The sequence below is a fragment of the Lissotriton helveticus genome, chromosome 5_1, assembly GCF_964261635.1.
Source record: "Lissotriton helveticus chromosome 5_1, aLisHel1.1, whole genome shotgun sequence".
NCBI lineage: Eukaryota > Metazoa > Chordata > Amphibia > Caudata > Salamandridae > Lissotriton > Lissotriton helveticus.
The window spans coordinates 403268845-403413023 of NC_136065.1; the positions used below are offsets into that span (position 1 = coordinate 403268845).

A 144179-nucleotide genomic window follows, 5' to 3' on the forward strand; every position below is an offset into this window, starting at 1 on the left:
TGCTGGGAGAGTACTGGTATTAACCGAAAGAAATTGTGAATTGAAAACGTGGGAGCAACATTTATTGTAATGAAAGAATGTAAGGACTTCATCTCCCAGAATGATCTGGACTGACATGATCTGTTGATAGAGAGATATTCGGGAACACCAAGCCTTATGAAAAGAACTGCTAATGCTATTCATAACATACAGTTACAATAAATGTAAAAGCATCACAGTGCCAAACTGTCAACTTCCCTGTCATGTTTGTGACAACTCCATTGTTTCCACCAATAACCAAAGGCAAGCAGGGACTTGCAGTTTCATCTTCCACTTTGTAGGTGTGTTCAGTGACCAGGACTGGCTGGAGGTCAGCCTCATGACACAGGCCGCTTGAGGGCAGCAATGGTTGATTGTGTATTGCTGCTGCAGACTTACTGCCTGCATTGCTACCTTTTTGTTTTACTTAATCCATGTCATTGCTGATCTTTAAAAGTGAGTAGAGTTTAGATTTTGATGCTTTTAATTGCCACTGGTTCTTATCATACAGCAAGCTTGAGTTTTCAATAAAGAAATTTAGTAGCTGATACGTGATGTAATTTCCTATGTATTTAGGCATGAACAGGCGTGTGAAACCACTTCAATTATCAATGTAATGTGTTGAAATGACAACACTTAATAAACAGAGAGAGGGTGCAGTGAAGATAGAAGCCTGCCACTTGGTTGCCCCAAGCATTGATAGAGACTAGCAAAACAATACAAAATTGTGCAAAATGGTTTGAGACATTATTAAAAAAGCCAGCGCGCTGTCTATCCGGGTCAGTTGTAAAACATAAAGAATGCATTAGCAAATTAAGCAAATATTTAATTTTTTCTGTTTTCTTAGAATACCAGACACACCCATAGCAGCGCCAAGGAAATGTGATCTACGGCCTACGAACCCCCTCCCACCCCGGTTGGTAATCCAAGACCTTTCACGCATGTTGGAGCCGACAATGTGCGTCAATGTGTTAAAGCAGGGCCCTGGCTAAACAGACTGAGGCACCAGGAAGGCACTTTTAAAAACAAAAATGAACAGGCACAATCACCCTCCAGGCCGGCTATGGCCTTCACTGTTCACTTCACTGCTCACCAACTGGGCCCTACTGCAGCCCCATCCCCGCGACTCCTGAGCCAATCCTTGCACAACTCCACTGACGTAAACAGCAGATGAGCAGCATGAAGATTGGTTCGGTTAGGGGCTGTCAACGCTCCTCTGGAGACTTGGGGGCTCTGGATGTAATCCACCCTGGGCTCCTATCATTGCAGGATAGCGAGGGTTCAAGTGCACATGTCGGGTTGGGCAGAGCAAAGCACCTGTCCAACTCAACATACGCACTTCACCCCAAGAGGCCCCAGTTCGTCACGCTCACTCAACAACCACCATTCAAGCTCCACCTCCTCACCCACATCTGACTCCGCCCACCTTCACCTGACTCTACAATACTAAATGGCAAAGTTCACCCGGGCCATGCCGCACACTTCTGTAGTGCTGTGGCTAATAAATAGAAAATGAATCAAATTTATATGGGGCCCTTGGGCAGGGGGTCAATGCCCCCATGCTCTCATAAAGAAACTGCTGCTGGCTGAAGAGAAGGTAATTTCTGTATTATGATTGCTCACTCTTTGGAATATGGGGTTGGTACTAAAGCATTTCCACTGTATCTTTATGCTCCCTGTCTGTGTTATAGTAAAGGTGAGTTGTGTTAGTAGCAGACAATGTCTTTTTTGACCAGTCCACTAGCACTGACCTGAGTGCGGAAAGGAGGCCAAGCCAGTGGCGGTAGCTGAGCAATACCATGCTAAGTGCCCTCTCGTGGCAGGCGCACCCCAGCTCTGGCTGTAGTTTAGTAAGTAACTACAGCAACCCAACCCAGTCCCCATCTTAACTTCCATATAGCCGGTGTGTGGCGTGGTCCTGAGACATACTGGCACAATTTACCTGGTGCTCGCTGGAATCTGTGAGGGAATGTGTATCCTACACCCACCTACTTGGAAAAGAAGGTAGTTCGTTAGACACCCCACTAGCGATTTTGAGGAACATGGCATGTATTATCTAACCAATAAGTGGCTGTCCTTACTCGGATACACAAAGTACTCTTCAATTTATAATGTAAGGAGGGTTTATTTCTTTTTAAACCTCACCTACAAGTACTACCATTACTATATGGTTATTTCGCTAAAGTGTATCTCAAGTTTTTAGGTTGAATTGAGATACACTTTAGCGAAATAACCATATAGTAATGGTAGTACTTGTAGGTGAGGTTTAAAAAGAAATAAACCCTCCTTACATTATAAATTGAAGAGTACTTTGTGTATCCGAGTAAGGACAGCCACATATTCATTTGATACTTGTTGAGTGGGGGGCTGGTTGTCCTGTTATTCTCCCTGAAGCTCCTATTGTAGTAATGTATTATCTAACCGCCAAAGACCATTTAAATGGGAGGGCCAAGCTCATAATTCACTATTGGGCTTTGCTGACTTAATGCCATCCAACTTGGTTGCATTCGGGTCCCGATAACGACTTTGTAATCAGCCCTTAATGTACCTCAGCATAACTGTTAGCACCCCATCAACCCTCTGCTCTCATCCCATTTTCCTCAGACCCCCACCACCTAATAAACACCACATTTTCTTTCTGCTCATGGCCAGATCAATCTGATTTAGGGCCGGCCGTGCTTGTAATGGTTTAGTTTAAAGACTAAACGGTATGGGTCAGACGAATCTGCTCCAAAGGATGTGTTCACGTTTTTAAAGAACATAAAAGTTTCTTCACTTCTTTGTACGAATTTTAATATATTCCAAAACACTTCTTCAAGTTTCTCTTTAAATGATATTTATTCATCCATCGATCTTTTGTTTCAATCACAGATAATAAATCGTGAAATTCATCCAAACTGGTTGAATCCAAAAACGGTTATTCAATTACCCAATACATTTCGGATCCAATGGTGACCCTTCATCAGGAAAGAGACAGAATACTAGTGAGCTAGTCTCTACTACAATGTTTCATTAAAGTTCACACATTGTTATTCAATACGACTATAATATAGAAAAACAAATTTATAGTGTCACCATATTAGAATATGCATTTCTCTGTCAGTGCCTTCGTGTCATGTTCCAAAATGTTGCCAAAAAATAAAACAATATGGGTCAAATGAAAATCAACATGGTCTCAATGACAAGTCCTCGACTATACATACAATCCGAACACGAGCGTAGATAAAAGCACTCTTGTGAACAAAAATGAGATGGCGAAAAACACGTTGAATACAGGCTGGATAGTCCCAACTCTAAAGTGGAAACTTAAAAAGATGCAAACTTACAAAGTTATACTGCAAAATCCGTACAAAGAAGTGAAGACACTTTTATGTTCTTTAAAAACGTGTACACATCCTTTGGAACAGATTTGTCCGCCCCACACAACTCAGATTTGCATGAGCACTTTAAGACAAAGTGCTAGGATCGAGTAGCACACAAGGAACCTCTGATAGAACCTGAAAAAAATAGATAAAAACGAGTGCACCAAAGAATTCAACTATTCAATTAGGTTAAAGACTAGTCAGACAGTGTTCACAGCAAGAGCCGGCAGGGAACAGACAGCAGAGGGTGAGCCACTTCAGGCCATGCACTGGCAAGTGACCACCACTGCCCCTAGGGATGATCCACATGATGCATGCAGTTTCAACTTAAGGGCAAGCGCTTACTTACTTGTAGCTTCTTTTAGATGTTTGTCTCAGGCCTGTGGCTCATGATGACCACCAGGCCGGCACCACCGAAAGGGGAGTTGGAGAGTCAAGAGACCAGTTGTTAGGTCAATGTGACTACTCAGCCTCACTCTCTCAGACAACCCGTCCCGCCTGAGGTCTGACTCAGAGTGACAGTAGTGAAGTCACTCACGGCCCAGTGGGGAGCAGTTGCTGAACTTGCCGCCATTGGAGTCAGTCACTCTCACTACTCCTAGAGAGTAGACTACAGGCCCTGAGAAATCTACTCGCCCACAACGCTATGGCGAGTCATATTTTATCAGGGCGAGCTATTTTTAGAGCCTACTCGCCCTTTCTGACAAGCTGACAAATAACAGGTGTTCTGTTCACTCACAAAGTGAATGAGCAATAAAGATGTCTTTAAAGCTTGCTTTATCTTGTCACATTTGATCTACATTCACAAACAAAGGTAAAAAGCCAGTTAGTCTTCTTACATTTATTTTTCTTTCTGACCGTGAAGTTAAGAGGATTTTGTAAAGTGAACAGTGTGACAATCATGCTGTTTAACGTGTGTGAAATGGAAGGCTGTAAGATGTCAGGCTTTGTTCCTAACACAACATTGACCTTGCTAATAATTGATCTGTGCAAACATTTCAAAATATAATTCAGTAGTTATGGAGGCTCATATTTGTAATTTTGTGTGGTGAAGAAAAGATTTGTATAGGATGAAAACCAATCAGAGCACTTCGCTTCATGATGTGCAAATGAGAAATGTTTTTGCCGAAACCTAATTTCCAAATATTGCTTATGCGCTATACAGTTTTATCAGTAATACTGGATGTTAATGGAAAAGTTTGTGGTCATTTCAATGGAAAATGTGCTTTCTGTAAATGACCGTGCACTACCACATCATGCTTGTGATATATTTATTAATAGTGAGTTTCTAAACATGAACAGAGAAATATTCCTGCCTTTGCCCTGATGACAATGCTTTTAATGAACTAAGAGGCACATCAGGCGCCATGTGTACACTATATGTGGGCTCAATTCTTATTATCCATGAAGCAAACATTTAGTCTATTATATAAAAAAAAAGTTTTTTTGTACAGCAGAAATGCTGAATTTGCATATTTTAAGGTCTCTCATATGTCATAATGAAGAAAAAGGAGTCTCCATAAAATACGTGCCTAAGAACACACATGTGCTTTACAGTTAGGTCGAGTAGATTATTCAAAGTAATAGCAATGCAGCTCTGCTAACATTTTATGATTTTTGATGCGCTAACACGCTGGAGTGAGAATACTTTCTGTCCTGTGATTGTCAGTCAGAGAGCGTACATTAAGTGACTGTACCTGCACCCTACAGTAACTATGGGACCAAATGTAATCTACCCACAAGCTGTACGGAGCCGAACAAGCTTAACGAAATAGGTTTCGTTTGGCAGCAGGTTTGCTCAGTGGCAGACGCCAGGCAGTAGCTGAACTTACGGCCATTTTGTAAAAATCTTTCCTCGATTGAGCGAGCATATTCTCAGTACAATTCGTTACTTCTTCTCATCTAAACGGGCGTTGTTGTCTGCACTTATGAATTTGCAGTAGAAAATTGTTATCGTCTGGTTAAAATAATTTATGTAATATAGCCTTGGATGTGCTATATTACTGAAAATATTAGTACTACTTTAGTCAAATCTCTTGTAACCTTTTGTTATTTAATTAATGTATTATCCATGTACAATGTTCACGATTTTTCCTTTTGAAATAGTTTATTTGCTGTTTAAAAGATGGCGGAAAAATAGTACTTCATTAGGGGGTAGTTTAAACGTTTGTCCTTTTTCTGTTTCAACACATTGACGTTTGCAATGGGCGTATATCCTCTATGTCTATGGTCTGTGGTCGTGCACCGTGCCATCCAATTTGTTCTCTTTCATTTTCCCATTTGGCAAGAGTCGCGACACTATTTTCCGCATCAGACATGTCTCTGGTGCGGCTGCCGCCTGAGGGACGGGTTAGCCTGCTCAGTTTTTTGCTGGGTCTGTCTGTTCTGTTACTGTCGCTGCTTCCTGGACTGGAGCCGCTGTTAGGTGGGACACCTGGACGGTTAGCGCTAGCTGTATACATCGCAGGACTGAATGGGCTGCTGTTGTTGCTATATCGTGCACTGCTTTACCAGGTACTCCGATTCTAAGTATATACTACAATTATTCCGCTCCCCATATACCCAACTCTTAACACTTGAAAAGGCACTCCAGTGCCTCCTGCCTTCATGCTCTCCATGACTCTCAGTTTTTTATTTGCCACGATAAGATACAGACTGGCAGTCAGCTGGCTTTAGAGTAGAATTGCTTTCCTACCCAAGCCATTGGCCAAGTTGCTGGGTGCAGATCCTTAGTGTCAAGCTGTGCTAGTGGTCAAATAGAGTAGGTTGAAGCATTTGAATAAAATGTATAGTGTGACACTCCTTTACTGTAGGCGATGTAGGACGCACAATGACTTGAAATGGTGTTTAAATGCAAGAAGACTGTGTTTATGAGACCGAGGATGCGCGATTGTTTTTCTGTCAGGTTTACATATCTTGAGTGTAAAGATTCGCTGCTTTTATCTGTTTTTTTGCAATTCATTTCCGTAGCCAGATAACTTTTATAATATTTTGAATTGTGTATGCCTACTTTTGCTGTTGTCTTTTTGTCGTTATATTCTACAGTACCCTGTGGCTGTCATTTTACAGTTTCTATTAAAGGCATGGCTGTAATATTAAAACGTTGACATTACTGTGCAGTAATTATTGGCAGCTGTTAATGCAATTTTGCCTTTATTTTGTTTTAAAATTGCCTACGTTGTATTCATTGTTATTGGGTGTTATGAGATACTCAATAAATGTTTGACTGACTTGAAATGACAGTGAGCAGTCTGCATAACGTTGTATAGTCACCTTGTCGTAGAGATTCCTCTCTATACCCAGAAACCACCTGCTGTCCCAGATATTGGTGATTTTCACCCAGTTTTATTTAACTTGTAGTCCGGCATTTAGAATGCCTAGTTGTAAGGTGGAGGGTTGAACGAGATTCTTAAAAGTACACGATATTCATGAAGCCCTGCAGGAATATGTTCAAGCATTGAAGGCACTCCGATGTTCAATGACAATTAAATAAAGAATGATAGATCATTGAGATGAGTTCAAAGGATAGAAATCTCCATCTGCAAGTTAGTCACCCATTCCGATGAGATGGCTTGGGAGGTTGTCTGCTGAATTGATCTGTATGTAATTTTAAGTTTATAAGTGCCAGTGAAATATCGTTGTGGGTTAATGCACGCCACCCAATTGTGTAACTCCCTATTGTTAAGTCTGGCTCTTATAACATGCCCACGTTCGGGAACAGAGAAGTGGGAGACATTGAAAAAGTCAGTGAAAATGAATTTGCACGCTAACTTGCACTGAAGTGGGCGATTTTCTAAATGTGAGACAGCTGAAATGAAGCCTTTTTGTCTGCAAAATTAGAAGCCTCTCTCCCTAAATTAAAATTGTTGCCATATATGCATAGACCGCGTCAGGTGGCTGCTTAATCTCATAACCCGACAATGCCCCATACCGAGAGGGCCAATGGGCGAGCCTCATTCCGTCATTGGTTTACTGGGTTACCCGTTACATTTTGGGACCAGACCACAGCATTTCGTGGACATTAACATTTTAGGCAGGTGCATTGATGATTGAGGAACTGACTGTATTCATTTCGTTTGCTTCTTGCTGTAAGCAGCATAAGTCAACATAACAGCAGCAGTGTGTCATAGTTATTAGAATATAGCAATGAAACCACCTGTCTGCTCTTGTGATCCTCAGAGTACGGGGTGTGGCTCTTCTCCCTTGCCCAGAGGCTCTTATTCTACTCAAGCCTCTGGCTTGCACGTAGGAGTTCCTTGGGTGCTTCTCTGAACTTCAGAGCGCTGGGTGTGGTTATCCTTCTGCTCATGTCTGGCAGTGCTCCGGCTTTCGTCTAAGAGTACTTGCAAAATCAGCAGTTGTAAATTGAGAAAATCCTGTGCACAAAAAGTATGTTTATCAAGGAAAATTAATCTTCTCACTATTGACACTGTTTGTCCTTGTTCTGCCAAATCTGTTTGGTCGCGCCACTCTCACCCAGTGTCTTCTCATTTTTTTATTTCAATGCACTGATCAGGAGTTGAGGCCAATCCTTTAAAACTAGTAAGTTAACCAAGCATTAGCAAACCCAGACCTGATTTTTTAGGTAGGGTGTTTCACATAGCATGATTTGTAACTCTAGGAGCAATGGAACACCTTGCACAAATGACACTTTTATGATGGTAGGCACTATATGTGCTGTACGTAGAATGTTTTCTGTGCTTCTGACTGGTATTGGATGGCGGCTGGAGGAAGCTAAAAAGTTGCTTGTTTCACCATGCCATACCACAACAGGAAATGGCTGTCAACAGTCCGCAGAGAGAATTTTAAAAAGGCGTAGTGTGTGTGTGTGTGTGTGTGTGTGTGTGTGTGTGTGTGTGTGTGTGTATATATATGTATGCATGTATGTATATATGTTTGTATATGTGTGTATGTGTATATGTATGTATATATATATATATATATATATATATATATATATATATATATATATATATATATTCACTGAAAAAACCATAGGTTTCACACCAGTTATAGTTAGCTGGAAATTTTACTCGCATAAAACCATTGAAATTCCCACGTTATAGTTAGTTGGACTCACTATAACTTGCGTGTGCAATGCACTGCTGATGACGTCACATATTACATCACTCATTACATGGTCAGTGACATCACTCATGACATCACTGATGACACCATCCAGTGAATGTGTGTCTTTCTGAAAAATAAATGTTATATATGTATATGTAAAAGTTGATGGAAGAATAAATGTTTAAATAAGTGTCTAAATGGATGTTTTAAAAAAAAAAATTGATTGGTTAACTGCCTTATTAAGTGTGTCTTACTGAATACATATATTAGTGAGTAATGTTTAAATATTTAAATATATGTATTAGTGTTTCACTTTGTGTATAAGTGGCTGTATGGGTTGGTGAGTAGCTACATGTGTTTGTATATGGGTTATTAGATGTTTTTTTTAAGTATCAGTATGAGTGTCTGTATGGTTTGATGGGAGTATTACTTAGCACATAGATGCATGCATGACTGACTCTCTTCTCTGTATGTGTTTTGAAGACAGCATATGTGCAGGACTGTATGGGTGGATGAGTGTGTATATGTGTGTGTGATAGTGAGTGAATGACTGTCTCACTAGTGTCTTTATCATTAACTACATATGTTTTGATCTAGTATATGTGAATATTGATGTATATAAGTGAGTATATGTGAGAGTGAGGGATTGTAAGAGTTCCTGTTTAATTAAGTATGTGTTTCTATAAGTGATTGTTTAAGAGAGTAAGTATGTGTAAGTATCCTTAGCAGTAAAGTGGTAGTGTGTGTATAGCTGTATATGCAAATAAATGGATGTTCAATAGTTTATTTGCATGTGTGAGTATGTGTGAGAGTATCTTTTGGATGACTGTCGGTGTGTAACAGGATGTATAGGTGTATCAGTACATATGATGATTGAGTATATGTATGAGTGACTATATAGAACTGTTGGTGAATGAGTGGATGTGTATATAGATGGAGGAATTATTGAATTGGTTTTTGTAACTGGTATGGGTATCTCCATTTTTTTGAAAATTTTAGTTTCTATTTTTGAATATGTGTTTCAAGGGTTACATTACAGTGAAAGGAGGTCTGTCAGTCTGTCACAAGGATGGTGTCATCAGTGATGTCATGAGTGATGTCACTGACCATGTCATGAGTGATGTAATATGTGACGTCATCAGCAGTGCATTGCACGCGCAAGTTATAGCGAGTCTATATATATATATATATATCATTCCAAGTTGCCCCTGGGCTTAGAGACGCCACTCCACAGAGAAACAGGAAACTCCTTTTATTAATTAAAACCAGCGCACTTTCCCAAGTAATTCATCGTCCTTTCCCTTACGCGTTTCAATGCACCTGCATCTTAATCATAGGGCGGGGCAAAGTCAAAGACACGGAGCAGGCTGCAATCATTTTAACCCTCATTTGTAACCCACCTCCAATCTGTGGTATTCTGGGTATTGCAGTCCCAATTTCTTCCCTTCGGTGGGATCCGTGTGATTGTCTTTATTTTTCAAGCCCCCAAATGTTTTCCTCAACCCAGAATACCACAGATTGGAGGTAGGTTACAAATGAGGGTTAAAATGATTGCAGCCTGCTCCGTGTCTTTGACTTTGCCCCGCCCTATGATTAAGATGCAGGTGCATTGAAACGCGTAAGGGAAAGGACGATGAATTACTTGGGAAAGTGCGCTGGTTTTAATTAATAAAAGGAGTTTCCTGTTTCTCTGTGGAGTGGCGTCTCTAAGCCCAGGGGCAACTTGGAATGATGTTTGTACACGGCGGCCTCGGCCGTGGGAGATTGCACCGCCTAAGAAAGCAGTAGCAGGTCTGTGTGGCTGTTTGAAAAACGGCAGCCGCCTTGCAGCACGGAGAAAATTCGATTGAAAACCGGAGCACTGACCTGAAGCCCACTGGAGGGTTATGAACATTGAGGAAAACATTTGGGGGCTTGAAAAATAAAGACAATCACACGGATCCCACCGAAGGGAAGAAATTGGGACTGCAATACCCAGAATACCACAGATTGGAGGTGGGTTACAAATGAGGGTTAAAATGATTGCAGCCTGCTCCGTGTCTTTGACTTTGCCCCGCCCTATGATTAAGATGCAGGTGCATTGAAACGCGTAAGGGAAAGGACGATGAATTACTTGGGAAAGTGCGCTGGTTTTAATTAATAAAAGGAGTTTCCTGTTTCTCTGTGGAGTGGCGTCTCTAAGCCCAGGGGCAACTTGGAATGATGTTTGTACACGGCGGCCTCGGCCGTGGGAGATTGCACCGCCTAAGAAAGCAGTAGCAGGTCTGTGTGGCTGTTTGAAAAACGGCAGCCGCCTTGCAGCACGGAGAAAATTCGATTGAAAACCGGAGCACTTACCTGAAGCCCACTGGAGGGTTATGAACATTGAGGAAAACATTTGGGGGCTTGAAAAATAAAGACAATCACACGGATCCCACCGAAGGGAAGAAATTGGGACTGCAATACCCAGAATACCACAGATTGGAGGTGGGTTACAAATGAGGGTTAAAATGATTGCAGCCTGCTCCGTGTCTTTGACTTTGCCCCGCCCTATGATTAAGATGCAGGTGCATTGAAACGCGTAAGGGAAAGGACGATGAATTACTTGGGAAAGTGCGCTGGTTTTAATTAATAAAAGGAGTTTCCTGTTTCTCTGTGGAGTGGCGTCTCTAAGCCCAGGGGCAACTTGGAATGATGTTTGTACACGGCGGCCTCGGCCGTGGGAGATTGCACCGCCTAAGAAAGCAGTAGCAGGTCTGTGTGGCTGTTTGAAAAACGGCAGCCGCCTTGCAGCACGGAGAAAATTCGATTGAAAACCGGAGCACTTACCTGAAGCCCACTGGAGGGTTATGAACATTGAGGAAAACATTTGGGGACTTGAAAAATAAAGACAATCACACGGATCCCACCGAAGGGAAGAAATTGGGACTGCAATACCCAGAATACCACAGATTGGAGGTGGGTTACAAATGAGGGTTAAAATGATTGCAGCCTGCTCCGTGTCTTTGACTTTGCCCCGCCCTATGATTAAGATGCAGGTGCATTGAAAAGCGTAAGGGAAAGGACGATGAATTACTTGGGAAAGTGCGCTGGTTTTAATTAATAAAAGGAGTTTCCTGTTTCTCTGTGGAGTGGCGTCTCTAAGCCCAGGGGCAACTTGGAATGATATATATATATATATATATATATATATATATATATATATATATATATATATATATATAATCTATATATCTCCTACTGGCGATAGCCAGTAGGTATATATAGTTAGGATTGTTTTCCATAGGGAAATCGCAACATTCTATTGGAAATAACTTTGGCACCGGTTGAGGAATCTTCCTGAAATGTTCCTTAACTTTGCCCCGCGGCGCTCCGGTCCTTCCCTGAAAGTTTGGGGGGGATCCGTCAAGCGGGGGCCGAGATAAAAGGGGGTTCCCAAAACGTGTTTTCCCCATGTTAATTTCCATAGGGCGGTTGGACTCACTTTTAGCCCGAACGGCTGAATGGTTTTCCACCAAACTTGGCAAAATTGTAGGGACTGGTAGCCCGATGTGCCTTTGCTATGTCTCAAGATATATGCTCCAGTGGTTTTTACGAAAATTAACTTTGAAAAAATATATATTGGGCTATATATATTAGAGCCCAAATGTAGCACAATGTAGCCCAAAGATGGCCACCAGAGACAAAAAAAAACAAATGTAGCCCAAATATCAGCCAGATGTAGCCCAACTATAGCCCAATGACAGAATGTCCCAGAGTGTTCTAAAGAACAACTAGAGCGCTAACAGTCTTACTTATGACAAAAGTATGGCACACCTAAATTCACTGAAAAAAACATAGGTTTCAGGCCTTATATAGTTAGGAATTAGGCACAAGAAAGCAGAAAAACAAACGTGTAGAACACAAAAAGGGGGCAGGGTAGAAACACCCTGACCCCTTAGGGCTGCTCAGGTGGTCCCACTAGGATATTAATATATTTAAACGTTGTCCGCTAATAAAATTAGCATTTAAAAAAACCTTTGAAATTCACTGAAAAAACCATAGGTTTCAGGCCTTATATAGTTAGGAATTAGCATTTAAAAAACCTTTGCAATTCACTGAAAAAACCATAGGTTTCAGGCCTTATATAGTTAGGAATTAGCATTTAAAAAACCTTGCGAATTCACTGAAAAAACCATAGGTTTCAGGCCTTATATAGTTAGGAATTGGCATTTAAAAAACCTTTGAAATTCACTGAAAAAACCATAGGTTTCAGGCCTTATATAGTTAGGAATTAGTATTTAAAAAACCTATGAAATTCACTGAAAAAACCATAGGTTTCAGGAGTTATATAGTTAGGAATTAGCTTTTAAAAAACCTTTGAAATTCACTCAAAAAACTATAAGTTTTAGTGGTGTCCATGACCATGTCATGAATGATCTAATATATGACATCATCAGCAGTGGATTGCGGGTGCGCGAAATATAGTTAGTACAACTAACTATATAGGAGCAATTTCAATGGTTTTGTATGAGTAAAATGTCCAGCTAACTATAACACCACTAAAACTTATAGTTTTTTGAGTGAATTTCAAAGGTTTTTTAAAAGCTAATTCCTAACTATATAACTCCTGAAACCTATGGTTTTTTCAGTGAATTTCAAAAGTTTTTTAAAAGCTAATTCCTAACTATATAACTCCTGAAACCTATGGTTTTTTCAGTGAATTTCAAAGTTTTTAGGTTTCGGCTACCGTCCCACTGCGTAAGCAGTGGGTGGGCGGAGCCGAAATCTTTTGTTAGTAGTATGGGGGCCTGAACACGCCCCTCTTCTCCATTGGCTGGCCTCGTAAATGCTGGCCAGCCATTGGAGGAGAGGAGCGTCACTGAGTTCAAGGCCTGCCTTGACGCGATTCGGGGGCGTTTCCGTGTCTTTTTTTTAAGTCACGCCCTCTCCTCTTCCCATTGGCTGGAATTTTACCTTCCAGCCAATGGGAAGGGAAGAGCACGCCCCCGAATCCCTACAGGACGCTGTGCTTTCCGAGCAGCGTCTACCGGAGCCTCTGCCCCCCTGTTTCTTGTTAATTGTTCATTGTTCATTGGCTGCACGTTAGACTAAGGGTTAGAACCCTGGTTTATGATTTGCTAGGACGGGTAAAATGTTTATTGGCTGAGGGACCACGGAACTGCATTGCCACCTGTTGATTGGTTAAAGAACGGTTTGTTAATTGTTCATTGGTTACGGGGCATGGAAACTACACGTGCCTGAGGCACAGTATTTACCCGCTGCACGTCTCCGCCTCCAGTCAGTGGGCGGTGATTTACAGCACTGTAATAGATGTATTTACTACTGGTATGAATGAGTGTTTGGCTAGGACAGCTGCAATCCGGCCACCTCTAGCCTATCTGCCCTAGTGAACTAATGCCATTATTGTAAGATGACACGGCAAGTCATTTGAATGACGTTAACGCTAGTAGGTTAAGGCAGAGCCAGTGTACACAACCCTGCCGAGCAGCAGCTTCTGTGACGTTATCAACCAGCCGCGAGCCACCCGGCGTGTACCCTCTCCACGAGCACGTCATCTCCTGCTCCTCCCATCCGGTCTGGTCCAGACCTCGGCGACTGTCCGGTCCCAGGGAGTCTATATGCACCCTACCTTGTGCTGCCACTGTGAGTGTTCCTGTGTGCGCAGTGCCCCCGCTGCACTAAGCGAGCTTGTCGGAGTTGTGTCAGAGTGGGGGTGGGAGAGATACCACCGGCACCTACCCTCGGCCGCCCACCCTTCAAATATTGCTGGGTGCTGACTTGAGTTCTAATGCCCGCATCCCTCCCTCCCGTGCGCCCCTGCCCGCTGCCACACTCCTACAGGCCACAGACAAGTGCGCCCTTCCTGCTTACGTAACTCTCCCTGAAACAGCTGTCTGGGCTTGTGAGGTTTAAAGGAGGTATTCCGCGTCTGGGAGGTGCGGTGGCTGTCTGCAGATGACAAGACAGCAGGCAGGTGTTTACCTGGACACCTCGGGCTGTGAGACGCCTCTGTCAACCATTCTGTTCACGTTTGTTCGAAAAGCCTGTACACTTTTAAAGTGCTCTGCACTCCTGTCACAGTCCCGTCCCTTCTATAAAGCAGTGCATACACCTTTCTTGAGGACTGCTCATTTTGAAAAGGAGGCTCACGTATCAGTGAGTTCTTCAAACTTTTGAAAGAGTTTAGTAAACATTTTCAAAATATCTGTTCGCTTATTAAAGGGATGTTTTTGCTCTTATTCAAAGAGTTTTGTTGGCATAAACTGTTCAGGTCGGTTTTTCTAACAATGATTTGCTCATTTCTGAGACTCGTTTTCACTTTTCAAAGACTTCTTTATACGTTTCCAAAGAGTTCTGCACACTTATTCAAAACTTTTGGTGTCATTTTCAAATAATTCAGCATACTTAAACAGAGTTGTGAACAATATTTCAAATATTTCAAAGCATTTTTCTGAAAGACTTGTGTGCACCTTTGACATTTCTACCCACCTTTTCAGAATGTTTTACCCAACTTTTCCTCACATTTACACTTTTGGGAAAAGGTCTGCACCATTTTTTCAGAAGATGCACTTCATTTTTTAAAGTTTAACATTGACCCCCACCCCCACCCCCTCACCTCGAGGGTCAATGAGACTTCTTAACAGAGACCACAAGATTTTTCTATCAACATTTTAAAAATTATCAAAATGTTTTCTTGGACTTTTTTCAACCTATTCTGCACACTTACAAATAATTCTATGAATATTGGAAATAGTTTAGCATCATGTTTAAAACAGTTTACTGTATCTTTTTAAAGTTATGATTTTTTTATCTAGAAGTTCTACAGAATATGTGTGTGTGTGGGGGGGCTCTGGGTGTGGCTGGCTCTGGGTGTGTGGGTCTGGGTGTGTGTGTGTGTGTGTGTGGTAGTAATTGCTGTCTGCTGAGCTCGTCCGTAGGGTACAATAGTTCTCACATTTGCGAGATATTAAGCTATTGGCAATGTAAATGACAATGCCATTTATTTATCTGTTTTCAAAACCAGCACATAAATACAAATTTTGTCATTTACAATGCCAATAGCTCTAACTTCTCCAAAGGCGAAACCGTTGCATTGTAAATGCTTGTTTTTAAATGCTAATTCCTAACTATATAAGGCCTGAAACCTATGGTTTTTTCAGTGAATATATATATACATACATATACACACACACACATGCTGGGAAAGCAGCTCCATTATTGCGCATTCTCAACACTAGCGACACTCTAAATTTGCTCACTTCAGAGGTCTGTTTTTCTGGATTAGCACAGTACCCTCCACGTCAAAATAGAAAGGAACGCAGTCTTTTGTCATTTCCACAGCAAAGTCTTTAAGCGTAGGATTAGCACAGTACTATCCATGCAGAGCTGTAAAATGGCAAACGCCTTTTACCACTCCAAGCACAGTATTGCAACTTTGTATTGGAAAATACCATCCAAGCCAACCTGAAATGAATAAAAGCAACCCCTGACACATGTTTTGCTCTCATTAGAGCTCTTCATAGAGGTATACCTTTGTCCAGACACAAGGGAGCACCCAGTATAAATCAAAACAAAAACACTTTCAGGCATGGAGTGACGCTAAAATTATATATATATATATTTATCAAATCTAGCTCTGAAAGTCAGTTTTGTCAGGCTAATGAGATATGGCTTGAACCAATATATGGACAGTTATAAATGCTATCCTTATTTCCTGGCCATCTGTGAAACATAGTCATATGAGGAGTTACGTTGTATACTTTTGACTTGCTCTTCCACTCCACTTTTGTTTCCTATCCAAAACAGACACTCTGCCTAATGGAACCATTGGCATTTCTACTGATCCTGCCATTCCCACCCCAGCCAAGATATTTTGACACTGTATAGCTTATACGTAGTGAGTAAAAAAAAAAAGACAAGTCATCTTTCTCTTTTTTGACAAACACGGTTAGACGCATATTTGTAAACATTTATGTGCATTAGCTTGCTTAAGAGCCATCAATTCTTCATTTTTGTTAATCGTATCTCTCCTACCTGGTGCCTTTTGATAAAGGAATAGAAGTGTGTCTAAACAAACAGTTCCAAAGTTTAGAGGGACGTGCTCTTGTCCCTTGAGCGCACCATTTCCACTTGAAACTCTGCACACCTGCCTCATCTGACTGTGTCTCCAGAATCCTAGGAATTGAATTCTTAGGCGACGTGGCGGCTCTTCTGTCAAGAAAGTGCACCCTTTTTGACGAACTACATCTGTCCAATACGGAACAGCAGGAGTCTGCATGCCTCTATTCTATTCCATCTGCTGTGCTAAACACACACCAAATCGCATACTTTCTCACAGGTGCATTATCATGTCTATGGGTAACTGAGCAAGGCACAAGGGAAACTCAATTGTCGGAGGTTATTAGAGGGCATTGGCATATAAAACGCTTTTTTTTTATAGCAATTGTTCTGTGTGGTCAGGTAAAACATCTCATGGGCCATGATCTGGCCCTCCCCTGCATCATCACATGCCACCAACAATTCTGAAAATGTCCCTGACACTTGATCCTGTGTTAGGCTCTGTACAAGGCCATGGGAGAGAAAATCAATGCTGACAGATGAAAAGGCTGAACTATTCCCTACAGATAGCGTATTCAGTTCTGTGAACTGCTCTTTTATGGACATTTGTTTCAGCTTGTGTAGTCTATGAGCCCAACTCACTCCTGCTGCATTCGGATTTAGCTTCAATGCCTGCGAAATTTAGCTTAGATATCTTATTCACTTACACTACAATAGTCACATACACAACATATACTTGGACGGGATTAGGTGACAAAACAGGGTATAAATCAGTTTGTGCATTGGCCTGACACTCTTGTCTAATGCCGAATTACTTATGTTGAGTGAAAAAAACATCTATTTACATAATAGTGAGGGAAGACCTTTACATAAGACCTCTTTTTCTGTGCCATCTCCCCTTGTGCAGCGTACAGACCCTGTACCAAGGGTGGATACTTCAGACAGTGCTTAATAGGGCTGCCTTAAGTTTGGCTCATAACAGGTGAGGGCTGTTAATGTGTAAATTATGTGTACTCTTGGAATCACAAGTTCTCTTTTGCGGAAATGGAGCACTATGTATAATGTTGGTTCTCAGACTCTGAAAGCTTTCTCCCACTATAATCCTAAAACCTGCATGAAAAATTGAGCTTGACTTACTTCTACTTCATTCCTCCAATTTTCTTTCTTCAGACTGACCCTCTTCATACCTTCTTCCATCCACTGCATGCCTTCTATTCTGAGAATGACCTCCTCTCGGTCTCGTGCCTGTCTACTTCAATCATTCTTATTGTAATTCTGCAGTTGTCTGATAGATCATTTCATAAACCAAAACCTCTCATCTTTAAAACCCTATCCTTGTAATCAAACATTAGCCCCACTAATGATTACACTACCTGGTATTAATATATCACAAAATAAGTACATGTAATTTTTCTTAACTGCACATTACTAATAACAATAACCACTGGGCTTTCCACTAACCTTGGGATCCGGAGTAGCATGCTTCTCTCTATAAAGCGGTATAAAGCCTCATCAGGGATAGTAAGTGTTATATAAATCCAATTGCAATAGTGAAACTCTTAAAGTTAAGATAGGTCGTGAGAAGAGCTTCGAGTCAAAAACAGCCTTAAATGTTTTTTGTTTTTTTACATCAGTTTTGCACTGAACAGGTGCTGTGAATGGCACTACATCAGGGATCTTCAGTATTTTCTATAATGAGAGCTGCTTCTGACCAGTGAAAATTGTTTTGAGCTACTGACTGTCAAGTAACTAAGCGGTACCAAAGGGGATGATGGACGGAGCGTTTGAGCAAATCAAACACTCACCCCCAGTCAAGTGATCTGGTTTTAATCCATCACCATTCTTTAGCTCAATCCACCACCCCAGTTCAGACATGGCCATATGCAAATCAATCTGACCCTGTGCCTCATGGGAACAGCCCAGCCAAAACTGCCAAGCCATGTCTTCCCTGGACTGGAAACAAGCATCCTGGGACCGCTTTCGGATTCATAATCCTCATCAACCAGGCTATCTTGAATCCAGTGGTAGAGTGAGCAAGGGACCCACGTCTGGGCATACCCTGCCATCTTAAAAGACATGGCTTGGCAGTTCGGTCTGGACTGTTCCCATGAGTCACAGGGTCAAGACTGATTTGCATATGGCCATGTCTGAACTGGGGTGGCTTGGTGAGCAAAATAACGATGGATTAAACCCAGATCTGTGACTGGGGGTGAATGTTTTGCCATTGTGCAACATTCCGTCCATCATCTTGTGTGTTTTGACTTTCAAGTAACTAGCACATTGTTACCTGACCCCCAAGCTTCATTGACTTTAAACCTAATATCCATGGAGCCTGGTTTGAACAAAATGCTGTGACTAGTGGCACTGTTATAGGGATGCCATGTCAGTTAGTAAGTGCATGGTCTGTAGGAATGTATGAACATGTTTGTGAATGAATGGGATATATGTGTGTGGGTGACTGAGCCTGTATCATAAATTTACTTGCGGCACAGCACATACCTTTTGCCATATGAGGCATCGTTATGTGTACAACACAGACATACAACCTTTTTTCTAAATGGGAGAATATTAAAGTACAGAAAAATTGCTAAAATGTTCATAATAAGGAACATTTTTCTGCACTTGATGGAACATTTTAGTGTACTTTAAATTTCTCCCATTTGATTCCTACTGTGTGTAAATGCGACACTTTGAAATGGAAGAAGATTAAAATGAAGAGTTAACACAATCAGTGCAATATCAGTCGACATCTGCCCTTTGAATACGACTATCCCTCCAATCACTCATTGACTACATTTTTGCCTTTGAGCCTGTACAGCTCTTTGTAGTTTTTGGGCTTTGTAGGCCTTACACAAATACTGCCTACAAACGTAAAGCGTTTTACGGAGAAAGAAGCAAGTGAAAGTGAGCTTGAGAATATTCTATTTCTTTCAAGAAGTTAGCGCTCTAAGTGATGCCCTGGTTATGGATGGAACTGGGAGGCACAGGAAGGGTCTCCAGAAAAATGGACCGCTAGTTCTCGCTCCAGGTATGAAAGAAATTCCTGAACATATTGATGTTGTCTGAATTGTGTACGTCCACCTGGAAATGAGTGTGCTTCATTATCGGGGCTGGTAGTCCAGTCCTCAGTTTTCATTGTCCTCCTTTTTATAGTGCTTCTTTAATTACTTTGCTTCTCCTCCTGTTTATTTTAATGTTTAAGAGGATGCTACAGCTCTCCAGACAGAGCTAACAGGTCACTTGAGTTCCACTCATTTCACCTGCAGAGTCCCGCATCCATATGGCCACTTCACTATACTCGGAGATCATTATGGATTGCTGTTGTCCATAATGCATTGTTTTACCATACTAAGATGGCTAACACACTGGGTGTACATGTGGCAGCCATGCTTCAACTTTAAAACAACGATTAGTCTATTTACCATACTTTTGCAAGACAGACAACCGCTGCTATATTTAGCTTTGTTATTGCAAACATATGCACACCATGTTCAGAAGGCAGCATATTTTCTTTTTTATACTAGTATTCTTTGAATTTATCTTGCATATTTTGTTGAGTTTGTGTGTATTTAATGACGGTCTTCAGTGGATGAATGGAAGGATGAGTCAACGGATTAAGGAATGACTGCACAACTTTAAACATGAGTGGCAGACCATGTGTATGGTGACTTACTGAGTGTCTGCATTCATTGATGACACAAAAGGCACTTCCATTCATAAGCCAGGTCTATTGGCATCACGGATCTTTGTTCCCCTTATGCTCAAATGTTTGTACATTAGTCAAGCATTCAGGTTTGTCAATAGGACCTTATGGTCACTTTTTCCTCTCCACATAATTTTTAAGTTAAGAAAAAAAAGTCCTTTGCTCAGTAGGGAAAAATAACATAATGTATTATTGAGCTTGTCTGTTCCCAAATTGTGGGACTCTGTGGAGAGAGTTGGGCACAACCCTGCAGCAATCAAATCATTTTAAAAATCTCCATGTCCCAAAGATCTACAACAGTCCTCGATGTTCCTCAGTCACATCTGCTATTGAAAGCACACGAGGGAAAAAGCAAAACAATAATCCACAGTAACATGGAGCATCGGAAAATATAATTGTGTTATCTTTTTAAATGTGAACATATTTTTTTCATCCAGGTTGCAGTGCGAGCTTGTTTTCTTGGTTTTGCCTTTGGATGTGGTTTGCTGATAAGCTTTACACAATCTCCTTGGAAACATTTTGGCTGGTGAGTAGTGATCTAAACGTTGTGTAATTAAATGACTGTTTTGGTGTTTGTGGATTGTACATGTCAGCACTGTCTGCAAAAATGGTCTTGCAGGAGCATTTTCCTGGTTTCCCAAACTGTTCTTTTGAAAACTGTGTATAAATCCCTCAAATTTAGGCAGAGCCATAACTATTTTGCAACCCTTTCTGTCGTGCTGGTATGCTGTCGGATTTCTTACTGATTTACTGCCCACACTTGAGTTTGACTATCCTGATTTTCCTATCTTTTATTTCTGTTACTGAAAGCCTTCATGGCAATGACGTATACATTTAACTGAGATTTTCCACATCTGTGCTTTACTCTTTCTGTATTGTATTTCTTAGAATTTTGATATAAACCTTTATGGTTTTCTTGAATTCCATTGTAGAACTCATTTTTCAGTCAGTCTTTACTTATTTGACTGTCTTTTTGAAATGCTGTTTTGGACATCATCTCTGGACCACATTGCTTCTTGAAATTATGGTTAACACCATCCCTAATCCACCCCTCTTATGGGCTCGTCATTGGGATGTAAGATTTTAGGGGTACAGCGTGCCCACAGGAATATTTCTAACTATTATGGGGGCAAACAATTTAGAGCACAGTGAAAATTATTAGTTTACCATATAAAAAGGCCAGGTGCTGATAACGCCAAAGACAATGCTATTGATATCATGGCTTTGCATTGTTTTTGGAACCTGATGTGCTGGATGAAAAGTTTTCATCTCTACTAGGCATTGACTTTCTAGATTCAACAGTGAGAAGTCGAAGGGTGGCGAATAAGTAAAACGCCTGATAGGAACAGAAGACTAGTGTTGGGTGTAGACCAAAGCGTAATGAGTTGTCTGTGCATGTCAATATACTGAATGTATGATTTGTTTATTGCCCATAGATCTGAATTCATAGATTAGGTTAACCAGAAACCTTATGATAAATATATTACAAAGCTGCTTGGAAGGGGTCTTTAAGACGTTATGGAAACTGAATTGAAGACAGTAATGTGCCTTGTTGGAGGGTAATGCAGTTCGTCCGCAGGAAATGTAAGAATATGTGCTTGGAAGGAGTGTCATTCTTCTACTAGGAGGCAAGATGGCGTCGGAGGTGTGAGAGGTCGCTGCAGTGCTTGCTCCAGGGCCCGGGATGTCTCCGGCAATATCGTCGACCTACACCTCATCGTTCAAGCATGTCGGCAAACGTTGATTCCAGCGAATAATACGGGTTCCTACAGACGGCTATAGACTACTCCCTAAAGCCTGGATAGCCTGGACAGCCTGGACATCGGCATGACAAACTGTCTCGGATGATCTAGGGGTCTCACAACCACCGCAAACTACCATTGTTGGGGTAGAGGGATCACAAAAGGACCGTAAAAGATTGCGGCACAGCATCGTGGGATACAGCTGATGTCGGATTCCCGGTAGCAGACTTCGAGAGAAAGCTTTCTCCACAGACACGGTCACGGACACGGACACGGAGACGGAGATTCACGCTTCTGTCGAGCAATTGTAAGGGAGTGAGGGAGGAAACTTGAACTGTGTATTACCTCTACTTCCCGGGCCAAAATTCGGACTTTGTATGTTGGATTTCCAGGTGTCACAGTCATTGTGGTCATTGCGGTTGTGGCGGAGTTTCGAGGGTACAGTCTACGTGGTCAGCATTCGAAAGCTCCTAGCCTCACTACACTACGCTAGTCTACAACCGTGAGTAACCTGTGTACCCTGGGCTATAAGGCCTTAATACTCTAAAGCTCTATTTAATAATGACTGTACTCAATCTCATTCCATTGACTATAATGCAGAACGAGTCTTCCTAGACGTGCTAAACACGAGCGCTGACAGGAGAGGGGAAGAGTTTGTTTGTCTGCTGTTGGTCTGCTCGTGCCTCAACAGTGCGCCCCCAGTCAAGTTATCGGTAAGGGCTAGGTAAAGGCAGGCGGTAAAATAACAAGCGGTGTAAAAAGATACAAAGACACAAAAAACACCAAAGACACCCAAGACTGCCCACCTGCTTTTTCATCGGCGTCTGCATCTGCGCTAACTCGCTCGCTCCACTCTCCGTCCCCGTCTCGCCATCTGCGAACTCTGCGGACGTGCTTAAGAAGGTAACAGAGCACGTGTCGTCAAGGGAACGGCGCTGACGGCACAGACGGCACAGACGGCTTCGACGGCTCTGACGGCTTAGACGCGACGGAGCCAACTTAGGTTACAGAAACCAACGAACTAGATTAAAAAAAAAAAAAAACGCTTAAAATGCTTAATAACTGAACGCCTTCCATTGCGAGAGTCAAAGTAACCTGAAATACTAAATACTACAATACTTAATACTGTATCAAAATCATTAAAATCTTTAAAATTGTTAAAAAATCTGAGGTAATAAAACCAAAGCAATACAGGACAAAAAAAAAAGGGCAATAAAAAGGCAGTAAAAGCATATATGGGCTATCTGGCAGCAACTCACAGAGTCTATCTAGACTGCCTAGATACACACTCGAGAAAAAAAAGTGACAAGACTTCTGGGGAAAAAAGCAGGCACTGGGGCCTCTGCGTCACTCAGAGTTGCCAGAGGAGTCGGAGGAGCTGGAGCCGGAGCTGGGGCTGGAACCAGAGATATCGCTGCCAGTGCAGTACCGGTAGCAATAGCCACAGTGATCAAAATCAGAATAGAGACCTTGACCTCACAAAAAACATCAACCGTAGCTACTTTACCCTGTTCTCCACTTCGTTTTCCTTCTATATGGGTAATAATTACAGCTAAAGCAAACGCAAGAGCTAAAGGCCACAAGGTTCAAACGATACAACCTAAGCAACCCCTACCATCAAAACAAATCCGACCTTCAAAACTATTGTTACTTCCAGAGATACCAGTGATAGCAGTCTCTGTATTGACATCAAATATGGCTGGAAATAAACTAAAGACAGGATCCGCAAGTCGCAGTGGTCCAATAGGTGCTGGAAATGGTGCAGTTGCAGTTGGGGACCCCGATGGGCCAGGTGAACTGAATAATGTCACAGACAAAGATACTCTAGTTGCATCGGACCCTCCAGGATTGCAATACATAGCGCACCAAGCCCAAACCCAAACTCAGGCCCAGATAAAGATTGATACAAAGGCCCAGGCTCAGGGAGACCAAGAGAAACAAGAAAGCCAAGAGAGGACAGAGAGCTCAGATGTCAGAGGAAATATCAAAGAGACCCACAATTTTCAAGGACCTTAGAAAACACAAGAAACACAAAGACGACCCGAAACCAGGGGTTACAAGGCAACGGAAAGAAACGATGAAAATAATGAAGGCAACATAAGATCTAATAAACCAGATGGGGGAGAGAGAGCCACCGAGAATGAACAGAAACTCCACAAGGGAATCGAAAAATTGAAAAGAAAAACAAAGGAAAAAGAGAAAGCGAAAGAGGCGGAAAGGGAACCGCTAAGCAGTGAGAATCTTGATCTCCTGGGAAAAAAAAGCCAAAAGACTACAAACAATTAAGAACCTAAAAGCTGCAGCCAAAACTACCGGTCACTCGATAGATTCCCAACCAAGGATCTCAAACATATTTAGCCCAGCAATCAAAGATAGACCACAGATTTGTTCTACTAACGATATAGTATCAACCACAATGGATCAACAAGGCGTGCAAAATGACGCCACTGTCGCTTCAGCTCAAGAAGCACCCCAAGCAGTGTATCTAGAGCGGGCCGATATGAGGGAAGAAAGCAGATCGGGCCCCAACATGGACTCAGTCCCGAATATAAGCCCAGCGATGGAAGGGCGGGCTCCAGCAGAAATCTCAGATGGATCTGAGTCCGAGATCTATGAGACTGGAGTATCAATTTCCAGCGAATCCAGCGAAGAGAGCGATTTGAGAGAGGATCTCAGACTGGAGGAACATCTCACGAAGGTAACCTCTTCGACAGATATTGGAATTAAAAATGCCCTCATACACGACAGCACACCAATAAAAAAACTGGGAAAAAAAAGAAACAGACATAAGAGGCACTCAAAAATAATCCACGATGAAACTACAGATCCTGGGAGCAACCCAGAACATATCGCAGGGAGAACTAAACTGCCACGCAAAAGCCCCCACCGAAAAGCAAATTTGGAATCTGAAAGAAATAAGAATACTTCTGATATCCCGGATGAAGACGAGAAGATGAAGCATAGAGAGCCCTCATTAAGTGAAGTTCTCAATTCAATAAAAACTTTCCATCAAGATGCTAAAAAAGATAGCCAAAGGAATCATGTCGCTATCCAAAAACTGGAAGGTGCTATCAATAAAGTGGGCAGTACATGTTTGGAGATCTCCAACAGAATGTGTTCTGTAGAAGCCCGGGCTGAAAACTTGGAATCAGATGTCGGTAAGCTACAAATACAGGCAAAGGAGCATGAAGGAATAATTAAGGATTTAATGACAAAGGTTGAAGACCAAGAAAATCAAGCAAGAAGAAATAATCTTCGATTTCTTGGGATCCCCGAGGGCTCAGAAGGAAGCGACCCAAGAGGCTTCATGTCCAACCTTCTAAAATTATCCTTCCCGGAACTCAACTCCTGGGAAATGGACAGAGAAGTCTGCCGAGCACACCGTTTCCCTCTGTCATTACCCAAACGTTCAGATAAATCACCGCAATATCCTAGAGCATTTTTAGTCGATTTTGGAAACTTTCTAGTTCGTGATACTATACATGACCTGGCTAGACCCACGGCTAAAAGAGAATACAAGGGTTTCAAGTTTTTTGCAAGACCGGATTTCGCGCATGCAACGGTAGAACGACGATGGCGATTGCGACAACTTTTCGCCCCCTTTGAAAAGCTGGGAGCGACGGTCTTTCTGCAAAATCCGGCACGTTTAAAAGTAATCTACAAAGGCTCAACGAGGAGCTTCATAAGTGAAATCCAGGTGGAGGCCTACCTTAAGGAGGTTGCAGAGAGAGCGAAACAAAGTAATGGCAAATAAATGGAAGAGGAAAACTAATATTGACTGGATATGATACGATTATTTGGTAATACCTGCAAACTTCCTAACAAAATGATATGAACACTATATTGATCGAATATGAGTTGAATATTTGGCAATGAATATTATAGCATAAACAAAATGATAGTGCTGACAAATTATTACTATCTGTTATATGGTTGACAAATCTCTAGGATGAAAAAATATCAGGCCAGGGGCAAGCTTAGGCGTACGGACCACACAGCCATCAACAACTGGGTGAGTCAAAACCCAGGTTGCCTCAAAGGGTGGTAGGAGGGGGGGGGTAAGGGGGTGGGGTAGAGAGGGGGGGGAGAAAGCTGAGAAATATGGTGATTGCAGTTGCAGATGCGGTTTTAGGAATATAGATTGGGATATTAATAACAAGGTTGCTAAGGTCTTGTTTGTTCTCTTTTTCTTTAGCAGATTTGGTTCAAAATATATTTACACCATAATATGGCGAGGATAAAACTGTGTTCCTGGAATGTGGCAGGGCTCAATGATAGGAGAAAAAGGGATCAAATGTGGGGGCTAATAAGGATAAATGCATTCGATATAATATGTCTCCAGGAGACCCACATCCCATGGGCAGAACGGGAAGTACTGAAGGTCCCGGGGTTTAATCTACTGGTATGTACTAGTCAAACAACAAGGACAAGGGGAGTCGCCATATTAGCGCGATCTTTTTTGGGGGAGGCTACGCGCAAACTGGCTGATCCTCTAGGCAGGTGGGTGATCGCGGAGCTCAAGAGTGGAATCACAATATGCTCCATCTATGCTCCTAATCAAGATGATCCCTCAATCTTTAATGATCTGGAGATAGAACTTGCATCCTGGCCTCAGGTACTGATTGTTTGTGGGGACTTCAATATTTCTCTGCCCAGAGCTTGTGCAGTACAGAAACAGGTGCGTTTTAAATATGTTGGTCGCAAGCCTAAAGTATATAGTGCTGTCTCCCAATTAAAAGAAAGTTTAGGTCTGTTTGATCTATGGGACTTAAAGCAGGGTCAAGACCCAGGGTATACATATTTTTCGTACCCACATAATAAATATGTTCGCATCGACTATATTTTGATGTCAAGTAATCGGGTTAGTCTGGCACAAATCAGTAAATTACCAGAAATTATTTCGGACCATAATCCCTTATCGCTTACTCTTTACATAAATAACATGCTCAGACCCCGCTCAAGTTGGTCCTTTGACAAAAAACTACTTGTAAATAATGAATATGTAGAATATATGAAAAATTCGCCGCAGGGGTTTATCGATTACAATCGCTATAGCACATCTAGAAATATGGTCTGGGACTGCTTTAAGGCCGCAATTCGTGGGGAGACAATCAGCTATGTGGCCAGACAGAGGAAAGAGGAGGCAAGGCTTAATGAATTACAGCTACAAAAACTAGCTGAACTAGAAGAGAGACACACTAGGCTAATTGCACAAGAAAGTGATGGCGGCTCGGTTTTAAGAGATATGGCGATACTAAAAGCGGAGATAAACAGTAAACTTACCCAAAGGATGGCTGAGCTATACCAGTCCCACCGAAATAAGATATGAAATGGGAGATAGGTTGGGTAAGCAGTTGGCACTTCGAACTCGCCAAAGTCAATCTCTTAACTCAATTACGTGTATCGAGTCAGAAGGCCAAGAATATACAACACCTGAAACTATTCTAGAAGTTTTTCAAAATTATTATGGGAAATTGTATAAGAATGAGGACTCTGTGAATCCCAACGTAATTAAAGAAACATTATCCAAATGGGCAATCGAGCTCGAAGACAGATCAGGAATGGATAATGTTACTAGGCTGGATCTAGAAAGAGACATAACTCAAATAGAAGTGGAAATTGCTCTTGCAGAGCTAGCTTCGGGAAAAGCTGCAGGGCCCGATAAAATACCACTTGAGTTTTATAAAATTTTGGGCAATATCGTATCGCCTCTACTTCTTGATTTATTTATTGGGATTCAAGTTAGTGGCATTCCTCCTAGGTCTTGGCTGGAAACTAATATTGTAATTTTCCCAAAGAAAGATAAGCCCCCCCCAGCTGCCCTCCTCGTATCGACCTATCTCCCTTATAAATTCAGATTCAAAACTTTATTCCAAGATCTTGGCTAATCGGCTCAGGGGGATCGTCGAACATCTGGTCTCCCCGTGGCAACATGGCTTCATTCCGGGCAAGGGTACTACGGATCATACCAGACGCGCTATTGCACTGTTTGATGCCGCAAATGCTATGGGGGGGCCAGATGTCGATGGTCCTCCTGGATGCCGAGAAGGCCTTCGACAGGGTTTCATGGGCATTCTTGTGGGCAATACTAGAACAAATTAACGTTGGACCGTGTTTTATGAAATCTATCAAGGCAATGTATTTCTCACCGAAGGCTAGGGTATTGGTAATGGGCCAGGAATCTGGGTTCTTTAACATACTTCGGGGGACTAGGCAGGGATGCCCATGCTCTCCGATCCTTTTTGCCCTTTATATAAATCCTCTCATTTTAAAATTGCTAAAGGCTGAGGCAATTAGACCAGTTACATTGGGCCCCTTCCATACAAAAATATTAGCATATGCCGATGATGTGGCTGTAATAACATCACATCCCACTGAGGCTATAACAGAAATAGAACAGATTACTCAAGCCTTCGGGCAGCTATCGGGATACTCCCTAAATAGGGATAAAACGATGGTCATCTGTACCAATAATGTCTACTTTATTGATCCTAGAAGGGTAGAATCCGCGGTATATCTGGGAGTTCGAATATCTGCAAAAATAGACGAGATTGTTAAAATTAATTATGAACCGTTGCTTCAAAAAGTAAAGAAAGATCTTAAAAAGATTGACGGATTACATCTCTCAATCATCGGAAGAGGCAACTTCCTCAAAATGAATATTCTACCCCGGGTCCTATACCTGTTTCGTGCGATTCCTCTACTAGTGGACGATAAAATCTTAAAGAGCTTAGAATCCCATATGAGTAAATTTGTGTGGGGATATGGGAAGATAAGGAGATCTAGCCGGAAGCTCTCTCTACCCATTACCAGAGGCGGACTGGCAATTCCTGATTTGGGATTTTACTTATGGGCTGCTCTTCTCCAACAGATGATGTCACTATTTCATGTTAAACCGCTAGAAAACGAGGTAGGGGCTAATTAGATACCTTCAATATTTGAGTTGTCCATTGGAGGCAGGGCTAATGGTTTGTTATTAAAGCAGGTCGAACCTTCATACTTTAAGAAAGTAAAGTTTAAGGTTATAACAAGTGCCTGGGTAACGTGGAGGAAAATTACGAGGTATATGAAAATTCCTAAATACAATAGATATACTTCCCTATGGCATTCGTCAATATTGCCACCACATATATATGACGTTATTTCTAGATGTTGGGAAACATTAGGAGTATTAACAATAGGAGATTTTTTACTTCCCAACTATGGCCAGAGATTCCAACAACTGCAATCCAAATTTGCCATCCCAAATAATAGTGTATTTAAATTTATACAAATTAATACAATTTTAAATCTAAAAGTTACTGATATCTCTCTGGATAATATCCCTTTAATTGATTGTATGTCTAGACCCACAACTAGGATTGGTACTATTTACGACATTTTAATTGAAAACCAACAAGATGATTTAGAACCTACTGAAGTGGGTTGGTCGAGGAAATTAAATAACCCTAATGTGGATATTGACATGTCTTTGATCCTATCGATACAGTTGTTTATGTCTTCTAATTTGAAAGCTCAACTCTACAAAACTATCTATGATTTATATTTTACTCCTGCCAAACTTTACTCTTGGGGGAAAAGGTCTACTTCAGAGTGTCCAAGGTGTGGTAAAATTACGGCAAATTTATTACATATGCTCTATGAATGTGACAAACTACTAGTACTGAGAACAATGATTGCTGGGTTCTGGCAGGAAGTGTTCGGGCATCCAGTAGCCGAATCTCCCACCCTTTATATTCTCGGTTACGATAACACTCTGAGTCATACCAAAGCGGAAGAAATATCTCTCTTCCTGGGCACAGCAGTGTATAGAATAATATTAACAGCCCGTTGGAAGGATGCCGATCCCCCTAATTTTCAGATTTGGCTCTCCCGGCTGTTAGGTATGTACAACCAAGAGAAGGCGATTATTGCCTGTAAAGGAACAAAGTCAAGAGCACGTGGTATTGAGATCTGGAAACCAATTGATAATTGGAAAAATGACATTAGAGATTGTGTATAAATGAGTGCAATCAGGTTTTTTTTTTTTTTTTTTTTTGGTTTTTGCACCTGTCGATTTTTCCTCATTCTGCCATGTCCTCAGCATTCCTGCTTTATTTAAGCTAATTTATCTGCTTATTTTGACTGTTTGTTATATTTACTGAATTCTTTTTTGTCATTGTTTTATCTTTGTCTGTATCTGCAATTGTGAATTACCAAATAAAAAATATATATAAAAAAAAAAAGGAAATGTAAGAAATCCATTGTGGCCCTCGAACTCAAAGAAAATATGGGGCATAAATATTAAGAATTCGAATCCCACTTCCAAATAACCAACATATACTAATTGCACAAGACTTCAGATGTCTGGGACATTCAAAAGGCTACTGCTCATGGTTTTCATGCAAGCTAGTTGTTTTCAAGACCTTCCCATGCATTCAGATTTGAATCAGTACCTCCCGCTAGCAGTTGAGGAGCTTCTTGTGGTTCAATTAGGGGAGCCTGCTGTAACAGAAGCAGCAGTGTCTTTTGCCATTCAAGTCCATCTTGCCATTTATTCAGCACAAAGAGTTCGGCTTGGTAGTTCAATGGCTTCTAAAGTTTCTCTCTAAACCAAATGGCCTGCCACTGTCAGTTGTGTTGACACAAAAGAACCTGGTTAGCGGGTAGATTGTATTGGACTTGGTAGCACTAGAGATCTTGAAACGCTGCCTACTAACGCCTGTACTGCCATGTGGCAGCCCATTATATCGGCAAATTTCAAGGAGCGAATGCTACTTAAGGAAACCTAATTGAGTTAATGAATGAAGGCCACAATTGTGAATCTGACACTAGCTCAAGTTTCCGCAGGAGCGTCAGGCAAGGATGATACGTCGAAACCTCCCAAGACCACTGAATTGCCCAACAAAGCCATAGCAAAACAGTGATATCTGGGGAAGAAGGGAAATAGGGAGAAGACCCCAATGGACGTCCCTCGTCGTAACCTCTTCAAGGACAGGGCCACACACTCAAAACCCTACATAAAACAAGAAAGAAAGAATTATGTCAGTATTAATATTAAACAGATGTAATGTGGTGTTACTCGATCATGCTATAAGTGAATCATAAGTAGCTATGTATTCCCTTCTTCCGCTAAATGAAAACAACTTGCGTAGATAACGCTCAAGAATGAATCTGAAATAATAACAGAAAACCTGCTAAGAGTGTAATCCTCTCTAGAGGACTGGATACTAAGTCTAGACAGATCTCTCAACACCTACCTAAGACTACTAGTTTCTAGCGAATAGTAAAAAATGAAGATAATGCCCCAAACACCTATGCAGCTACAGGAACAACCTCTTTATAGCCAGGTGGTGTTTCTTGTCATCAGGAATACCATGGGGTAATCAAAAAACCGCAATAAAGAAGATTGAATCTCCATGGACAAGTCGTTACTTCAACAGACCAAATGCAAATGAGGAACAATGGCACCGAGAGAATATGCCCATAGAAACTGTCTCCATGCAAAAAGGGAGAGCGGAGACTTTGAAAATATAAGACAAAAGGGAATGCACCTACTGAGGATTCACTTTGCCCCAGGACTTGTGGGAACCGACGCCCTGCCAATCGGAACCTCGGAGAATGCAGGAGTGAAATGAGGACGCCAACAAACAGCGCGGCCTCAAACAGGAACAGGCTCGGAGGGAGGCGAACAACTAGAGCCGCGACATCGAGCAGGAACTGGAACAAGGAGACCCGGTAGTCAAGAGGTATGCGGCCCGCAGCGGTTTCAGGAACAGGTAGCCAGAAGGCGAACCGGACGTTCCACAAGTGACCCAGAAGTGAGGTGAAGACCTAGACTCCGGCACGCAAAACGGTCTAGTACGGAGTCAGAGTGTTTTTATAGTCCTCCGTCTCTGTTTGTGCTCGCGAACTCAGACAGTCCTCACAGAAACATGCAGCAGTCCAACATTTTCGATTCTAATGTTTGGATTTCCCATTTACCATTTTCATGTCAGAAGAAGCTGCCTAGTACTCATTTCTTGCAGGATTAGTTGTGTGTGTGTAGCCCTCTTAAAAAGGTTTAAATTTATAATGGACATATTACTGACCTAGTGAACAAGTTGCATATCTTTTGTAAAGACCTAGTGGGCACCACCAGCTAACATGTGAAACAGCCAGGCAGCTGTCGTCTGCAAGCAACTCTGTTGATTTGGAACTTTAAAAAAACTGCTGGTTGGATTGATGCACTAGTTTCTATTAATAGGTTAGCTGTCTTCCTAATACACGCTTGCTCGATGTGCAAAATGCTGACTGTTGTAGCAGCCATGAAACTAGGTAGTGTGGTGCATGGTACTTTTTAGGGCCTGGCTATTGATCACTTTAGCTGTATGGCTGGACCCTGAGTTCTCCACAACACACAATATTCACTATGCTGTAAAAGATATAAAATGAAGAAAGTGGCTGGTGTGTGTTTGTGTTCAGCCATTAATGCTGGGTGTCCTGTCACGTTTGGTTAAGGTGTGTGAGTGTATTTTTTGGCAGTTACAGCTAAAAGTATTTGCATGCTTGATTTTGCATTTTAATCACAGACCTTTTGTCAATGACATTGCTTGTTTAACAGATTTTAGGTAAAAGATGATATCCGGTTCCAGATTAAATGCTGGACCATTGTACATAGTCACCAACTCATCTTTGCTTTAGCATTAGAGCAGCAATATCCCTGTTCCCTAATTTTGTAATGTGAAAGGTTAGCTTGTATTGAATAGTTAGGATATAGGTCCATTAATGGGAATATACATAAATGCACAAAACCTGAAGTCCTTCTCAAACATCATACTTAGGCTTCCAGGACATACTGAAATTGTTGCCCAATGTAAGTGTACATTTAAAGACCCTAAACTTTGAAACAGTAGACCTACTCTGTTTCTGGATATTCAACAAAGTTTCTGCTCCTCTATTTCTGATAGATACATCTATCTGCAGATTACTCACCTTATGAATAGGTCCAGGCTTGAATCCGCAGTTTTTTCTCAGTAATTTCCCTTGCTCATTGGTAGGTAGTCATGTCGCTCCATGCTTTATCCGTCCTGCCCCTATAGTGATGTCAGGGCCTCCATATAGTCGCCACCTCCAAGCGCTTATGTCCGTTTATTCCTTGTTCAGAGTGATGCAGATTAGCATCATTGGTTACTGGATTAATGGTATTCATGTTCCTGATCAGTGCAGGCAACTTATTAGGATGTCAGTTTTTTTCCTTTCCGTGCCTTCTGATGCAGATCGACTGCTCGCGCCCTCAAATTCTGCCCGGCCTGATCGACATTTTCAGAACACTTTTTCCAGTGTGCAAGGGAGATGTCTCATCTGAAAATTGCAAGTTTCAACCCATGTAAGGATTGCCTCAAACAGATATTGATGGCGGTCCCCCATGAGGTTTTTCTCTAGTGCATGAACTCCAAAACATTGTTTGACATTCTGTATGAAGATGAACCCGAAGGCCATTTAGGGTTACAAAGCGCAACTCTGTTGCAGAACATGGTCTGGGCGCGTTCTCACTCACAAGGTCTGTCTCTAAACTGTTAATTCGCAAAGTTCTGTTCTGCAGGCAGGTTCAGAAAATCCAAAACAGTACCAGTGGCAGAGCCCTCTCCTTACCATACCACGAGCTAACGGTCATTGCGGATGCATTGTGCTGGGCTACGGAGGCCATTTGAGGGAGGTAAAGATCACAGTACTCTAGTCTTAAGTGGACGCTCATCTCCACATCAACTTGTCAGAGTTGCAGGCAATACGCTTGCACTGAAAGCATTTCTCCTGTCCATCAAGGGGAAATGGCTGCAGGTTCTCACAGACCATACTACTGCTATGTGATACTGCACCACACAGGGCGGAGTACTGTCGTGGGTCCAATGCCAGTAGGCTCTGTGCCCTTTGGAAGGGCTGAGTCAAACCATCTCCTTGATTGGATGAACCTCTGGCAGGATCTTTGAACGCCAGGGTGGATTAATTCAGCCATTGTTGCCTAGTGGGCCACAAATGGCAACTGCTCTCATAGGTGGCGTAAGTCATCTTTCATCGATGGGGAGATTGAGCGGCAATGGTTGCCTGCTTTTATTCTTCTTTCTAAAGTAGTTAATGTCCTACTAACAGTCGGGCTTTCCTCCACCAAAATTGTATATGCAGGACTTTCCCAGCAGGATGCTGGGGAAAGTTTGTTGTATGTTTTTTGTTGGAATGTGGTTTATTAGTTGGTGTAGGTAGGGACCTACCACTAGTAATAAGGCCACAATCACAATATAAGGTCCAGTCAAGGTCTCAATAAATGATTCCCTTTATTCAACCCTTGGTAACTGGCTACGAGCAGGCAGTCTTAACTTGTGAGACAGGTGTATAAAACATTTAAAAACACCAATATATTAAATAAATAGGACACAACACTCAATGAAAATCCCTCACCAATTTATAAAAATAGGAAATATTTTTATGATTAAAATTACTCTAAAAATGATAAAAATCCAATCCAGGGAAAAGGAGATATTAATTTTTAAAGAATAAAAGCTTTCTAGTGTCTAAAATCCAAAGGCGCCACTTTGGGACATCTGGTCCTGCTTGACATGGGACAAAGTGAAAGTTTCATGCCTCGGTCAACTCCTGGAAGTCTGAGCAAGCTTTAATGGCGCAAATCTGAATCTCAGCGCGGTTCAATGCCACCAGCTTGACTGTCGTTGACGGGTTGGTCACCTTACGGAGCTTTTTACCAAAAATTTGCCAAACTTCTGGATCTTCTTCTAGAAAGTCCTTTTGAGGTTCCAAAGTTTCCACGACACCAGTCCAATGTTCCAGAGGCTCTGAGTTGCTCTTTGGGATGTTGGGGCTACGTCTCTCACAATGCACCTGGCTAGATCCTATAAAGTCAGCTGGTTTCTTCTTGCTGGAGATGATGCATGTGAAGCTCTTATAACCTGTTGCTTTCAGGGAGTCTAACCTTGGCAAGTTTTTCGATTTATTCTATAATTTGTAATACTTTGAGGTATATTTTTAGCTGGCTTCTATCAATATTTATACTTTATTTAAGTATTTCCATGTTAGCCTATGGAGTTAATGCGCTACAATGGGTAAAATCGAAATTGGCAGTTTTTCCCTCAACAGTATGTAAAACATCTTTTAAAATGTCCCTGCTTACAAGGCACCCTACCCCTGGGGCAACTAAGGTAGTTTAAGACTTTGGAAGTACCTTTTATTCCAAAGTCAAATTAGCATATAATTGACTTTTAAAAGCAGCCTGCAAAGCAGGGCTGTATTTAAAATGAAATCAGGGAACACAGTAGTGCACACCTAAGTGCATTAAAACTGCTGGGACTCTAAACCCACATAGCCTTTACTAGGGGCTTACAGGTAGGTTGTCATACCAATTGTACTTACACTTAACTACTGTGAGAAGGTGACCTGGTATATGCTGTCCACTAATTAAAGTGGGCACCCTGTACCAGTCCACACGACGCTTATGATGTATGAGGTCAAAGATAACCTTATTGAAAGCTATCCTAGTAGTGGCTATGGAGAGCAACCTTCAGGCTTAATCTTGAAGGAATGTAAAGCAGCTTGTTTTACCTGAATATCACCTCCTAAATGGCTAAATGAAAGGAGAACCACACAGTGTGTATATAAAAATATGTATCTATTAACCCCTTCCGCGCTGCGTGAATTTTTGCACTGTGCAGGTTTTTTTTGAGTGGGCGGTATTCAGACGACCCCCGGCCATCGTCAGTACACGATGTGTGCTTCGGATGGCAAGGGGCCATCCGAAGCACACAAGTGGTTAATATAACCGCCCTACTAGTCTATGTGAAGCCAGGGTACAAAGCACACAATACTGAATCAATAGAACATACACAGCGGGCTCCAGGGGGGAGACCGAACCATATACAAAAAAAATGGTAGAACAACGACGACTTGACTAGACACAGTGCCAAGAGCATATAGAATCGCTGGGACCCCAAGGCACCACCCAGAGGAGTGACACAGGGAGCCCACGGAGGATGGGTGCAGTGTGGAAACACGACCATGGCTCCCTACAACTCTATGGGAAAGTCGTGGTTGTAAATTTAAAGTTTAAGGACACTTCTACGGGGACTTCGAGCAAACCCTTTGGAACATAGGCGGTTCTGGGGTCAACCCACCAGTGAGGACCGAGGTACCTGCGTTACCTATCCTAGAGGAGCCGGTGCATAGGGGTCACATGCTGTCGGAAACCTTCGTCGTTTTCAATGGAGAGCTGCAAAGAAGTACTGCTGCCAGGAAGGCGAAGAGTGGTGGAATCCAAGCCTGGATTCAAGGTGAGAGGAACCTGAAAGCAGAGGGGACAATCTGGGTCACTTCAGATGACCTGGGGCTCGGTAGTTGAATGCCCACCGATGTCTGGTGCTTCAGGTGCAAAGCAGGGTTGCTTGACTTTGCAGCCATGGGTACCAGGAGACATCTAGGACGACCAGATTCCGGAGGTGAGCTGTCCCACGAAGGCTGTCGAGTGCTGAGGGGTCGATGTCTGGCGGGAGCACCATCAAGCCTTGGCAAATGCAACCCACTCGGTCAGAGGATACAGGTTACGGAGTGGACCAACAAGGTCCAGGGGACTCTCCAAGCAATGGAGAGTCAGGCCAATGGGCCAGGGATCGTGAGGAAACCTCAAGCAAGTTTGCAATGGACCAGCCCACAGGACATTCGGAGAGTGGAAGCCGGAAATCTTTGGTGCAAATACTGCTCTGGGTCAGGACTACACGGAGTCCAATGCACAAGCCCGGGAATCGCCGACAAGCATATGCAACTGCAAATGTACGCGGTGCACATGGGTTGGGGTTGCACAGTCCCCACAAGAGATACTTGTCTCAGAATCACTGAGAGGGCAGATGAACCTCAGGGACCTTCGGGAACGCACCTCCTGTGTTGCTGAAATCTTCGGAGTCCTCAGGAGCTCGGGAGAAGCAAACCGGTCAGATGCGTTTAGGTGCCTGCTTTTGCAGGGGAGTAACTCCTTTACTCCAATGGAGATTCTTTAGTCATCCAGCGTCGTCCAGGCAGTCGACATACTTGGTTTCTTCTTAGCAAAATCTTGTCCAGGTAAAATCTAAAGCCCTGTAGTCAGGTAACCCACTTTATACCCATGGGAAGGGGTTGGAAAGATTCTGTGGAGCCTCCTAGGGGAGGGGCAGGACAGAGGGGTGTCTACACCCATGTCCATTGTCCAGGTTCGCGCCAGAGCAGGAGCCAGTGGCTCTCAGAACTGGTTTGAACTGGACTATGCATAGGGACACCAAATGTGCGCCCAGTGCAGACTCTGGCACTCTCAGAGTGCACCCACCCAGCCCCAATACACAAAACCCTATCTAGGAGAAGATCAGGTGACAGGATGCCTATTGTCATGCCTTCCTCTGTTCGAGCTTGGCTCAGCAGCAGGAGAGCAGAATCATGTCTGTGGCTGGCAACTTCCATTTTGTGCTGCCCAGGTCGAGAAAGCTGGTACAGGGTAGACCAGTGACCCACAGTAGTGGTTCCAGAAAGGTGGAATCATCCCTCCTACACCAGTTACTTTTGTTGGAGGTATGATTCCAAGGTTTTTGACACCAAACAGGACATGTTTCTAAGCAGCCATTTTAAAGTTGGCATTTACCGTGAGGTTAATGCACGCACCAGGGTAATATGAGAGGCAACAATAATTCAGAGCAAATAGGAAGAACAGTGTGTACAGATTGGAAAGAATATACAAGTAGACGTTGTTGCTTGTAGTCTTTGCGTTTTCTTATTACAGTTGTGCTTGGGTTTTTACAGCTGAACAGCCAAAACGTTTCGCCCACACACAGGCTTCTTCAGGGCTAAATGGAATTGCAGAAATGTTGCCAAGAGGGCTGAAGTGCATCAGCGATAAGGACACATCCGTGTCGGGACGCAGGAGATGCCATATGAAGCCCAAAGTTAAAACTGTTTGTGACTCGCCAGGAAAGCTGAGTAGCGTCAGTGACGTCTATGCGTCCGAGTCAGGACGTGATACTGAGGTATTAACCTCTGAAAGAGGGGACCACCATTAGGTCCATGAGGTGAAGGTCCCTGGTCGGTACCCCTGTACTAAATGGCCGTATTTCTATGTTGAAGGGTGACCGAAGTCCAGGTCTGGTGAATTCAGTTCCTGGCGCGAAGGAGGTTATAATGCACTTAAGCATATATGTCTGACTGCATCAGACAACCCCGGAGAATGGTCTCCGAAGGTTGCAGAGGGGCTCTGTTCATGCAGGGGCACCCTATTGCGTAAAACCCAGCAGCCTGCCTTCAGGATTGTTGAGGCCTGCCATAGGGGAGACTGATAGGTATTTAAGTATAGATATAGTGAACCTATATCTCCGTAAGTGGTGCAAGCACTATCTTACACAGTCTGCAGTAGCAGGCCTATTGTGTCCATTTGGATGGCCTCAGGGGTGGCATAATACATGCTGCAGCCCATGGGAGGCCCCTGGGGTACCTATGCCCTGGGGAAATGGTGTACCATATAGTATGTTATGTTAAATAATATTTATAAAGCGCACGTACGCCCTTGGGCTTCATGGCGCTGAGGTGCGGGAACATAACAAAGAAAGGAAAAATAGACAGCCGGTTTAGGAATAAACATTATTTGAAGGCCTGTCTAAAAAGCCAAGTTTTAAAGTGATGTCTAAAAGTAAGAACGTCAGGGCTCTGTCTGAGGGGCAGAGGAAGCGTATTCCAGAGGCTGGCGGCTAAAAAGTCAAAGCAGCAGCCGCCTGAACGTTTTTTGTTAAAGGAAGGAACAATTAAGAGATCCTTCTTTGCAGAACGGAGATTAAGTGAGGGGGTGTACCTGAGTACCAAGCCTTCAATAAACTTAGGGCCAGTATGTTGAAGAGCTTTGAAGACCATGCAGCCCGTCTTAAACATGACCCTCTGCGCCACCGGGAGCCAGTGCAGTTGTTCCAGGCCAGGGGTGATAGATTGCCACTTTGGCTGCTTGAGGATCAGTCTGGCCGCTTGGTTTTGAACTAGTTGTAGTCTCTTAAGTTGGCCAAGCGGAAGTCCCAGGTAGATGCTATTAGAGAAGTCCAATCTGGACATAACCAAAGCAATGACCACCTGGATCAGGGCTGAGTGGGTGAGGAATTGGGAAATCTTTTTTATTTTCCGGAGCTGAAAGAAAGCCCCGGAGACAACAGCACCAATTTGACCCTTAAGAGAGAGGTCGGCGCTGATTATGACTCCCAAGCTTTTCACAAAGGAAGATTTGCACGGGGGCTGGCCCATGATGCTAGGCCAGAAATGAGGACCCCAACTTAGCTCACTTTTCCTAGGCAAGATCAGTTCGGTCTTGCCTGGGTTAAGTTTGAGGTGGTTGAGGTTCATCCATCTATGGATGTGATCCATAGCATTGTGGAATTCAGTAACTGAATCTGGGGTATTGAGGGGGAAAATAAGTTGTAGGTCATCAGCATAATTAAAAATGGAGACCTGATAATTCTTTAGTGAGTGAAGCAGAGGACGAAGATAAAGATTAAATAAGAGAGGTGACAGTGAGGACCCCCTGTGGGACCCCACAAAATGAAAACAATTTAGGAGCAGAAAACGGACCAAGTGTGACGGATTGTGATCGGTCAGAGACAAAGGAAGTGATCCAATTCAGGGCCGAGCCCCTGAGGCCGGCCTGCTCGACACGGCTGACCAGGATGGAATAGTCAACCGTGTCGAACGCGGCCGACAGATCGAGGAGTATCAGCGCCTGATGGATGCCTTTGTCAGTATTCGAACGGAGCTTGTTCTGGACAGCCACGATGACGGCCTCCGTCGAGTGGCCGGGTCGGAATCCTGCCTGGTTAGGCTCCAGATACTGAGTTGTCTCGATGAAATTAGACAAACAGTTTGTTACATGAGCTTCCAGTACTTTTGAAAAATAGGGGAGTAGGGAGATAGGTCTGTAGTTGGTAGGGATGAGAGGGTCAGTGCCAGGTTTCTTGAGAAGTGGAACAACAGAAGCATGTTTGAAGTTTTTTGGCACAGTGCCACTGGAAAGCGAGTTATTTAACTGGGTAATTATCCCCTGCGGGAAGGACAGACCGATATCTCTGAGAATGAGCGGAGGGCAAGGGTCAGATGGAGAGCCAGATTTGACCCGAGCTAAAAGAGTAGTCAATGTTTCTAAGGTAATAGGAGTAAATGAGTGCAGTAGCGACTGGTTAGAAGAGATATCACTTAAAGGGGTGGGTGAGGGGCAGGCCAGGATACTCTTTTTGATGGTGTCGATTTTTTCCAAGAAGAAGCTGTTAAGGGAATTGCACAGCTCTTGGGTGGGAATAACAGAGGGAGTTGTTCGGTCACAGCTGCTGAGTTCATGCACTATCCTAAATATGTCTTTAGATTTGTTGTGTGAGTTAAGGATAATTCCCGAAAAATACTCAGATTTTTGTTTGAGAATGGCTTTCTGGTAATTTTTACGGGCTACACAGTAGGCCACTTTATTTGGAGTAGAATAGCTAGCTCTCCATTTCCTCTCCAGTTGGCGGACCTCCAGTTTCTGAGAGTTAAGTTGGGAGGTAAACCATTTGTGGGCATTATTGGGGCGGGAATGAGAGACTTTAACCCAAGGAGCATGGGTGTCTGCCGCGTTCACAAGCCAGTCCGAAAGGGATTTCTCCATCAAATCCAAATTGTGTGTAAAAGAGGGTTGCGTCGCGGTCAGGGTGTCAATTAATGCTGGCATGTCAATGCCCTTCCATTTGCGAAACGTCCCACCTTTCCCAGTTGTCAGTTTCAAAGGCCCTTGGATCAGAAAAGAGAAGCGTATCAGAAAATGATCTGACCATATGCAGGGTTCAATAATCAGGGAGCTGATAGACAAGTTGTAGGACCAAAGCTGGTCTAAATTATGGCCTTTCTTATGAGTGGGGGAATCTATGTGTTGCCTAAGGTTAAGGTCGACCAGTAGCTCCTGCAATACAGCTGCCTGAGGGTCCGCCTCTGGTTTGTCAAACCAGAAGTTCAAGTCACCGGCCAACATACACCTGGAATAGTTGGTCACTAACGGTGCCAGTTGTTCGGCCAGAGAAGTGGGGAAGGAGGGCATCGAGTGTGGGGGGCGATAGATGAGGACAAAGAGAATGGCGCCCTTGGAAGTATCCATTTTAAAGACGATATTGTCTGAATCGCCCAAGGACAAGGTTGGTAAAGCCATGCAATTGTGTGATTTATGTATGATGGCCGCTACACCACCGCCTTTCTTGCCTGGGGGCCGATTACCAGTAAGTATAAAATAATCGGCAGGTAAAACAGCCAGGATGTCTGGTAATGAGTCCTCCGAGAGCCATGTCTCGGTCAACATAAGGACATCAGGTTTTTCGGATGATAATAGGAGGAAAAGGTCCGTTTGATGTTTGACCATTGATCTCGTATTGAGGTAAAGGCAATGGACTTTCCTATCAGCCTGTGCACTATCAGGTTCCTTGCTGAGGGAGGTACGAGGTGCAAGTTTGTCCTCGCGGGCTAGAAGTGCAGATTTCTGAATGCCATAGAGATTAGTACGCTTTAGAACATGAGGCAACACAGGGGGAAGTAGTGGATCTAATGGTCTGAGGGCCACGAGATCAGCTGAGGAGTATGTATAATAATGGCCAGAATGACGGGGCCCTGGGCACGGACGGTCGCGGACGAGCGCAGACGAGCTTGCCTTAAAAGCGCCTTCGGCGCGCCATCGGCGCGCCCGCTGCGCTCGTCCGCTGCGCTCCTTAATACACATTGCAATTTATAGCCTGCCTACCTCTGTGAGACTAGACCGCTCGAATCGGTCCCAGCAGTCCTAAGATGGCGCCTCCCCTCCACTCAAACGGCAATGCAGCCGCGGTGGTAGGAGCGAGGTACAGAGCAAATAACAATCACGGTATTTCAAGTGACAGTAAGGTAAAACACAATCAATGCGTGATATTAAAAGAACCAATTTTTAAAATGTAATTTTAGCGCAAATCATAGTAGTCATGTGGCGCGTGCTGAAATGATTGTTCGATCTAAGAAATGAGGCTAAGAGCTCTAGTTCCCCACCAGCGACTACACAGGCCCTGCCACTGCCATAGTAATCATAGTAGGGACTGATAAGGGCACCCCAGTATCCAATCTGGAGTGTACCTAAAGTACATACATTGCAATTTAAGGGAGAAAGCAGATAGACTGGGATCCTGGATAGCAGGATCCCAGTCAGACTAGGCCAAAAACAGTGATACACCACAAAAAGTTGGGGTAAACAATAAGGAGCAGATCCTACTTTCCTACAAGTACCATATATATTTTACACAGAGCACAGGACACAGGCTCACGCCCACATGTTGCACCCCCAGCCAAAAGGGAGCTCCAGTAATTGAATTAGTAGAGGGTCTGGAAGGGAAACTTAGCCATGCCAGTGGGTTGGCTTAGCTAGATCTTAAACTCCAGGAGAGAGTTCCTTCATTTTGGATTTTAAAGGAATATGATTTTCCGTGACAAGCATATGCCACACTTTGGAGGAAGCTATCATACTTCTGGGTAGCACCCTGTACGCCATTGATGAAGGGTGCCTCCCGGCTTGCCACCAAGGAGCACTGAATAAAAAATGGAAGAGCTGCTCATCAACTGAGATTCCTGCATGAAACTACAATAAGGATTGTCCTGTTGGAACTCTGACCAGCAGCAAAGAACTGCACTCGGAATGACTGCACCTCCTGCACACTTGGGGAACTACAGCCCTAAGGATTTTGCCTTGCTATGGAAAGTGAAGGAGTGAACACCCTGAAAACAGGTTAAAAGAGCTAAACCTGCAACCAGCTGACCACCTTCAGCTGTACTTTAAAGGATTTGGTCTGGTAAATAGTGGGAGACCTAGTCCCAATATCCCAAGGAGCAACTCTGAGCTTTTGGAACATTGGAATGGTGTTGAAGACACTTTGGAATCCCAAAAGACCTTCTGGAAAGCTCCATAAGGTGACTGACTCATCAACGAATGCCAAGCTGGTGATGTCTAATAGCGACCCGGCCTGCGATTCAGGTTTGCCCTGCTGAAGCTCCAGAGCTTTGTGTCATCACAGATACTTCCAGCAAATGACCAAGGCATCAAGCTGAGCCAAGCTGTGGCCGCCATACCCAAAGCTGGCCTGATGAGGAGCCTTACTTGACGTCGAGAGAAACCGCTCCAAAAAGTGACTGTCTGAAGGTAAACACTTGACAGGGCCCTACCGCTAAGTGTATCCGCGATCCATTGTGGTCAGCCTGAAACTTTGACTTTGTCCCGGTTAAGCGCGACCAGCTGTCCCAAAGTGACACTTTTGACTTTTAGGCACTAGAAAGTGTATATTGTTTAAACATTCATATCTCTGGTTCCCTACATTGGAATTTTGTGGTTTTGGTGATTTATTAATCGTAAACATATTTTCTATTTTTATAAATTGGAGTTGGATGTTTGTTGTGTCTTACTTATTTAAAGTATTGATGATTTTAAATGCTTTACACACCTGCCTCCTAAGTTAAGTCTGCCTGCTTGTAGCCAGCTACCTAGGGTTTAGCAAGGGAATCCTTTTTGAGACCTTGACTAGACATTATATTGTGATTGTGGCCTTATTCCTAGTGGTAGGTCCCTACCTACACCTACAATTAAACCACATTCCAACAGTTTTCCTTCTGCAAATCAAGCCTGTACAGGCACGAGATGCTGACATAATGTTATTTTGTATTTCTTTAGCCTAGTAAGGGCTTGGTGTGTCAACTGTTAAAGGTTACTTGTCTGCCGTTTCAGACTTTTTACGTCTCCTCGATCTACCATCTTTTTTAAAATCACCTGTTGTAATGCGTTTTTTGAAAGGATTGATCCATATGTTCCCGCCTACACCATTTCTGATGCCTCAATAGGACCTTAATTTCCTTCTCACCTTTCTCATGTGGGCCCCCATTTGAGCTGATTAACAGTTGTTCCCTATGTTTCCTGACTTTAAAAAAGGGATTCTTCATTGAAATTACACCAGCTTGTTGCATGATTGAATTGCAAGTCCTGTCGGTCCTGCAGATGTTGACCCAACTTTTTTTCTGTACAAACTGGTTCTTCGAACAAAAGCTGCCTTCCGAACCGAAGGTTGTCACACCCTTCCACATAGGGCAGTCCCTATTTGTAGGAGATGTGATGTCACTTATATGGAGGGATGGACCTGACATAGAGCCGCACGACTCCACCTACTCACATGCAAAGGAATTGCTGAGAAAATACTCCGAATCCAGTCTGGCCTCTGGGTATATTCAAAAATTGAAGACTCTGCAGTTAGAATATCCACCAGAAAGAGCATTAGCAAAAGTAAGTAACTTTTTCTTTTCGGACGCCCTAGTGAGGTACATAAAACCTCTTTGCAGGGCACCTTTCTGACATTTCTGATGAGACCCCCACGTTTACAGCTTGTCTTTGACAATTTCTTGTAAGTCACATGCTCAGAAGAACAAGAAAGGGCATCTGCAGAATGTTTCATTTGGCATACCTGGTCCCGTGTTCTACTGCTAATGAATCTGAATTTATTGCTGAACACTCACTTACAGAGACGAGATTTAACAGCAAACAATTTCGATTGTTTGGAAAGCAATCTCTCCATTTAGCTTATTAAAATCACCTAAAATAGAAATTTCATGCAAGTATGTGATGCTACATTAAGACCAGAGATAGCATGCATTGTGTTGAAACTTGCTTAGATTGTTTGTTTATACCGAAGCCGTCACAGTGTTTATTCCTTGGTCAGAGTGATGCAGATTATCATCATTGGATTAATGTTATTCATGGCACTTATGAGTGAGGGTAATTTTTAGGATTTTGGCCTTTGCTTTATATGTAAATGTACTGGAGCAGTCGTTTCCAAGCAAACTATCCTAATTTTATAGGAAAACAGTTGTACTCAAATATGGATTTGAATTTATTTTATTTATTTAGAGAGTTTTATATAGCGCGAACTTGAACCGAACCGAATCAGTTATCAGAGCGCTTTACATAGCACCAGTTACATGAGGACACACTTTCATTTTTTTTTTCATTTTTTTTTTTGGCACGGGGAGATTAAGTGATTTGCCCAGATTTGCCCTTTCTGCAATAAACTTGCACATGTGCAGAGAGAACCACAGCATACTGTCTTCTTCCTGGGCACCGGGTGCCATCACTTTTAGAGCAGTTCCTCTAAAAAGTCACCTTGTATTTTTCATTGCTGACGATGGGACATAAAGTAGCAGTTCTCTCCATTCACAAACACAGAATCTGCATCAGATCTACCCTGGAAAATCAGCAGATGACTAATGTCATCTAACATCAAGATAAGCCTTGCATTCAGTGGAAAGACCATATACTCTTCTAGGACCTTCCTGGAGCTTGCAGTCACAATTGGGGTTACGGAAATCTGAATTAGCTTCTGTGTCCCTGAAGGTCCCAAATATTGGAAGAGGGCCATTGAGGCAGAGGGCTGCTACTGCCTCTGCATCCCAAAACACAGCAATTTGTAGGAGGACACAAAGTTAGAAGTGGTAATATCGCAAATGGATCATCATCAATTCATCGGGCAAGCCTGCCAAAGCCATTTAGAAGGACAGAGAAGGACAGACTTGCAAAGAAGTTGGCAAAAGTGGTGTGCCCTGCTCAGGTTAGCGGGAGACCCAGAGGTGCCCCTAGACTGAGGGATCCTGTCTGATTTCACTTCCACATCTACACAGTTGTCCTTTGGGGCCGATTAAAGAGTATCCATTTGAAAGATAAGAAAAACCTTGATTTACGCCTTAAATTCTACAATAATTGATTATTCTGTACACTGTGCCCAATTCTTATCCCCAAAAAACCCTGAGCGTATGTTGACTCTTAGATTGGACAGCTGCACCTTCATAACGTGGTGGCTGGCAACATAGTGCATTTGAAGAAGTGTGCTACATCTTTTGTCGAGACATTCCTTAGAGGGAAGTTTGCCTCAAATAGGATTCTAGTGAGCCACCTCAAAGAACCATAAATACTAGTGACTTACAAGTTTTCACAGACACAGAAGAAAAGGAGTATACCCGTTAACCCAGTCGAGACCCAGGTAAAGTATGCATGCAAAAAACAATGTCTCAACCTGTAATTATTTCGCAAAGTAATTTAAACACAAATGATTAATCAAAAGGAGAGTTGGGAAAAAGGGAGACGCAAAAGAATTGATCGAAAAACAAAAGGTTCTTATTTGCAAGTAGTTATAACAGCACTACAATACATTGTATGTATACGTAACCATAAGTGGGTTGTACACTGAACGTGCTTGTGCTTGTGACAGTGAACGAAGCAGTGATGCAATACAGTGAGAAAACAGAGTGAACAGCACAAAAATAACAGAGTTTGCAATCAATAACAAAAAGAAAGTATATACAGGGTAAGTATTCAGTTTTTAGATTATTTAAATTGACCACATTGGAGCCAAAGGTAACGCTGGGTAGTCGACGGCGTTTTGACCTGTCTGAGTTCAGGTCGTCATCAGGACCAGGTTACTTGAGTTTGTAATAGTGCTGAAGTTTGGGTGAAAGTGTCCCAAATGGAGGGTCGAGGGGAGAAGATTGTCCAGGTGGTATCTGCAGGAGACAGGTAGAACACTGTAGGATTGATGAGTGTCCCCTCGGTGCGCAATAGGTCTCTCATTTGCGAGAGTTTAAGCGATTGGCACTGCAAACGTCAATCAGCCTGATTCATCAATCTCCCGTTTTGCGAGCCCCCAATAGCGACTCATAAGGAATCGCTATTAAGGACTTGCAAAACGGGATTCATGTAGGAATTGCAAAACATATTGCGATTCCTACATGTTCCTTATTTGCGAGTAGCAAATTGCCAATCGCAAACAAGGAACAACTCCCCATGCATTCCCATGGGCCTACAGGCCCATTGGAATGCATGGGGAGCCACTCCCCACCCGCGGCCAGCAACTAGCCAATCGCAAATAAGGATGCGATTTCAAGGGTGCAGAGGCGTCCAAAGGACACGAATGATTTAATTTGGTAAGGTGCACGAATCGCCCCAACTGGAGTATCTTGGACCACCATCAGTATAGAAATGTAAGATAAGACAAACAATGCCATTTTTAGTGCTTTCCTAAGCGTGTTATAGTCTGGACAAGTTCTGACAGAAAATGGCAGTTTGTTCCAGAGGGTGGGGGCCAAATGAGAAAAAGACCTTCTGCTGCATCTAGACCGACGAATACGAGGGACTGACAGTAGCTCTTTCTCACTGGAACGCAGATTCCTAGCAAGGTGATAACGGTTGAACCTTTGACATAGATACTCAGTACCTTTGCCCATGCAGACTTTGTAGGTTAAGCATCACATTTTGAATGTTATCCTTTGATCTACTGGCACCCAGTGAACAGATTTTAGAAGGGGAGCGGAGGCTGTTCTAGGCAGCCAATTACAAATCCGCTGTGCTGCTGTATTTTGCACGACCTGCAATTTCGACAATAGCGACTCATTGGCAGAGCCAATAGCTCATTGCTCTAGTAAGCTGACTTGCAACAAGAGCCTCCATCAAGGTCATCCTGAGTAAGTGTAGTATGTGGAAACAAGCGCCCGTAGAAGAAAGAACTTGCTCTTTCATTTTAAATTCCTGATCTATCTTGACCCCCTATATTTTCTTTTACTACGTTGCTAGCGATGGGGACCCGGCCTAACTCTGGTGGCTGCCAATCTGGACACCACAGGGTTTGGGCCTTCCCAAACAGAATTATCTCTCTCTTCCCTGAGTTTAGCTGAAAGAAATTATCTTATCAAAGATTGATTTTTTTTTTTCCCAATTTGTATTATAGATGTATGTTTGGAAGGGGATGGAAATGGAATGCCACAATCCTATTTTAAATACAATGACAACAGGCACCAGAAAATGTGTGCTACTACTGGTTATTATGTTTTTCATATTGGTGATATGGTATTTTATTTTATCTCGTCTGTAGGTATGTTTGTTCGCTATCGTTTTTCCACTACTCCGAGTATTTGATTACAGCACTCACAAACCCCAAAAGCTTGTCCCTGGACTCTTTTCTGCTGAATCACAGTATGGAATACTCACTAGCTGCTATATCGTCATGGTTGGAGTTCACAGTGGAGAAGTTCATTTACCCAGGTAAATCATCCAGATACAAAATTTAATGTAGAAGCCAATTAAAATTCCTGGAATCCATATCAATCTGAATATATATATATAGTGTGCTCATATGTGTGAGGTGTAGAAAAAGTCAAGGATACCTGAACACATCCTCTCTGGTAGAGGGCTGTATATGAAGAGTCTCTTGATGCAATGTCCCTTTTTATTCAAATGTTTTTCTGAAATGTTGAGGTCACTAGCAGGTCTTCGTCTGTGGATCTCTTATCTTTCTGGGGGTATTCGGTGGCAACACTTGGGAAGCCATATGGGTTAAACACCAGGATTTTAATTTCATTTTTACACACACTGAGAGCCAGTAGAGCCTGCTTCTAATCCATGAGATGTGACTCAGTGTACAAAAGCTTCTCCAGATTATCGAATTTTGATGCTGCTAAAGCTAATGATTTAACTAGGCCAAATACCAGCATAAAGGTATACAAGTAGCAGAGTCACATATTAGTAAATGCTCTTATTACTAGTGCATATACAACTTTCAGAATTACAGAACCTGCTTTAAAGAGTGAAGTTGTGAAATGGGCTATTTTGATGGTTGGCCCTACTAGTCCTTTGAACAAAATAATTCTCCCATTGCACCTGCACATTGCTTATCTCATCCTTTACACTGACAGTGGGAGCAAAGAAAGAAGTGACGGCATTGAACAAGGCAAGACTAATCAGAACTTCTTCTTGCATCCAAATAAGTTAGACACAATTGTCCAATGTTGTGCTGAAACTTCTGGTTTCCTATTCTCAACATTGGCAAAACATTGAAAAAAGGGATTATGAATACTGCTGCCACTCACTGTGATGCACCTTTTTAGGTCCCGCCTAGCGATGCAGCGCCATGCACTGCTCGCGTAGGCGAGATCTATTGTTGCCGACTTGCTTAGTAATGCGAGACAGGATAGGGTCACACGCATAAGACATGAGCTGTGCACGCGTATGGCTCGCGGCGTTATTACAACTCCTGCTGGTACCATACGCGTGCACATCTGTCTGTGCACGCCGCATCTACGTGAACACGTGTGGTTAGCGTGGAAGTAAATCAACAATCCCCAGCTCTCCTTGCACCCCCTCCAGTGTCAGCAGCCATCTGCCAACAGCTACTCTCTCCCCGCATTCCTTACCGTCGTTCCGCCATGCTTCATCGCTATGCCCGGCAGCGTGTCCCTGGAGCTCACAGGTTGCTCAGTGTACCTCTCAGCCCAGGTGGCCATCGTCACGCTGGCCGTGCTGCTGTAGGAGCGTGCCAGGCTCAAGGAGAGTTCAGCCTCCGATTCAGACTCTGAGCCTCAGTGCAGATAGATGGCGTGTCTTCTCCGGCGATCCTCAGCGTGCGCCGGGACAGCCAATGTGCGTTCTCACGGCGTGTCGTGCGCTCCCATCACGCTTTTAGTTTCGCGAGCTGAGACAATGCCCCCGCTGCACTCCTGACGGCTCTTTGGGCTAAATATTTTACAGTACAAGGAGGGAAGGGCTGCGAAAGTAGGCACCAGCGGATCCATAGTAGATGTGCATTAGCCAAGCAGTGTTCAGGTTTGATCCCTGTGTTTTCTTTTGTTAACTTCACTGTAAGCGCCTTTTCTGTTGCTGTCCTGTTTCCGCCTTCCTTTTCTATTCAGTGCAAGCAGTATTAGGGTTTGATCCTTCTGTTTATTTTTTTTTTGTTTGTTTTGCTTTATAACTTTAATCTAATCGCCGCACTGCTTCAGGGACAACACGCTTGTTTAATATACTTTTGCGAGTGCGATTCTCTCTTCTGTTGTGTTTTGACCTACCACCTCCCACTCTCCGATGTGTGTTCAACCCTCCCAACTCCCGCTCTCTGCTTTGTTTTAAATCCCAACCACCCTCCCATTCTCCGTTATATTTTTAAACATCCCCTCCTGTTCTCCAAAGGGATTTCAAACCCCCCAAGCCCCCTCCGCTCTCTGTAATGTATGCAAACACCCCCACCCCACTAATGCCGTCCTTTGTACTTTCAAACAAGATGAAATGTACATCAGAGCTGTGTTTTCCCTAGTGGGCGCCTTCCGCATTAATACTGGACAATATTATGAAGTGTCTGTGAAAGTTGCATTTTTAACAATGAGTGCCTCTGATATTTGTACCTGGGGCTCCGATGACACTCGAGCATTCACCCGGAGCCAGAGCAGCTGAGCTCTCCATAAATTCTTACATTTTGAAACAGCACTTCGGAACTTGCTGGGCTTGTGAGAATAGTGATGCTCTATTTTTTTTGTTTTTGCAGGATTATTTTATTTCTAATTTCCACCCGGGTGGCTGTATGTAATATTTGTTGAAAAGCATACCCCTGAATTGGGGAACGTCCCCTGGCCACTGCTGTGTCCCCAGAAGGGGTTCAATTGTTCAATCCTTGGTTTCTACTGAAGAAATTGAGATAGCCATCCGCTATTCGATTGGTTTAAGTCAGTAGTTTTTTATTTTCGCGATTAGAGTTGATATTCATTCTAATTTCATATTATTTCAGTATCCAAATACATGTGATTACTTTGTCCAATGCATTTCGGCTACTTAAGCCTTCATCAGGGAACATGTGTCTAGAAGTAAATATATGATTTCAATACACGAGGATACGTAAATACTATTACTAAACAATAATGCCATGGTGAGACCGTGTTTAAAAGATGTTTTTCATGCCACATAAGTGCTCAATGTGACCAATTCAACTTGGTCACCTAATACGCTTGGTGTGTTATTGTTCTTGCATGCTTGATAAGGTCTTGCTTACGCGGTAACTCGCTGTGAGTCGAGTGTGTGCTGAGTCACAGCGAGTTACCGCGTAGGCAAGACCTTATCAAGCATGCAATCGATTGAGTAAATACAACCGGCAATACACCGGTGCACCCCGGAGCACCATCATTGATACCCTGTTTTGTTTTAGCTCACTCTGATTTTATTTTGGTTCTTAGTCACACGCTCAGTTAAGCACAGACCTTCACCTAACCTAATTTGAACTGTCAATAACAACACACGAAACGGATTAGGTGACCAAGATGAATTGGTCACATTGACCACTTATGTGGCATGAAAAACATCTTTTGAAAACGGTTTCACCATGGCATTATTGTTTAGTAATAGTATTTGGTCACATTGAGCGCTTTTGTGGCAAGAAAACGTCTTTTAAACACGGTCTCACCATGGCATTATTGTTTAGTAATAGTGTTGGACTTGGCCCTTCTGGCAGGTTCACCCCTAAACTTTTTGCTTTTAATGGTGACCTGGTGTTAGTGATTTTTGGCTTCTGCGCACTTTACCACGGTGTCCCAGGGTAAAGTGCGTGCGTGTAGTAAGGTTGGCCTGCCCTCCCATAGGAATGCTTGGGGAATGTATGTGTCCCTTATAGTTCCTGATGCGTGGGGAGTGCAGGTGCGAGTTTGGTATGTGCGGACTCGTGTGATTAAATGCTGCGCGATTATGTGTGCCGCATGATTGTGTCTAGTGTGGAAGTGCCACTTCTAGAAATTGGCCTGTCTGTGTAAATTATGTGAATTGGCTGTCTGGCTTGTGATTGGCTGGAGCTGGCTGGTGAGCCTGGCTCCATGAGTCATGATGGGTCTGCCCCGCTGGTGAGTGGAGAGATCTGCATGAGTGATGTGAGGGAGGAGTGCACCTGGGACCTGAATAGGGCTGGGCTTTCGCCACACAATGCTGGCTCCGCCCCCTGTGGTGCATCTAATGTCCCTAGCCTGGCCAGTGAATAGTGATAGGGGCTGAGCACATCAGAGTGCTCCAAAACCAGCTGCAACTAGTTCCCCCCACCCTGCAGACACAGACAAAGGATTTCTGGGTATAAGAAGGGGCTGTGACCCCTTGCAAAATGTTCTTCTCCTGATCTTAATCTGAGGGGGCCTGCTGCTGCTGCTGCTGGGCACCAGGAGGACCGCCACTGGGGACTGCCTCTCTGCCTGGCGTACCCTGTGAGCTGGCCCCTGGGCCCAGCCTTTGCCCCCCCTGACTTTCTAAAGGCTTTTCTTGGCCCTGGAACCCTTGTTCTGGGCCTTTAAACCTTCCAGGGTCAGGTTGCCCCTTCCAGCGCCCAGGGAGCGCTGTACCTGCCCTCCGTGTGCATCCTTGGAGAGGTAATCCCCTGGCGAGAGATTCCCCCGTGAGGGTGGTTGTTGCAGCGCGGGTGCCCACCCCGCTCATTTGCCGACTTGGTGCCTTAACGGGTGCCCACCCCGTTTCTAATTTTATTGTGGGTTTCAAAGGTGCCCACCCCTCATTTTGTACTAAAATCACCGCTGCCGGCCTGGGGAACCTCTGTGAGGCGCTGTGCTCGCCTCCACACCCCAGGGCCGCGCTGCCATTGGCTGCCGCAGCCGCGACCCGGAAGTACTGTGGGCCAGGCAGGAAGAGGACGGGAGGCCAACCCGCGCTCCTGCCCTGTGAAGAGGAGAAGTTCTACCCCCACAGCGAGGCTCTCCCGAGGGAGACAGCCCCGCTGCCGCCGACCGGAGAAGCCCAGCCGAGAGGAGCCGCCGCCTCCCCAACAGCCGGTGAGTGCCGGCGTCCCCGGGGTCGCTCCTCAGCTCCGGGTAGCGCTTCTTCTGAAGAGCCCACGAGAGGCTCAGGGGGCATTTGTTTATTTAAAGCCTACCAGGCTCCGACGTGACCCCGGCGCATTGCTGCATTCCGAGCCCCGAGGCTCCAACGACCGGTGCACAGTATTGTTGAGAGCCCTGAGAGGCTCCTGGGCAATTTCGCATCTCGAGTCCCCCCGAGCGGGACTCCAACGAAGGCACACTGTTGTGGAGAGCCCACGAGAGGCTCAGGGGGAATTTGTTGATTTCGAGTCCCCAGAGGGGGGAAATCCAAAATCGGGGGCATTATTTCATTGTTGTTTTAGAGCCCAAGAGGCTCTTGGGCATTTTCCTTGGTTTCCGAGTCCCCAAAGGGGGGCACTCCAACGTCGGGGGCATTATTGTTTAGAGCCCACGAGGCTCTCCTCCTCCCATGTTGTTTTGGGCCCCCTTGCCTACGTGAAAAGCCCAGAAGAGATCCCCAGCTGCCCAGCACTTAGTGGGCAGCTGCTACGTTTAGGCCCTGGTGAATCTTCTTTGGCTGCCTGTGCAGCCTGCCCTAACATTTTGGACACAGGGCGTTTCAGCCCCTGAGAGGCCAGTTGGCCTGGGGTACAGTTCTGGTGTTGTGCCCTTGCATGGGGTACAGGTTTTTGGCCCTATGTGATCTTTGCGCAATTTGTAATGACCTGCCTAGTGTGATTTTTGCATCATGTATAATGTCTATGTGCCTATACCTCTGAATGTGTTTTTATGCTTAGGTGGTTGTTTTTCCTAGTATATAGTTATACTAGTGAGTTCATGGTTCCCTTCGTGATATTTTCCTAAGGTGGTTAGGGTTGCGTAGGTGGTACTTACCTCTTACCGGTGGTTACTGGTTGTGTGCTACAGTTGCTATTTGGTGCTACAGTTATTATATGTTCTATGTTCTAAGCGCTATCCCTACAAGTATTCCATGTTCTACAAAGTGCTAATTCTACCAAGTGCTAGTTCTAAAAGTGCTTATTCCTGACAGTGGTCCATGTGGCCCTGTCCTGTACATATATCCCCTGTAAATTCTGCCCGTGCCTCTGGCACATTGTAAAGTGTGTGTTTCTTATCTAATGTGTTTGGTATAATACAAAGGCTATTTTTACATATAACCTTGTGTGGAGTTCCTTTTGTGGGGGGCCTGGGATGTTGTTGCTGGGGGTGCGTGCGCAAATACTTAACTTACATTGCCTCCGGGATAAGCCCGTAGAGGGTGAGCAGGGGTTATCTTTGGCGTTTAACTCCCTTGCCCTGACTAGAGTGGTGGTTTCTGCCTGGCTTTGGCGCAAGCCTTAGCCAACCGGAAATCCCATTTCTAACAAATAGTATTTACGTATCCTTGTGTATTGAAATCATATATTTACTTCTAGACACATGTTCCCTGATGAAGGCTTTAAGTAGCCGAAATGCATTGGACAAAGTAATGACATGTATTTGGATACTGAAATAATATGAAATTGGAGTAAATATCAACTCTAATCGCAAAAATAAAAAACTACTGACTTAAACCAATCGAATAGCGGATGGCTATCTCAATTTCTTCAGTAGAAACCAAGGATTGAACAATTGAACCCTTCTGGGGACACAGCAGTGACTAGGGGACGTTCCCCATTTCAGGGGTACGCTTTTCAACAATATTATCACGTGCACGACGGAGTGCACACCCAAGGAGCACGCAACAAACAAAACTGGAATCACACTGGTGGTGCAAGTGTACACTTAAACATTTGTATGTAATATTTCTCATTTGCTGCCTTTCGTTCACTTTAGTTGATGGATTTTCATCAGCGCCGGATTGAGAACGCAACCCAGCCGTGGCAATTAAGTCAGACCAGCCCCGAGGGAGGGGGTGATGGTAGGAAACACTGCTGCTGCTTTTTGTTACAGTGGACCGATATTGCAGCAATGCTGCAAAACCGCGCCCCAGTAACAACAAGCATTTGCAATGCAGTAGGTCTCGCATTTAGAAGAGATATTATATACATTGATTTAGATTAAATTTAGAAAACCTCTGTAATTCCAGCAAAGAAAAACTATTTCGTGTGAAGGATGACTCCTGTTACCTGAAGTGAGTAAAGAAGGGCTACACTTATGGAGTATTACCATGCTAATTCTTCTTTGAGGGGATGTTCTACAAGCAGATGAGCACCGAGTAGAGTCGGATGTGGTCTAGTGGCTAAAGTAGCTGACTTTGAAGACTACGGTTCAAATCCCGGACCTTGAGTTTCACCCAACATTATGATTCTTGCCAGATCACCTAGTCTCCTCTGCCTAAAAATGAAATATATTTGATTGTGTTAAACGAAATGTGCCAACACACCACATAATGTACAGTGCTCTGTTAGTCAATACTAGGTTGGCACTATACAAATCCAAATACATACATACATAGGTATAAATGCATACATCTGAATGGCAAGTGCTTGTATTCCTCTCATGGTTTGTTGTGCCTTTTGTGAATGATAAGTTCGTGGGTCCTCCTCATGTTTCAGTCACACTAGAAGTCAGAGACTTGAGGTTAATGCTTATGAGTTATAAGAGATATGAATTGGAAGGAATACAAAAAAATTAAGTACAATAACACATATTCAATCGCGCAACAACCTCTGTCATCAACTTTAAGCTGCATTGCAAAATCACTATGATGTAGTGTACGTTTTATTTGCTTTGTGCAGTAACTGAGTGCAGACGATGTATTAACATCTGTATAAATTGCATAAAATTGTGTATTGTCACTTGCATTTATTGTTCTTATTCGCAGTTCAAATGTTCATTGATATTCTTAGAATGCCCCCAGCCTTATTAATTCAATATAGTCCCCCAAAATGATGTGACCTACATTCTAGCATAAGTGAGATCCTTCGTATTTTTTCGGTCTTATTTTTACTATGTGCAAGCTGTTTGGACGAAAAAGACTTGTTGTAGGCTTACCAAGAACTTACAGTGGGCTTCAGTCCCGCTCAGTATTTACCAATGGTTAGCTTTATTGTCTCTCTCATTTGCTTGCATCTTATTCGTTGACTCTTCTTGTGTTTGTTCCATCTTGTTCTGTATTTTACCTTTTTTTTAAATGCTTTTTTTGGCAGGGGCAGGCAACAAATTGCTGTAAGACCATCAGCCTTTTAAAAAAAATAAAAAGCTCTTTTGTAGTACTTTTATTTCATTTTTATTATTTACTGAATCTGCTTCATCTGAATAAAAAATAATCTCAGCCACATCGTTTTGTAGGTTGTAGCGTAATCACTAGTGCACGTCGTTACGCTTGGAACATGTCTGGAAAATGACACTGCGGCATCATTGTGCCTTATGATTTTCTCCATTTGGCCATGCTGCGCATCATTATGCAGGTGACGTACAGCCAAAAGGCATTGGGAAAGCCACTAAGTGCCCAATGTGAGACCTTTTGGCTTTTCCAATGCTTTTTCGGGTTAATAACCTTTTTAGTACCCAGGAAAAGAGTGGGATCCTAAATCTGTGCACCTTTTAATCCTACAGTGTATTACCATTGTTACACGCCTTTCAGAATGTTACCCTTTTAACACCCACATTTTTCTTTTCATAATAATCTTATCATTTCTTTGCCATCTTTCTTCCCGATTGTAACCTCACCAGCTGAAAGGTCTCTTCAAGAGCCTAAGACGATACAGCGACTAAAGTAAGGATTTACTCGGGTCTAGGTGTTTGGAAATTCTAGATGTTGGGCCCATCCCACTAAAGGAAAAGCCTATAAAATCCTACACAGTAGCAATATTTTCAACGTGTTATGTGCAGAGTGTCTGCTTGGAGATTTTTGCATGAAATCTGACATTAAAAAGGCCATACTGTTGTACCAGATATGAATGTGCAACGTTTTTGCTTAATGGCATTCTCACAGATATTATTTCTTTCTTCAAATCCCTTGGTTTTCTCGTTCAGAGTAAAAGAGATCCTCGTTAGAGATGCCCTTGCTGCTCTGTTCTAATGTTAATGAATATCAAGGAAAATGCCCAAGTACAGGACTTTCGTGCTTAATTAAATTTTCTTAAATGACATGACAGTTGTTTCAGCCAAAAGTGTTTTTATAGTGCAAAATGTCTAAGTATAATTTGATCTTAGTTAAAAGAAAATGTTTGACATAATTTTCAAAAATTACTATTTGTATCTGTGAATGTTTTCCAAGATTCCTGACATAGACAGAGCTAAACGAAAGTTTATAAATTGAAGGAGTGTACCTGAAATTGAAAGCTGAAAAATGAACATTTCTTTGAAACCATTATTTAGCTTGCTGGCGCTTATTCTTCACCTGTGTTATGTTAAGTTATTTTGTTATTGGATGCATATATACACCTTGTTTTATTCACTCTGGGGATCGCAATGAAGTGTTGGAAACAGCCCCAGGGGTAACTTCAACATCAGAAGTTTTTATTTTTAATTGTAATTTTATGGTAGTCAATCACATGTTTTTTTCTGAAGCAAAGCTAGTTTTCAGAATCCTAGACAGACAATTGAAAGGCATTTTATACTAATGATCCCTGGTCATATTTTAATTCTGAGAACAGATTTAAAGAGTTTTGCCACTATCGCCCTTATCTGGTCACTGGATCTCGACAGTTTACTGGTCTGTTGTCTTCAATGCCTTTATTAGGTACATTTGATCTGAACATCCGGTTGTTCTGTGAGGCTTGCAGAGATGCCTAAAAGCTAAGTTCACACCATTCAATTACCAGACATATACAAAGATTTTTCAACTCCCCCGCTTCTTCAGAGGGTTCCAGTGTAAAATGAGTGTAAAAGAGTGATATGGTATTTTTTTTCTAGTCTAAGGATGTACCCCTGCTGTCTAAATAAATGAGTTGCCTAGACTCCAGTACGTGGACTATAGCCATAATCCAGGTGAGAGTAAAATTGCTCGAATCAATTAGACCCTACCCTACAAATCCAAAAAGGAAGGATTTTCTTTCCATATCTAAATTGAAATGTGCTACTATTTTGTTACACTTTTGTAATCTGTTAACGCTCTACCTGTTGACAGCCTTTCATGTTTTTAACAATGGTAGTCTTGGAGCATCTGGCCAGGCAAGCAGAAGTGTGAAGGATCTACCTGCTCCAAGATGTAAGATATCTGTTTTGCCTTCATTAACATCTAGCATACTCTAATATCAAACTATGAATCACATTAAGCCAAACTGCAGGAAAGAGCCTCTTTTTGACATAGTCACCCCCACGTTTTGCCTGTTGTTTCATGTGATTTTGACTGGAAGTGCATTTGGTTCCTGCTAACCTGGTCTACAGTGCCAGAACTCTTTCCCAAAACTGTACAATTGTTTCCACCTAATTGTCAATACCTTTAACACATCATATGTCCCTAGTAAATGCTAACCCTGGTACCTAGGGTATTAAAGAAGGGTCTCTCGGGGCTATTGCAGCACACATTGAATCACCCTAAGAGACCCCCTCTCTAAACACATGCAAGATTGCCATTGCAGGCTGAGTGTTTTGGTGCAGACCAAAGTCAAAACGCAACATGACCCACATTCCTGTGTGCCTTGTCCCCTAACACAGCATGTAATATGTAATATCTGTAAGTCACGCCTACAGCAGACTTTACAGCCATAAGGCCGGGTGCTTTATATTACATGTGAGGGCATACCTGCATGAGCAGATTTGCCTCTGTGCTGGTCGGTTCCATTACTGCCAGTGCAAGTGAAACATGTGCTGGGCACTGGTGAAAACGAGCTCCCAGCTACATGATGGCTTCACTGAAAATAGGGATATTTGGTATCCAACATCTCGTATTAATAAACCCACTCTGATTCCAGTATTGGATGTAGTCATACATGCCCCTTGAAAATCTACCAGCCCATGATGCATTAGCTGAATGGTTCCGGCCAGCCTGCCACCAGAGACGAGTGTCTGACCCCCAATGGTGAGAGCCTTTGTTTTCAGAAGGTTAGAAACAAAGCCTACTTGGGATGAGGATGATAACCCCCGCCCCTCCCCCAGGATGACTTGCTGATTAGCATTCCAAGACAGGGGAGCTTCAAAGAAGCTACCGCCTTTGAAATGCTAGTCTGGTTTCCCTCAGAGGAGAGGAAGCTGACCCCCTTTGTCCAGAGCCCTTTGGCACCTGGACAGGTGGGAAAATTATCTGGTCGGGCAGGCATGCCCATGCACAGGCTTGTTCTACCCCTAAGGTGGCCTAATCTGGGGTGGCCACAACTTTTCGGAGTCAGCCGTCTTTGTGTTGGCTAACGTAGGAATTCTGGGACAAAGTTATGCCCACTTCATACAGGAAGTAGTTATATAGAAGGCGTAGTGACCCCAAGGGTCAGCCCATTGGCTACTACCCTACACTCCCCTAACATCCTTAAATTCAATATTAAGGGGAGCACCTGGCACCAGAAAAGCAGATCCTGCTGACCCAAAAGAAGACTGATGTGAAGTGTCTCAAAGAGCAAGAACTGAAGACCCAGCAACTGATTTGGCGCCAACCTTTTTGTCCTGTCTGCTGACTTCGGCAATTGCGCCAAAAGATGACTTGTCCTGCAGCTGCGGTACCCCCAAAGCCTGGGAAACCTGCCAGTACGTTGCCCAGGAGCCAAGAACTCCCATGAAGCAGCGGACCTGCTTTCCTGCACTCTGCAGGCAACCCAAGAGACCTGAGAGGGCATCAAGACAGCCAAAACCCGACTCCTAAAGACACCACGGCACCTGTCGATCCAAGGCCGAGTTGAAGTGGGCCAACCGTGTCAGTGTGGTCCCCCAGCTCTTCAGAAACTGAGTCTACTGTGGTTTCGCCTCTTGTTGACCTCTTGATGTCGCCTGCAGCCTCTGCACACAGGCCCCCTATACTGCGACTGCTCCCATTAAGGAAAACCAAACAAGTAAAGACACCGCTGCCCCCTTCGCACCTAGGCTGTGGAGAAGAGGACCAAAAGGTGTCCCTACATCCACAAGCATTGTGAGGCCTAAGCCCTCCTGTTGGTTCAGCCAGACTGCCCCACCCCAGTTAGACTCCAGCCTCTTTACATGATGACCGCATTCCATAGACTTGCATTGGACACCCAACGCTGTTGTGCAACCCTGCACATGGTCACCCTAGTGCCACTTTTGGTGTTCTGCTGGTGCTGCCTTAGACATTGCCCGCCACTCACTTTAACTCCGGGAGATTGGTCCCGTAAATTGTTGTACTGTACCCCAATGCCGTACTTGCTCTTCATTCCATAGGATAACATTGCAGCTTCTAAAAATTGCACAATGTGGCGGCTTTTTGAATACAAAAGAATTTCTCTTGCAAAACGTACTTGCATGATCCTCTTGGTTCTGGTGCCTAAATATATCTAAAGATAGGTGTTATTTTTATAAATTGGTGTGAATCTCCTCGCTGAGTCTCATGACATGTCTCATTTTGATATTTCATATAAAGGGCTAGCCTCCTACACAAACCTAGCCTGTCTTTCCTTGGCCCCCCAAGCCATTGATCCTGGTTTTAACTGCCTTTCCCATGCATAGGCATGGTCTACTCTCTACAACAGAAGACCGTGATATGTGACTGCGAACAGGCCATGAGCACTGGCTGGCGAGGTTTATCCAGATCTTGATATTACTGATTATGCACAATCCACCAGAATGGTTTAGAACCCACTTGTAAGCTATGTTTAGCAGATTACCTTCATTTGTGATAAATGTACCAGGAAAAATAAATGTTTTGTTCTTGGTGGTCATTACAAAGGTGACTTGAGTTCATTCCTAAACCAAACATTTTGTTTTATTTCACCCTACAATACACAGTGGAATAAACTTTTCAGAAATGTCATTTTTCCCCCATTTACAGATATGAAGCAAATAACATGGGTTGCTCTAATTGGATTAATGATGGTGATAATCGGGGAGTCTCTGAGAAAAGCTGCAATGCTTACTGCTGGTTCAAACTTCAATCATATTGTCCAGAATGAGAAGTCAAATACTCATATTCTTGTGACAGCTGGTGTCTACTCCTGGTTCAGGCATCCTTCTTATGTAGGCTGGTTTTACTGGAGTATTGGAACACAGGTAAGTCATGCTTAATATCTGCTCAGAATTTGGGATAGGTATTGCTAGTCTAAACACAATGTGGGAGCCGTGAAATCTGTATTGCTTCCTCCATATTTTACACACTACTCATGAACGTTTTAGTTGGTACAGGAGATATTGACATTGTGCCAATTTTATGCTCTAAATATTGGTCTCATTCACCTCATTAATGTGCTTCTGCGTATGTGCTTTTGTGTGTGAGTTTGCAGAGTCAAGTGAGTCCTATACCTTTAAAAGTTTAAGATCATTGTCCGAGATGTGGTACAACCATATCTTTCATCAAACGTGCTGTGAAACGTGGTGTCTAAAAGTGTGAATTTATATTTGAAGGAACAAAATATGGGCCTTTTGACAAATCAAGCGATCCCAGAGTCCTTTGTAACTGGCTTGCACGCCTATCTTTAACATGATCTAAAAAATACTCTGACAAACATCAGCATCGCAAGATATGTTAAAGTCTGGTAAATTGAGAGCAGATGTTACTGTGAAGAAAAATGGCTACAAGCCTACTTTACGTTTAAATCACTTTATTATGCAAAAACAAGCAACAATAGGGATGTCCCAGCACAGAAATATAGGGATATCCCAGCACAGATAGACCGCTTTCCCTGCCCAAGCAGTTGAGCAACCAATGCTTCAATTACTTAATGGCAATTGTAATTACTCTGAGTCCTCCTCCCTCTCTTCTATGCGTTACACACGAGGCATTCCTGCCTCCTGGTCCCTATGGAATTGGGAATCAACCTTTGGGCAAAAGTAAAGGATAGGCCTCAAAATTATTCTGTTTTCAAAAACCCTACAAAAAGAATGCTTACAAGACAAAGTGCCCAGCTCACACAAACGCCGAGTGGAGGAAATAGCCAACAAAAAATGTCTTAAGGGACAATAAAGGCAAATCCAGGGGCTGAAACGGCCATCAATGCCACCAAAACCAAAGAGAGATCCCACGAAGGGAAGCGCTTCCAAGTAGAAGGAAGAACATTACTCAACCCCCTGAAAAGCTGACCCACTAAACCATCGAGATCAGACAGATTGTTCCAGGAACTCCGAAAAGCCTTAATTGCAGCCCCCTGAAGTTTAAGGGAGGCAGCCTTCAACCCAAAGAAGCCCCCTCCTGCAGAAAGAGCATCACATCAAACAAGGCAGAAAAAGCGGGGTCCAAACCCCTACCCCAACACCAGCTACTGAAAGAATGCAAGTGACACAAGTAAGACTTATTGGTAGAGGAGCGCCTAGTAGTCTGCAGAGTCGGAGCAAAACTATCCGGAACCCCCTTATGCAGCAGACCAAGCTGTTCAACCTCCAAGTTGCTAACCGCATCCTGGACAGAACATCCCACTGTAACACAAGGAATATCAAGGGGGAGGGAGTCGGAGGCAACAACCACTCCACCTCCCTCCTTTCCACAAGAAGAGGAAACCAAGAGGCCCAGGGCCAAACCGGGGCAACAAGAATGACCTATCATCGGGACACACCACCACTCTGTAACGTTGTCCTTCCTGACCAGAATGACCGCCCCCTTCAGAACCCTAGAGAAGGCCCTCAGAGCCAAGCAGACAGCCTCCAACTCCCTCCAATTCGAAGACTGCCTGCTTTGAGACTGGTACCAAGAGCCCTTGACCTTATGCACCCCCATCCAGGCACCTCAACCCGACATACTGCCATCTGTTGTGATAATCAAGAGGGCAGGTAGGGAGAGAGACGCACCCCTCAGGACATGATCCCTGACAAGCCACCAACCCAGGTCCACCCGGATCTGAGGGGAGACAGGAATCTGAGAAGTTAGAGGAAGACAATGGGCAGACCAATGTGCCAGGATGTGAGCCATCAGTGTGTGCAAATAAAAGCAAGGCCAGGGAACAGGAAACACAGTTGGAGCCGGATCCCTCTAAACCTGGAGCCAATACGCTGTCACCTGGCGGGTCAAAACTCCGAATGTCACGGACCGGATCTTCCCCATCCGCACCTTGGGCAACGTGTCAACGCCCAAATCAGTACGAAACCATGCCCCAATAAAGAGACGTCCCGGGCGGAACAAGACAGGATTTGTCCGGATTGATTAAAAAAAATGTGTTCCTGCAAAATGTCCAGCACCACCCTTGTTAGTCTCTGAGCCAACAGGCTTGAGGGAGTGTGAACCAACCAGTCGTCGAGGTAAAAATGACAGATTCCCTGACTGTGAGCCACCCCCACCAAAGCACCCAACAGCTTTGTGAAGACCCTTGGGGCGTCTTGGTGGTCAATGGAGGTTATAAAGTCCCGGACACTGACCAAGGGAATTATGGACTGCAAGATCACCATTTTGAAATGAACGATCCTGACCCACCCATTCACTCTCTTCAGATCTAGAACTGGCCTGAAACCACTGGGCACATTCTGAACTAGAAAAAAAAAATCTAATAGCAACCCAGCCCCTGTTCTTCCACGGGTACCGGAACAGTTGCAGAAGAGCCCGCCTACTCCCCCGATCCCTTGGGAAAGGAGTACAGATGGTGCCCCAGCCTGGAGGCAGAGTGACCAAGTCGATACGATAGCCACTACTTCTAATGTTCAAGTCCCAATGATCCCTCCCATCCTGACGCCATGTGTTATGAAAAAATAAAAGCCTTCCGCCCACAGGAATTGCCGTCCACCTGCAATAGTTGTCAGGACTTCCGCTTGAAAGAATTATGCTGATCTTTGGCACCCATCGAGGCCGAAAACTTTTTCGGCTGGAACTTCCTCTGATGCTCCAAAAAAGGATTGGAGGGCTTCCAGGAGGAATGAAATTAAGAAGATAAAGAAGGCAGAGCCTAAAAGCGATGCGAAGAAGCAGAAGTCTTCCCTTTGTATGGCACAGCATGCTTACGATCCTTGAAAACCTTGGTAATCATGCTCTCCCGTTGATCCCCAAATAGCAATTTACCCTCAAACGGGATCTTCAGGAGAGAAGACTTCTCAGAAAAGTCCGCCTTCCAATCCTGCATCCACAAATTCCTCCAAGTTAACACCATGGAACCAGTCGTCAAGATTTCAAGGCATGCAAGCCAGCAACTTGGCCTGCTGCTTTCATGTGAACCAGCAACTCAGCTTCCCTCCTGAATCGCTGTGGCCAACTTCTCAAAGTCAGAAAAAGAGACTGAGCTGCATATGCTGAATAAATACCAGCTTTCAAAGTCAGATTTTCTACAGAGAAAGCCTTCTTATGAACCCCTCAATCTTTTTGTCTGTAGCATCAGAATGAGAACAATCCCAGGATTAATCGCAGTACGACCAATCAGAGTAGCCAGAATGGTGTCCACCTTAACAGTGTGCGGAAGAGAGTCCTCACCCTCCTCCAGTGAAAACGGCTTCTGTAGAAACCTGAGCTCTGAGGAGTGTTTCCAGGTCACGTCATTCACCAGTGATCAAGTCCTTAATTTGGTTATGAAATTGCATAGCAAAAACAGGAGGCTTAACATATTGTGGGAACATGCCTTCCACTGCCTCAGAGGATGAAAAAGGCTCAAACCTCACATTCACACGGATGTGCTGTAGAATGTCTGGAATCTCCTCTCTCTGCACCAACTTCCCAGTAGAGGTGGAAGGGCGGTCAGCCTTAAAAGCTGAGGATTCTCCAGAGGGGGAGCCCACCGAACCCACAGCAGAACAAGCGCCCTGCGCCTGGGCTTAGCCTCGTCATCCAAAGCTTGGCCCAGAGAAGAGGCAGAGAGCAAAACAGAAGGATCCCCCGGGCCCCTGTACCTGCTTCGACAAGCAGGAATCTGCTACTCTTCCACAGACGAGTCTTGACGACCAACACCGAAGATACCTTCACCGCCGCCGAACACCTACACCTCCAGATCCACACAGACCCCCAAGACCACCCTCGGATGAACCCTCATCTACAGACCCCCGGGCCCGCGCACACAATTCAGTGAAACCATCGCCAATTTAATCAGCCCGCATTCCCTCGCCTCATCAGAATACATCCTCCTAGGGGACCTGACATTCCACCTGGAGAACAATAACGACAACAACAACACCACCACCCTGCTCGACAACCTCGCCAACCTCGGACTCAAGCAACTGGTGAACACCCCCACCCACTACGCCGGCCACACGCTCGACCCCATCTTCTCCGCCAGCAACCACGTCTCCTTCAGCCACTCCACCGGACTACACTGGACCGACCACAGCTGCATCCATTTAATCTTTAAGAAGACTACATCCCACCATCACCCGCACCAGATCCCCCGCAGATGCTGGAGCAAAGTCACCACAGACCAGCTAACCACGTCACTGAGCCAGAACCCACCAACCGACACCAATGACGCAGCCCACATCCTCGCACAGTGGATCACCAACTGCGCCAACGCCCTTGCTCCACTGAAGAACCCTCCAGGCAAGACCGGCAACAGGAAAACCACATGGTTCACCGATGCCCTCAAAGAATCAAAGAAATCCTGCCGAACTGTTGAGAACCTCGCGCCGCGAACAGACGACAGAAAACCTGACAAGAATGCCACTCGCAAACACCACCAGCTGATCCGCACCACCAAAAGAACATTGTTCAAAGAGCAGCTGGACAACAACATACACACACAACAGCAAGGAACTCTTCAGCATCGTAAAAGAGCTCTCCAACCCCAGCGCCAGCAGCAACATCACACCGTTGCAAGACCTCTGAAACTCCCTCGCCACATTCTTTTACCGCAAGATCGCCGATGTACACGACACGACTCAGTCTCCAGGCACCAAACCAACGCCCCCTACCACCACCCTCAGCGCTTGGACCCCCATCAGCACTGAAGACACCACCCACGTCATGAACACCATCCACTCTGGCTCTCCCTCTGACCCATGCCCTCGCCACATCTTCAACAAAGCCGACACCATCATTGCACACCACCTCCGGAACGTCATAAACAACTCCTTCACGTCCGCCACCTTCCCAGAGAGCTGGAAGCACGCAGAGATCAACGCCCTTCTGAAGAAACCCACAGCGGACCCTAAAGACCTCAAGAACTTCCGACCCATCTCTCTTCTTCCCTTCCCTGCTAAACTCCCTCGACCCATCCCAGCCACAGCACCGAGACCGGCCTCATCGCAGCCACCGACGACATCAGGACCCTGCTTGACAACAGGAAAACAACCTCTCTCATCCTCCTAGACCTCTCAGCCGCCTTTGACACGTCTGCCATCGCACCCTAACAACCTGCCTCACAACGCTGGGATCCAAGGAAAAGCCCTGAACTGGATCACCTCGTTCCTCTCCGACAGGACCCAGAGTCTGCCTCCCTCCCTTCCGCTCCGCGGCCACCGAGATCATCTGCGGCGTACTCCAAGGCTCTTCGCTCAGCCCAACCCTCTTCGATATCTACCTGAGCCCCCTCGCCGCCATCACATGCAAACACAACCTCAACATCATCTCCTACGCCGACGACACCCAGCTGATACTCTCCCTCACCAAAGACCCAGCCTCCGCCAAAACCAACCTCCAGGAAGAAATGAAAGACGTTGTGGAATGGAAGAAGCTCAGCCGTCTGAAACTGAACTCAGACAAGACGGAGGTCCTCATCCTCGGACCATCCCCATCCGCCTTGGACGACTCATGGTGGCCCACAGCGCTGGGCACCGCACCGACACCCACGGACCACGCACGCAACCTGGGATACATCCTGGGCTCCTCCCTCAAGATGACCAAGCAAGTCAACGCCATCTCATCCTCATGCTTCAACACCGTGCGCATTCTCCGGAAAATCTTCCGGTGGATCCCCACCGGAACCAGAAAGACTGTCACCCAGGCCCTCGTCACCATCCGACTGGACTATGGGAACGCCCTATACGCAGGAACCACAGCCAAACTTCAGAAAAGACTTCAGCGCATACAGAACGCTTCCGCACGACTCCTCCTCGACATCCCTCGCCAAAGCCACATATCTGCCCACCTGAGAAACCTGCACTGGCTCCCTGTCAGCAAAAGGATCACGTTCAGGCTCCTCACCCACGCACACAAAGCGCTCCATGACATTGGCCCCGAATACCTCCACAACCCCCTCACGTTCTACACTCCATCCCGCCAACTCCGCTACGCCAGCCTCGCCCTCGCCACGGTCCCACGGATTCGCAGAACCACCACCGGAGGAAGATCGTTCTCCTACCTGGCCGCCAAGACGTGGAACTCCCTCCCCGCCCACCTACGACTGACCCAGGACCATCTCACCTTCAGGAAACACCTCAAGACCTGGCTATTCGAGCAGTAGCTGCACCCCCCCAACCCCTCCCTTCATCGCCTTGAGACCCTCACGGGTGAGTAGCGCGCTCTTCAAATGTATTGATTGATTGACAATACATGCCTGCGCTTGGATGCTCTCTTCCCCCACCATCATAACAATAAGGAGTACAGAACAGGAAGCCCCCTTCAAATAGGCAGAACCTCACCTCCCGTCTCACACCCCCTTCCCCAAGGGACCAATCCGGAACAGAGACACAAAATGAAACCGTCACTTTACCAATAATGAAGGTGGTAAAAAAAAAAAAGCCAAAAAACAGAATCCCCCATGTACATAAACAAATGAAAAATAAATAAAAACGGCCTCACATGAGGTCCTTACTGTAGGCAGAGGGGAACTGTCAGCAGAGAAGCCACTCTGTCCCCCTATTGTCGCTGCCTCTCTGGCTTACTACTGACCTGGAAGCACAGCCCCAGCCACCGCGAGCCAGTATCTCTGTCTTCTGATGGATACATCTGCCTGTGGATTCCTCACCTTTTGAATATCCCCTGCGCCAACATTCCGCTGAAACTTTTTTCCTAGCTCTCCTCGCTGACCATGTCGTCACAATCACTATCACGGGACACAGACTCACCAACGCTATACATATTAATAGGTTGCACAAAATGAACAAAAAACTCTGTATACATTTTTTGCTTATTGACAAGGTGTTATTGTCATTTGTGATCTGTTCTGTTTAATTCATCTTTTCTAGCAAATGCTCCCTGATGAAGGGCTAAATAATGCCCGAAATGCATTGGAAATAATGAGGCATTGATGTCAAGTGAATACATTATATACAATGAAATGAAAAGAATTTTATGAAGAAAGAGAAACAAATGAACTTGTGGATGAAAAAAAAGTCTTTCTCATTGAATTCCTGAAGAGCGTGATGATTTAACCTTTATAAGGAATCCCTGATTCACTATCAAGGAGAGAAGGTGTGCACCAGGGGATGCGACTAATCTCTTATTGGAAGCACTATTTTCTAAGTCCATGTCGTCACAATGCCAAGGCTCCGCTCGCGACTCCGCATGATATCCCCGGAGCCATAAAAGAGCCTTGTCCCCGTGATGGCATCAGTTCCCTTTTTTCCGCCCCGTTGACGCGTAACGGTTTTCTGGGACTCTCCATACTGTTTTCGAGTTACTTTGTATTTTCTCCAGGTTTTACTGTAGCTGTAAGATGGTGACAGAGACAGTCCAGATTCAAGCACTGTAGAGAGTGCGGGGGTCATATGTCCATCACTGACCCCCATGATGACTGTTTGTGGTGTTTATCATCGGATCACGACGTCGAGGGCCGCTCATGCTGTCGCAAGATGAAACCGAAGGCCTTGAAAGAGCGTGAGGCCAAGCTCGTCATGGCTAATGTAAGGAAGGAGAAGAGGGGTCGAAAAAGGTCCAAATCGAAGTCAGTCTTCGACATCGCACGCTTCGAAGTTGAGGAAGCATAAGAAGAAAAGGAGGCATGGCTCCCGGCGTTGTTTGTCGAAGGGAAAGGCTTTGAAGTCACCTTCTCCGGTCCCTCGTCGTCGTCAAAAGGACTTTGTGTCTCCTTCACCATCTCCGCAGGCGTCTCCGGTTCATACACCTTTGCCTAAAGATACCCCAGCGTGGACGCCAAAGTGCTTTCCGGCTTCGGAAGGCTTACCGACTCAGGATGAACCTTCTCCTGTGCATGAGACTGTGCCTGTGGTTCCAGCTGTTCCGGCGCCAGCTGTACCTCCTGTGGATCCTGACTCTGCTCCATATCCTCCATTTCCGGAACCGTAGTCGGATCCAACGCAGTTTTTAAATGCTATGTATGGTGTGTTTGCCAAGGCAAGTTTCCACTCCGGAGCACCTTTGGGTCCCATGGCCCCGCTTGCTTCAACTTGGGCGTGCCTCAACAATATGCCCAGGCACCGTCTTGGCAGTTTCCGGCTCCGAGGTTTTCAACGCCGTGTACTCAGTACCCGGCGCCATCTGGTGGCCCTTCCTCTCGACTTCATAAGGCGCTGATTCCAGCATCGGACCCTCCATCTACGCTGGCTCTAGAGCTGTCGGCGCCGCCGACACCGAAGTTGCGTTCAAGAAAAGGGGCACAGAGGCTGTTCGAGGAAGAACAGCTTCGTAGAGAGGAGGTGGAAGTAGGCAAAATCAAGGAGTCTGTGGACGAATTCGAGGGTCTTCAAGAGGCTAGTGGCCTGGACACTTCACCGGAGTGGGAGCTTTCTTCCTCAAGAGCTTCACCATCTCAAGAGGTGGCTCCCTATCATACAATTATTAGAAAGGGGGTGGATCTTTTGGACTTGCAGTTGCCTACAGCGGAGTACAAACCAAATTTACTCACAGAGGTTTTACATTCTTCATCTTCTATAATTGAACTGCTGTTGCAGTTTAATGAGGCTTGAAGTGTGGCTTAAACCTTTCTGCTCCTGCTGTTTCGAGGTCGGTGGCAAGAAAATCCTGCCTTTTTTTCACTCTTCCGTCTCCTGAAAGCTTAGTGGTGCAGGCGTCCTGTTCTAAACAGTCTACATGTGCATTTCCTCAGGCTCCTGCTGACAAGGATTCTAAAACATTGGAACAATCGGCCAAGAAGGTCTTTTCTTCCTCTTGCATGGCCTTAAAGTCCACCAATGCTACCTGTTTGCTGGGGAGATGTATACACGCCCTGATGGATTCTGCTAAACAATTAGCACCAAAGCTGCCTGAGGAGGAACTTGGTAATTTTATGGAGGTTCTGACAGATGCACATTCTGTAGCTCGTCAAGTTATTTAGTCTGAATGAAAAGGAAGAGCACTAATCATGCACACCCTCCGATGTTCCTATATCCCACAAACAGTTTTAAGTTCGAGAGATTAGTTACTGACCAAAAATAGAGATCTGTTTCTTAAACAATTATGCCACTTAGTGAAGATCGTTCCAAGTTTATACGAGATAAACAGAGTCCACTCTATGCAGTTTCTTCAATTTGATGCCTTTTATTTCCTTGTAGCTGTTACATCCATCATAAAAGGTTGCCACTATGCCAGGGAAGCACTACTACCTCTATATTTGTAAGTTATTCAGTCTGGCCTGAACACAGCTGATTCGGTGGCCAGGGCAATGAGCTCCTCCATCGTAACCAGGAGACAGGCTTGGCTTAGATCTTCTGGATTTTCTCCAGATTTGCAGACTACCCTCCTCGATCTTCCGTTTGATGGATCAAAACTATTTAGAGAGAAGGCTGATTCTGCGCTTCAGAGATTCAAGGACTGCAAGGCCACGGCAAAATCATTAGGGTTGCAAACTCAGTCTAGGGGGTTTGGTAATAGAAGGTATCGAGGGTTTGGAAGGTCTTCCTTTCGTAGCCTACGACTGCCTCAACAACAACAGCAACAAAACTCTCTTTACCAATCCTACAGAGGGAAAAACAGGGGTTGCCTGCGGGGTCAACTCATTAATTCTCCTCCTCCTACTCCTCTACCTCCCCTACTCCCCCTGGTAACGCAGGAAAGCAGCCCTAGATCCCCCATCCTGGAGCATGTGTGTCTTGTGGGGGGTCAGCTGTCCCATTTTCTACAGGATTGGAAATCGGTCACTACGGAGGCTGGCTGGCTGGCAAAAGATGGCAAAAGATGGTAAAAGATGGTAAAAGGGAACCTCAAGGACCTGGTCAGAAACTCGACGAACCAGCCCCGCCAGATCGACAGGACCCGACCACAACTCATAGGGCCACCCAAGCATTCGGCTGCATGAGGCTTTGGGACTTATACAGCTTTTGATTTGGGGCGGGTATGAGAGGTTAATCAGTAAGGTTCCTCGTAAGGGTAGAGGAGGAGCTTCAGGCTAAATTGTTAAGATTTAATTTGGGATCGGTGGCCCTGTTATTGTCTTTGGCACCAAGACATTAAGATGTAGATACTTAACATAAAGACACAATGGGATGAATATTTAAGAATGGATACAACTATCTGCACATGTACATAGGTGGCGAGAGCAGCCTACCCACGTTATTAAATGTTATGAATGGGGGACAGGCACACTCTGCATGTTGGGGTGGGGTGGGCAGTTTTAGCCTCACAACTCTGTGCTGCTGGGAGGGGGAGGTGATGTGCCAGGGATGATTTTCTATCCTCTCAGAAGTCTAAAGGACGACTAAAACCTCCAATATTGGGACAAGAAGAGATTTATGATGCTGGGAAGGAGTTTTGGGGTGGGGAAAACTGTGGGGTTTATTCATTTTTTTATTTTTTTATTGTTCACTGTTGTATTGTTTATGTTTACAACACTGCTCATCAATCAAAAGGTTGCGGCGTTTGAGACATCTTCCGGATACATCAAGAGGGACCGGGCATGGGAGGCGGAGGAGATTTTTACCTCCATGCTGAGACAACTGCAATTCAAAGGGGTGCCCAGTCAAAAAGGAGCTGAATATTTTGACCTGAAACATAAACAGTGTGGGCAGCAGGATAAAGAGGACGTGGTTCTCCAATATTTACCCAGACATGCCCCAGACCTGTTGTTACTCCAGGAGACTCAGCTTTGGGGGTAACTACTATAAAGCCTTTGATTTGGCTATAAATTTGTGGCTTACGCAAGGTATGCCACAAACTCTTGAGGGGGATGAATACTGCTCAAGCAGTCCATACCACTTACATACAGTAAGGCGCATATGGCACGATCCCCAGGGTAGATATGCTGTAATGTCAGAGACATGGGAAGGTGAGACAATTGTTTGCTCTGTATACGTTCCTCCACACCTACATGTGGGGACCCTCCTGCTGGTGAGCACCATGCTATTAGATATGCCAGACAGGATCCTGGTACTGGGTAGAGACATGAACACAATGGTGGAGCCGGATCTCAACAGTGAACCTAGTGCTCACCCACAGACCGACTAGGCCCCCGGTGCCCTTTCTGGAGGCACTGGGGATGGTAGACCTCTGGAGGCTACAACACCCACAAACAAAACAATATACATACTATTCCTCACCACATGGAAGCTTCTCCCACCTTGTCCACATATGCACACACCACTTGCATGCTGGCAGATTCAGAACAACAAAACACTATGTAAGGGGTGTTTCAAGTCACTCCCTGGTTGGGGGGGGGGGGGGTGTAATACTAAAGGGGCCGATAAGGGAATTTGTGTTGCCTCTGAAGATTGATCCTTAGTTTCTGAAAGACAGGTGCCTCAAAGACCAGATTAGGGAGTGGGGAGCTATATATTTTGTGGAGAAACTCTGCACCGTAGACTCTGTGGGAGGCATTCAAGACAGTTGTGAGGGGGACAGGCCCAGGCCTTGATAAGAGGGGTGGGGGGGTGTGTGCTAAATAAGAACATTGACTCAAGTGATCTGATATTGAAAATATTATGGCTCTGGAGGCCAGGGTACTGGCTGAGGGGATGGAGGAGCTTTGATATTGGCTGCGCCTCAGGATCTTAGAGGCCCGGTGGAACACAGGGCGCATAGCAGTGAACTGGCTACTCAACGCTGGCTATACAATATGTGAGACAAGGCCCACAAATTAATGGCCTGGCTTGACAAAAGAGAGACAGACAGTTCCTGGGTCCTAGAGGTAAGAGATGATATGAGATGGGAGCAGTCCAGACAATGAGTCCCTCCATTGCAGATACGTGTGCCACCCATTATGAGGGATTGTAGAAGTCCACAATGACTAGAACTTTGGCCAATTTTACCCACTTCTTAAAGGATCTACCACTGCGCACACTTCCACTGAAGACAGAGAGGCATTAGATGCTGACCTAACTGAAGACCTTACTGCAGCATTGCGAGACTTGCGAGAGTTAGGGAAAGCTACTTGGCCTAATGGCTTACTAGTGAATTACATAAAAGGATGGTGGACAAGGTGGCCACACACATGCTCTCCATGTTCCAAGAGGCACAAGACAAGGTGCTACTGCAGAGAGACCAACAAATAGCCGCAGTAGTTGTAATACACAAGAAAGGCAAGCCACCTAGGGACTGTATAGGGCTATATCTCTACTGAATTTGGAGACTAAGGTACTGGTCAATATCATGGCGACTAGACTACGCCGTGTCATTATGTCAAAAACCACCCTGATCAGTCTGATTTTATGCCTCTTCTGAGCGCCCGCCTGAATCTGCGGCACCTATTTGGAGTGGTCTATGAAACCAAGAAGCCTCAGGCAGACCCAGCGTTCGTAATGTCCCTTGATGCCAAAATGGTGTTTGACAGCATAGTTGAACTATGTTTGCTGTGCTGGCGAGGCTGGGGCAGTTCCTGGGGTTCTACAACTGGGTCAGGATCCTTGGCCAGAGTGACGGTTAATGGTGCAGTCTCCCGAGATTTTTGCCTGCATAAGGTAGGGCTGCCCCCCCTCTCCCATGCTATTTACTCTTGCTCTTTAGCTACTTGCTGGGTGAGGCAGGACCCACTGCTGTGGGGAGTGTGCTACAGATGAGAATGGGAGGAATGTATCTCCCTTTACACGGACGACATCCTAATATACTTGTCCAATCCCACACTCTCCACTTTCAGCACCCTCCATATATTCAACCCATTCGGTAGCTACTCTGGCTACCATATCAACTGGACCAAATCATTAGTTTTCCCACTGACTGGTGACTAACTGAGGCTCCCCAGAACATGTCCGGCTCCTATAGTGAGAGGCAGCTTCTTATATCTGGGAATACACATCACCCCCGATCCTCAGGAATTTACACACAAAAATCTTAGCCCACAACTACAAAGACTAATCTGGGATGCCATGCACTGCAGTACTTTGCTGCTGTCCCTGGTGGGAAGGGAAGCGTTGTATAAAATGATGACTCTCCCACATCTGATATGTGTTTCAGAATGCGCCATACCGGATTCCTCATGAGTTCTTTCAAAAAATTTAACATGAAGTGTGGACACTACTATGGAAGGGGGGTACAACGCATAGCGTGCTTCCAAAACACCAGAGGGGAGTATACGATGGGGGGATCGCTGGGCCAGACATAGCTAAATACTACTGGGCCACCCAGCTGCTAGTAGTTAATGATTGGGTCTTCTCAGACCGACGGGAACCTGTGTATGAAGTAGATTGGATGACGAAGGGACAGGAGGCAATCCTATATCTGAGAAAGAAAGAGGGAGAATTACGCCACATACCTAAACATTGGTTCGAATATGAAGAGAGGCCACGAGGTTCCTGGGATGGAAAGGCAGGCTAACATGATCCCACTTTGAGTTTGCAATCTGCTTTATGAGGTGGGGGGGCTTGAAGAGGTTTTCGGCATGGGAACTCCTAGGAATAAAACATCGGACTCATGTTTGGCGGGATCAAGCTTATGTATCTTTTGAGATCTTGAGTAGAGTATTTAAGCTGAGAGAATTGGAGAGGTATAAACACCTACAGCTGGGGCATGCCCTACAGAAAAACATACTGGGGGGAGGAAACACCTCACAAAGGTCTCTCCTCTGGAGGATCGTCTCCTCACAGAGGGCTTCCCCAAAGGGGGATTTCAGTTATGTACTGCTGGTTAACAACTCCCCTGATCCATTGGTGAAGTTGAGGAAGGCTTGGAGAGGAGATCCTGGGGACTTAGATGATGAAGATTGGGTGCAGGCAATCCATAGTCTGCAATAAGGTAGTCATTCGAGATAGATTCTGCCTTGGCCAACTTGGAATTCTGCACTGCTGTTACTATTTGCAGACCTAGCCAGCTAAAATTGGGAGGGCGCCCACATCTATCTGTTTGCGGGTTGTGGACAGGAAGGTACATATTTCCACATTCGGTGGGAATGCCCAAAAATTCTCGAGTATTGAAAGGCTTTCACCATGTTCATGTCCCCTGTGCTGTCGATTGTCATTCTATTAAATGCTAAATGGCTATTGCTGGCAGTGATGGGGTAGCGATCCTGGCCAAAATATCAGAAACTTTGGCTATGAAGAATGTACAGGACATCTGGTAGGAATACTGGGGATTTTGAGAAACATTGTACACATATTAGGGGACCAGCTGCTGGATTGTTCCTGGGGATAATTGTTGCATTGCAGAGACACTGAAGATGGGCCGTAAAAGCAACCTTGTCAATTGATTTTAAGATAGATGTGCGCTTTGTAACCGCTATGTATGTATCATGAGAAAAGAGATGTTTTGATCGTATGTACTATTTGATGAGCATGGTTCCACTAAAATGAGTTACAAAAAAGAAAAAAGAATTGCGACAATTGTAGCCTCATATCGGGTCAAGGAGGACCGCTTAATGATTAAAGTACATCTGATTAAATATATCCTTCCAAAAAGGCACAATATTTGCTGGTAAGCTTTTATAGAGTTCACTGGGTATTCTGTCCGTGCCGAGGGCCTTCCCATTTTTTAATCTAATTTTTTTGGGGTGAAAATCTTGTGTTCTGTAATCTCGTGTTCAAATGCTTGCTTATGACATTCCTGGAGAGTGGGTAATTCCTCCCCTTTTAACCATTCTCTGATTTGAGTTTGCTCTGGATTCAGTTGTTCCTTATATACTATGCTAAAACTTTCTAACATTTCAGTTTTTATTGGCACTGTTGTAGTGAGAGTGTTGCCTGTCCCTCTCTTTCAATACTTTAAAGTAGTTTTTGAGTAAATCTGTTATTGTTTTCCAAGCTAAAAGTGTGCCATTCTTTTCCCTATAGTCAGAGTGCCGGCTTTTACTAGCTTTTCATTTGTTTTATATTCTCTTATTGAGGAGTGCCTTCTATTTAATTTGGAGGCTTTCTAACTCTAGTCTTAATCTAAATTGTAGGGTAAGGTCTTTTTGCACATTCAGTTTCAGCTCTCTTTCCTTATCTGAAATCTGCTTAATAGTTTTATCCTTCTGTCCTCCTAGTTTTCTTGCTCTTTCAGCAGAAATATTAAATACACAGCCTCTGATGCATGCCTTATAGGCATCCCTAACCATGATATTTCCAGTGGAGCCTATGGTATTCTGAATAAAATCTTTAGTTAATTATCTCAATTCCTAGATTACATTATCATCAAGTAGGAGAATTCTTTTCAAGGTCCATATTGTTATAGTACTAATTGGCAGATAAATAGTAAGTTTAATCGCCGAATGATCTAACAACTGTGCTAATACGTAACTAACTGATTGTATAATTTCTGTGATACTCTTATCAGCCAGAAAATAATCTATGCAGGAATGATGGGCGTATTTATTTAACTGTAAAACGTGTAACCTTTTTGATTCTTTTTTTTTTTAACTCTTTCCACCTGTTTTTGCCCCGTGCTATGAAGTGCTAATTGGACACCCCCCACCCCCTCACATGGAGAGTTATTTAAACACATCTCCGCAGCTGATTTGCCTAAGGCAAGCCTGTTTGTGCTAGGACCGCGATCAGCGCTAGCTCCCCTGTGTGTTTCACATCCGATCTGGCGGGGATTACACTGTACTCTAGCTCGAAGCTGCATGCCTGTAACGCCAAGGGTAAGAAGATACAATTTCTTTGCTTACATTTTCGCTCTTCTGCTAAATGATTACAAACTATATCCCATACCGCTAATTAGAGCCCCCCACCTATCAGCCTGGTTATCACCCATAAAAAGGGCTAACAGACCAATATGCTGTGCTCTCTTACATGCCAGGTCACTGGTAGAGCATAGCATTGAGCTCGCTGGGTTTCTAGAAAGCCAGCAGCTGGATATAGCATTTGTCACGGTAATCTGGACTGATTCTGCTTTAGGGACAGATTTGACAGAGGCTGTCCCTTCCGGATTTGCCTACCATACACTAGACAGACCCCTAAAGAGGGGAGGAGCCTTAGCTATAATACACTGTGAATCCATTTCAGCCTCCTGTAGCATTGTGCCCTCAGTTGTTTGCAAAGCGCTTTCCTTTTGCATACAACTAACTAAGCCCTCCTAGGCCTGGGAATTCATTTTGTAGTTAATATGGGATCCCTACAGGAAGAAGGGCTCTGCTTTAACAATTTTACTGTGCTATGTGATTTTAACTTTCACCTCTACTCAACTACAGACCCTGACACTGAATGCCTTATGGATATGGGTAGTGCTGGCCTGGGACAACTGGTTCAAAAGTCCACACACGATGCTAGTCCTACTGGACAGTATTTTTTCTTCTTAAACATCAAAGCTCTCTGCCTATAACTTGGTCTGAGCATCATGCGACTATCTTTGAATTAACCTTCCCGCGGGAATACTGGACTCCAAAATTTCTCCCAGGCCACTTGAAGCTTACGCCTGCTCACTGCACCTTATCCAACCTCTTCAGAAGATTTAGAAGTTGCCACTTCATGTATACCATGGCTTCACTTTGCATCTGATCCAGCGGCGTACCAATAACAGATACTCCAGTACCATATACTCACCTGGGCCCATAAGCACACACAATTGAGTAGACCGCTGGATTCAAAGTTGATTAATTTCCATACTTCAAGATTGATTATTTATTACTCTTAACCAACCTTTCACTGATCAAAAAGTTCTATACTCTGGTCGATGAACCATTTAGTTAAACTAGTTGATGGTGAACATTAACTTAATTCAAACCTTATACTTTAAAGTAAAATAACTTCAGACTCTGGTAAGTTTTAAGTCTTTATCTAAATAATTTGCATTTGAACCACTTCAAAGTACAGTACATTCACCATCACTCATAGGAGAGAAGATTCAATTAATTAAATCATCAACACATTTCAAACGTGCAATGACTTATGCTCAGAAAGGAGAGGACAGAGAGAAAAGAACATCTGCAAATTCACAAAATGTATAGTTACCTAGGATGGTGTGCAGACCAACGCCCTGGCCAAAGGGCTGGTAGGGGTCCCCCGGGATAGTTCAGGGGATAAAGACCTCCGGACAGGATTCAGGACAGGATAGATTACCTCTCTAACACCAACGGTCACTGCGCACCCCTCTATGACACACTCTTCCTCCTTAAGATTATTCCGCGATCTTCTTTCTAAGCCTAATAATTTTGGATATTAAGCTCTGCGTTCGATTCTTCATCGAACAGCATCCCGAACTCTGCATCATTCATCATTGCCGTCTGAATAACTAACTAAAAACTACCTCAATTATACCTGTTCTTGCCTCATGTACCACCCATTAATGTTTCAATATCGTAAAAATACTAACTCTGATTGGTCAGGTAAGGAGGGGGAATCATCACACCATGCTTACATATCATTCTTTTCAGTTAGCCCTTTGTTTATAAACCCATTCCCTTAATTTTGTATTCATATTTTATTTTCCCACCCGCATTCACATTACATCTGTAACAAATGTTTAACTTTATTATGCGGTCTCATTCATTCAGGTCTTTTATTGATGTTTCTCAGGCTGTGGCCTTGTACTCTTCTTGACCCATACGTCATTCTTCAGGGCTGATTTTCATTTGTCATGCACCAAACCCATGTGACGTGACTTAGCTGACTCCAGACATACATGAGAGGCCCAAATGCGCACTAGTTGTAAAGTCAGAAAGACAGATGTTACTTTTAAGAATAAATGGCTTCACTGTATAGCATTGTGGGAGCACATGCAGTTCACCAGTTGTACAAGGCTTGTCCCAACCCAGGCTAGAGTAAGGTTTCCATCAGCCCACCCATTTGGCGGAGCTTCGTCATTTGGACAACCAAGAGAGAAGGGTCACATACAGCCCAGCAGTACATAGGCTACATGTACAAAGGTAATGGACCTCTTACTCTATAAATGACTCAGCCTCTATGTTTGTCCAAGGTTTGAGGACCGGTGGAGTGCAGTGCAAGTGATATGTGCAAGTGAGATAAAAATGACTAAAAGGACAAAAAATATGTTTATTGAGGATTGTCCTATTGCCATGTGATAAAAACCGCCTGATAGTTTAGAAAGATTTTTACTATCGTTTGCTAGGGGTGAGGTCAACATGTTTCAGCCGAGAGGGTTAATGACCCGGCTTTCTTCAGGACCTAAAAGATAATGTGTGCTACTGCAAAATATCTCAAATTTTGTGAAAATGATAATATATTAATAGAAAGAAAGTAAATCAGTGGTTTATTGACCACCCTACCAGACATATATTTCACTGAGGTACCGACGGATAGAGCGGGGCCTCGTACACCGAGCGGTTGCCGGGCGAGGTGAGGCTTACCCCCACACAAAGCTGGGGATGAAGAAATTACTTTGAAAACTACACATATATGAAATATATGTCTGGTAGGGTGGTCAATAAACCACTGATTTACTTTCTTTCTATTAATATATTATCATTTTCACAAAATTTGAAATATTTTGCAGTAGCACACATTATCTTTTAGGTCCTGAAGAAAGCCGGGTCATTAACCCTCTCTGCTGAAACATGTTGACCTCACCCCTAGCCAAACGATAGTAAAAATCTTTCTAAACTATCAGGCGGTTTTTATCACATGGCATTAGGACAATCCTCAATAAACATATTTTTTGTCCTTTTAGTCATTTTTATCTCACTTGCACATATCACTTGCACTGCACTCCACCGGTCCTCAAACCTCGGACAAACATAGAGGCTGAGTCATTTAGAGAGTAAGAGGTCCATTACCTTTGTACATGTAGCCTATGTACTGCTGGGCTGTATGTGACCCTTCTCTCTTGGTTGTCCAAATGGCGAAGCTCCGCCAAATGGGTGGGCTGATGGAAACCTTACTCTAGCCTGGGTTGGGACAAGCCTTGTACAACTGGTGAAATGCATGTGCTCCCACATAGGTTCTTCCTGTCCTATTCCCTAGACCATTGTTCTCCCTTTAGTTAGTAAAGTTTGCACTTAGGGGTATGGAGTATAACTGGTCTTTAAATATTGCCCCCTAAACCCTCCTCTACTCTCCTGGTTATTTGTTCACTGTATACCACCCATCCCTACTCTAATCCCTTTTACTTATTAATACTTTCCCCGCATTAGCATTAGTTTAAATAGCTCAATTTATTTTCATCTAAGCAGGTGCTATGCACGCGAGTCTTCAAGATACTCTATATTAGTGCCTTTTGCTCATGCGCAAGAATTTCCCTCCAAGCTTTAACACGTCATATTACGTAGATGCAGTTGACGCATACACAGTAAATATTTCCCTGTTGAAGCAGTTTTATTAGTTTGTTCGAGTTTGTTAGTGTTGGTAAACACGTACGCAAGCTTCTCTAACCTTCATTTTAATGTGGTGCACATTAGTTTTACACAATACGTAATTAATTACATGTTAGAGAGTTAAATGAGAGGATTGCTTCCGAACAAGTCTCTTTTCTACGAGTCCTTGCTCCATCACATCCTCTTCTCTTGTGCCAGATATAATGAGAGCGCTTTCATCGCCATTACCCCAATGCTCCTTGGTACTCAGGACACAGAAACAACTCTGCAAATGTCAAGAACATTTATGGGGAAATGACTATAACAGCCTAGAAAAGGTCAAATATAAATAGTGCCTGGCTAATTATAATACCTTACTTGTCGGAGAAAATTGGTGAATTACACCAAACGGAGAGAAACTGCAAAAAAATGATTCGAGTTGTTTAGGACAGTATCTTAACAGACCATTTCACCCTGTAATAATCAGACCTCTAGCAGTCAATCGCAATGTGATGACATAGTAAAATTATTTTTAAACAAAGTGGAATTTATTTATGACTAGATCAAAAGGACAAGACTGAGGAGGCTTACTCACAATTGGAGATTGAAAGAGAACAGACAATACAGTCAATAAAGACTGCTTTCTGAATTCGCTCTTCTCTCGCCCAACCTAGTTCCCGGTCTAATCCATGCTGCCAAGTACGTTTCCCCACTGAATATGTGCCCCCCCGCGGTGTTTAAAATTGCTCCAGACTTAATGGCTAAAACCCTAACCACTTTATTTAATTTGATGTTTAAAACCGGTCAGTTTCCCAAAGCATGGAAGGTGCTTCCTTTAATAAAAAAAAAAAAAAAAGTCTAAATCCAAATAATCCTAACCATTTTCGCCCCATTTTATGGCTCCCGCTGCCTGCTAAGTTAGTTGAAATTGCCATGTCACCCAACTATAAGACTTTATCTAGTGTAATCTGCTGCTAGGTGCCACACAGTATGGCTCTAGAAGTGGCCACAGTACGGAATCTGCTCTGATCAAGTCCACAGAAGAAATCAGTGCGGCACTAAATGCTGGATGAAATGCTGTCTTAGTATTGTTAGATCTCTGCAGCATTTCATATGGTCCATCATTATCTTCCTGATGAGAGTACGGGGAACTAAACTGACCCTGTTGCAGTCTTCCATTCAGAAAGAAAGCCATTAGTAGCCCTGGACTCATTTGTCTCAGAGCCTTTTTCAATCCCATGCGGGGTTCCTACAGGGGTCCTTGTTCACCCCTATACGGTTTAATGTGTACTTGTCATCCCTGGCTCCTCTAAGATTATTCGGTTTCTCAATTGCATCTTATGCAGATGACACACAAATAGTCTTGTCATTATCCAACCAGGACACAGGCATGGATAATATATTTCACGACTGTATGTGGGCCATCAGCTCTTGGATGAGCAATAACTGCTTAAGATTGAACTTGGGGAAAACAAAAATCTTTATTTTTGGAAATAATACTTCTTTCTGGACACCATGCTAGTGGCCAGATCGATTAGGCTCACTGCCCACGCTGGTGAGAAAAGCCAAAAACCACGATGTTCAAATGGACAACTAACTCACCTTTGGTGACAAGGTAAACTCAGTCACAGCCTCCACCTTCCTCACCCTGAGGAAGATTAAAACGATTCTTCAGTTCATCCCTTATAAGTCACAAAAAACAGTTTTCACCACTCTGGTCCTGTCAAAATTAGAATATTGTAATGGACTCCACTTAAACATGCAGCAACATCTCAACAAATTACAAATGCTACAAATAGACTAGTCAGTTTGTTGTGGAACCTAGAACTAATTGCAATACAATTTCTGTCAGTGGATTCTTATTGAACATTTTCCGTAGAAAACCATGGTGAAAAGTCTACCACTCTAACATGACGCGTTAATCCAATATGGCGGATTTTTCAAAATGGCTGCCCATTATTTGAGATATGGGTATAACTGTTTATATGCCCTTGTGTGCTATCATTTTATATGTTTTTAGGGACGAGAAAGTCAAAAATAACATCAAAAATTGTTTCTGATAAGCATAATATCAAATAATCGCGGAATATGTCAGACAAAGTTTGTATAATTTTTTCGTTGTCTTGTATAACAAAGTGTGAAGGATACAACAAATGAGACGTGTATTCTCTCAACACTGTTTTTTGTTTCTGACCATGCCAAGAGATACAGCCAGATCCCTATTATAACATCCGACCAGCCGCTTTTCCACAAAGCACTTAGCATCCTATCCAATGAATCACAGGATGGTCCTTTAAAGATGGTCATTCTGAGACTAGGAGACCTGCACACAATCATGAGTTTTCTTAGATGCATCGGTTTTTTGATGAGTGGAGCAGGCTTGGTTGATATACTTGAGATCATATATGCAGGAAATGCTGTAACGCACATGCTTTCTGGTAAAGCTATTGCAAGAGCGATTCATGGTCATCTTATTGTTTCATCAGTTTTCAACACGATTTTAGCAACGCAAGCCCTAGATGATGACGACGATTTACAGGCAGCTAGATCATTGCTTAATAATCTTCTTAATGGGGAGCTTTCTGTTGAGGATGTTACACATAAAGCTGTTGTCGAAATTGCAACCAAACTGCTGAAGGCCAAACATGAACTTACATTTTACAGGACTCCTAGACTTTGGTTGCAATATTTGGAAATGGTCAACATCCTGAAACAATTCTTAAAAGCTGAAAGAACAGGAAATTGGCATCTACATCTTGCAATGGTAAAGGAGATGCTACCTTTTTTTGCAGCATGTGGCCATAAATTATATGCCAGTTCTGCATGACTGTATTATGAGAGAATGGTTGAGCTTGAATTTGACGTTCCTGATGTATACACAGTATTTACAAATGGTCTGCATGTTGTCCGAAGAAGTGATGGGGTGGCCTTTCACTGATTTGGTAATTGAACAAATTCTAATGAAGAATATAAAAGGATTTGGCGGAATGACCCATGGAAAAGGTATGACAGAACAGCAGCAGCTTGCCTGGATTTTGTCACGCCCTATTTGCGCCCATTTGAATGAATGAATGCATGCAGGACTTTGCTTCAGTGAAGCATGCAGCAAGTGAGCAACATGTTACTATGACCAGTTCAAGAATTGAACGCAATAAAGGAGATACACAGAAAGTTCTGGTATATGTAGAACAGCTCAATGTTTTTGAGCGAGACAGCAACCTGCCTAACATTGTCACGGGAGTTACTTATGGCAGTGATGTTAATCCTGAACTTGCAGAGGAAATTGGAAATAGAATTCTTAATGAAATGACGGACAAAAGAGTTTCTGAGTTCTCTTTCAGAAAAAGTAACCAGGTGAAGGTAATGAAATCAGTTCAATCTGTTAAATTGAAAGAAGAAACCTTTGTTATGGATCCTGAACTTTTGTTTAAGCGCTTGTTGCTTTGTGCTCAGACTAGTGGCGTGGATTTGCAGGAGGTGTTTCGTTATGAGCTTTGCTCATACCCAGCTAGTTTATTCAATAAGCATGGACTTATGAGAGAATCTGGGAAGTCGTAGCTTGCCAATTATATTAAAGAGCAAGTACCAGCCGTTGCTAACATGCCTGAAAATATGCAGTTTGTCATTGATGGTGGGTGGTTACTACATAGCCTTCCTTGGAGTCCGAATCAGACATTCCATGAGCTGCTTTGTGCCTATGAGAGATATGTGCTAACAAAGTATGGCCAGGCAATAATAGTATTTGACTGATATGGATATATGTTTTCTATAAAATCAGAAGCCCAGCTAAAAAGAAACCGAGGTATTGTAGGACCTAAAGTAAATTTCATAACTTTATTACCTCCATCGCCATCCAGAAAAAATTATTTCTGAGTAATAATGAAAATAAACAAGCCTTCATTGCTCAATTATCGCAAAAGTTACAAGAATCTGGGTGTAAAACAAAGCAAGCTCATAGTGATGTAGACTTCACAGTCGTTTTGGAGGCTATTGAGTCTGCCAAAACTCATCCTACAACCATTCCTGGCGAGGACACCGATCTTCTCATACTACTCCTTCATCATTTTCAAGAAAACCAATTTGATATTTTCCTTTGCCCAGAACCTAAGAAATCTTCCAAAAACATAACTGTGTATGATATTAGGAAATTAGCCAAAGCTTTAGGTAATAATGTCTGCTCTCACATCTTATTTGCTCACGCCGTATTAGGATGTGATACCCCCTCCAAACCATTTGGATTAGGAAAACGTGACTCCATAAAGTTGCTAAGAAAATTAGGCAGCTTCAAAGAAAGTGCTGCCGTATTCCAAACTTCACAAAAATCAACAGAAGAAATTGAAAATGCTGGTCTTAATGCTACTATATTGTTGTATGGAGGAATAACCGGAGACAGCACACTACATGATATGAGACTTCGAACTTTCACTTCAAAGGCAACAAAATCAACAATACATGTGAAACCGGAATTCTTTCCTTCTACAGAGGATGCCTGCAAATTTTATTCGCTCAGAGTATATCGGGTGCAGCAGTGGTTGGGTATTCATATGGATCCATTACAGTGGGGATTTGAAGTGAAAGATGGAAGATTGGCTCCCATTATAATGAGTCAAGCTCCAGCACGAGATCATTTATTACAATTTGTGAAATGTGGCTGTATCAAGAGTCAATGTGCGATTCTGCAAGGTAATATGCAAAAGACAGGGAATAGTGTGCACAGATGCGTGCACGGATTGTCGAGGAATAAGCTGTTGCAATTCCATGGAAGTGGACATGGACGATGATTGAAATCATACTATTCTTATACTAAGGAGTGCTGTTTGAATTTATCTCTTTAACAATTTTCATTTGTCAGTGTCCTATTGAGAAGTGCTATATTATCTAGTTGAAATTTGTTTATCCTTTTCAAATGATGTTAAAAAAATGTAAATAAAAAATGTCAAAACTATGTTTGGCATATTAACATATAATTATCGTTGTTTATTGTATTGATCCCAATTTGATGTTATATTCATCAGAAACTATTTTTGATGTTATTTTTGTCTTTCCCGTCCCTAAAAACATATAAAATGATACCACACATGGGCATATAAACAGTTATACCCTATATCTCAAAAAACGGGCAGCCATTTTGAAAAATCCGCCACGTTGGATTAACGCGTCATGATAGAGTGGTAGACTTTTCACCATCGTTTTCTATGGAAAATGTTCAATAAGAATCCACTCACAGAAATCGTATTGCAATTAGTTCTAGGTTAGCCCATTTTTTTAACTTATTTGACTAGACTAAAAACCCTTCGGCCAGGTTTGGATCTGGTAAGCCCAAATTCAAGTTGGTCCCAGTCGAAATTCAGAAACTTCATTGGCTCCTGGCGAGGCACCGCATCAAATGTAAAGCCCTTTGCACAGCCTTGATGGCATTTTACAATACAGGCCCCTACCAACTAGGCAGAATTTTAAATGGTATGAATCCAACAGAACACTTTGTTCTTTGTGAGCTAAAACCCTTTTGGTTCCCAAATTCAAGAGGACCAACTGGTGTGGCAGACGTTTCATCACCTGCACTGCCAAGGCAAGTAATTCACTTCCTTTTGTTATTAGATCTTTCCCCAATCTGCTTGCCTTCAGAAAGGAGCTGAAAACGTGACTTTTTAACAACTAGTCCCAGGCTTCTTTTTTTTTTTTTTTGCTGTACAGCTCTGAGCTAGCGCCAGGACACCGGTATTCAAGCCCTCTATAAATATATTAACATAACCTGTTTAATCATATTATTTATTTTCCTACTCATTTGTGACACATTTGTATATTTCGGTTTTGAGGTTTTGCCTAACTGTTTGTTCGTTACAATATTAGTCTCCACCAATCAAAATTGCAAGATTGTATTCTAGTAGATTGCATTCTAAAGCGATGAGATTGGAAGGGTTATTACAGTTTGGGCCGTAATACCCAATAGCAAGACGTAACCAGCCAATTCCTAAAGTAGCTGTTATCCATCTACCAGAAGAATCTGTTTTATAATCTTCTAGTCTAACTCCTGCATTATTCGTCATAACTACCTCTACTCCCTTTGTTACTCCAGTTTGGCCTGAACAAATTATATCCGGCAACCATGAGAACGTCTTGGCACACCGTCTGCATTCTCTTCTTTCTAAATGTGTTTCTTGGAGAAAAATGACCTAGGCTTTCACATCTTTCAAATATTCAGCAGTTAACCTCTGCTTCCTTCTATCCCTCAGACAATTAACATTCCATGTTATAATTTCAATCCGTTTCCCTATTCCTAATCTTTTGATGCTTATGCTTTAATGATATCGGAGGTTCGGAGTTAAGTAGTTGTAATTTATATGCCCCGCTTACAAATGCAGAAGCATTGTGATTATACAAAAACAGCTTCTATAGCAACTACATCTCGATTAAATTGGAGACTTTTGAGTCTACACAGAATGGGGGCTTTTGGTTGATAATGTAACATATGTTTGTGAAGTTGACACTGATGTTTCCTGTGCTGTAACTTCTGTGTAAGGGATTCTTGCCCTGATGTCGACTCTGCTGTAACTATTCTGGTTGCGAGAGAGCCATCTCTGCTGTAGCTCTTCTGCTGATTACTGAAACCAGCACTGCATTTGCTGATGTTCTACCTATGCTGTAGTGTCAGTGAAGCCTGTTACATATAGCCCATTCAATCCATCTATCCCTCTCTTAAAGCTTGTCGCTCATTTTCTTATTTTGTGCTGCTTATGATGTCACGAATTTTCTGTTAATGAAGACATAGCTGCTCACCTGTAATTGATTAGTTGAGTTGTCACAATGCCTTCTGTCCAAGACAGCAGCCAAGGTGCAAGGCAACTCGGAGAGCATCATTATGGCTGCAGATTAAACAAAGAATCCAAAGCTGGTGTTTGATTGTTTCAATCCTTTTTTTCTCAAGTGAACTGAGATGAGCATAAAGGAGATATTTATGGGAACATTTATTTTTGCACACTAGAAGTAAAATATCTCTCTAGCCGGTATAGGGCTGAATGTTATAACAAATAAAACTAAGGCCTCTCGAAGCCCGAGGGGTTTTAAATCCCCTCGGGCTCCGAGAGGCCTTTGTGAAAACAACATTGGAATGTTGGTTTGCGGGCCCTTACCGGCCCGTAGAAGCACTCCATTGTCTTCAATCGAGTGTTCAACATTCCAATGTTATAATTGGGCTTACATTAATCTGATTCTAATATGTTGTGGAACAAATTCCTATTAATGTATCCCTGGATTCTGCTTTTATCATTCATGTCTGCAACTATAGTATCACAAAAGAAGTATCAAGATACTATGGATTGAAGTGATTTGCCAGAAGGGTAATGGTGTGAATGAAATACATATACTACAGGAGACACACAGAAAAGAAGTGAATATAGAAATATAGTTCAAAGTAAGAACTCCGTTCAGAAAGAAATTATGAACCCATAGAAAAGTACCCATCAGCCCACTCAATAGTGGAACTTCGTCATCTGGGATTTTTTTGAAAAATTGGTGTCCAATATGCCCTTCCTCAGATGAGACTTGAGGCTAGCTTAGGACCCAATGGTTGAACCCTCAACCAGAGAAGATGACAGAGTATAAAGGCTGATAGGGCTTAGTTGCAGTGCTTAGAAAAAGTGTAAGAGAAGGAAATAGTACTCAGCGTGATTAAAAATGCCTATCTTCATGTCAATAGGAAAACTTTATTGTGTGTGCCCATCAAGATGGTATAGTTAAAAGCAGAGTGAAAATAGCATTGAAAATATTTGCTATTTACCATAGATGTTTAATCGGTCAACATGTTTCAGCCTCTCCAGGCTTTCGTCAGGACCTATAATTCACTACTGCAACACTTACTTTTTGTGCTGTGAAGGACAGACTATATATATTCTTTAAAATTGTGTATCATCTCCTGTAGAACAACAAAAACACAAAAAACGAAAAAACCATACAGCAACCAGTTATGGTGATTTCTACAATAATCATTTGTTAGTGTTTTACATACATGTACATTCTTTTGTATGATTTTTAACGTACCCAATATTATGGGATGAAAGGCCTCACCTCACCTGGCAACGGCTCAGGATAAGGAGGCCACGCACTGTTGAAGATTGAAAAAATAATATATTTTAATTCATCTCATTTTTTATTGTTTATTTTTTATTTTTTTAAGTTCATCTCATAGTTTGGATAAGGATATCCAAATTGCATTCCAGTAAAGACACAAGGTGGCAAGAAAGATGGCCAAATGTTTTTATGACTTTTATAATATTGTATTTCTATCCCAAACTCACTCCTGATTGTTCCTGATCATCAGAAGTGGTAAAAATGTGACTTACTACCCCGAGTATTATGGGAACATTTATATCTTAATACATTTCATTCTCGCTAAGGCTGAGAAAAAATCAATAAATCCGCCACTGTCATAGCTCTAAACCGGTCAATTGCAAATGCTTTTACTCGATTTACAATAATGACATATATTCAGCCGGTATTTAGGGCAGAGACTAAACCGCAGCGCAAGACCCACCGCCACCTGGAGCACACTTACCTCTCCGTCGTTACCTCGTGCTTCACTGAGCCGAGGGGGAGGTAATGGCCTAGTGCGGTGCGCTCGATTAATAGCGCGGCCTGCGGACCTTGGAGAGAGCTGTCTGTCTCTGCCATCCGATAGGCTCATGTTTTGAGCCAATCGGAATGTGCATTTCGACAGCCCTGAATGCTCGTCATTGGTCGTGGTAGACTTCCTGTTCAGCCAGGCGTCATGATACTTGTGCGGACCGCTCTGGGGACTCAGATAGCCAAAGCTGATAGGCTCCGTGGCTTTTAAACAGGAAACAAACTGAAGGGCCAATGACCTTCTCCTTCTACATGTGTATTTCACTTAATGTCTCAGCGCTCGTTTCATGTGACGCGCAAATTTACACGAAGGTCCCATGGAAGGCTGAATTTAAAGATTTATTACGACAAACCCATAAATTGTATAAAAAATATTATAAAAAAGGGGATAAGTGTGAAAATCAAATGATGAAGAGGTTGTCCACTTCATACAGCGCTACTGAATTTATCCGCTGTATTGACAGGGTGTGCTTCTTTATAGTGTTGCATTGGGTCATTCATTTCTTATTTGTTTATTTATTTCATTTTTCTAATGCAACATACCCTAGTCATATGTAGAGCCAAAGTGTAAACCGAGTCAAAAAAAGGGGGGGGAGAATTACCCCTTCGATGACTTTTACTGATGGCTGGGGACAGTACATTTACAGTTTTTTCACACACGTGTTTTGATAAGCAAGAGAGATCACCCACAAGACTCGTAGACAGAAACATGAAGGAACAGATCCATTTAATGTCATAGTTCAGCCGGCATGTGTCTTACTTATAAGCCAGGCCTAGTCGTGAGTACAGGTGCCATGGATTGTATTTTATATACAGGGCACAATTACAACTGTATCCAAGGGATATCGTCATTCAACCCCTCTGTGTCACATTTCAATTTGTGAACCCATCTTTGTTCCTTTCTTAGTAGAAAATGGGATATATTAGTGACATGTTGAGGTATATAGGGTTGTTCCAGAACCACCCATCGTATCTCGTCTGCTTGATGTTTGGCGGTGAGAAAATGGGAAGTTAGGCGAGTCGCCTGTTTGTTCCGTCTGATTGTGCTCTTGTGTTCCTGTATACGTAACTTAATTTTTCTGGTCGTCATTCCTATGTATCTCAAACTACATGGACAGGTAATTAAGTAAATAACTCTCTCGCTGTTGCAATTTGTGTGACGTTTCAACAACCATGGTCGCGTAGTGCCAATGTCTACATTCAAAGTTCTTTGCGTTTGGGGACACACTGAACAATTCCCACACGGGTGATGTCCCTGAACAGGAGGGAGATTCCATAGAGTGGGGATGAGTTCCTCTGTAGTGTGTCGTGGTCTTGTGTGGATCAGTTCGTCCCTTAAATTGTTTCCTCTCTTGAAAGAAAAAAGTGGTAGAGGGATAGTCTCTCCAGCACTATTCAAAATCCTCCATCTCTGTCTTAGGATTTTCTGGATCTTAGAAGATGAGGTATTGAAAGTGGTGACACATGCCAGTCTGTCCAGAGGTGGTTTGTTGACTGGGGGTGCCAGGAGCGCCTCACGGTGGTTGTTTTCTGCCCGTTTAAGAGATTTTTGGACCAGCGTTCCTGGATATCTCCTTGTTCTCAATTTCATCGAGAGATCTTGTGCTTGTGATTGGAAGTCCACTTTATCTGAGCAGTTCCTACGGACCCTCAAGAACTGACCGAATGGCAGGTTTTCCCGAAGAGAACGAGGGTGATGGCTGTCAAATCTCAGCAATGAGTTGCGTGCCATGGGTTTTCGGTACAGAGTACTGGCTAAATGTCCATCTTGTGGAAAAGTTAGGAGATCAAGAAACGGGAGTGCAGTCTTGCTGTGATCCAAGGTAAATCTAAGATATTCATTTTTGCTATTGAGCCAACCTTGAAAAGACAGCAAGGATTGTTCGTCTCCTCGCCAGACTAGGAGAATATCATCAATATACCTTCTCCACATCATCATTTGATGATGGTGCGGGTTGTTGGTATTGAGGACATGATGGGTCTCAAACTGATGAACATAAAGATTCGCCAGACTGTGAGCAAATTTACTGCCCATAGACGTACCTGATACCTGTAGGTACAGGTCATCTTCAAAGGCGAAAAAGTTTTCTGTCATGGCGATTCTTGCTAATTCCATTATAAAATGGATGGGTGTTATGCTGTCCGGGGCAGAATTCTCCAGAAGTTCTCGAACTGTTTCCAGGGTGTCTGTTTGGGGTATACATGTATACAAAGATTCGACATCAAGACTAGCCAGTATATCAGAGTCTGTGTCGAACTGTACCTCTGGAAGTAAACGGAGGACATCCTTCGTGTCTTGTAGATACGATGGCATCGTCTTGACCAGTGGACTCAGAAAAACATCCACAAATGAGGATAAGGGTTCTAATAGAGACCCTATGCCCGAGATGATAGGGCGGCCTGGAGGTGGTCTGGTTGCTTTATGAATCTTTGGCAACGTGTAGAAATAAAGAGTTATAGGAAATTTTGTTACTAGAAAAGTTGCCTCCTGTGTCGTAATCCAGCCTTCTGCGCTGGCCTCTTCTATTAGGTGTTTGATCTCATTGGTAAGCCTCATCGTTGGATTCTCATCCAGACGTGTATAAAAATGGGTGTTCCCTAGTTGTCTTAGGCATTCAGTCCGGTATGCCGTGGTGTCCTGGACAACTATGGCACCCCCCTTGTCCGCTGGTTTGATCACGATATTGGTGTCTTTGGACAGGGTGTCAAGAGCCTTTCTCTCTGATTTTGACATATTCTGATAGTCATCTTGTTTGGAGAAATTCAAGGATTTCAAATCATTTGGTACAGCTGCTTCAAACGCACCTACTTTTGGTGGTACTTGATGGAGCAGCGGCATGAAAGTGGACTTCACCCTCAAACCTGTATTCCTATCTACGGTTTGTTCCTCTGAGTCTTTGTCTTTGAAGAGGTAGTGCAATCTCACGGTTCTGAAAAATTTTTCAATCTCCCCTCGAATTTGAAACGAGTCTCCACTGTTGGTAGGCACGAACCCGAGACCTTTGTTTAGTACTTTTTGTTCATTGAGTCAACAAACCACCTCTGGACAGACTGGCATGTGTCACCACTTTCAATACCTCATCTTCTAAGATCCAGAAAATCATAAGACAGAGATGGAGGATTTTGAATAGTGCTGGAGAGACTATCCCTCTACCACTTTTTTCTTTCAAGAGAGGAAACAATTTAAGGGACGAACTGATCCACACAAGACCACCAAAAGTTGAGTGGAAGGTTCCCCTGGTTATATTTAACACAGGTTGGGGGAATTTACTGCAATAAAACGAAAAACCTGTGGTTTCTGTGAAGGGCTCTATTTGATTTAAGAGTCCTGTTTGGAAAATACCACTCTCTGCACGGGACCCAGTAGTGTGTGGGACCTCAAGTAAATAACTGCTCCAAGTAATATGTGGAGAGACTATATCTCTAACAACATCCCAAGTGACAAATAGTTATACAATTTTATAAAAAGGTGTTAAACATATACAGGTAAACACACCAGAGAATTTGGAAATAATAACAAAATTTATTAAAATACCTCCCGCTAGGGGTTACATTCTAGATAAAACAATTTTAAAAAATACGGAGAGTCAAAGTATAAGGGTCGACGCAGCGTTTCGGTGTGGACTTCGAATGTTTACACCTTCTTCAGGACACTTTGACAGTTTCTTAAGTCATCTAAAAATGTTTTAAAAAAACATCATTTTAGAATTTATAACTTGTAACACATTATCATCTTAAAACATTTATGTATACTAACTGGTGTGTCTAGAGACTATTCAATTATTACTACAGCGTAGACTAGGGATGTGTTTTTAGACCTACTATATTCATTTTCCTTTGAATACACGGCCAGCGTTTATTAATTAAAATATATTGGGATCCTTACGTATCCTCTTTTATAAAGGGTATGTCCTTATTCATCAAACTTTGTACCTGTTAGTATACTCTTTTCAATTTTGAGATATACTTCACACTCAATGGAAGACGTCTGTGCCTTGACTTTTATTCAATGGCCTTGATGGAAAAATAAGTTTTAAGAAACATTTGTAGTTGACAATCTTATTTTCCTATATCTTAGTTCAACTATTTATTTTGATGTCATATATATTACCTGTGTTTGGTTCAAGTACACTTAGGAAAACTCTGGAGGAGCCACCGTATCTTTGCGGATAGTTATAGATAATAACTTTGCATTGTAATCCTCATTTGATTCAAGCAACTATTTTCAATAGCGCTATTCTTCTTCGATTTTTCTCAATAAAACCTGTTGATGTAAATTTAGTGTAATTTAAATAAACCGCTTAGTACTTGTGGGTCATTGATAACATATTTAACCTATGTACTCGGTTCTTATTACTTGGAGACCATATCATAATGTCCCTCCTCAGTCCCATATGTAGCCATTCTCCAGTTTAACAAATAAACACATGGGAAAAATACCCTTTCAGTGGACTTGGCATTTTTTACATTAGTTAGTAACACGAAGGACATTTGAGTAGTTTACTTCCGTCGGACTTGGCTCTAAAACGGCTATTTAGATTACGCTATTCCCAGGTCTGTGTTAACCAATCTTAAGTTATAGAATAGTCGTATGGCGGGCCGACATTAGACCACTACCCTCCTCGGTTAGTCCCTCGAGTCTATTCGCTCTCTTACCGGTATCTTAGTGATCGGCCTCCCTGCTCCTCCAGGTTCCTCGTCATCCGGATAGATAGTTCACCGGATGACGGGCTGGATTAAGTACTCGCTCTTCCGGGGTTAACCTGGAAGTGGTTTCAGTACTTTATATTATTATCTTTACGGTTGAGCGCTAGCCTGATGCATTTCTATAGATACGCTCAACATGCAAAAACAAACCTTCACTCGAATTTGTAAAAAGTTTGTCGCCGTGCTACCACTTATTTTTCATCGAGCATAACCCGGAAGTGCTCGTAATGCGAGTGCGCTATTATTATTATATTTATGTGTATTTGAGTTATAACAATATCCAGGAGGAATGAAAAAAGGAGGCATGTATTTTATAAACTGCCTGATTACACTCATGTTATATACATATATATTAAAACTATGGTCGGCTCCTACTTCCTTCGAAATGGTCGCCATTTTGGGTTGGGATAAATGCGGTGTTTGTGTGTTTTATGTTTTTAGATCACTCCTCGTTATCTGCGGGATAAAATTTCTTTAAGGCAAGGATAATTGATGCTATCATGTATCCTGTCACGTAGGATCGAACTGCCCGTTATGGTGTTTATAAAATATACTATCAAAACTTGTCACATATAATTTCTATAGACACATGTTTCCTCGCATGTTATACAATTTACAATGTATTCCAATGTTTTTCAAAGCCATTGGAGATGAAAATATATCCTAGAGATAATATAAACAGTTTAGAGATAATATAAACAGTTTACAAAGGTAGCTCGACATCTTGACAAGATAAATCATTTTTTTAAAAACAAATGTACAAAGCCAGCTCGACATGTTCACAATTAGAGTCGCAAATTCAATGTCAAATAATTATATTATATGCAACATCTCTTTATGTCTGCAAGTTTCTTAAACAAACTACCTACAGCATTTCAAATGAACATTCCTATATTTTCGCTCAAGGCTCATAGACAGTGTGAAAATGATCGTTACACTTATATTAAAAATCTCAGGGACTTGATTCAAGTTGTTTTACGAACAATCAAAGTAGTTAATATTTACACATACATCCTATCCTGGGCATGTTTATCCTTATATAATGAGTTTCTCCCATTCTTCTCTGTTGTTCAGCCCTGTCCTGAATGTATTGAAGAGAGACATAAAAAATTGTTCTCTTCTTTTCCTTTTTGTCTGAAGATCTCCTCCTCTCAGGGTTTGCTGAACAATCTCTATGCCACACCATCTTAGGTCCTCAATCTTGTGATCATTAGACAACCAATGCTCAACTAAAGGGGCTGTTCTTTTTTTAGTTCTTATAGCTGATTTGTGTTCGGTTATCCTAGTTTTTATTTCTCTGGACGTCTCGCCAATGTAAGCTTTGTTGCATGGACATAATATGCAGTAAATTAAATTTTTTGTTCTACAGTTGATAAAGCTTTTTATCCTGTGCTTGATGCCATTATGCTCCATTGTATCTATTTTCATTAGATTGGCGCAATTTTTGCACATACTGCAACAAAAGTTACCTACAGGTAGGGGTTTATTGTCCATAGTTTGTTGGTTTTCTGATCCACACAAGACCACGACACACTACAGAGGAACTCATCCCCACTCTATGGAATCTCCCTCCTGTTCAGGGACATCACCCGTGTGGGAATTGTTCAGTGTGTCCCCAAACGCAAAGAACTTTGAATGTAGACATTGGCACTACGCGACCATGGTTGTTGAAACGTCACACAAATTGCAACAGCGAGAGAGTTATTTACTTAATTACCTGTCCATGTAGTTTGAGATACATAGGAATGACGACCAGAAAAATTAAGTTACGTATACAGGAACACAAGAGCACAATCAGACGGAACAAACAGGCGACTCGCCTAACTTCCCATTTTCTCACCGCCAAACATCAAGCAGACGAGATACGATGGGTGGTTCTGGAACAACCCTATATACCTCAACATGTCACTAATATATCCCATTTTCTACTAAGAAAGGAACAAAGATGGGTTCACAAATTGAAATGTGACACAGAGGGGTTGAATGACGATATCCCTTGGATACAGTTGTAATTGTGCCCTGTATATAAAATACAATCCATGGCACCTGTACTCACGACTAGGCCTGGCTTATAAGTAAGACACATGCCGGCTGAACTATGCCATTAAATGGATCTGTTCCTTCATGTTTCTGTCTATGAGTCTTGTGGGTGATCTCTCTTGCTTATCAAAACACGTGTGTGAAAAAACTGTAAATGTACTGTCCCCAGCCATCAGTAAAAGTCATCGAAGGGGTAATTCTCCCCCCCCTTTTTTTGACTCGGTTTACACTTTGGCTCTACATATGACTAGGGTATGTTGCATTAGAAAAACGAAATAAATAAACAAATAAGAAATGAATGACCCAATGCAACACTATAAAGAAGCACACCCTGTCAATACAGCGGATAAATTCAGTAGCGCTGTATGAAGTGGACAACCTCTTCATTTGATTTTCACACTTATCCCCTTTTTTATAATATTTTTTATAAAATTTATGGGTTTGTCGTAATAAATCTTTAAATTCAGCCTTCCATGGGACCTTCGTGTAAATTTGCGCGTCACATGAAACGAGCGCTGAGACATTAAGTGAAATACACATGTAGAAGGAGAAGGTCATTGGCCGTTCAGTTTGTTTCCTGTTTAAAAGCCACGGAGCCTATCAGCTTTGGCTATCTGAGTCCCCAGAGCGGTCCGCACAAGTATCATGACGCCTGGCTGAACAGGAAGTCTACCACGACCAATGACGAGCATTCAGGGCTGTCGAAATGCACATTCCGATTGGCTCAAAACATGAGCCTATCGGATGGCAGAGACAGACAGCTCTCTCCAAGGTCCGCAGGCCGCGCTATTAATCGAGCGCACCACACTAGGCCATTACCTCCCCCTCGGCTCAGTGAAGCACGAGGTAACGACGGAGAGGTAAGTGTGCTCCAGGTGGCGGTGGGTCTTGCGCTGCGGTTTAGTCTCTGCCCTAAATACCGGCTGAATATATGTCATTATTGTAAATCGAGTAAAAGCATTTGCAATTGACCGGTTTAGAGCTATGACAGTGGCGGATTTATTGATTTTTTCTCAGCCTTAGCGAGAATGAAATGTATTAAGATATAAATGTTCCCATAATACTTGGGGTAGTAAGTCACATTTTTACCACTTCTGATGATCAGCAACAATCAGGAGTGAGTTTGGGATAGAAATACAATATTATGAAAGTCATAAAAACATTTGGCCATCTTTCTTGCCACCTTGTGTCTTTACTGGAATGCAATTTGGATATCCTTATCCAAACTATGAGATGAACTTAAAAAAATAAAAAAATAAAAAATAAACAATAAAAAATTAGATGAATTAAAATATATTATTTTTTCAATCCTCAACAGTGCGTGGCCTCCTTATCCTGAGCCGTTGCCAGGTGAGGTGAGGCCTTTAATCCCATAATATTGGGTACGTTAAAAATCATACAAAAGAATGTACATGTATGTAAAACACTAACAAATGATTATTGTAGAAATCACCATAACTGGTTGCTGTATGGTTTTTTCGTTTTTTGTGTTTTTGTTGTTCTACAGGAGATGATACACAATTTTAAAGAATATATATAGTCTGTCCTTCACAGCACAAAAAGTAAGTGTTGCAGTAGTGAATTATAGGTCCTGACGAAAGCCTGGAGAGGCTGAAACATGTTGACCGATTAAACATCTATGGTAAATAGCAAATATTTTCAATGCTATTTTCACTCTGCTTTTAACTATACCATCTTGATGGGCACACACAATAAAGTTTTCCTATTGACATGAAGATAGGTATTTTTAATCACGCTGAGTACTATTTCCTTCTCTTACACTTTTTCTAAGCACTGCAACTAAGCCCTATCAGCCTTTATACTCTGTCATCTTCTCTGGTTGAGGGTTCAACCATTGGGTCCTAAGCTAGCCTCAAGTCTCATCTGAGGAAGGGCATATTGGACACCAATTTTTCAAAAAAATCCCAGATGACGAAGTTCCACTATTGAGTGGGCTGATGGGTACTTTTCTATGGGTTCATAATTTCTTTCTGAATGGAGTTCTTACTTTGAACTATATTTCTATATTCACTTCTTTTCTGTGTGTCTCCTGTAGTATATGAATTTTCTGGTTCCAGTTACCTGTGTAGACCACTTATCAGGCTCTGCATTGAGTTTTGGATTAACGACAGACCTTCGGTATCTTCCGTGTGTTTCATTGTTCAGTTGGGGGACAAGATACCCCGAGGTCTTTAAACTATATTCCCCTTGGGCCCTTCTCCACTATGTGTTTCTAAGTAATTTTGAGCAGCTACGGCTGCGGGCCCCTCTCTTTTTCTTTATAAGACATCGGCTCCATCCAATGGTGCACGGATTTGTCTTTCTGGCTTTTCAGTTCATCTCTTTTTTCTAGTAACACAATGGCAGACTTTGGTGGCCTAGGTTTTGATGACGAATTTCTTTCTTCCATCTTGAGCGAGAACCCGAGCATGCTAGACCAACTCCCCCCCACAACTACAGCAGTGGTAGGGGATTGGGAAACAGTACTAAATCTGAAAAAGAGTCTCTCTCGTACAACAGTACATGGCCAAATAATGGCTGAATATCTACATGGGAAATGTGCACCCACAGGGCTTATAGTAACGAATGCGCCAAGGCTTTTCCTGACGGATAAAGCCTTTATAAAAGACTGGTCACTAATAGCCTGGCGCTGCACCAGAGACTGGCTCATTCTCATTATCACAACAGCTAAAAGAATTGCAGATGCCATCCTGGTTGAAATCCAAGTCCTTGAAGGGAAAATTAAAACCACATTAACAACCAAAAAATTTGAAAAACAACAGGAAGATTCCAACAAAGCAAACAAAGAATATAGGGACCCAATACTCTTTGCAAAAATAGAGAAATTCAAGAAAGATTTAGAGAAATTCTCACATGAAAAAATATACCCGTATACAAGTGAGAATTATAACCCTAATGATTCAAGTAAACAGAAACAAACACACGGGTCATCCTATGCTACCTCCTCAGACTCTGATTCTTCAGACACTGATAAGAACAGTACCAACCAATGGAGAGGGAAAGGTCGCCAAAATCGAGGAAATCGTAGATACAATGGGCGAGGCAATATGTACCAAGCAGGACCATGGTGGCCGCCAGCCCCGTGGGGATATCCCCAATTCCCTCCTCCAATGTCGCACTATCCGATGCAACCTCAATATGTTGACAGTCAAGCTTTTTTAGGACAGGGCCGAGGCTGGAATCGAGGCAGACGGAGGGGACAAGGTCAAGTCCAATGGGCGGACGATCAAGATCTTCCCACAGCCCGCAGCAAATGAGGCCATCGAATACTGTCCCTGAAGCTAATGAAGATCTCGTAGTGAATCTCAGCACTCGGATACTGACCCTCAATGAACAAAAAGTACTAAACAAAGGTCTCGGGTTCGTGCCTACCAACAGTGGAGACTCGTTTCAAATTCGAGGGGAGATTGAAAAAATTTTCAGAACCGTGAGATTGCACTACCTCTTCAAAGACAAAGACTCAGAGGAACAAACCGTAGATAGGAATACAGGTTTGAGGGTGAAGTCCACTTTCATGCCGCTGCTCCATCAAGTACCACCAAAAGTAGGTGCGTTTGAAGCAGCTGTACCAAATGATTTGAAATCCTTGAATTTCTCCAAACAAGATGACTATCAGAATATGTCAAAATCAGAGAGAAAGGCTCTTGACACCCTGTCCAAAGACACCAATATCGTGATCAAACCAGCGGACAAGGGGGGTGCCATAGTTGTCCAGGACACCACGGCATACCGGACTGAATGCCTAAGACAACTAGGGAACACCCATTTTTATACACGTCTGGATGAGAATCCAACGATGAGGCTTACCAATGAGATCAAACACCTAATAGAAGAGGCCAGCGCAGAAGGCTGGATTACGACACAGGAGGCAACTTTTCTAGTAACAAAATTTCCTATAACTCCTTATTTCTACACGTTGCCAAAGATTCATAAAGCAACCAGACCACCTCCAGGCCGCCCTATCATCTCGGGCATAGGGTCTCTATTAGAACCCTTATCCTCATTTGTGGATGTTTTTCTGAGTCCACTGGTCAAGACGATGCCATCGTATCTACAAGACACGAAGGATGTCCTCCGTTTACTTCCAGAGGTACAGTTCGACACAGACTCTGATATACTGGCTAGTCTTGATGTCGAATCTTTGTATACATGTATACCCCAAACAGACACCCTGGAAACAGTTCGAGAACTTCTGGAGAATTCTGCCCCGGACAGCATAACACCCATCCATTTTATAATGGAATTAGCAAGAATCGCCATGACAGAAAACTTTTTCGCCTTTGAAGATGACCTGTACCTACAGGTATCAGGTACGTCTATGGGCAGTAAATTTGCTCCCAGTCTGGCGAATCTTTATGTTCATCAGTTTGAGACCCATCATGTCCTCAATACCAACAACCCGCACCATCATCAAATGATGATGTGGAGAAGGTATATTGATGATATTCTCCTAGTCTGGCGAGGAGACGAACAATCCTTGCTGTCTTTTCAAGGTTGGCTCAATAGCAAAAATGAATATCTTAGATTTACCTTGGATCACAGCAAGACTGCACTCCCGTTTCTTGATCTCCTAATTTTTCCACAAGATGGACATTTAGCCAGTACTCTGTACCGAAAACCCATGGCACGCAACTCATTGCTGAGATTTGACAGCCATCACCCTCGTTCTCTTCGGGAAAACCTGCCATTCGGTCAGTTCTTGAGGGTCCGTGGGAACTGCTCCGATAAAGTGGACTTCCAATCACAAGCACAAGATCTCTCGATGAAATTGAGAACAAGGAGATATCCAGGAACGCTGGTCAAAAAATCTCTTAAACGGGCAGAAAACAACCACCGTGAGGCGCTCCTGGCACCCCCAGTCAACAAACCACCTCTGGACAGACTGGCATGTGTCACCACTTTCAATACCTCATCTTCTAAGATCCAGAAAATCATAAGACAGAGATGGAGGATTTTGAATAGTGCTGGAGAGACTATCCCTCTACCACTTTTTTCTTTCAAGAGAGGAAACAATTTAAGGGACGAACTGATCCACACAAGACCACGACACACTACAGAGGAACTCATCCCCACTCTATGGAATCTCCCTCCTGTTCAGGGACATCACCCGTGTGGGAATTGTTCAGTGTGTCCCCAAACGCAAAGAACTTTGAATGTAGACATTGGCACTACGCGACCATGGTTGTTGAAACGTCACACAAATTGCAACAGCGAGAGAGTTATTTACTTAATTACCTGTCCATGTAGTTTGAGATACATAGGAATGACGACCAGAAAAATTAAGTTACGTATACAGGAACACAAGAGCACAATCAGACGGAACAAACAGGCGACTCGCCTAACTTCCCATTTTCTCACCGCCAAACATCAAGCAGACGAGATACGATGGGTGGTTCTGGAACAACCCTATATACCTCAACATGTCACTAATATATCCCATTTTCTACTAAGAAAGGAACAAAGATGGGTTCACAAATTGAAATGTGACACAGAGGGGTTGAATGACGATATCCCTTGGATACAGTTGTAATTGTGCCCTGTATATAAAATACAATCCATGGCACCTGTACTCACGACTAGGCCTGGCTTATAAGTAAGACACATGCCGGCTGAACTATGCCATTAAATGGATCTGTTCCTTCATGTTTCTGTCTATGAGTCTTGTGGGTGATCTCTCTTGCTTATCAAAACACGTGTGTGAAAAAACTGTAAATGTACTGTCCCCAGCCATCAGTAAAAGTCATCGAAGGGGTAATTCTCCCCCCCTTTTTTTGACTCGGTTTACACTTTGGCTCTACATATGACTAGGGTATGTTGCATTAGAAAAACGAAATAAATAAACAAATAAGAAATGAATGACCCAATGCAACACTATAAAGAAGCACACCCTGTCAATACAGCGGATAAATTCAGTAGCGCTGTATGAAGTGGACAACCTCTTCATCATTTGATTTTCACACTTATCCCCTTTTTTATAATATTTTTAATAATATGTATGGGTTTGTCGTAATAAATCTTTAAATTCAGCCTTCCATGGGACCTTCGTGTAAATTTGCGCGTCACATGAAACGAGCGCTGAGACATTAAGTGAAATACACATGTAGAAGGAGAAGGTCATTGGCCCTTCAGTTTGTTTCCTGTTTAAAAGCCGCGGAGCCTATCAGCTTTGGCTATCTGAGTCCCCAGAGCGGTCCGCACAAGTATCATGACGCCTGGCTGAACAGGAAGTCTACCACGACCAATGACGAGCATTCAGGGCTGTCGAAATGCACATTCCGATTGGCTCAAAACATGAGCCTATCGGATGGCAGAGACAGACAGCTCTCTCCAAGGTCCGCAGGCCGCGCTATTAATCGAGCGCACCGCACTAGGCCATTACCTCCCCCTCTGCTCAGTGAAGCACGAGGTAACGACGGAGAGGTAAGTGTGCTCCAGGTGGCGGTGGGTTTTGCGCTGCGGTTTAGTCTCTGCCCTAAATACCGGCTGAATATATGTCATTATTGTAAATCGAGTAAAAGCATTTGCAATTGACAGGTTTAGAGCTATGACAGTGGCGGATTTATTGATTTTTTCTCAGCCTTAGCGAGAATGAAATGTATTAAGATATAAATGTTCCCATAATACTCGGGGTAGTAAGTCACATTTTTACCACTTCTGATGATCAGGAACAATCAGGAGTGAGTTTGGGATAGAAATACAATATTATAAAAGTCATAAAAACATTTGGCCATCTTTCTTGCCACCTTGTGTCTTTACTGGAATGCAATTTGGATATCCTTATCCAAACTATGAGATGAACTTAAAAAAATAAAAAATAAACAATAAAAAATGAGATGAATTAAAATATATTATTTTTTCAATCCTCAACAGTGCGTGGCCTCCTTATCCTGAGCCGTTGCCAGGTGAGGTGAGGCCTTTCATCCCATAATATTGGGTACGTTAAAAATCATACAAAAGAATGTACATGTATGTAAAACACTAACAAATGATTATTGTAGAAATCACCATAACTGGTTGCTGTATGGTTTTTTCGTTTTTTGTGTTTTTGTTGTTCTACAGGAGATGATACACAATTTTAAAGAATATATATAGTCTGTCCTTCACAGCACAAAAAGTAAGTGTTGCAGTAGTGAATTATAGGTCCTGACGAAAGCCTGGAGAGGCTGAAACATGTTGACCGATTAAACATCTATGGTAAATAGCAAATATTTTCAATGCTATTTTCACTCTGCTTTTAACTATACCATCTTGATGGGCACACACAATAAAGTTTTCCTATTGACATGAAGATAGGTATTTTTAATCACGCTGAGTACTATTTCCTTCTCTTACACTTTTTCTAAGCACTGCAACTAAGCCCTATCAGCCTTTATACTCTGTCATCTTCTCTGGTTGAGGGTTCAACCATTGGGTCCTAAGCTAGCCTCAAGTCTCATCTGAGGAAGGGCATATTGGACACCAATTTTTCAAAAAATCCCAGATGACGAAGTTCCACTATTGAGTGGGCTGATGGGTACTTTTCTATGGGTTCATAATTTCTTACTGAACGGAGTTCTTACTTTGAACTATATTTCTATATTCACTTCTTTTCTGTGTGTCTCCTGTAGTATATGAATTTTCTGGTTCCAGTTACCTGTGTAGACCACTTATCAGGCTCTGCATTGAGTTTTGGATTAACGACAGACCTTCGGTATCTTCCGTGTGTTTCATTGTTCAGTTGGGGGACAAGATACCCCGAGGTCTTTAAACTATATTCCCCTTGGGCCCTTCTCCACTATGGGTTTCTAAGTGAATGAAATACACCTTACCATACATTAAATATTGCAAGTCACCCCACAGTTCCATCTCCTTATAAAGGAACTCTGCCTTAGATTTCATTATCACTGAACTTCTCAGTGGTTTGCAGTATCCTTAAAATGTACAGCAGAGGGTACTTTATGCCATATATGATCCTGCAATCCGTGTATAAAAAGTCTGTCGATTTTTCCGTATTACAGTCAAGCTGGCGATGGTTCTGCTCACTTGAAGTAGCAATATGACGTCATATTGCCTTCTGCATTGACCACCAGCCAATATAAAAGACAGGCCAAAAAGCATAATTACAGCTTGAGTTTACACAACCAAACAAGAACTGGCTTTTAAATGTTCTGATCTGCTTTTCTAAAATGAATAGTGATCACTAGGATGGGGATATTTATGGCATCATGTTTATTTTGTTCACACTATAGGGCGTTACAGGATGTACAGAATGACTCTGCTCTACAGATTTACATTAAACTGATTGTAATATCTTTGTGAAACAAATTCCGAACTACTTTTTGTTGTGTTTCATTTAACACTACCCATTCCATCTTAATTCTTCTTGTCTACGACCATACCATCTCTTTCATATGAAAGAGCAAGACACTAGGGGTTTAATTGGTTTGTGAGAATGGCAAAGGTGTAATCATGTGTTATAAGGAATAAAATGCTTTCTTCCGTACGTTAAAAGTATATTGCAAGTCACCTCTGATAACCATGACCTTTATATTGGGAACTCTGCCTTTGGCTGCGCTCCTCTACATGGTCACCAAACTCCACGGTGAATTGAAATATCCTTATAATGTATGTCCGGGGGTACTTTATCCCATATATTACAGCTGAGTTGTGACATCTGTAGTCTGCATTCATTTGAAAATGGTCTAGCTGCTCAATTACCAATTATATTTGAGTTGTGACGTTATAATGCCTGCTGCCAGAGCCACCAGCCAAAGTGAGAGACAGTTCAAAGATTAATACAGCTGCAGTTTGCACAAGAAAATGAGAACTGGCTTTTCTTTCTTCTGATCGCAACTTATTTTAGAAAAACAGATTAGAAGAAATGAGATCTTTATTGTAACTTGAAAATTACAGGAAAGATATGATCTCTACATTTTTTGTGACACATTCTGAGTAACCGTATTTTGATCTGACTTGCATTAAACTGATTTTAATATCATTTTACAGCAAATTACTAATGGCTGTTGGGTGTATTTAATTTCAAACTGCAGATCCAATTTTTATTCTTAATATCTGCATACAGGCTCTTTCATATCACTTTCTGAGTAAGACCCCAAGAATTGTAATGGGATTGTGAGGATGGTGTGACAATGTATTAAAAGTAATAAAAAACTAAAATACCCTCTGCCATACTTTCAAAGGATATTGCAAGTCACCTCAGATTTCAGTTTCCTTATAAAGGAGCACATACTTCATCCTTGTTACTCTTTATGGTCGCGGAACTTACTCTGTTACTTGCATTAGTCTTCTAATATGCCTTAGGTGATACTTTATCCCATGTATTAATCATTTTAATTCTCCGAAGCCAAAACATTTGGCATTGCCAATGCATGCTCATATTAATAGTTTGAACAGCCTGGTAAAATTAGCTTATCAATTGTTCATGGAGGAGAAATAAACCTTGTGTTCTTCAAACGGAGGTATGTACAGTGAAATTGGCACATAGTTCCCAATCATTATGGTCCAGTGACAACTCCATGAGCCGTGGCTATTCTTTGGTGTACTGTGTCTGGTCTAAAATGAGACCGGCTTGAGGTTGCCAATGTATCAGACAATGAAATGGAGAAATCCTAGTTTGTTCGGGCTCTACTACATTGAGATCTCCTACTTTGGAGATGACCAAATGTTCTTAAGAATGGGCAATCTAATGTGTGTCAAATCTTTTTAATAGTCTTCAAAAATACAGCTAGGATCAAGTCAATATGCTTAAAAAGACCAAACGTACTATATTGAGAGATTCCAAGCGTTCTGACCATATTGCCCACAGGGCCAGGAGATTGTTGTATTGCAAAACTGGGGCGAGATGGGTTGGGGGAAACAAAAGGATTAGAAGGGATCCAGGTGAGCGCATTTACTGCTGTGAAAAGGCCATTGTTCGGTCAAGATTATGTGCATGGTACACTGAGTGCCAGCATGTGAATGTCTCATTAGGGGAGTGAGCATTGTGACCCGTAGGAGACTGCTGCATGTTGACATGTGGGAACTAAGAATATCTAGAGTTTGTGGCAGCGTTTGCTTGGTTTATAACACCTGGCTGTTTGTGACATATGGAGGACCTCATGCATCTCCAGTTATCTTGGACCCATATATCGTTCTAAAAGTTGTGCGCAGAGTCGTTGAGGAGTGAAGTACTGGTATTTTATTCTGGACATGTGGTCTATCAAAGGTTGCCATGTACAGGAGAATTTCTTTTCTGAATGCGCTAGTAATCTGATGCGTGGCAAGGACTGACCATAGTTTATGGAACCTGAGTGTTATGTGGGGGCATTTTTTTCTCCAGAAGAGAGCTAGGATTTGCTTGACAGCTGTTGTCATATGATGGATGAGCGTCCTGTCAAAGTCAGTTATGTCTCATGTTTGAAAGTGTTACGCTTGGACTCAATGTGGTTGGACCAGCTGAGTTTGGAGTACCATTGATTTGGCCCAGGATCTCCTCCAAAATATTTCTGAAATATTGCACAGGACTACTATACGTGCAGAGAGGTCCCCTCCTGCAACCCACAATGCCAGCATAGGGTTGATGCCATGGGGAACATTCTACAAAGGTTTAAGGTCGATTATTTCTGGGGAATACTGCGTAGGGTCCTGGGTATGTTGTGCCAGAGTTGTTCCAGTCTTTGGATGATATTTCTTTATGAAAGTTCCTCTCCCATCGAGAGTGATAAGTATGGAGTTGTGTTGATTTGGAGTCTTGGAGGACATGTTCTGTTCTGTAAATTAAACCTTTCATGCCTGAGCATGTGCTTACTAGGATCTCAAAGGGTGAGAGACCTCATGGCAGCAGAGGAGTTGGATGGTTGTAGTGCCCAGTGTCGTAACTGGCAATATTTGAGTCAGCATTTCTCTGTTATATGAATCTCTTGTTTGTACTCTTCAAACAGTTTAATATGTTGTCATTGAAAGTTGCCTTTTAGGATCCTGCATCCCCCCTTTATCCAATCTGAAAAATCCTTTCAGTCAAAGCTGGAGAAGTCCGGATTTGAAGCTGTTGGTGTATTCGGGAATGGGTAGGCTGTGATGCCTCTCCTGACCACAATTTGTTCCCATATTTCAAGGGCCATTTTTGTAGGCATTGCAGTATAAGCGCTCTACGGTCGCAAATGAAGCTGGGGCGAGGTGAGGTCCCAGTGTGGGCAGCAGGCTACTGTAAGGTCCATGCGAAACCAATGCCTCTAACTCTGTCTTACTACCCATTCCAAAATGTATCAGAGGTAAGTTGCCCAGTAGTAATCTAAGCGGTTCGGACGGACCAATCCTGTTGAATACAAACAAGCTTATGTCAGATTGAAGTTGGGAGATGTAGCCTGCAGAGAGGAGTGTTGGGAGGGACTGAAATAGGTAGTGGAGTCTGGGAAGGATGTTCGTCTTAATGTTGTTAATACATCCAAGATGTATGTATGTATGTATGTATATATGTGTGTGTGTGTGTGTATGAGGTCTTCAGAAATTTGGCTTTATAGTATTCCACCTAGGTTACCCTCGACCACTCCTCCAGTCAGTTGGTAATGCGAAAAAGAGGTACCGTATTCATGAGGCAGCCCATTGAAAAAAGGCTTGCATTTGCAGGGAAGCGATGTCCTGCAAACGTACTGGGAGGTTAAAGATATATGACTTGTCTGGCTTTATTTTAAAGCCGGGCACTAGTTAAAACTAGTCCAGTTCCACAACTAACCCCGGTGGGAAGCCCGGGAGGGTAGTTAGTGTAAGAAGGATGTCATCCATAAATAGGTTGATTTTATGCCTTGGGACCCTAATCTAATTGGAAGTAATCTTCCATTAGGCCTACATACTTTTACACCTTACCAACACTTTTGCTTCAGGAAAATGCTAATACTCATTTATTTCAACTATGGTTTAATGTTCTGCTTGGTTCATTGACGACTCTTGTTTTGAGATGGCTGTGTACCCCTTGCTTGCTACATGTATGTATGTGCTCTGATGCGGCTAGTTGCATTTAAATAAAATGATCAATTATATATGTATGTACATATATATTTAAATGTCATGTTGAGCTATCAAGTGATCTAATTCTGAAAATGTATTTGTTTTTAAGGTTTTACTCTGCAACCCTGTCTGCACAATTGGCTATGCAGTGGCATCATGGCGATTTTTCAAAGAGCGAATAGAAGAGGAGGAATTCACACTGATTCACTTCTTCGGAGAGCAATACTTGGATTATAAACGGAAGGTGCCGACAGGACTACCTTTCATTAAAGGTTTTAAAGTAGAGCTGTAAATAATGGGTAACATTAACCGGCTCCCCTAGTCGGAAGTCATCCTGAGCGGGCTGGCTCCATATTTAGTGGAAGTCCAACTAAGATCGCACATGCAGTTGTGATACCCAAGGACTTTAGTAGCCAAGTTCCCTTTACAGTGCTATCTGTTTTGGAGCGCAGTAGGCTAGGAAATGTCAACATCGTGGTTCCTCAAGAAGACCACATCAGATTGGACACAAAGAACAGTTTTGCTAATAGAATTCACATTATGCAATGAACGCCACAAAGACCGACTTGAAAATAGGGTTCTTAACAAGAAATCATGCTTTGCGAAAGGGTCTTTTAGGTGCAAATATATAAGAATATTGAAAACCCAACTGTTCGATTCTGCCATTACCTTACAATCCTGCCACTACAGCTTTACACTGAGAAACAGAAGAAAAGGATTTAAACACAAGCAGAATACATTTGGATCCAAATGTTGAGTTCCGAATGTGAGCAATTTGTTAAGTCGTGACTTATCTCTGTGGTTAAGGGAATAAAATGATTGTTGATGGGCATGCAGCTGGTTACGGAAAAAGCAGAATGGTCTGAAACCATTTCTAATTCGAAACACTGGCATGTCTCAAAGTATTTAATGGCAGTGCTCATGCACTTCCATGGGCATTCACAACAAATGTCATTCTTGTGTATGCGTCTTTAACCTTGGAGCCCTTGAGGAATAATTCCAACCTGAAAGAGTCGCAGTGGTTTTTAAACTAGTGGACGGATATAAGGGAAAATGTCACATGTATTTACACTTCAGACCGAAATCCAAATGCATCTTGCACATTTATTCTGTGGTATTCCTGCTAAGTGCAACAAAGGTTGTAGAAAAATGTAAATGTTGCTTTAAAGATTTTTTTCGCTTTGATTTGAGAACTTTCCTCGATGTCTATTGAATAACATTTTAAGAAAGATCTGAGGAACATTCCTTATTCCAGCGTGATTGTAATCTCCCTTTGTTCCATCGAATAGCAGAGCTCCACTTTTCAAAGACACGCTTCCCAGCTTTTGACAGATTTTTTTTTTAACCACGATCTTGGGATATTGATTGAGTGGCAGTGTTAAAGGAATGAGTTGGTTTCCATAAGATTGCAAACCGGCCACTGTAAAAATCCGTCCTTGTAATCTCTATGCCGCATTTTTATACATTGCACCAAAGTAAAATGTTTTTACTCTGTAAGGCTATAAGTTTTATTTGAGGATGGTGAAGTATTTTGCCCATGTGCACAGTTTGACATTTCCTGCATTGTATGAGTCGTTTAACGGTTTCAAACAGAATTGCTTCCGCATCTGAGGTGTAGTTTTCTTCTATACATTTAAATGACACAGGATGTGATCAAAGGGGTCTAAGCACTTTGTCGGATGTGTGAAGTCACCACTTGACAGAAAAGTTTGAGCCGTTTTTTTTTTTTTTAGAAAAAAACTGTGAATGTGTTTTTCAAAGTTGGTATTATTGTACCCGCAACGACAATGTGTTCAGCATTGCCTTGACAAGGTGATCAGACTATCAGCCTACCATTTTAATTTAGGTTTTGCGAAATGTATGGCATTTTCTTTTGTTGAATAATCAGCAGGCTGTTAACCAAAGAATGTGTTTCCTTGTCAGGTCAACACCATTTCCTCAGTGGCGAATCTGAGGTCAAGAGTGTTTGTGATGTGACACTACGCCTTAAGAAATGGATTCTGGCATTGATAGTTTGGTCTGGGTACCTCCAGTCAGATGTATCGGTGTCTGTGCAGGGTTGTCATTGAGATTAGCAGCCTCTGAGCATAGACACACCTCCTTGAAACTTTCAAGAGATTGTATACACTAACTTCTCCTTCTCACAAAGAAAAAGTCAGGTATTATTAGAGGAAATGATTTGCACATATTGGGAATTGATGGCTCTTATTTGGTGTGGCACAGCCTCACCTATCAATTTCAATACTATTCTTATGATCAGTTGTGCTCTAAAAAAAAGTGTTCACTTCAGTTTTGTTCAGGTTCTTGGGGACTCGGCAGTGGTGGTATATTTAATGTGATGGAAAAGAGGAGAATAGGGTAATTAACATTGTAATAGGTTTAATAGCTCTACTGTTTTCAGAGGAAGACCAAGACGAGTGCACAACATGCTGACTTGTATTTATATGTTTTATATTGGAAAAGTCGGGAATGCTGTTGAATTTGAATTCTTAATATCTATATTCATATTTCACAGCTTTGCATTTTAGCAAGACAATCCTAACTTTCAGGCTTACATTTGCCAAAAGTGGGAAGTCACCTTTTTTGTTTTGTTGGAGATCTAAACCGTCGACCAGGTAGCTTGTTAATTTGCCACAGGCTCCTGTGACCTACCATCCCAATTAGACCTTGATATCCAACCCAAATTCTCATCACGTTCTGTTATTTTAAATCTGGTTTAATAACACACCTCATGCAGAACTCTGTCCTAATTACGTCACCTAACATTTTTGGTAAAGAATATAATTTCTGTTGTTCTCTGCAGCTCTTCTGAGAGGTTCACACAATGTCAAATACTTAATAGCTGTGACTTTGAGGTCCCACACATGAAAACACAAATGCACATCGCAAATGTATTACCCAAAAAGCTGTCTTACTACCACTGGTATCTGCAACTTACAGGTGTCTTATTGTTTCAGCAGTAGATAGTCAAATTCCTGAACTCATTGGAACTGCAACTTGTAACCTGCATGTAACACTCTTTCCATGCCACGTGCTCAACTCGCCAATTTTATTCAATCTTTTCTCATAATTTTGTTCTCTAATTCACGGACATTTCCATGGATTATTAGCAGACAGTCAGATGAAAAACATGTTTGTCCCTTGTACTGGGTCAAACTAATCTAGAAGTGTGTCCAGTTGAGCAATACTGAGGATACGCCTGTGACTTCATTGACAAGGTTAGGCTTCAACAGTAATGGTATATAAGGCTGAAGTAGGTCTGCAAAAACTGGGCACTACTCCAAGCAGATGAGTTGGGCATCTTAAAGAACTGTTGTTGCAGGGCTAAAATGCTCCCAGGCCATTTTGCAATTGTCTTCCATTTGAGGAGCTTTGCATGGGTATTAATTTTTTCATATCAGAAGTCTCTTAAACATGACAAGAAATTATTTTACAGTCTGTTACCTAACAACCTCAGCTAGAGTGATGATAGTTTTGTCCTGGAAACTCTTTGAGTTACCTTTTGAGTCGGTTCTGTAAGATGTTTTTCATCTGGATCTCCCAGGGAATTGTAGCCAGCTAGAGTTTACAGATTCTTGGCTGGAGCATTGTTGAATGGTCTTGGTCCTACGAAAGTATTCAACTGTTTGCTGAAAGGAGATGCATCCTTGTGAAATGAAAAGCCACAATAGAAAGACCTATCTTATTAAAAATATTTCATGTCTGAGTTACACTCCAGACCCATCTCCCTACTACTACGCCTTGTTATACTTTTGGAGAAAGTAGTTGTACTGCTGGTTCAGTAGTTGCCAAATCTAATCAGTTACTTGATCCTGCCTAGTTAAGCTTTCACCCTGTAAATTCTTCTCAACTCAAGGTCAACCTGTTCAAGATTATCTGGGAAGAAGATTAACTGTAGTGGTATTTGAGTGCCTGTCCTGTTGGATTCATTAACAACGTTTGATACATTTGCCTATGCCCTCCTCCTTAACCAGCTACACCATGCTGAATTCAGATGAATGCCTCTAGAATGGTTTAAGACGTTCTTTATGGACAATTCTAAGAGAATAGCCGTACCACTGAGCTGCTCAAACTCATTTTAAATGTAGGTGTCCCTGAAGGAATCTGTTTTGTCCACATTGTGATAATCTAGATGTGACCTTTTAGCCTCCCTATTATAAAAGGTAAAGGTAAACATTTTGCTCTTACCCAGACAACGCACATTTAAATTGACAAGCAGGCTTTCAGGTACTGTCAATGAGTTTTAGCCTACTTATCACCTTTATTTTAGGCCACTGTTCAGTGATGAATGCCAACAGTATGATTAAAATTAGCTGATCTAAAACAGAGGTTTTGCTTACAGTCTAGCAATCTCCTTTTGGGATAGCTTCATCCGACTGCTTTCACCAGCTCTTGTTACCACCACATTAAGACACTGTGTCAAATTTTGCATGAATCAGCCCATCTACATGCGACAGTGGTAAATTCATGTATCCAGTCTTTGCTTCGCCATGGAAATAGCATGTACCTGGCAGCCCCAGAAAGCTCAGATGCTATGTAAATTAGTCACAGCCAGATTGCTAGAAGGGCTGCTTAAGTGTGGACGTGTAACAGGCACAGTCTGAGCACAACACGTACTGCAAAATAGGAAACCAATCCTCTTTAAATCTCTTGTCATTGGCTTTTCTCCAACTCACCTTCTTTCATGATGTACACTTTCAGGAGATACTACCCTTCATACTCGCCAAGGTCCTTATATGAGAGCCTACTCTTAACCCTCTTCCCAATTCCGCTATACGGAATATAGGTTAGAGGTTTCCCTAGTGCTGCAGTTAGCCTATGGAGCAACTTGCACCATAAATTAAACTCATAGCAATGCCTCCTACCATTTTGAAAAATACTAAAAACATGGTTCAGGTCAGGTTGCAAACAATGTTTATTGAGACAGTTATTATCCTTAAACACCAATATGGACATGTATTCACAATACATACACAACTCACTTAAAATGCAATAACATTTATATCAAAATGATTGAAGTATATATTTAACAGCATCCAAAATCGATATAGTGCAGTATTTTAAAAAGAGGGTTAAATATTTTTTTTTCAGGTAACCTTGAACAATAAACACTCAATTAACACGAGTTAAAGTCCATTTGGAGTCCAATAAACAAGCAAGCTACCCCTTACTCTTAGCACCAAGTTCAGGCATAGACACTTTAATACTATTGACACCAATATTGGTAGGTTATTTATAAAGATACTGATATATGTAATCACTTACCAACATTCCTGTGGTAAGTGCTATTGAAGATTTATGTAATATGTACGCATTGTCAGATTTTAAGCACACTAGATAAGCTGATTTATTTAGTGATAATTTAGAAGGAAAAGATCCAGACGAGACAATACCCCTCTCATTATGCTTTAAAACCTGCTTGTTCACTCAACAGGAGGTGCAGAGGTTCATAATTGCATCTTTGTTTAGTGCCAAGGTGCTCTAACTTTAGTTTTACCTTAAAAAAATTAAATAACAAGCATAACCTACTTCAATGTTTGAATAGATTTGAATGTCCTCAAGCACGTTTGTTACTTTTCTAAAGGCTGATCATCCCTCTAATGGCACCCATTACATTTCTTGACCCCCTACTGAGTTTCAATCACCTACCCATACACCGCTGGTGGACACACTTTTTTTCATTGGCTATTACCTATGATGTTCGGGAGGTCTCTGCTTCACACTCCCCAAATCTAACCAAGATCCAACCTTGTGTGTAGCCTACTGTTAACCTGTTAGCTTCAGGCGTTGCTAAATGCGTTAATTATCTGTGCTTAATAAATGGAGCCAAAAAACATTTATTAAAGATCTGAATCAGCAAAATAATTATTATGATTGGATCAGTCAATTTTCCTGAGTTGCTTTTCCATCAAAAAGTGATTTAGTTTGTTTTATTGTAGGAGCAAAAGCTAGATTTGAGCCAGCCATGTTCACAAGCTATTTATGCGATAAATTGCTATTTTTTCAAGGATCTTGTTGCAGCACTTTCAATTGATGAAAACCCGGGCATGGGCTTATGAGTCAGAACTAGGATTTTTTTAAAAATCAAAAACCTCAATACAAGGCTTTAGGTTAAGCGTGGAAGACGATGGTAACTTGCACTATAATACAAATAGATGCATAATAAAATGTAATGTGTTTTCAGGTAACCATATACCAAATAGGCTTACAGAACGGCATTTTATGTTGACATGGTAACTGTAAATTTTCTTTTTTGATGTTGGTCAAGGAATAAGTTAGATGGCAGCCCAGACTTTAAGGGACAAGTCATGAAGCTAAATTCTAACATATTACATTCAGCATTAAATTTCCGTTGCTGACACACAATACTGTCCAGTAGGAGGAATACAGTTCAGTAGGAGGTAATTTGTTTCAGTGATGGAACAGATATTTAAATTGGCCTACAGTTTAATGCTTGATTAGTGTGGTAGCTATCCAATATGTTATTTCTCAAAAAGCTACATACTTTTGTCGGAATACTATAGTATGCGGCTGAGAATATGAGCATTGTGTAGATCCAGATTTGTACTTTTCTGTAATTCCAGCCTGCGTTCTAGCCAGCAGTGCTATGAACACGTGTAGTGTGAATTCACCTAAAATGAGTGACCACAGAGAAATTATGGCTTTCGATTTTTAAGATTCAAGAGGATTGGAAACATAACTTGGATATTTATAATATGGGCTTTATTACTCAGTATTTTGTGTACTTTACCAACACATCAGTATGATAGAATGAGTTAGAATTGTGTAATCCTTTATGTGCAGTTGGGTATTTTATATAGCTTCTAAATGCTTACTGAATTTCTAGTTTAATATAACATTATGAAACTGAAAACCCCATTGGCAGACCGTTACTGCACATATTTAAAGGGTGTCACGAGCTGATTTCAACTATTCAAACAGGTGAGCTTTATCAAAGTGCATTTTGCACAGTGCCCTGCTCCGGTGTAGTCAGGCCGTACGTAGCCCAGTGACTTGACCTAGTGACATAATTTGAGTAACATATTATAAAGCCCTTCTGGGCAACCGCTGTTAAGATGTCGAATATTACACATTAATTTTGCAATCTCTTAAAAGCATGTGGATGAAGAATTCCATTTTAATTCTTTTGAAATCCACTTCTCTAACTGCCTTTCAAATTAGACTGCTGCTCTTTTTACTGAACCTTCTAATTGTTTTTGTTGGTTGTAATCTGAACAATACAAATCAGATGCTAGCAATTCGACTTTGGCTTTCATCCTTACAAGAATATTTGATCATTGATTAGGGAAGTAATCCAATCTATCATCACTTCATTCAAGTTGAAATTAAAATAAAACGTAATTGTTTAGAGACATTGCCTTGGATGTTTTTTACTCCTTCATTGAATATCTCACAATAAAGAACTTTAGTTGAATCGAGCGTTTCTTCCTCTGTCACCTCCACTGCCACACTACAAATTGTTCATGTGAAAGATCCCACCCATGGAATACATCAATATTTAGCATGGCACGTCAGATTTTAAAAATGTTGTCTTGTACAGCAAAACACAGCTTTATGTAGGCTTTGGTAAGTAACCTAATTGGGCTGTAAAGTCTAGTGAAAAGAAGGAAGACATAGCCGACATCATTGACCATTTCAATTCATGGAACTCCACATGTGTTCCCAAAAGCTGCTCTCTCTAGTACTGGTTGGCTCTGGTTGAGATCTCAGGGTCGTTAGTTATATTATTTTACACTAATGACGAAGGAGGACTCCCATCGTGTGCTGGTTTAGGTCACTATTCCTGTACTAAAGCATACCTGCTGAAGGTCTATACAGTCTATGATTGTCAGGTTAAAATAGGCGAACATTCAAAAAAAGCAGTTTTCTTTGTGTTAAAAAAAGGTATTTACTTCATGCCTCTTTTCATATTTAGAATTTAAAATGTAATAACTTAGCATTGGAGACGCCCTGTGTCTACTGAAGTCCAGGCAGCACTCGCCACTCCAGCAGCCTATTAATGGATGACTTTGTCCTGAACCTCTTTGTGATCATCTGGTTTCGGTCTAAACGTATAAATACCTCGGTCTTAAATTACTGAATGCCGTTCCCTATCTATCTTTCTCTGTATCTCTATCACACACACTTTTCCGAATGATCCTTCTTATTTGTAATTTCCTTCTCTTTGTGGCACCGTTATGGGTGACTTAATGTTTAACTAGCTATCTCAATTCAGCTGCAAAGAGAAATATGCCCTCATTTTCATTGTCTTAAAGGATTACTGTGGAGTACTGTACTCTTGAGTTCCGCAAATGCACCAAATGTATTAAAGAGACATTTCTTAACATATAATTTTAGTTGCTGCAGTGGAGCTTTATTCATGTCTGACGCATCCTGCAAGTAACATTAAAACATGGCTATCAATATTCTTGCACTTCAATGCCTAAGTTATGTTTAACGTCTATCTGATAATCTGGTTGTCTTATTTTTCAGCACCCGTGTATGTTGCTCATGGTTCTCAAACACTACTTTAGCAAAAGACACACTCATGCTAAGGAAGTCCGAATGAACGAATGCTCTAAATAGCACCTGTATTTCAAAGACACCTGATGCTTTGGGCCATATGTCGGCCAAAATTATATGTTTCAGACAGAACACTGTGAATTTACAATTGGTACTTTTGCATCACGGCTTGTACCCCCCTCACATTGCCTCCCAGAAAAGTTGAGATTGTTTTTCTGCAAAACATATCATAGGGATTTATTTTTCCGTCATTGGATCTTGATGAACTTTTTCAGTCTGATGAAGCACCATTTGCGTGTAAAATTTATTTACCTCGTACTCATACCACAGCAGTGGTGTTTACAGGTCTCATGTTTATTGTTGTAATATGTATGTCACCAGTCGGAGCAAATAATTTTGTTATTGAACGTGGCCCATTATCCTTATGTTCGAGCTGTGACTTTCAGGAACCAAGATAAATCCTGTTTTCTTTTTAGTTGTGGCTGCACCACACCTGTACATGTCAAATTTACTTGTGTTCAAATAATTCCCTGTCGGAACTGGTTACCCTACTAAGGTTTAAAGTGTAATGTGCTTTAATGTAAAGTAGAACGAGTGGTTTTAAAAGCTGGCCCATGTGATGCACATGTTGGGCATAGATTTTTAAACCTGGAGTATTGTGCACTCCTTTTAATTTGTTTTATTGCAAGTATGTGTATTAGCAATTATTTTACCAAATAGTTATTATATTTGACAAAGCTGGTTATAAGACAGGGTTAGGCAGTTGCCTTGTTACTCCATCCTATGAAATAGTCCTGTGAATACTGCCACAGTGTTTCATTGTCTGGTAGCAGGGATTCACAAAGACAATTGCAGGAACTTGAGCGTCAATTGAGCCCAATATACACACAAGAACAATTGTGTGGATTAGGAACAATGGTACAAAAAGGAAACCTGTAGCAATCCACTTATTACTTGTGCAATGAGTATGCACTCAAATTCTGGACAATCGTTACTTTGTATAATTTATCGGGGATTACAAAGTCCCTTTTTTTTGTAGAGCACCTGAAATGTAAATTTTGAAAAAGCAACTGAATAAATTAAAAGATGTAAAAATGTATTTCATTTGTACAACAGATGTTAATCAAATATATAAAGTTTAATATTTTGCAGACAAATATTTGGTGTGTTTTTTTTATACTGTCTCTGCTGCAGTGATAGCTAACTTTGGTGAGCTGTGCAAGGGTTTGTGTGAAAGTCACGATTTATAGCAGGGAATTTTTCTTAATATGAATGAGCACAAAATTTTCCCACCCAAATGTGATATCAAAAATCACATAAAATAGAGAGCAAAAATACCTTCAAGTGAATCAGGTAAAATGAAAACACGGTGTTGTCTGCACATGGATAGGAATATCATACGAAAATAACCTTGAGAGTTCTTGCTTGCATCATTGTTTGCTGATGGACACCTATAACCGCCAACTCTTCACCTTTGAATAATCCCTAGATGCCAGACTGAAAGCGGAAAACTTTTCCATAGCAGTGCTCTTGCGCCCCACAAGGTGCGCCGTATGCCTCTGCGCGACTCCAGTGAAGTGATGGAGTAGAGTTGCATATAGAATCCACTCTTATGACAAATGGGTTTCTCAACTATGGTTGGGAGCACCCAGTGTTGTTAAAATACCCCTCACACACCAAAAGGACCCTTGGTGTCATGCTTCATCATTGGGGTCTTCGCACCCCTCTACGGTATGCGGCGTGCTACGACCTGCGACTACGCGGGAGCACTTGTTCACTGACTATGTGTGGTGTGTGTGAGGGTATTAGTTTTTTGTTTTATGTGCGTGAGTGGTGAGGTTATCGACGAGTGATGTTAAAAAGTGCCTGGCTCATGGGGTAAACACAAAAGAAATTTTAATGGGCCCCCGGGCTGGCGCTATTAAAAGGGGTGAAAAGATGGAGGTGTGAAATGCAGGACAATGTGCATCACCTCCGGTGTGTGTGTTAACATGTTTCGGAGTGTGTAACTCCTTCTTCAGGACGGGATACACAAATCCCCACCTTACTCACGTTTCTCTACTTAAAATTGTGTTATTTACAAAAAGTGAGATATGGTGCAGGTTATGCAATGTACCTACAAATTGGCTTTTGTCGCTATTCAGCTGACCTGTAAGAGAAGGGGATAAAAAAATGTTTTGTGGTAGTCCACTTCTCTGCTTCCAGAGGTACAGTTGATGGAGCAGATTTCATGGGAAAAAGGATCAATATGTGCGGGCTTCGATCTCTAGGCAAAATGTCATTCTATGTGTGAAATCGTGCCTGGTGTGAAAAAGAAAAAAAAAAGACAAGACACACAAACACTTAACATAAAGCACACACTCTATAAAACTATCACTCTTTCAAGGGTTAACTTGGTTGTGCACCAATTCGGCTTCTCACAGTTGTTTTGAAAGTAAGAATTTTTGTTAGTGCAGAGAACGTTTATGAAAGGCATACTATTATGGGTTAGTTTTCCATGCCTCATGAGCCTCAGAAACGTAGGGGTCTTCGTGCCGGTTCGCTACCTGAGGGTAATTCAGAGAATCAATGTTTACAAGTACTTACATTGTCTGTGACTGATCTACCTGGTGCCCGTTGTTTTATACTCCCGATGCCACAGAGAAAATCCCTCTTGACTGCCCCATACGCGGCTCTGCTGCGAGTGTCGATCTGCCGGTCGGTTCTCGTTTTTGTACTGGGCCTGATTGCCAATTAACCCGCTAATTGGTAAATTGGTTATTTTCAAATGCCCATGTTCGGGTTATCCGGTGTAGTGGTTTGTCGCATCTGTGCAGATTGAGCGGGTTTGTCTGCCCATGTGCATTGGTTTGACGCTGCCCCGCGCATGCGTTTTTTGATAGCATTTTAGGTCCGTGTTGGGAGGGGTACCGTGTCTCTGCGCATGTGCGCCCGCAAGACGCGTGTTGTCCGCGTTGCTGATGTTATTTGTCAGGATTAACCGAGGTACTCTTCCCTACAGTTATATTGGCTGACTCTTGAGGTTTTGCAATACAAGGGTGTATATACACCCGTGCCATATAAACACGCGCCAAAATTACAGTTTTTGGAAAAACGTAAAAGCATTGTGAAGTCCTAGGCATGCTAAGGAGTATTTGAAAAAAGTGGTTGCAAGCTCTTTGCCATGACTCATATGCTTCATGAATCTAGACCCGGGTTTCTTGATTTTCATTAATTACGACCTTCCACACTTTTTTAGAAATATTGTCTTGCAAGACATACCGCTGGATCAGGATGTTGAGGTGTGGTGTGTACTAGTTCATGCGAGTTGGCCCCAAGGTATTTCATCATTAAGGCCTCTGACGTCGGTGCCCAATCTGAACACCCACCGTTGCTCTTTCTCAAAGAGTCCTGCCTCTGACGGTAATTGTTCTATGATTGTTCACATTATATCATTGACACAGTGTTATCTCTCTAAGAAATGGGTTGCCATTTTGGTCGTGCTTTTTTTGCACCGAATGTTGCTTTTATGTTCATTCAATCGTACCTTAACTGCTCTAGAGGTCATGCATATATATTCTAGGCCACAAGGATCATGTACACCACGTTCTTACTGTTGCAGTTGGTCAATTTGCGCTGGTCCCATTTCGTGCCATTGCTGAATGTTAGTTGTTTGCTCTTTCTTGTAAGGTGACAGCTACCGCAGTTACCACATGGGTGATGGCCCTGTATCCCATGTGTGGCTAGTGGTAGTTGTTCCCTTTGTTTGGGATGGGTGTGGACAAGGATATCCTTCAGATTCTTACCTTTCCTGTGTGCAGAGTGGTTTCTCAAATTTCAATGCCCCACATGTAGGAATCCGCCAATGCTTGTTGATGATTTTGGACACTTCGTTGGAGTGTGTACTATATGTAGTTACACATATAGGTCTGGTTTGTTCCGTGCTAGAATGTGTTTTGTTGTCTACTAAGGCCTCTCTATTGTTATTCCTGGCCCTCTTCATGGCTGCATTTATGATTCTCTCAGGGTATTGCCTCTTTTTCAGTTTAGTTTTCAGGTCAGATGCTTGTGACTTGTAGGCGGCCACGTCTGTGCAGTTTCTTCTTAAGCGAAGGAACTGCCCATATTGCAGGTTGTTCTGGAGGTGTCGGGGATGGAAGCTGTCGTACCAGAGTAGGCAGTTTCTCGCCGTAGGCTTGAAGTGGGTCGTTGTTTTTAGAACTACCTCTTCGTGGTAAATATTCAGGTCTAGGAAGACCAATGATTCCTTGGACACTGAATGGGTGAATTTTAGTTATTGATTTTGGACATTTAACTATTCCATGAATTGTGTAACAGACCGTGAGTTCCCTTGCCAGATGACCAGCACATCATCAATACACCTTTTCCAGTTGGAAATCCGCCAGCGGGTCCACCCTCCATGCCTTCTGTGCCCCTTGAACCTACTTTTGGTTTTGGCTTGGTAGTTTGGTCTGCCCTGTTCCCATGATGCACTGGGCCAGGGACAGACTAATTTGCATATAGCCAGGTTCTGAGCTGGGATGGGGCAGTGAGCTAAATAACGGTGATGGATCAAGCCCTGATCTTTGGACTGGGTAAGAGTGGTCTGCTTAATTCAGACACTCTGTTCATCACCACCCCCTTTTCTGAATCGTTTTTGGCCACTATAGGTGTGGCAGGGTATACTCAGACATGAGTCCCTTGCTCACTGCTCCATCAGGATTCAAGCAAGCCGGGCCGACGACGGCTGAAATGCCAGAAATTGGTCCCCGGAAGCTTGTCTCCTTTCTGGTGAAGAATTGGCTTGGTAGTTTGGTCTGCCCTGTTCCCATGATGCACTGGGCCAGGGACAGACTAATTTGCATATAGCCAGGTTCTGAGCTGGGATGGGGCAGTGAGCTAAATAACGGTGATGGATCAAGCCCTGATCTTTGGACTGGGTAAGAGTGGTCTGCTTATTTCAGACACTCTGTTCATCACCACCCCCTTTTCTGAATCGTTTTTGGCCACTATAGGTGTGGCAGGGTATACTCAGACATGAGTCCCTTGCTCACTGCTCCATCAGGATTCAAGCAAGCCGGGCTGACGACGGCTGAAATGCCAGAAACCGGTCCCCGGAAGCTTGTCTCCTTTCTGGTGAAGAATTGGCTTGGTAGTTTGGTCTGCCCTGTTCCCATGATGCACTGGGCCAGGGACAGACTAATTTGCATATAGCCAGGTTCTGAGCTGGGATGGGGCAGTGAGCTAAATAACGGTGATGGATCAAGCCCTGATCTTTGGACTGGGTAAGAGTGGTCTGCTTAATTCAGACACTCTGTTCATCACCACCCCCTTTTCTGAATCCCTGAATACCAGCTGCCTCCTAGGCCGACTACTCCCAGGCCCTATGGGACATCAATCAAGGAATTGTGAAGCACACTACTCACCCGTGAGGGCCTCAAGGCGCTGGTGGGGTGCAGCTCCAAGTCAGCCCAAGAGCCAGGTTGGGAGCTCGTTCCAGGTCTTTGCCGTGATGTAGGAGAAGGCTCTTCCACCCGCTCTGGCTCTGCGGATGCTTGGGGTTTCGGCAAAGTTAGCAGAGTGGAGGTTTCTCTTAGGTACGTGGAAGGAGACTTTCGTTGAGGTATTGGGGTCTGGTGTTGTGGAAGGATTTGTAGGCGTGGGTGAGTAGCTTGAAGCTTACTCTTTTCTCGACAGGGAGCCAATGGAGGTCTTGCATGTGTTGGGTGATGTGTTCATGTCGTGGGATGCCGAAGAAGAGACTGGCCGCGGTGTTCTGGATGGTCTGGAGTTTGCTGAGCAGGCATTTGTTGATTTTGGCATAGAGGGCATTTCCGTAGTCCAGTCTGCTTGTTATGAGTGCGTGGGTGACGGTCTTTCTGGATTCGGGGGGGATCCATTTGAAGGTCTTGCGAAAGATGCGGAGGGTGTTGAAGCAGGTGGAGGCGACGGCATTGATATGTCTGGTCATGGTGAGGGAGGAGTCGAGTATGAAGCTGAGTTTTCGGGTGTGGTCTGTGGGAATGGGGGGGGGGTGCGAGGGCGGTGGGCCACCAGGTGATGTCCCCTGCTGAGGGTTGGGTTAGAGGATGAGGACTTTTGTCTTCTCCGAGTTGAGCTTCAGGCAGCTGTTGCTCATCCAGGATGCAACGTCTTTCATTCCTTCCTGGAAGCTGAGTCTGGTGGTGTGGGGATCCTTTGTGAGGGAGAGTATGAGCTGGGTGTCGTTTGCGTAGGATACTATGCTGAGTCCATGCTGTCTGATGATGGAGGTGAGGTTGGCCATGTAGATCTTAAAGAGCGCGGGGCTGAGCAATTATGCTTGGGGTACTCCGCAGTTGATTTCTAGGTTCGGAGAGGAAGGGCAGAAGTCTGATTCTTTGGGTTCTGCCGGTGTGGAAGGAGCGGAGCCAGTCGAGAGAGTGAGAGTCCGGTGGCAGATGGTGTCAAAGGCTGCAGAGAGATCTAGTAGGATGAAGGCCGAGGTGTGGCCTTGGTCGAGGAGAGCGTGAATGTAGTCTGTGGCGTCGAGGAGGGCGGTCTCGGTGCTGTGGTTGCAGAATCCGGACTGGGAAGGGTCAAGGATGGAGTTCTCTTCGATGAACTACGTTAGCTGGACGGTGACTATCTTCTTGGTGACTTTAACCACGAAGGGGATGAGAGATCGGTCAGTAGTTTTTGAGGTCCGTCTGGTCTGCAGAGGGATTCTTGAGGAGGGGCTTGACTTCTGCTCGTTTCCAGTCGTTGGAGAAAGTGCTGGATTCGAAAGTGGTGGTGATGGTGCATCATAGCTGGTGCCATGGCGGTGGCGGCTCTCTGGAAGATGTGCAGCGGGCAGGGATCCGTGGGGGCTCCTGAGTGACTGCTTTTCATTGTCCAGGCGAAGATGGTAGGGTGGCTGTTGTTGCTGGAGGAAAGTGTGGTTTCAGTGTCTGGTGTCTGTTCATTGAAGTTGTCGTAGAGGGACTTGATTTTCAGATGGAAGTAGGAGCCAAGTTTGCAGCAAAGGTCCTGGGAGGGTGTGACGTCCGTGGCTTTGCAGGAGAGTTTGGTGAATTCCTGAATGGTGCTGAAGAGTTCCTTTGAGTTGCTGGAGTTTGCGAGGATTTTGTTGTGGATGAAGGTCCTTTTGGTGGATCTGATGAGTTGGTGGTATTCTGTCATGGCGTTCTTGTAGGTGGTCCGATCTTCCATAGTTTTGCTGTTCCTCCATAGCTTCTCCAGACATCTGCAGGTGTGTCTGGATTCTTGGAGGTGGGTGGTGAACCAGATGGCCTTCCTGGGGTCCTTTCTGGTGAGGTAGCGGAGGGAGGCAAGCTTGTCTGCACAGTTGGTGATCCATCTGTGTAGTTCTTTGGCTGCAGACTTGGTATTGGTCAAGGTGGGAGCGGCGTCGTGTAGGTTTGTGAACGGTGGCTTTGTCGAAAGACACGTGTACCCAGTGCTGGTCCGTCCAGGGGGGTTGTGTGGTGCGGCTGAAGTGGATGTTTTTACCACCTGTGAAGATGGGGTTGAGGGTGTGTCCTTACTTGTAGGTGGGGGATGGTGACGATCTGTTTCAGCCTGATGTTGGTGAGGTTGTCCAGGAGGAGTTTGGGTCTCTGAGGTTGTCGAGGTGGAAGTTGAGGTCTCCGAGCAGTATGTAGTCCATGGATGCAATGGTGTGCGGTGAAAGGAGGTCGGTGATAGTTGTGTTGAACACGGTTCAAGGTCCGGGAGGTCTGTAGGCGAGGGTGCCGCATAGTGTCATTCTGGGGCTAGTCTGGATCTGGAAATGGAGGTGTTCTGTGGGGGACAAGGAGTAATTTGTGCTGGGTTTGGTTAGTCGGGGGGGAGTTCTTGTGTGCAATGGCAAGTGCTCCTCTTGGGTGGTTGGGGCGGTCCTTCCTCTGGATCTTGTATCTGTCGGGGATGGCAGTAGAAATGTCGGGGCAGAGGTCGGGTTGGTCCAGGTTTCCGTGAAGAAGGCAACGTCTGGCGAGAGAGTGTCAGTGGTGTCCCAAGTGGTGGTGGACATGGTGGCACAAGTCTTACAGGGAGTTCAGAATTACCTCTGGGCATCACTGAGTCAAGCTATCCAGGATGGCCGATATGCAACTAAATTTGTATTCATTCAGACTTGGAGATGTCGACTGCCTAGGGCGGGCAATGGGTATGAGTGGCGACGCCTAGATGTGGTCTTTGTGCTTCTCCAGGGATGTCCAAGCAACCTGATGGACATGCCATTTGATAGGTTTTGCCTTTGTGGCAAGAAAGCGGCCTTCAGCCTGAACATCTTCAAGAAAACAGTGCCACAGCACATTCCTTGGACCTGTCTGCCCCACCCAGACAGTTTAAACAGCAATTTTGCCCTGTTTGGCGCTACAGTAGGGGTTTCCAATGCTGCTGAGTTCAAACCCAGTCAACAGACCAATAGTTCTCTCAGCCTTTTCGTGGTAGAGGCTGTAGTTTGCAAAGGCAATGCCTAGGACATCAGGGACAATGTGCAGCTCAGTCTCCTGACACTGCAGCATCTGCAGTCACAAAATTGCTTTAGTGTGTCTCTTCTGACACACAGCCACCCTTTCGGAGGCAGGATCAGATATTTCCTCCACAGCTACAGCTGATCTATTGGAAGCACGTTGTGCTGGAGGGCGGGAGCCTGTACCTTACCTTCGTGGACTTGAAATCAGCGTTCGACATGGTGGACCGTGACCATCTGTGGGGTATTTTCCTGGACATGGGAGTTCCACCATATCTTTGTTTCCAGCTCAAACGCCTCCACGAGGGTACATTTGCTAGAGTAAGGTTTGGCAAGAATGGGAATTAACAGCTCCTTTCCCTGTTGGTAAGTGGGTGAGGCAGGGCTGTGAGCTTGCGCTGACCCTCTTTTCCCTCTTCCTCAACGGGTTAATTGAAGATTTACTTGCCGTTAAGGCTATAGACTCCCCAACACTAGCACTCCGTAAGTTCCCTCATTAATGTTTGCGGATGACACCCTGCTCCTCTCAAAATCACCAATGGGGATGCAGCGTGTGTTAATGGAATTCAGCCGGTTTTGCCAAAAGAGGAACCTTGTGGTAAACATTAATAAGATAAAATACATGGTCTTTAATGCAAACTCCACAAACTGCCCGCACCCAATGATGGACGGTAGACCCCTGGAGAGGGTGTCTATTTTTGACTACTTGGGCCTTACGTTAAATGATAAAATGGGGTGGGGACCCCAAATCAATAAGGCCAACCTGAAGCTAACCCAGGCTGTTGGGGGAATTTTAAAAGTCCATAAGAGTTGCGTTTTAAAGTTTATAAGCCCACCGCTAGAAATCTACAAAGTCCAAGCGAAGGCAGCCACCATATATGGGGCAGAATTTTGGGGGCACAGTCCAACCAATGACCTTACTTTAACTGAAAATAATTTCATTAGACAAATTCTAACCCTGCCGAAAAATACACCCCTAGTACCACTAAGGATGGATTTGGATATCCTCCCAATTCCGTTGCTATATTGGCGACGGTTGTGGAGTACTCCTGTGTTGGGTCACTACAGGGAGGAACTAATAGTGGTATTGTCATCTCTGGGGGCTGGTAGTATACCCTGGTTGTCCTTTGTTAGGGATTCCTTTTGTGCAATTGGAAGAGGATCTATGGACCACTGCTGAAGAATCTTGCCCAGCTACTTCTAAAAAAAACCTTGGCAAATACAGTGGAAGAGCACAAATTGACTAGCATTTTACAGGCAGTAAACCCTTCGAGCTTAACATATGGGATTTTGGATTTTAAGTCCCAATACAAATTTGAGCTGGTGTTGGATTCAATACAACCGTCATTAGCTAAGAAGTTGTTTTTGCAATTTAGATATGGGACGCTCCCCCTTCACGCCACAACTAATAAATGGGCGGGTGTAACCCACCGCCTATGTCCTGGATGCCTAGTGGAGAAAGAAACAGCATTTCATGTAATGCTCTTCTGCTCGGCATACAAACAGACTAGGTCTAAATGGGTTATACAACTTTGTAGAAACTTGGGTATTAGGAACTATCGTGAATTCTTTAGGATCCTAAAATCTGATAATAACCCGGTTTATTTTGTTGCAATCTCGAAATTTCTTTTTGCTATGTGGTGTAAATGAAGGCACCTACTAAAAGTTTGACTTGATTTCAAGCAACACCTAGCTCCTTTCTGTTACCTGCCCTGATTATTTAGTATGTAAAAACTATGCCTGTAAGTCAGGTATCGGGAGTTCATTCTATGTGAGAGGTAGAAATTCCTCCCAGTTGGCTGGCACTTTGATCCTGGGCTTTATAAAAATAATGGACGTGATTAACTACTTTTCATATATTTTAGCTTAAATTATATTCTTAATGTATGTTTTAATTTTTCGAATTCCCAATAATGACGAGTTTGTATTCCCCATCTTTTATAGTGGCTTTCTTATGTCTACAGGTCTATATTCCCGTGTTCTTGATCTTGTATTTTCCCTTTTTGAGATTTCATTGTGTTGCAAATTTAAATTTAAATGTGCTTTTATGGCTGTAATACCTGAAAGAACGTTTTTTTGATGATGATGATGATATTTCCTCCAAGTGTGGCAAGCCATCGCTTCAAACAAGTGGGTCCCTAAATTGTACATCAGGGCTATGCCCTCCCATTTCTTTTCACCCTGCTGCACCTTCCACCACCATCAGGGCAGCTGACTGAGGGCCACCTGTCGCCTTGCAGTTGGACATGCAGGCCCTTTTGGCCAATGAGGCTATAGAGTGCATTCCCGCATCTGAAGTAGGAGCTGAGCAATACTACTGCTACTTCCAGGTGCTGAAGATGGTAGGATTTCTTCATCCTGTTTTAGATCTCTTACCTCTGCACCTTCCTGTGGAAGAACAAATTCAAGAAGGCATTGACTCATTCAGCCTAGAGCAGCGTTCCGAGCTCCTGTATGTGTTCCTGTTGCTGCCTCTCCTGAGTTCTGAAGATCTGTAAATATCGCGTCCACATTATCAGAGCGAGAGAGAGAGAGAGAGAGAGAGACAGACAGACAGACAGACAGACAGACAGAGAGAGAGAGACAGAGAGAGAGAGAGACAGACTGAGACTGAGACTGTGTGTGTGTGGTGTATCTGGGACTCCTGGGCATGAGCATCTGTCCTTCTATCAAGCTGCTGCTTTGGAGGCATCTTCTATGATGGCAGTAGGCAGGTTGTGGCACCCAGGCCTGCACAATTTGCTGCTCCATGCTTGGCGATTGAGCAGTGGCACGTGACTTCATATGACCTTTCTCATGAGGTTGCCATGTTGATGACTGGACATTCCTCCACAAAATCGGGGTAAACTAGTCATTGGGACAGTTTTGTAGCTTTGCACGGCAGCCTCCACAGAGACCCAGTGCAAGCCAAGTTATCTAAAGTTTTATTGTTTGCTTAATGCCTGGTCTAGCAAGGACCTGCTTTGGGTAATGTGATAGCTCTTTAGACAGCTTGTTCGACTTTTTTGTGGTTGTAGGATCAGACTTATTTATTTACATCCTCTGTTGTAATGAGATTTTTGGAAGTTTTGCAACACTTGTTTCTGCCAACACTCTTTGTGATGCAACAGCGTGACTTGAAATTAGTTTACATTTTTATTTTATTTAAAGTTTCCCCTTTTTGAGCAGCTTTGCAGTTGTCCATTAGGCTTCTGGCACTAACATAAGCTAGGCGTGTGAGCCAGCTGTAGACTCTTACGGTCAACCAACCTTATACAACATTCTTCCCAAACAAGTTGGTGGGGAGTCCCCGAGCTTTCTTTCTGTCTAACGTGGCAATCCATTTTATGTCAAGCAGCCTATCCCGCTTCTGGCATTCTTTGCCCCCGTTCATTCATCTTAGAAGTAGAAGAATCCATCATTTGTAGAGGGAACTAAGCTTTTATGTAGATTGCTCCAAAGATCATTGGGTGGATGATCAGCTCTTTGTGGGGTTCTCGGGGCAAAGAAGGGCAAATCAGTACAAAAACCGACCTTCACAGATGGATCATGTTCTTCTTAAAGATATTCTACGCACTAGAGAGGAAGTGGCATCCAGAAGGCTCATGTGCTCATTTTACCAGAGCTAAGACTGCTACTACTGCACTTGTGCAAAGTACATGTCTGGGAAAATTTTCAGGTGGCCGCTTGGGCATTGGTAATTATGTTCACAAGGCCCTACTGTCTCAGCCGGCTGGTCTGTTCAAAGGTGCATTTTGCCCGCTAAGTCATGCTGGACTCTTTGATCTTCGCCAAATCAACTGGGAAGGTATTGCTTTGACATCTGTTCACAAGGTAAGGAATCTGCTGTTAGAATTATCTATCAGAAGAACAGGTTGCTTAACTTCAGTGATAATCCGTCTGGTGGATTCTCTATCTTACCGCAGATGCCTCACCGACCAGCCCGCACGCTCTGGGAATTGGACTGTCTCTTTTTCATTTTTTTTATTTTCTTCTATCTAAAAAAGTCCCAATCTAGAGATCTGTATACTGATAATGCCAACTTGAAGTTCACTTATGCAATGAGCTGATGTAATTGCAATGAGGAAGACTGTCTTTAAGGTCAGTAGATGCAGCGTTTAGCCATGCATTGTACACATGAGAAACGTCAAAACTAAGTTAAGGCCCTACTATGTGGGGTTATCCGGAGCAAAAAAAGGGAAGCTACAGCAGAAGATGACCTTGTCAAGGTGGATAGTCCTCTGCAAAAAGATCTGCTATGTACAGGCCAAAACACCGCCTCCAGAAAGTCTGGAAGCTCATTCCAAAAGCATTAAGGCTGATACTACTTCGTTAGAAAATGGAGTGCCTGTCCTTGACATCTGCCAGTCTGAGATGTGGGCACCAGTGCATAAGTTCACGATCACTGCTGCCTTGACAGCCAAGTCCAGTGAGTTGGTCTGAGCCCACTCCACAGATCCTCCACCTCAGCAGGTACTATTTTGGCATCTGTTCTAAGGTGAGGAATCTGCAGTTAGAGGTATCCATCAAAAGAGCACGTTTCACATCTTTGGTAGTGCTTTTTCTGGTGGGTTCCCTAACTGCAGATTCTTCACCGCCCTTGCAACCTTTCTGTTCTGTGGGGTGGGTTCTTTTTAACAGCTGAAAAGGTCCCAAGTTAGTATTCATCATACTGTTACCACAATTGTTCATGCACATTCCCATTCATTCAGAAAGGGAAAAGACAAGAAACCGACGTCAGTGCACGGGGTGGCGCTTGGGAAGTATGGAACCACACAGCACCACCTAGCGAAGCACCTTCATGGAATAGTTTTCCAGACCTAGTCTGGCACTTGGGGAGTATTCCAATGTGAGGAATCTGCCATTAGGTGGAGAATCCACCAGAAAGAGAGTTGCAGAAGTTAAATAAATTTTTCTTCAATTACACTATTTACAAGAACAATACAATTGAAGGAAATTGCTTCCATAAGCATGCATCCTCATGTAGGAGAAACTACGCTGTCACTTTAAGCATTTATTTGCCTGTGTATTCTTAACATGCATCGGGGTGATAGAAAGCCCCCGAGTTCCTTTTTACAGCTGCCTGAGTAGGCTCCAAGAACACAGTGCTCTGGTATTTCATCTGGTTTTTCTTTACCTCTCATTTCAATTTCGTACGCAGGACTTGTTTTTATATTTGACACATATCCCACACTATATTATCATCTACGGTGTAGTTGAATGATTTTCTAAAATATTGGACTTTTACTGTTTTCCCACAGTTTTCTCTGCCCATGAAGCATCAGTTCTGTCAGGAATGTTTTAAGAGTGCTCTTTAAGAGGAGCCTCACCCTAAGGTAATCAATATATTAATTCAGAGTGCCCGTTCAACTATTATCAGATTTATGGATTGTAGAGGGTGGTTAATGCTCAAGAAAGAGCACGAAGTAACAAAAAGAAAGCCGGTTAGAACTAAGGGTGAAAGCAGCCGAACTGGGTGAGAACAATAACACTGAAGAAATGATGTTAATAAATATAAAATCAAGGTGTTAAGACTTTTTTTCTTCATTAAAATTTTGTGCGAAGAGTTAGAGGATGAGTGTTCTATATTTTTTGCTCCTGCAACTGCTGCCGAGCACCCTCCTCTCTGTATTGTATCGATTTTTGAAAGAAGAATAGAGAAGGTCTCGAAGGATCTTAGCAGTCTGCCTGGCAAGCGGAACTTAAATAGTTTTTGAAGACTATGTGGACCAGACATATAGATGGCTCTGTGAATATGAGCCAGAGTTTTGCTGTGAATCCTCTTCTCTATCGGTAACCAGTGAAAGTCCTTCAATCTAGCTGATATTGAACAGTGTCCATGAAGGCGAGTAGTAGTCATGCTGTCGATTTCTGTACCAATTGAAGTTTGCTTATGAGTTGATTGGGAAATTCTAGGTAAAGGGAGTTTGAGTAAATCAGCCTAGAAGTTATAAAAGGGTCGATCTCGGTTTTCCTAGCTAGAAGATAGGGAGATATCTAATAGATTGCAGAGAATTTTTAGAAGCGTGGAGCATATGGATGTGATAGAGAGAACCTGATGTTTAAAGGAGAGAGGAATGTCTAATATGGGACTAGAGAGATATGGCTATTATTGGGATGAATATTTTCATGAAGTCACTTCAGAGGTGCATTGCAGCTAATTGTTCCTGGAATTACAACGATGACTACTGTCTGCACAGGTTATATATTGTGCTTCCTCTATTTGCAAACATAGGTTTTCAAATGCATCCAGAGATCGAGAGAGATGAAAGTTCAACCTAACATTTTAGGACTGTTCCAACAGTCTTATCAAAGTTATGTTCTATGCCCTCAATCATATCACCTTGCTACAGCAATTTGCAGAAAATTCAACCAACCCTTAGTTCCCAAGGAGCTAGCCACATCAGGAAAGAGACAGTTATCTTTCTTAAAGACATTAATTTTCTGGCGTGTCTTCAGTCCAGGATGTAATCGATGCAGTTGACAATTTCTCAATTCTGTGGATGGTGGTGCATGGCCGTTCTTAGTTGGTTGAGCGAGTTGTCTGGTTAATTCCAATAACGAAACGAGACTCCTACATGCTAACTAGTTACGTGACCCCCAGCCATAATTTGATTTTCTGCACCTTCAACTAAGATTTTATTGAAGAATTTGTTTACTTATATGTACAATTTATGTTAACATAGTGCTCAGGGAGGAATTGTTGTTTTGTTACGAAATGATAGCTGAGTCCTATGTCCTGTGATCTATTACACAACACAATATCATGTTAATGATGGGAATACTTGCCAAACCTTTCTGTCTGTACATCTACTACATGGCCATGACTCTCCTGACCATTCACTGCCCAACATTCATGAATAGTATGAGCAAAAAAATGCTATGGACAGCCCTATTATAAAAGGTGAGACATATCCTTCCAGCTCCGGAGCGCTGTTCCTGAGAGCACTACATCATCATTACTCCCATCTACAAAAATGTTGAGGAATGCAAGAGAGAGACTCCAAGGCGTCACTCATGAATTATTGACAGAAATGCTGGTTGCTGATGACTACGCTAGTCAGAATGTGGGAGATACCAAAATCGAACACATTTTGTTAATGGAAGACATTATAACATCACAGACACGATCCAGAAAGTGCTTATTGCCAAAAATAATTAAGAACGTTTGGTGTTCCATTCTCCTCTTATTTATGTGTCACATTCCATCTGTTAGAGTAAGAAGTTATGTAATGTAAACAGAATGCATTTATATGAATAGATTCTTAGAATGAGACAGCTGGAGAAAAGCAGCTGGGCAGAGGAGTTGTTAATGGCTGCTATCAGGGACTGAAGAAACAGTAGACTTACCTTTGTGTCCTGTATTTTGGTGAAGTCAACACAACAGAAATTGAAGAAAGGTCTCGAATCAATGAGACCCTTAACCTTCAGAAACCTATTTTCAACCTCCACTCCATCATAACATTCCTGATCCAAGCTAACACAAGTAACCTGGTTACTTGTGGGGTGACATTCCAAAGGATGAAAAAGCCAAACAATTTGTCTGCCACTCCAGTAGCCCCCTGCCCTCTGCAGTGCAGCACACTGTCAAGCCAAAAAATATCCGCATTTTCATGCCTTCACTTTTAGTACTTGGGGTTGATTACATAGGAATTCCAATATGACAAGCTTGCCCAATTTCCAGCCCCTGATATTCAAACTCCTCCCCCCCCCCCCCCAAAAAAAAAACGCCCATTGCCTGGCTCCTCTGTTGCAGGATCGTTTGTTTGGGCAGAGATATGACAACATTTTCTTACAGACACGTAAGAGTGAAATAATTCATCCTTGTTGCCTGGTAAAATGTTCTCAGATGTACCTTGTAGTAAAGTGATCTCTCCAGATGCTCTGTTGTTATTCAAAGGTTTAATAATGTGTGCAGAAAAAACTGTAGAGAAGCCTCTCGCCAGCCAGCAGTATTCAACTGACTTGGAAGCCCCAACAATAACAGAACCCCGAACTTATGATATCAGCGTTCCTTAAAGCATGCAGGCATAATGCACTAGACAATAACTACAACACACCTATACTTATCAGCACACCCTTTTCGGGTACTAACATGAATTACTTATTCATACAAAAGACCCATGTAACGCTCCTCAAGACACGAGGTAGGTGAAAAACAGGAGCTTGATTATTTTACACTTCAAACGAGATTGGTATTGCAGGTAATGGTCGCTGTAACAGCTTCACAGTTGATTCACATTACGAAGTTCCATGAAAGGAACTGTATGGATAAATAGAGGGGGAAAGGAAAGAATGAAGAAAGTAAGGGAAAGGGGGAGAAGGAAGGAAACACGCATGGAAGATGAAAATAGGCACAATTAACAATTATATGGTAATAATAAGGCAATACATTCCAGAACTATCGGCATACAATGCAAACGTTACAACACATTCCCCTTCATCAAACAAAAGTAATCAGTAATTTTGGACAATCCTCGAAGGTGGAAGTCTTGCTCGGGGTGAAAAATGTATATTATCAGGCACTGCCTCTCACCCAAAATGAGTAATTCCAGACTTGGACTTTTCTGACTGTTCTGATGTCGGCACAGTGGACGCAAGGGTCTCTGAATACAAACTGCCCATCTCATTCATACTGGGGGTTATAAGAGCAAGAGTCAGAGAAAGTAGAAACCTCAGTTTGCGTTGAGTAGATATGTCCAATGACTGAAAAACCCTTGAATTTATGTAACACATAATCTAGCTCCACGCTAGTTACTTCTCCTGTAAGTGCGTTTTCAAACCATGGAGGCAAGTTGTAGATTACTTTGGACACCCTTTTAAGATTCCAGCATTTGCCATCTTGAGTGACAGCACTTCTCTTATGACCCTTTACAATTTTGAGGGGATTGTAATATTTAGTACCTTCTTTACCAATCTAGATGTGTAGATAAGCATGGGCGGATTTTGCGAATTGGCAATCCGCGAAATTGCGTATTTACGGATTCGCAATCCGCAAAATCTGCGAACTCTCGCGAATTTTGCGGATTCCTTTTTTTTTTTGTTCGCAAGTGTTTCTGCCATTTCGCAAGGGTTTTTTACCAGTTCGCAAACGCGAACTTACTTGTCGGGTAGCAACGGTCGCGACCATGTTGTTTCTACGTCTGGTTCATCACAGCACCCTCTGGCTCACCCATGCCACCCTCTGGCTCACCCATGCCACCCTCTAGTTCATCACTGTAGATTATGGGGGGAAAAGCACACCTGCCCTGCCTCAACTGACATGAATGAATTAGGGGCTGATTAATGTGTCACTGAATTTGAACTTCCAGGCTGGCAGGCTGGCACCTGCTTCCTTATCTGTAATTGCTTTCTGTTGCAGTGTCATTTTTTTAACAGGACCTTTGTTGTATACTTGTAGCTATTCTCTGAGCCTGCTGTGAGGGTCAGAGCAGGGTCATAGAATAGTTGCAAGTAGGCAACTGAACTCTGAAGGGGCCCCTCAGGAAGCACTACAGGGAATGGTTACTAATGATAAGATTGAACTTTTGCACCTGCTGAGTGCTTTCAGTTTTGCAAAAATCCAAATATCCAGCAGCATCCACAAAAAGTAATCCTTCCAGGCACTACAGGGAATGGTTACTAATGATAAGATTGAACTTTTGCACCTGCTGAGTGCTTTCAGTTTTGCAAAAATCCAAATATCCAGCAGCATCCACAAAAAGTAATCCTTCCAGGTCAAGATCCAAATCAAAGTGACCAGCACATGAAGAAAGCACTGGGAGCAGCCTGCTGGACAGGAACAGGAAGTTGGAGACTGTGGGGCACTGCCTTCCTTCCCCCCCCCAAAATGGACTCCTTGCAAAACAAAAGTGCAGGCAAATGTCAACCTGAGGAGTTATTCTGATAAAAATCATAATTTTCAAGGTTTATGCTGCCTGCTGGTGGATTTCTTGTGCGAAATTGCAAATTTTGAAATCTCGCAATTGCGAGATTGTCGCTGCCCGCTGCATCTACGTGTTCGCAAGTGTTTACTCCCGCGAAATTGTATAGTATTCTAGTTGGCAAGTGCGACCAAGCAGAAAATCCGCTTCGCACGAATTTACGAATTTTCGGCAAGTTCGCGGATTGCGAATTTGCCGAAAATCCGCAAAATCCGCGCGCGGAACGGATTTTACGCCCATGCTTATGTGTAGATGTGAACCAAATCCTCAATTACCATCTTGTGGTGTTCGTCATACCTCCGTTTTAGATTTTCCCTGATGATGTTGTATCCTCTTTACAATACCTCCAGTACTGTCTTTAGAAATATTAATGCCAGAAGGATGATATATGGATTTGAGTTACCAGGGGCAAATTGTTAGTATAGGTTCCCCGCCTCGCCATAGTTAGGGGATCTGCTGTGACTGAGTTGGAAGACATTCTGGACGTCCAGATTCTCTTTCTGATAGCTACTTTTAGGGAAGCATCTTCATTTAAAGCCATGTGTGCACTGTCTTTGAGAACCCTATTGAATTGCCCAACCATTCCATTCCATTGAGGTTCTTACAATGCTGTTCTGAGATGCTTTATCTTGTGTGTGGCGAGAAATTCTGTATTTCCTGATGACACAAACTGCACTTCATTATCAGCCAACTGAAAATGTCCATCAGAAACACAAGAACAAATTTAGTGAAAACTCATTCTGCAAACATTAATTCTGTCCAAATACAATGGTAATCCATCACGACGACAGCATATTTCATGTCAACAGGTAGATTTCAGAAGGGGCTGGATATGTTTAACCAAGTCTTCTGCCACAGTGTGGTGGGCCATGGAGCATTGTGCATGAGAGGAATGCTGGCCTTACATGTCATACCAGAGGACAAACAGGTCGCACAATTATTCAAATGACGTTCAGCCTCGATGATCACATTTTTAGCTATGACATGTCTAGGTGCCCATGGTGACCCTCATTGATAGGTTTGTTTCCTATTTCTTCTGGAAGAACACATTAGTCATTATGAAATGCAAAATAGTAAGTTCTTGTGCTACATTTGTGAAAGAATGGAGAGGGCCTCTCAAACTTTTGTTATCAGGCCATACATATGTACCGACTCGCTGTAGTGCAACATCTTTCTGGTTTTCCATACGCCACTTGTCCTCATTCACTCCCTCTCCACTTATGGCACATACATCACTTATATACATGACCCTTGCATCTCATCTTACTCAGACTTTCTGATCCATGGTATTTTGGATAAACAATCAACTGGTTTGTTTGTGTACCCTGGTATATGCATGACATCGAAATTATACTCTTGGAACAAGAACGGAGTAAGAGACTTGTGATCAGTATGAAGGGAGATTCTGTTACCCCAGATAAAAAGTCAAAAATGGTTCTGTCCACAGTTACCAAAAGTTCGCCTTAAATCACAGAATATTGTTTCTCTTCTTTGAGGCAGATGCTACTGTCCATTGACTTTAACCAGATCTTTGGGTTAGTACTGCTCTCAATCTATGTGAGCTAGCATCCACAGTGATTGTGCACAGTTTTCTCTATTCAAAAGGCTGTAGAGTAAGGGCACTGACATTTTAATCCTTTATGCTTTAAAAAGCTTAATCCCCCCCCCCCTTGCAAATTCATTGTCCTTTCATGAAAGGTTCCTAGGAAGTTGCATTAATAAGGCAACGTTTTTGATGACTTTTCCATAATATTTGCATAATCCAGTAAAGGACATCAGGAGGAGGTGCATTCTTTATGGCATCCACCAATGACACTTTGAGAGTAACACCCTCCTTAGACATATTATGCCTCAGATAGTTAACCTGTTTCTTGAATAATTTGCATTTATTTTGACAAAGCACTTAACCTTCATTGGACAGTCTTTTACAGACCTCTTGCAGAATGTCATAATGATCTTCCATGTTTTTGGTGAAAATTAACACATCAACTTTAGAACAGAGTATGTGGACATCCATGCCTTTAAAATGTGATTAATCACACGTTAGAATACCGGCGCCGCTGAGGCCAGGCCAAACGGCATTCTGTGGTACTGAAAAACACCAAGTGATAAAAGCTGTAAGTAATGTGAACTGTTCTGCAGGTTCAATCTGGTGATAGGCACTGCGCAGATCCAATGCGGGGAAAACTGAGACCCCATCCACCATGGTTAAGAGGTCATTTGCCTTGGGTAATAGTTGACTGTCTACAGCCGTGGTACTCATAGTACGGCACGTGGGCCGCCAGCGGCCCGTCAGGCCTTCCTTGGTGACCCGTGGACCTTACAGGCAATGTACCCATGGCCCATCAGAAGAGAGAGAAAGTGGAGAGTGAGAGAGTGGAGAGAGAAAGACAGTGGAGAGAGTAGAGAGAGAGAGACTGGCTGGCTGACTGAGCGAGAGACTGCCAGCGAGAGAGTCTGACCAAGAGACAGCCTGACTGAGAGAGACACTAAAAGTCTCTCTCTGTCAGTCAGTCTCTGTTAGTCTCTCTCTCACTCTGTCAGTCAGTCTCTCTGACTGACAGAGACTGACTGACAGAGAGAGACTGACTGAGGGAGAGAGATAGACTGACTGACTGACTGAGAAAGAGAGACTGGCTGAGAAAGAGAGACTGGCTGACAGAAAGAGAGAGAGAGACTGACAGAAAGTGGGAGACTGGCATAGAGGCTGACGGACAGAGAGAGACTGACTGACTGACAGAGGGAGAGAGACTGACGCAGAGAGAGAGACTGACTGAGTGACTGACTGAGGGAGGGAGAGACTGATGGAGAGAGAGAGACTGAATGACATCCAGAGAGAGACGGACTGAGAGAGACAGAGAGAGAGAAAGACTGACAGAGAGACTGACAGAGAGACTGACTGAGAGAGAGAAACTGGCTTACAGAGAGACACTGACTGACAGAAAGAGATAAACTAACAGTGAGAGATTGACTGAGAGAGAGTGAGAGAGCCTGACTGACAATGACTAAGAGAGAGACTGACTGACAGAGACTGACTGACACAGAGAGAGAGAGAGACTGACTGACTGACAGAGAGCGAGAGAGACTGACAGAGAGAGAGAGACTGGCTGACTGACTGACTGGGAGACAGACTGACTGACAGATAGAGACTGACTGACAGAGAGAGAGACTGACTGGCTGATGGAGACAGAGACTGACTTACTGAGGGAGAGAGACTGACTGACTGACAGAGGGAGAGAGAGACTGACCGACTAAGAGAGAGAGAGCGAAAGAGACTGACTAAGAGAGCGAGAGACTGACAGAGAGAGAGAGACTGACAGGGAGAGAGAGAGAGACTGACAGGGAGAGAGAGAGGGGCTGACTGAGTGTCTGAGAGAGAGAGACTGACTGACTGAACCTGAGAGAGACTGCCAGAGGGAGACTGACTGACAGAGAGACTGACTGACAGCCTGACTGACAGACAGAGAGAGACTGACTGACAGTGAGAGAGAGACTGACAGAGAGAGAGAGACTAACGAGAGAGAGTCTGACTGACAGGGAGAGAGAGAGAGACTGTGATGGAATTGGGGTCAAAGTATGGATGAAGCTATGTAATGCCTCTTAAGATTGCTATTGTCTGCTAATAAAAATGTATTATCAAAATGTACTCTTTGTAGTTACACCCGAACCCCCCCCCCCACCCCCTTTGACCCCACCTCTCTGATCCCACCCCTACCAATGCGGCCCTTGGCCACAAACCACACTGTAATTTTGGCCCGACAGAAAGTTTGTGAGTACCCATGGTCTACAGTAATAAAGCATTCAAGGCACGAACGGTTACACATAGCCTCAAATTCCCATTGCTTTTTTTTTTGTGAAGACAACTGGTGAAATCCAGTCAGAAGACTCAGTCTCTTTGATGATACCCTCACTTTGAAGACTGTCCAATACTAGCTGAAGTTCTTTACAGATACTGAACGGAACGGTACATTCTCAACTTTTGTCCCACCGGAACTACATTCTTCTTTAATTTTATGCGTGGAGCGAACTCTCTTAATTTGCTCATACTGTTGTTGAACATTTCATGAAATTTGCTTTCATTTTCTTTTCCAGATTTTCTACCGTGACTACGATCACGGAATATGCTGCACATGGATGTACTCGTTTTGTTATTTCAAAAGGCATTGAATATGGCTGTCACAAATGTCGACATTATTACCATACATGTCCATACAGTTATCTTGACCTTAATTCTAAATCACTATTGGGTCTTGCATTCATGTTAATAATCAGAAGACAGGACAGAAATCTCAAATTGAATCTGTTTATGTCACTTGTGTAGGTCTTGTACATAGTGCACCTTTGACTTCACCAGTCACCACATGTCACTCCTTCACAACAGTCACTTTATTTTTATTGCTGTAATTTATTTGTGTTTGTGACAGCCTTATTCAATGCCTTTTGAAATAACAAAAAGAGTCAATCAACTCTGTTGTTAAAAATGTTTCTCAGTGTGTTTTTTATAAAAGATTGTGTTCCACTCATTGATAAATTAAGATACATCATTGCCTATGTATTGAATACATGAATCTCACCAATTGTATTACCCAACAGAACCAACTGTTTTCTATATTACTAATACCCAGGTTCTGAGGGGCACAGGGTCGGCCCAAACTTTCTTAAAACCTGCCTTTTCAGCAATTAGTGTAGACGTTCTATCCTTAGACCGAGTAGCGCCAAGACGCCTTAGGGCATTTGAGCGCTCTACAAAACCAATAAATCAAATCAAACCTTCACTTTTATTATCAACCATGAAAAATTCAGCCTGCCTAATTTAAAGTTCAAGTTAGAGGTAGACTAATGCCACTCTCTACAGAAACACCCCCAGAGAAAAAACAAATCACCTCTATACCTTAGATATCAACCCCATGGACTAACAGTTAGCCTTCCACATTGACAATTTTAATGCCTAAGATAAGGAAGATTTTGTCACCAAATGTAATATCCTTTGTGATAAATGTATTGAATTGTGTTAAATGAAACAGTTTAACAACACAATAGGAAAGGGTGTTCAGTTTAGCCCATTGCAATCATTACTAAATCCCAATTCAAAGAACGGTTGAGCAGCATTACCACTTGTGACCCACGCAGTAACCGCAGAAGATGATACTCAGTCACTGGAATGTACTATCCACGTTCAGCACCACATTAGAGAAGCCCTTTTTTGCAAACATCAGGGACCATGTGGTGAATGTTTACTGGCATATTCACTATCAATCCATCATTGTCGATTTTGAACTTTAAATGTGGACCCTTTAGTGTCTGCGAATATATAAGGAATACCAAGACCGTTGTCCATGACAACATTATTTCAATAAATTTGAAAAATGAAATCCCCTGTTGATTAATACCAGTATCCAGTGCATTGCCCCTGGTTTTCCCTTCTCTACACAATATATCGTACGAGACATCTGATTTTTGCCAGATTCATAAATGTTTTTGCACATCCAAATGTAACTCAGGTGTGCAAAAAACTCAATTTACCCACTTAATCTCTTCATTTGATTCGTACACCCATGATTTATGAAATTTTAGATTCATACAGTTCAAATATATCTGTGGAATATATGTGGAATATCTTTGGCTATGGCCTCCTGGTAAACATCTGCAAAATGTCTACATTTGTGGACATTGACATACATCGGGTAGTTTCTTACTCTCCACGGGGAAATTTTTTTACGCTGTGGAGAAAAAAAGTACCTGCATGAAGGCAGGTTTTTGTTTCATTCAAGCACAGAGTTATCGAACAGGTGAGAATTCTAAGTTAGCACATTTAGGGGTAGATTTACTACGTTTTTGCGCAGTGTTTGCGTCACTTTTGTGACACAAAATAGCACAAACTTTTTTTTCCTAATTTCCTTTCCAGTGCTAGACTTGTTTACCGCTGTAAATAATGTAAGTAATGCGAAGCAGCGCAACCACCCAAGGTTTCTTATGCTAAACCCAATTTACTAAACAAAGTAGATTGGGGTTAGCGTGACAAAACTACGCCCTTTCAAACTAGGCGCAAGGAAGGAGAAAGGCTTTCTTTTCTCCTTCCTTTTCCAACTTTGCATGCGTGCTGCACTGTGTATCTCGTCACGCTGGACCAGGACAATGTCACAGGCTCATGCTGACCGTGCTGGAGCAGGGGCTGGATACATGGACCTAGTTAAGCCCACTGAACAAAGTACCTTAAATCTCGGTTGCGAAGCATTGTGGGGCCCAATATGTAGGATGGGTCACGCATTGGGGGTTCTGATGGGCAGTGGGCTGCTGTGCGAGGTCCTGTATTGAGGATGTGTTGTGCAGTTGTGGTTCCAAAGAGCTGCGGGGTCCTATGTCGAGGAACTGTTGCTCAGTGGCGGTTCAGATGTGGAACTTCAAGGTGATGCTTCACACTGCTTTGGTTGTGCTTGGACCACAGCTGGGCTGGCAGAACACATTCTGGCCCACATACAAGGGTCCAGGACTGGGGTGACACCACTTGGGGGCAAGAATCACAGCAGACAGAGTTCAGGCACTGGAGTCAAGGTGATTGGAGCATTTTCTGTCCCTAAGGCTCTGATCAGGAGACAAGACACCTAGACCTTCGAGTCACTCTAGTGGTCCTGGGTTCAAGATTCAGATCTAGTCCTCTTCACTCAGGCAGCAGGACAGCAGAGTAGCAGTCCATCTTGAAGAATGGTACCTCAGTCCTTCTGAGTCTTCCATAGGTCCAGAGGTGTAATGAATAATTGGGTCTGAGGGTCCATTATTTATATTGGGGGCCAGCTTTGAAGGACAAGGTTAGGGAGGTTAAAATCCCCAGAGGTGTTTAGAATTTCCCGACTCTATGTCCTAGACCCAGCTTGTCTGGGGGCACAAAAACACTAGTGTCAAGCACTTAGTGAGTGTGCTCAGGTAGAGGCTTTGTGAAGTGCAAGTAAAGAAGATGACGGCTCCTCCCCCCATCAAGTCAGAGATGGCGATTCAAACAGTCAACATCTATTCACCCTTTATCTCACTGTCTTGAAGCAATACACAAAGACCAACTGCCAGCTACACCTAGGGATGTGACCCAGAATACAGGCTGCAGGCCCCACATGGTTGGGAGCAGAAAATGCCAACTACTTTCTAAAAGTGGCATTTTCAGAATTATGGCTTAAAACCTGACTTTACCATTAAAACCTGACTTTACCATTAAAGAGGGATTTAAAATCAAATTCTTTGGACACCAAACTTGAGATTCCTACCTGCTCCCAATTGAAAGTTACCACTTATAAGATGTAATTGTGTAACCCAGTGTGATCCTCTGGGGGAGGTAGGCCTTGCAGTAGTGAACAATGAATTTAAGAGTTTTTCACTACCAGGAAAAGTAAAGGCACTTCCAACTTTTTAAATACACTGCAACCTGCCCTATAGGCTGTTGAGGGCCTACCCTTAGGGTGACCTATGTATTTAAAAGGAAGGTTTAGGCCTAGCAAGACTTTTATTTTGCCAGGTCGAAGGGGCAGTTTAAAACTACACACACACACTGCAATGGTGGGCCTAAGACAGGTTTAAAAGGTTACTTAAATGGGTGGCACAATAGGTGCTGCAGACCCAATAGTAGCATTTAATTAACAAGCCTTGTGTAAAGGTAGTACCACTTTACAAGGGTCTAACAAGTGAATTAAATGTGCCAATTGGTTGTAAGCTAATTTTACCATGTTTAAAGGAGTGAGTACACACACTTTAGCACTGGTTAGCAGTGGTAAAGTGCACAGAGTCCTATGGCCAACAAAAACGACTTCAGCAAAAATGGAGGAGTAAGGCAAACGGTTTGGGGGAAGACAACCTTAAGACTGGCATGTCTAACACATTGTATTGTATATTGTGTTAGTGATTAACATCTAGACTTAAAAGTAATTGATAGTGTACAAAACCAGACATGCAGTGACATCTACTTGTATATGTTATGGGAAACGTATCCGCCCATTTCATCCACCTGGTCTGAGTGACCAGTTCACATGACACCACATACAGGACAACAGCAGTTGATGGCTGCTTAATGAGGGATTTGAAACAGTACCTGCAGTGTTGTCATTTATAAATGAATTGTGATGTCTGAGAGTATATTTTAATATAGGGTTTCCAATGGCAAGAGAGCATTAGAGGTCGACATGCAGGCTGTGCAGCTGATAAGGATGCATGACAGAAATGATCATCTAGTTTACAAACATCACATGAACATGCCATTTTTTTTTTAAGTTCCCTATAGTTCATTCCTCCATGCTATCTGTGACGTCCTGCCACATGACTTCTCTTCCGCAGTGAAGCTGCTCTTCTTCTTGTGTCCAGTGGTCTGCATCTTACCTGATCTGGCAGGCACCAGGGTGTGGGATGCATTTACATGCTACAGATTGTGACAGGTGCCTGATGTATGATTGCGGTCAGGCGTTATCTATTGCTTGTTTACAATCATTCAGCGATATGCATTGTATGTAGAGATTACCCATGTCTTTCTGCCTCTATGCATTAGGCAGAGGATTGCGTGAACTACAACGTTGGTGTTACTTATAGTAGCATCCAATTTGTGATTTCAGGCTCCACCCAATCATTTGCATAGTTGTAAGGGGGTGGAGTGGTGAACTACGTATCCTACAGAGCAGATAGTTTCGTTTTTCTGTGAACTGTATTTGTGCATTAATGTATACATGTTAGTAGATATGCTATAACATTTACTTTCGGAAGTTTTCCTTTGTGAATGGAGTCGTTGGTGGTTTGTAAACCTGTACCTACCAAATGCATACTCAAATAAATAGACTTTACTTCGAGATATGTGGATTTAATATTGATCTATTCATCTCTGCACAACAAGCATCATTTTATAACGAACCAATCTACTTCTACCAACTCTCTTTACCACCCCATTAGAAGATTATACCAGCCCAAACAAGTGAAACACTGTTAATCAGCTTCATGCTTTACTAGACCATGGCTAGCAGGCATGCGGTTAAACGCATACTAAAACACTGTAAAAATCCAATTATATACAGTTTTTTTTAATGAGAACACAGCAACAAAGAGCAATGAAGACAGGCAGAAAATGGGAGATAAATCACCAGAAGTGCAGCTCCATGAGATCCGAGTAGTAAATTAAAACATTAATCATCTAAATTCAATACCAAATTCATCGGTTTTTAAATCAATTGAGTGCAGATAAACGACTTGTGGATATCTTTCAGTAGCCACATAATAGTGGGTAACCTTATTGGGATTTAATAATTTGATATGTGAGGTTATGTGAAGTTTTTTTTAATACTGTGTCATAATCTTCACAGTGCATAAATTGGTTGTCTTCATATTTATTTGTTGGCTCTACTTCCATGTACAAGGTCACTAGGGATGCCTAACAATTATTGAAATAGCACAAATTGTATGTTTGCAGTGGTGAACGAGGTCATTCGAGAGGCAACAGTGCACAATAAAAATGTTACTGCCTTCTGTATAAAATCTATAAAGATGTGCCCGGTTCACAAAGAGTTTTTGTGGATAGGAGAGACTTACTCATGAAATACTCCTGATTTTAGAGGAGCATACCCTATCTTTGTGAATTGGGAATAAAGCAAGTCTGTCGAATGAGATATTTCATGTAATACTTATATAAAGAAACATAGTGACGTTTTACAAATTCAATCCAAGAAATAGATGTTTTGTTGTTAATCTTCCTTACTGTAATGTCACCTGATGCAGTAAGACCTATTGTAGCTGTTACCTCAGATCACACATCATTGTCCTGTTTCTATTCATCGGATTATACATAATAGAATAATATAAATTATTTCTATTAAATCCACAGTGCGGTCTTCCAAAGTTCTGCAGAATGCATTTCACATCTAATTAAGCCACTAATAAGAACGGTGTACAAATGGAGAAAGGAGCAGGAAAATAGAATTGAGTAACCAAAATCTCATTAATTAACATATTTTTCTTGCGAAATTTATTTAGATAACTTTGCCAATAC

The 144179-nt window shown here is 42.9% G+C and overlaps 2 protein-coding genes across 2 annotated transcripts in view; one reads left to right on the top strand and one right to left on the bottom strand.

Annotated features, from left to right (window-relative positions):
* Positions 1-5590: 5590 nt before the first annotated feature.
* ICMT (isoprenylcysteine carboxyl methyltransferase) lies at positions 5591-110213 on the top strand. Its single transcript, XM_078642620.1, has 5 exons — positions 5591-5894; positions 20631-20719; positions 47876-48045; positions 60454-60671; positions 107418-110213. The coding sequence occupies exons 1-5, from the start codon at positions 5601-5603 to the stop codon at positions 107598-107600; spliced, it is 954 nt and encodes a 317-aa protein (XP_078498746.1). The 5' UTR covers positions 5591-5600; the 3' UTR covers positions 107601-110213.
* Positions 110214-142995: 32782 nt separating this feature from the next.
* RNF207 (ring finger protein 207) overlaps positions 142996-144179 on the bottom strand; it is a 664007-nt gene continuing 662823 nt past the window's right edge. Inside the window, exon 18 of the mRNA XM_078642621.1 lies at positions 142996-144179. This exon is cut by the window's right edge and continues 3791 nt beyond it. The gene's annotated coding sequence lies outside the window, so the exon portion shown is untranslated.

Bases quoted from the DNA above. Each gene is read 5' to 3' on its own strand.
- ICMT (XM_078642620.1), top strand. From the start codon at position 5,601: ATGTCTATGGTCTGTGGTCGTGCACCGTGCCATCCAATTTGTTCTCTT. The intron at 20,720-47,875 runs GTGAGTAGTGAT...TCTCGTCTGTAG, and splicing joins CCTTGGAAACATTTTGGCTG to GTATGTTTGTTCGCTATCGT. The intron at 60,672-107,417 runs GTAAGTCATGCT...TTTGTTTTTAAG, and splicing joins ACTGGAGTATTGGAACACAG to GTTTTACTCTGCAACCCTGT.